The following is a 144,179-nucleotide window of genomic DNA, read 5'->3' on the forward strand; positions in this document are numbered from 1 at the left end:
TCAGTAAAGTTGGAATAGAAAAATACAGGTACTGCACACAATGCTGAGGGACATCAGAGAATTCTAAAATAGAGATATATGTATTTGCCACCTTTGCCATCCAGGTTGACCACAGAAAGATTGAACCTCAGAAGGAAGGGCCAAGCACTAGTGTAGGGACTATTATATAACCCACTCTAACAAAGCCTAAAACCCATCTGACATGAGTCAGAGTCTGAGTCACACCAGTTCATGAGGATAGGGGAACATCTTGGGATTTACACAGATCTGCCTTGATAAAGCCTAAAATCAAGCCATGACATGAGTCAGAGAAAAGTCAAGCTCTGACCAAAAACAAAGCACTTGGGAAATATCTTGGCCAATCTACCAGAAAGTCATAACAATTCCCTAAATGCACCTAATTACAGAATTTCAAAATTATAAAACAAGAACCAATAGCAAAATCAAATCAACAATCATAGTTAGATAGTTAAAATCTCTGATTCAATAATTGATAGACAAGAAGAAAAATATCAGAAAAATTTAATACCACATGTAACTAATATGATCTAATTTCCATAAAATATGATCTAACTTAACACCATTAAAATAAGTGGAGTCTACATGTTCTTTTCAAGTGTGCCAAAGTGAAATAAAATGCAGGGACTTACAGTGTCTCAGTAAAATTCATGTCTGAAATCTTAGAGTATATTTCATGACCACACAGGGTTAAATCAGAAATCAGCAATAAGATATCTAGAAAATTATCAAATATCTCAAAATTATATAATACATTTTAAAATAAGCCATTAGTAAATACATGTCAAAGTTTACTAGGGATGGTAAAGTACATCCCACAAAACCTAAGGGAACAAAGCAAAAGTAATACTTAGAGGAAACATATTTTTACTTTAAGTGTTTATATTAAAAAAGAAAAAGTAGTAATGTAATTGATATAAATTTACATCTTACAACACTAGAAAAAAAAAGAGAGTGAAGAAAGCAACAGTATAAGGAAGTAAAGCTATAAGCAGAAATCAATACACAAATTTATTTTGTGTATTGTGAAACACAAGTAAACAGACAAAACAAACAATAAACAGAAAAACAATAAAACAGAAAGAACATAAAGAAAATTAATAGAGCCAAATGTTGGTTCTTATAAAAGATTAACTTAAGTGGTTGATAACTTGGTAAATACATAAATCAACTTGGCCAGCTCAGGCTCACACACTAATAGGTTTTGTTCTGGTGCTTAGGCATAAGAGCTAAAGAGTTTTGATTTACTATACCCAACACCCTTTTCCCTTCCATTTTCTTCTCTGAAACTACAGACCTTTCAGGTGTATCTTTATCCCAAGGTCTAATATGGAATTTTGAGTTGCATGTTATTTCTTGGTGCGATTACTCTTCTGCTTGCTCTGACACGTCTTCTTAGAAGGCTTCTGGTATCTGCTAGACATATGGCATCGACCTGGTGGGGACTCTACACTGAGGAATTTGAGTGATCTTCTGTAATAATACTTGAGATGATAGGAGGTCACACAGGTTTTTCCAGGCATTTTTTCCCATATTAAGAGTTCTCTCATTTCCCACTTAGCTCATTTCCCATTTAGCACATCTCATTATAACAATGAAGCGTTGCACATTCTAGAAAAACACAGATCCTCTAGAAGTGTTGAGAGCCTGACAAATCACTTTGTATCCCTATGATGGCCCTAACCATCAACCACTTGGCCACTAAGAATCAGAAAAAGGTCACATTTTTTCCCCCACTTCTTTGGTCCATCTTTTAAAATTTCAACTGCACAGTATGGATTTAAGAGCGTTGTTCTGACTTCCTCTTATTTGGGCCAATAATGTGTGTGCTTTCTGTTGCTGAAACTCAGCCCCTGTTCACTGGTGCCAAATAGAAACACAGAGACAGAATTTTGCTTGAAGTTGAAAAGAGTAGCTTTTATTGCTTTGTCAGGCAAAGAGGACCACAGTGGACTAATGCCCTCAAGACTGTGTGACCCACCCTGAAGGGGGTAGTAAGGAGTTTTATAGTGTTTAAGGAGCAGGGTATGATCAGCTCTTGGAAAATTCTCAGACTAGTTGGAATCAAGGTGAAGTTTCAGCATCACCTTTCTGGTTTCAACCAGTCTAGAGTCTGTGTTCTTGTGGTCAGCAGTTTTCATCTGGAGGGTTTCTGCTCCCTGTAAAAACAACTTAGGAATGTGTGTCAGGCCTTTATCTATATCCTTCAGGGAACTGGGAGTTTGGTGATTCTGCTGTGTGGTGGATTTATAGTCTAAATTGCTACCAGTTGTCAAGCCCAATAGCTATTCTTTATTTCTGCATCTTCACATTTCCTGATCATTAACATTTTTTCTTTTATGGTAGAGAGTTTTTGTTTTTTGTTTTTTTTTTTTTACATTTTTATTGGAGTATAATTGCTTTACAATGTTGTGCTAGTTTCTGCTGTTCAACAAAGTGAATCAGCTATATGTATACATATATTCCCATATCATTTCTCTCTTGCACCTCCCTCCCACCCTCTCTATCCCACCCCCCTAGGTCTTCACAAGACACCGAGCTGATCTTCCTGTTCTATGCAGCAGTTTCCCACTAGCTATCCACTTTTCATTTGGTAGTATATATATATATATATATATATATATATATATATATATATATATATATATATGTCAATGTTTCTCTCTCACATTGTCCCAGCCTCCCCTTCCCCTACTGCATCCTCAAGTCTGTTCTGTATGTCTGTGCCTTTATTCCTGCCCTGCCACTAGGTCCATCAGTACCATTTTTCATATATATGCATTAACATACAATATTTGTTTTTCTCTTTCTTACTTACTTCACTCTGTATGACAGACTCTATGTCCATCCACCTACTACAAATAACTCAATTTTGTTCCTTTTTATGGCTGAGTAATATTCCATTGTATATATGTACCACATCTTCTTTATCCATTTCTCTGTTGATGAACATTTAGGTTGCTTCTATGTCCTGGTTATTGTAAATAGAGCTGCAATGAACATTGTGGTACATGACTCTTTTTGAATTATGGTTTTCTCAGAGTATATGCCCAGTAGTGGGATTGCTGGGTCATATAGTAGTTCTATTTTTTATATTTTAAGGAACCTCCATACTGTTCTCCATAGTGGTTGTATCAATTTACACTCCCTCCAACAGTATAGGAGGGTTCCCTTTTCTCCACACACTCACCAGCATTTATGTTTCTAGTTTTTTCAATGATGGCCATTCTGACTGGTGTGAGGTCATACCTCATTGTGGTTTTGATTTGCATTTCTCTAATGATTAAAGATGTTGAGCATCTTTTCATGTGTTTGTTGACAATCTGTATGTCTTCTTTGGAGAAATGTCTATTTAGGTCTTCAGCCCATTTTTGGATTGGGTTGTTTGTTTTTTTGATATTGAGCTGCATGAGCTGCTTGTATATTTTGGAGATTGATCCTTGGTCAGTTGCTTCATTTGCAAATACTTTCTCCCATTCTGAGGGTTGTCTTTTCATCTTGTTTATGGTTTCCTTTGTTGTGCAAAAGCTTTTAAGTTTTATTAGGTCCCATTCGTTTCTTTTTTTTGTTTTTTGTTTTTAGTTCCATTACTCTAGGAGGTGAATGATCATTAACTCTTGAGTCAGCCTTTTACTTCAACAAGTGAGGACACTGGGGCTTGCATATGCTTTCATTTCTGCTGCAGAAACAACTGAAGAGTTTCTAGTAACAGGAGAAGAAAATGTCCTGACTCATGGTTGTTCCTGTCATGTGTCCTCTGTCTCCTGCTCTGTGGGTTGGGACCCTCTGAAGTGCCTAAAGTCCCTCTCTCCCCTTTACATTTAGACAGCACAACACATCCACATAAGCAGCACTAAAGTTTGTAATGGAAATGCATGAAAACCTACTGGTTATTGTGGTGCTCTTGCCAAATCCTCCTTGATTTTCCCTGATTTACTCCTGCATATTCAGATTTTAAAAAAGTTTTAATCTAGATTTCAACTCTCTACTCCACAAACCTAGTTTGAATTAACTCAATCAGTTTTATTCTCCCTTCAGGAGACCTCAAATCATCTACTAAATGTACCAGGTCTTTGGGATCATTTTTCATTTCATGGTCTCATCCTTCTTACAGATCAGATAGTGGGCTACCACAATATTATCTACTGATTGGTTTCATTTATTTGACATCTCAGGATTATTTTTCAAATATTTCCATTGTACTATAGGGGAAAAATTTTTTTTATTAAATCCTCAACCTTCTGGAAGCTCATTGCTCTTCCAGAATTTGAAGGATTCATTGCAGTGATGATATAAGCCCATTACTCACTTGTGACTCTGTGAATAATTCTGAAAGGCAAGTGTAATCATGCAAGTGAATCATAGAAGTAGTGGATCTTTGTCATAGGCAAGAGGATAACAAGGGCAAAATTTATTTCCAAATACTGTAGGAAGAAATTACATGTAAATAATGATTTTATGTCTCTGGTATGTCAACTATTAATAACTATGTAAATATTTCACATAGTATTGAAACTAGAGGCAACTTCACAGGCAATTTTTCTCCATCCAGGAAGTACAGTCAAGTATTGGTAGTGATAGATGCTTCTAACCAAGATCTGCCACTGCCACTGTGTGAACAGAAAAGGAGGAATAAGTAGCTAGTGACTTTCCTTTTCCTTTTGAAGTAAGAGCCTTGATTAAGGGGCTTTGGTATCTATTGATCCACATCTAAGTCTGCTGGATAAAAAAGTTTTTTTTGTTTTTTGTTTTGTTTTGTTTTGTTTTGCGGTACACGGGCCTCTCACTGTTGTGGCCTCTCCCGTTGCGGAGCACAGGCTCCAGACACGCAGGCTCAGCGGCCATGGCTCTCGGGCCCAGCCGCTCCGTGGCATGTGGGATCTTCCCAGACTGGGGCACGAACCTGTGTCCCCTGCATTGGCAGGCGGACTTTCAACCACTGCACCACCAGGGAAGCCCATGTTCTGCTTCTTTTAATACTGAAAACCATTAACAGAGAAATTAAACTACTTTCAGAAAAGAAAAAAAAAACAAACTGAAGAACAGACTGGAACAAAAAGGAATAAGGCATCTCAGGAGCAGATTCAGTCTCTGTACCCTTCAGTAACCAACACACCCACAACCGTGGGCCTTCCTCCACCTCCCCAGGCCTGATCATCAACTCCATCCTCCACTCACCTACCTGAGGTACACATTTCCTGTTTCTCTTTTCCAAGTTTTCCTCAAGTCAGTAACAGGTGCATTTCACAGTGACTATTGTTAGTCTGTATATAACTATTGTTACTGATTAACTTGCTTTGGCAAAGGTGTTTCCTTTGTCATGGTAAATTGGTCACATTGATGAGAAGCCATATCCAGGTAAAGTCCAATCATTTACAGGTGATCACCATGTGTAATATTCCAGGTCCGACCACTCTAAGAATTTCTGGTCTGTGGAGGTAGATAGCTTGGCTCCATCTTTCATGAATACATCACACACACACACACACACACACACACACACACACACACACACCGCTTGCCTCCCATACTTCCTATTACAGACCAGGCAACTTTCCCATTATGAAAGTATTCTGCTGCAGCTCAATCAAATCAGGCCACTGTGGAGAGAGGAGATACAGGTAAATAAACTTGTCCTCTGTTTTTCTGTTAGCATCCAAGCCACTGAGAAATACTGTGGATACACCGAAGAGGACATGGTTCTAATCAGATATCTTTTATTTGAGCCAGTTTAGAATAGGGAATTCTGAGCCACTACATGTCTTTCTCACTACTTGTAGCAGACTATTATTTCTTCAGAAGAGGCAATATTTTGAATCCTCAAAATGGTCCCAGGTTCTCTAGTGATACTTGAAAACCCTTAATGTTTGTGGTTTGAAGTAGGCACCATTCTCTATTTGCAATGCTATCTTAGTTATTTTTTCACTCTTTTTATTTTCTTTAGTTGTTTAAGTGAGTAGAGGACATATTTGAATTTATTATTATATTTTAATCTATCCCTCAAATGTTTCATGACAATGTTCTCATCCTCCATGGCTCTGTGTTGCTCTTGCTGAGGATCATTCTTTAATTCAGAAAGATTATTCTGTTTATAATGGATGGTCTAACTTCTATTTCTGTTGTCTGCTACCTTATACTAAGCATTACCAGTTCATTACTGTTTCCTTTCCATTAAGTACTTCCTTTCTAGCCTGACTCCAGATCCAAATATCTAGGAAGGTTGTGTGGCCCAATGTTATGATTGAGGTTTCACTCAGAGAAAGAGACTTTGTATTTCTTGCTCAAACTTGTAAGTTTATTTTCCTGTTTCCATCCAAGAAAGAACCATAAAACGCAGGTCTAAAATAAAGTAGCTGCCAGGAGAAGTGTTCTGCAAAAGGGCCCAATGACAGTGATAGTACTGAAAGCAGCAGAGCCATTTGAATATGAGTCACCAGAAGGGGGGGAAAACACAATGTTTCATGCTACAGTGATTACTGCAAGTCAGTTTTTCCAAGTGAAGGTTTTTAATACCAACCTTAAAGAGAAATTCACAAAGCAGAAGGTCATTACCATATCAGATTACTTTGAATGCAGAGGAATCCTGGAGATAAAAAAAAGCAACATCTGTGTCTGAAGTTGGTCTTGATCAAAAGTGTGAAGTTCCAAACAGCATTGTCAAAAGAGCAAAAGAAACTCCCAAGATGGGTAGTCTTTGCAAGCAAGCTTCAGGAACACTTATGTATGGGTTGTTTGTGTTATATCAGGTAATCTCTTAAAATTGTTTTTCATTTTCTCGATCAGTGCCTGAAATTGAATGTCTTTACTTGCCAAGCTCTGCTTACTGACTGAATATTGTAACTCAGTTCTCAGTTCTCTTTCTTGACTAGAGATAGGTGGTCAAGTCTGCCACATAACAGGATATGGGATTGGGTGGCCTGTTAGCATTCTTCTACCCAAGATACCTCCAAGCAAGTACTTGAAAAGATTCACCAAGAAACCTTGTCATTTCTCCAGTTATAATTACCTGTTCTCAGACACCATGAACAAGGACCATGCAGGGTATAAATCAATATGCACATTCTAATAATTTTATCTCAGAACTCCACTGCAAATTCATTACTTTCTTTTTACTTTTAAGAATGGATTGTCTTACTCAGATTGAATTCCAGTTGTGACATGCATCCAGAGTAATAAAGAGATTGGTTTGTATTCTCCTGAATGCATATACATTCAACAGTTAGGCAAATGATATAACAATTCAATGCTGCCTCCTCTAGATTATTCACTCATTTAACCAGTTATTCATGAACAACTAATTGAAGAAATACTGTATTGCATGGTATTTGGAAAATATGGTAATCTAATTCCCTTATTTATAAAAAAAGAGGCATAGAGAGTTTAACTGATACGTCAATTTCCAAATTCAGGGTACTAGAGAGTATGATACCTTAAATCGCCCCTAAAATTTACAGACTTCTATGAACTCACCTTACATCTTATATAATTGACTGCTTCATAAACCTGCATAAGTGTCTCCTAAGATAGCCCCTTAATTTACCTCCATTACTTTCTTACACTATCTTTGAGATCATGCCTATAAATGCAATTATATAATTGATGAGTCATAGCTTACATGAGTGAGACATATAGAGTGTGAACTGTGGGACCTACATCAATGGAAATAAGATATTGGAGAAGAGTGAGTAAATGGAGAAGGTAGGGGAAAAAATTAGTGAGTTACCAGAGCCTAACCTGTTACATAGATTTTTAATAACATATTAAATGAAAAGTTATAGTCAATGTTCATTCATTTCTACATAAAGAGAGGAGCCAAAAATGTCCATCAGGGATTTCTTTTTTTTTTTTTTTTTGGTGGTACACGGACCTCTCAATGCTGTGGCCTCTCCCGTTGCGGAGCACAGGCTCTGGACGCACAGGCTCAGCGGCCATGGCTCACGGGCCCAGCCGCTTCGCGGCATGTGGGATCTTCCCGGACCGGGGCACGAACCCGTGTCCCCTGCATCGGCAGGTGGACTCTCAACCACTGCGCCACCAGGGAAGCCCCATCAGGGATTTCTGATTCCCCTGATTCCAGTTGTTTTAAGGAAACAAAGTTGTCCTTAAGGTGGAAGCAGTAGAAAATAGGAAGAAAACTCACTGTTCTAGAATTGCCAGATAGAAAACATTTAGAACAAGAAAGGCAAAAATAAAAAATCAAGACAATAAAAAGAAAGTTCTCAGAGAAGACCTTGTCAAAGCCATATATGCATACCTGTGCCTATAACTGCTTTTTTATAACTTGTGCTTATTGTGTCAGAAGGGTCTTTCTCATACATATAGAGGTTACTATATTTTCAGGCACTGAGTATTAAATTTCTGTTGCAGAAAAAAGTAAATAAGAAGAACATAATCTATGAAATACAGGATAATACAGGAAAGATGGATGTTGTGGGGAATGGAAAATGGCACAATATCAAGTGTGAGGAAGGAGACAAACTTTGACTTTTCTGCTTTCAACTGAGAACAATTGACCAGAAGCTGAAACTCACATGTGAAAATCACAGCTTCATCCAGTTGGGAACTGGATGGAGAAACATTAGTTTTCCAGAAAGGCAAATAATTTTGTCTGGGTTTTGAGAGCACCAGTTTCTATATTCTTACATATAGAGTCTAGCAGGTGGGAGGAAAGCACAATGTTTTTGTGTTCGTTAGTAAGTGGAGGATTTTTTTAAAGGATGTGAGGAAATGACATTCATATAGATTTCAAAAGGATTTGATACTAGTGTTAAATAATAAAATATTTGAAGACATTAGAAGGCAGAGGAATAATTTCACATAGTGGTCAAGAGCAGGACTTTGAATGGGACTGGCCTGATTTGAATCCTGGCTTCAGCACTCACTAGTTGCCTGGTATTAGAGAAACAGCTTAATTGGTCTTCCAAAAGGGTCAAAGTCTCTATCTTATAGGGTTGGTTAAAAGCTAAGTGAGACAATACATATACATTATCTCACTGCCCGACACAAAGTGAAAAATCTACATTAGATACTATTTTTTCTCAACAAAGTAAAGACATTGGAAAGAGTTCTAAGCCAAGAAAATGGCACATGCATGTCTTCAAAAGTGTGAAACAGCATAATGAGTTCTGAAATCCAGTAGATGTGAAAGATTATGAGAGATGAGACTATGGGAGACTATTAGGACATGAAGTGTGGGTGAAGGGAGAAAAATGAGTAGAACTTAATGTCAACTGCTAGGATCTCATTGTGTCTTTCTTATCTCTCCTTCAAGGTCATCAAGACTAAGAAGATAAGAAGGACCAATCAGTTTTCATTTAATTCTGAAAGTTGAAGAGTAGATCCGCCCCCTTTAAATCTTCAGGTGACTTTAATACTGATATTCTTAAAGTCGAGACTTATATTTAAACAAAAGATTCAGTAGACATAGCCCAGCATATTAAGAGCTTTTTATACCTGAGCTGTGGATTAGGTTACTTTCTTTTATAAAATTTACTTATTACCTAAAATGTTCATCATTTAAAAAAATAAAAATTTCGGGCTTCCCTGGTGGCGCAGTGGTTGAGGGTCTGCCTGATGATGCAGGGGATGCGGGTTCGTGCCCTGGTCCGGGAGGATCCCACATGCTGCGGAGCGGCTAGGCCCGTGAGCCATGGTCGCTGAGCCTGTTCGTCCGGAGCCTGTGCTCTGCAACGGGAGAGGCCACAACAGTGAGACGCCCGCGTACTGCAAAAATAAATAAATAATAAATAAATAAATAAATAAAATTTTCTTTTGTAAAGGTCATCGTTCTCCAAAAGTACTGGATATGGTCTCTTTATTGCAGAAGTGAGCCACTTGGGGGTAGTTGATCTGTGCACTATGAGCCATACAGGGTGGGGCACACAGAGCCTCATCAACATTAGGGTCTACATTCTGAATGTGATTTCCATAGGACAAGGCCCTAACCAGGGCCAGCCTAAGGTGATGCAGTTTGGTCCCACAGCCCATGTTCAAATCTATAAGCCCTGTGCCCTGGGGCAAGGTTTATTTGGTCCACACAAAGAGTTACTTTCTGCAACTAAATCCCCCAGAAGGGGAACATTTGTGTAATTGGTTTCTCTGGAGGAGGCACCATTGGTGATTGACAAAGGTACCAATATTTGCAAGAAGCTTCCCTATCCCTAGCTGGTGTGGAATATCTAGTCCCACTTCTCTGATTTGTAGGTACACTCATTATTAGTTTTCCAACTCTATCTAATTATTCTCGCATCTTAAATATGTGGATTCCAGACCCCACATAGGGACATGCAATGAGCAAAAAGTAATGAATAGTGAATGAAATCTATTCTAAGTGACAGTAAATGTCACCTAAAAAATTAAATATGTAAAATCAATATTTAAAATATAACTATCTACTTCTCTTTCTGGTGATTACAGAGTAGCTTACCACCATAAGCAACAATATTACTCAATAAAATAACATGAGGTGAGAGTTTTCAGTCTTCAAACAACCGGCAACACAAGAATAAAATCCCTGAGAGAAGGAAAACTCAGAACATAAGCTTTATAATTGCCCAAGATCTCTACCTTGGAGGATTTCCTGATTGCAGGCCAGTGAGTAGGTGTCAAAGTGGAGCATGACAAGTCACACCGGGTGAAGGGGTAAATTTAGTTTTCATGGTACCTAACTATCTGGAATCTGGAGAGAAGGGAGCCATACAGAGTGCTCATTGACTGAGTCCTGGGTTGCACATAAAGAGGGTGAGATAAAATTAGGTCCACCACAGAGCAGACCCTAGGAGTTTGAGAACAGAACAGAAGAACAAGAGAGCAAAGAGTGCAGGTAACGTTGAATGCTGCCAAAATAAAGACACATATTTATCACCTGGGCATCAAACTAACAAAATTGAGAGGTTGTTAATTAGGAGTGAACTTTATACAGTAGACTAGCAACTACTCTAGAACCTTCCTAACAAAGCCAAAAAACAAGCCTCAACCTACGTCAGGAAAGATAGTGTCTGAGTTGTTGTTTTTTTCCAGCTTTGTTGAGATATAATTGACATATATCATTGTGTTATATGTGAGTTATGTATAGTGGGATTATCTGATACCATTGTATCTTGAGAAATGACCACCAAAATAAGATTAGTTAACACTTTCATCACATCACATAATTACCTTTTTTTGGTGATGGTATTTAAGAGACACTCTCTTAAAAACTTTCAAGTATATAATATAGTATTGTTAACTATAGTCACCATGCAGTACAGTAGATCTCCAGAATTTATTCCTCTTATATCTGGAATGTCATACCCTTTGACTAACATTTTCCCATTTTTCCCAAGCCCCTGTCCATGGCAACTACCAATCTATCCTGTGAGTTTGTTTATTTTAGATTCCACCTTTAAGTGAGATCATACAGTGTTTGTCTTTCTCTGTCTGACTTATTTCACTAAGCATAATCCCCTTAAGGTCCATCCACCTTGTCACAAATGGCAGGATTTTCTTCTTTCTAATTTCATGACTGAATAATATTTCACTGTGTGTGTGTGTGTGTGTGTGTGTGTGTATACATATCCATATATGGATGGGCAATTGTATTGCTTCAACTCTTTTGGCTACAGGGAATAAAAATGTAATGAACATAGGAGTGCAGATATATCTTTGAGACAGTGATTTCACTTCCTTCAGATATATACCCAGAAGTAGGATTGTTGGATCATACTGTATTTTTATTTTTAATTTTTTTAGAAATATCCATACTGTTTTCCAAAGTGGCTGAAGTAATTTAAATTCCTACTAACAGTGCACTTTTCTCCAAATACTCCCAGCACTTATCTCTTGTCTTTTTTTAAACTTACTTTTATTGAAGTCAGGGAGAGTGATTCCTTCAGCCCTGTTCTTCTTTCTCAAGATTTTTTCAGCTATTCAGGGTCTTTTTTGTTTCCATTCCATTTTAAAACTTTTTGTTCTAGTTCTGGAAAATGTCTCTGGCATTTTGATAGGGATTGCATAGAATCTGTAGATTACCTTGGGTAGTATGGTCTTTTTAACAACATTGATTCTTCCAATCCAATAATACAGTATATCTTTCCATCTCTTTGTGTCACCTTCAACTTCTTTCATCAGTGTCTTATAGTTATCAGAGTACAGGTCTTTTGCCTCCTTAGGTAGGTTTATTCTTAGGTATTTTATTCTTTTTGATGCAATGGTACATGGGATTGTTTCCTTAATTTCTCTTTCTGATATTTTGTTCTTAGTGTAGAGAAATGCAACATATCTGTGTATATTAATTTCATATCCTGCAACTTTACCAAATTTACTGATGAGCTCTAGTATGTTTCTGGTAGTGTCTTTAGGATTTTCTATATATAGTACCATGTCATCTGCAAACAGTGACAGTTTTACTTCTTTTTTTTTTTTTCCAGTTTGGATTCCCTTTATTTCTTTTACTTCTCTCATTGTTGTGGCTAGGACTTCCAAAACTATGTGAATAAAAGTGGTGAAAGTGGGCATCCTTTTCTTGTTCCTGATCTTAGAGGAAATGTTTTCAGCTCTTCACCATTGAGTATGATGTTAGCTGTGAGTTTGTCATATATGGTCTTTATTATGTTAAGTTATATTCCTTTTATGCCTACCTTCTGGAGAGTTTTTATTATATATGGATGTTGAATTTTATCAAAAGCTTTTCCTGCATCTATTGAGATGATCATATGGTTTTTATTCTTCAATGTGTTAATGTGGTGTATCACATTGATTTGTGGATATTGAAAAATCCTTGTATCCTTGGGATAAATCCCACTTGATCATGGTATATGATCTTTTTAATGTATTGTTGAATTTGATTTGCTATTATTTTGTTGAGAATTTTTTCATCTATGTTCATCAGTGATATTGGCCTGTAATTTTCTTTTTTTATGATATCTTTGTCTGGTTTTGATATCAGGGTGATGCTTGCCTCATAGAATGAGTTTGGAAATATTCCTTCATCTGCAACTTTTTTGATTAGCTTCATAAAGATAGGTGTTAACTCTTCTCTAAATGTTTGGTAGAATTTGCCCGTAAAGCCTTCTGGTCCTGAACTTTTGTTTGTTGGGAGTCTTTAAATTACTGATTCAATTTCATTACTGTTAATTAGTCTGTTCATCCTATATTATAAAGGTAGAGTAATCAAAACAGTATGGTACTTGCACAAAAACAGACACATAGATCAATGGAACAGGATAGAGACCCCAGAAATAAACCCACACAAATTTAGTCAATTAATCTATAACAAAGGAGGCAAGAATATACAGTGGAGAAGAGACAGTCTCTTCAATAAGTGGTGCTGGAAAACTGGACAGCTACATGTAAAAGAATGAAATTAGAATATTCTTTAACACAGTATACAAAAAAAATCAAAATGAATTAAAGACCTAAATGTAAGACTGTATACTATAAAACTAGAAGAAAACATAGGCAGAGCACTCTTTGGCATAAATTGCAGGAATATTTTTGTGATCTGTCTCCTAAAATAAAGGAAATAAAAGCAAAAATAAACAAATGAAACCTAATTAAACTTAAAGGCTTTTGCACAACAAAGGAAACCATCAACAAAACAAATGGACAGCCTACTGAATGGGAGGAAATATTTGCAAGTGAATGACCAATAAGGGATTAGTATCCAACGTATATAAATAGTTCATACAACTCAACATCAAAAAGAACCAAACAACCCAATTTTAAAAATTTTAAATGGGCAGAAGAACTGAATAAACATTTTTCTAAAAAGGAAATGCAGATGGCCGACAGGCACATGAGAAGATGTTCAACATCACTAATGATCAGGGAAATGTAAAACCACAATATATCACCTCACACATGTCAGAATGGCTATCATCCAAAAGAACACAAATAACAAATATTAGAGAGGATGTGGAGAAAAGGGAACCCTTATACACTGTTGGCAGGAATGTAAATTGATACAGCCACTGTGGAAACAGTATGGAGGTTTCTCAAAAAAAAAAAAAAATAGAACTATCATATGACCCAGAAATTCCAACCCTGGGTACATATCCAAAAAAATAAAAATAAATAAACAAAAACACTAATTCGAAAGGATACATGAACTCCAACACTTATAGCAGTATTATTTACAATAGCCAAGACATGGAAACAACCTAAATGTCCATCAACAGATGAATGGATAAAGAAGATTGGTACATATATAAAATAGAATACTACTCAGCCATAAAAAAGATGAATTTTTGCCATTTGCAGCAACATGGATGCTTTTTTCTTGTGGTCTTACAAGATCTCCTCCTGCCACTGCCACTCTGAGAACAGTGAAGGAGGGAGAAGTAGCTGGATGACTCACCTTTTTATTTGAGCCCAATTTAAGGAACTTTGGTTTTTTCTGAACCACATTTAAGTTCACTAGATAAGGAAGTTTTAATGTTGGAACTTCTTTCAGCTATGAATTTGTTATGAAAGACTAAACGAAAGTATTCCTGCTACCATTCTTCATTTTGAATAAAATATTCACAGGAGGAAATTGTGCAGTTTCCTGACTGCACAAAAGCTGCAAACATTTTTGGGCAGAATTTCAATATCACCTTATAACTTCAAAACCTCTCTCCCTGGGAGGAAAGAAAATGAGGGAGGAAATTATCTCATGGCACAGCATGACATAGCCAGCACTAGTCACCTTTTAAAATGATTTAAACTAGCACCATTTTTCATTGTAATCCTTCTAAATACATTATTTTCTCAGTCTTTTTCAAGATTACAGCATTCTACATTTTAGTCTACAGAGATTTTTACTAATTTATCTTTCTTCTCTTACAAGACAGTGATTTCTGCATTTCTAAAATATCTCAAGATCAAGACTACTATGGAGGTTCGTTCCACAATTTCCACAGTAGTCTTGAGTCTGGTTTTGGCACCAAAAAAACAAAACAAACAAACAAACAAAAAAAGATTACCGTGGAAGAAGTCCAGTAAGGTTAACCTGTGGGGATTTCTGTAGTGAAAGATCTGGGCACCTAATTAGTAATCACATGTTCACAAGGGCATTTTTTTCTTAGTAAATTTTTTTTCTTGTTTTTCTTTTGCTCCATTTTCTTTAATCCATATTATTGTGCTTGAACCTCAAAATTGTGTCTCATTTCATCTTCTGCAAAACATAACTCCAATTATGATTTAATCAAAGGCATATTGAAAATTAGCTACACTTTCATCTTTTGCTTCTACAGGGGATACTTGGTGAATTTGACACTATTTCTTGCCTCAAGAAATTTTCTGTCTTTTGTTATCCTGAGAGGTAGTAGGGAGAGAAATATGAATCATCCATAAGAATACAGGTGACAACAGCAATAGATTCATTGTCTGCTAATTGAGTCTCTTTCACACTTCTTTCCTTTGCTTACTACTCAAAGTTTCTTCAATACACTGTGTTTCCATCTGCTTCAGGATTTTCACAAACCAAACTTGGTCAAACCTTTTCATTGTTTGAGTTCCAGTTTAATGTCTCCTCCTCAGGAAATCCTCCTGTAGATCTCATCTTTGGCTAGACATCTTCTTGGTGTTTACTTGTATAGGATCTTATTTATTTTTCTTTTCTACAAATTGCAACTACTGTAATTAATATGTGTCATTTCTCCCCCACTATAAGTCATAAGAGTAGAGCTATAGAGGAACTTAATTGACTTGTGTACAGGGCTGGTGGTAACTTTGTGCAATTATGTATAATTACTGCCATCTTGAGGCCAACTCTAAGAGCTACACCTCCTCACTTCAAATAGCTGAGGAAAATACAATGCAAGACAGACACAATCAGTCCCTTATCTAAAGTTCCTTAGATACCACATAACAATTTATAACTGTATAGCACTATATGCGTACATCATCACTTACATTGTTCCCTTTAGCCTTGATAGAAAACATGTTAGAGAAACCATGTGTTTTTTCATTGAATTTTTAAAAAAATGTGTTAACTGGCTTATAATAAGTTTCATGTGTACAGCATTATGTTTCTACTCCTTTACATGCTACCGCCTGCTTACCACCAAAAATTTAGTTTTCATCCATCACCATACTGTTGGTATAATTGATCCCTTTTAACCATTTCACCCTTCCAAACCATTCATCTGTGGTAACCACTATTCTATTCTCTGTATCTATGTGTTTGTTTTTGTTTGGTTTGGTTTGTTCATTTATTTTGTTTTTTTGTTTGTTTCTTTGTTTTTTATATTCCACATATGAATGAGATCATACAGTATTTGTCTTTCTCTGTCTGACTTATTTCACTTAGCATAATACCCTCAAGGTCCATCCATGTTATTGCAAATGGCAAGACTTCATCCTTTTTATAACTGGGTAGAATTCCATTATTTATGTGTGTGTGTGTGTACATATGTATATATACCACATCTCTTGTTATCCATTCATCCCTTTATGGGCACTTATGTTGTGTTCACATCTTGGCTATTGTAAATAATGCTGTGAAGAAAATGCAGATGCATGTATCTTTTCAAAATAGTGCTTTTGTCTTCTTTGAATAAATACTCTGAAATGGAATAGCTGGATCATATGATAGTTCTATTCTTAATTTTTTGAGGAATCTCCATACTGTTTTCCATAGTGGCTGCACCAATTTACATTCCCACCAACAGTGTATGAGGGTTCCCTTTTCTCCACATCCTTGCCAACACTTGTTATTTATTGCCTTTTTGATAATAGCCATTCTGACAGGTGTGTGGAGATATCTCATTGTGGTTTTGATTGCATCTCCCTCATGATTAGTGATGATGAGCATCTTTTCATGTGTACTTTGGCCATCTGTATGTCTTCTTTGGAAAAATGTCTATTTAGCTCCTCCTCTGTTTTTTAATTGAGTTGTTTTTTGTTATTACATTGTATGATTTCTTTATATATTTTTATTTTTATTTTTTTATATTTGCATGAAAAATAACTATTTTCTAAGACAAAAATCTTTAGTGGCATTGTTTTACATTTTTGAAAATGTCTTCCAATGTCTACCTTGATATAAGACAGCTGAATTCTCGTATCTGCTTCTGTGTTCAGTCTGTTGCCACGTGTTGTGCTTGTTGAAGTATGAGACGAAAATCCAGCTATGCATAGATGTCAAGGGTGAAAAGGGGAGGGCCCTCTGAAAATGCCAGGGAGATCGCCAAGGGACCCTTGAACAACACTTTGAGAACCACCATGTGACACTTCACAGGACTGTTGAGGAGGTTATGGATTATATTAGTGAATGGTAGCCAGGGTTGGGGGAACAACCTTCCAGAACCACATGGCCGGAAAGGTAGGGAAGGAACAGTTTTCCAGAAGAGTGGGGTGATGTTTCGGAAGGAGAGAGGGATGCAGAGCAGACAAGATACAGAGACAAGTCTGTGAGTCTCTTACTGCAGGGCTTGGCACGTGTTCATACAGTTTATTTCCAGCTGCTCAAGCTCTTGGGTTGCTTGAAACAAGAGATCCAGCCAGAGGTGTCCTGAGGTAAGAGGAGGAGGGCTCCTGAAGTGTCCCTGGGACCTGGGGACAGGACGCAGCTGGGTCTGGGATCATGCACCATTGAGGACTCTACTTCTCTGTCCCTACACCTCTCCTTCCTGCTCCTTCCACACTGCAGACCATTTCTCTCCATTTCCACAGGCTGAGAATAGTTCTGCCAACAGTGGCCAGTCTGCATGTTCCATGCCAGTGACCCAGAGATAGATGAACTCATCTGCCTTAGTTCCAGTCACACATTTCTTGGGAAGAAATCTGACTTGTCTAGCTGGGGTCCAGAGGCCACCCCTGGACCCATCAGCTGTTGCCATGGCCTAAGATCACATGGTTCACATAGGGCAACTCCCTTTGTTAAAACGTGGATGGTGGGGCTAGGGGAGATGGGCAGTTTCTGAAAAAAGAAGGTTGGGAACAGAGTCTGGCAGACTGTCATCATAATGCACAGAAATCTCTTGCATTCCTATACAATAATGATGAAAAATCTGAAAGAGAAATTAAGGAAACACTCCCATTTATCATTGCAACAAAAAGAATAAAATACCTAGGAATAAACCTACCTAAGGAGAAAAAAGACCTGTATGCAGAAAACTATAAGACACTGAGGAAAGAAATTAAAGATGATACAAACAGATGGAGAGACATACCATGTTCTTGGATTGGAAGAATCAACATTGTGAAAATAACTATACTACCCAAAGCAATCTACAGATTCAATGCAATCCCTATCAAACTACCAATGGCATTTTTAACAGAACTAGAACAAAATTTCACAATTTGTATGGAAACACAAAAGACCCCGAATAGCCAAAGCAATCTTGAGAAAGAAAAATGGAGCTGGAGGAATCAGGCTCCCAGACTTCAGGTTATACTACAAAGCTACAGTAATCAAGACAGTATGGTATTTGCACAGAAAAAGAAATATAGATCAAGGGAACAGGTTAGAAAGCCCAGAGATAAACCAACGCACATATGGTCAACTTATCTTTGATAAAGGAGGCAAGAATATGCAATGGAAAAAAGACAGCCTCTTCAATAAATGGTGCTGGAAAACTGGACAGCTACATGTAAAAGAATGAAATTAGAACACTTCCCAACACCATACATAAAAATAAACTCAAAATGGATTAAAGACCTAAATATAACCCCAGACAGTATAAAACTCTTAGAGGAAAACATAGGAAGAACACCCTTTGATATAAATCACAGCAAGATCATTTTTGACCCACCTCCTAGAGAAATGGAAATAAAACAAAAATAAACAAATGAGACCTTTTTAAACTTAAAAGCTTTTGCACAGCAAAGGAAACCATAAACAAGACATAAAGACAACCCTCAGAATGGGAGAAAATATTTGCAAATGAAACAACTGACAAAGGATCTATCTACAAAAAATACAAGCAGCTCATGCAGCTCAATATCAAAAAACAAACAACCCAATCCAGAAATGGGCAGATGATCTAAACAGACATTTCTCCAAAGAAGATATACAGATTGCCAACAAACACATGAAAGGATGGTCAACGTCACTAATAATTAGAGAATTGTAAATCAAAACTACAATGATGTATCACCTCACACTGGTCAGATGGCCATCAACAAACAATCTACACATAATAAATGCTGGAGAGGATGTGGAGAAAAGGGAGCCCTCTTGTACTGTGGTGGGAATGTAAATTGATACAGCCACTGTGGAGAACAGTATGGAGGTTCCTTAAAAAACTAAAAATAGAACTACCATATGACCTAGCAATCCCACTACTGGGCATATACCATGAGAAAACCATAATTCAAAAAGAGACATGTACCACAATGTTCATTGCAGCACTATTTACAATAGCTAGAACCTGGAAGCAACTTAAGTGTCCATTGACAGATGAATGGATAAAGAAGATGTGGCACATATATACAATGAAATATTACTCAGCCATAAAAAGAAATGAAATTGAGTTATTTGTAGTGAGGTGGATGGACCTAGAGTCTGTCATACAGAGTGAAGTAAGTCAGAAAAAGAAAAACAAATACCATACGCTAGCACATGTATATGGAATCTTAAAAAATATATAACACACCATTGTAAAGCAATTATACTCCAATATAGATGTTAAGAATGATATATATTTCTGATCAACCTAGGGGCAGGACAGAAATAAAGACACTGAAGTAGAGAATGGACTTGAGGACAATGGGAGGGGGAAGGATAAGCTGGGGGGAAGTGAGAGAGTAGCATTGACATATATACACTACGAAATGTAAAATAAATAGCTAGTGGCAAGCAGCTGCATCACACAGGGAGATCAGCTCAGTGCTTTGTGAACACCTAGAGCAGTGGGATAGGGAGAGTGGGAGTGAAATGCAAGAGGGAGGGGATAAGGGGATATATGTATACATACAGCTGATTCAGTTTGTTATGCTGCAGAAACTAACACAAGATTGTAAAACAATTATACTCCAATAAAGATGTTAAAGAATATTTTTATATAGAAAAAACTAAAATAAATTAACCTCCCCAACCTCAAGAGCTGTAAAGTGGATGTTCTAAAACTGAAATAAATTAACAGTGTTTTTATTTCCAAGTTGCTGTCGCAATCCTGTTTCAAATTCCCTTTATCCTTGTAACTTCTGAAAAATGGCTTACTTCATATGCACATAATGTTTGCCTCCTAGGTTATTTTTATATTTATACTCATGATATTTATTCTAAGCGCCTTTTGTTATAAATACAAAATTACTGCAGTTTAGTGATAAACTAGATTATTTGACTTGGGAGTCCAATAAGTAGGGTGGGGTGAAAGAACTGTGCTTAAAAGAAGAAAATAGAAGACAGATTTAGTATGAGGTGACTTATTAGAAGGGAGAAATAATAATATATTTTGACTCTGAACCTCTGGGTACTAGCCCTGTGTGACTACTTCTGGTCTAGGCTAGCACCAAGAGCCCTGGCGAGGGAACCTGCTGACTCTGCCTCCAGGAGCTTAAGGCTAAACTCTTCTGTCCTGGCGTTAGTGCAGAGGAACTGATAGAGAGAATCTGTCCTCCTGAATAATTCAAGCCAAAATTAACCTTGGAAAAGAAGGCCATGGTCTTTACTCTAGTTTTGAGCTTTCAATTTATATATATATATATATATATATATATATATATATATATATATATATATATATACTTAAAAATATATATATATATTTTTTTTTCTGTACTTAGATCTTAGCTCCATAAACATCAATATTAATGACATCCAGGTTTTTAGAAGAACAGCTCTAATCAGGTTTCCATATAAGATTCAGGATTGAATGGTTATTCCTTGCTTTTCCTGGCCTTGGTGACCTTGAAGAAGAAAGAGATAAGATAAACAATGAGATGACCCTGATTATATATTTCCCCCTTCACTCACACTGTGTCACCTTGCTATGGGCTGCATCCCTTTTTCTCTTCCCGTCTGAGGGACTCTTCTCCCACTCTCACCTATCTTCTTTAGTGAATTCCTGTCTTTTGAGCCACCACCCCAAATTCTTGGCTGGGACACTGAAATGAGATATGCACTCACACCCAGCGTGAGCGCATGTGGACAGGCAGGAGTTGTTGGAGAACAAGAGAGAGGAAGGAGCAGGTGTACTCAATGCCACGAGTTGAAGGGAAAGTTCTTACTGGGAGAAAAGGTGGAAGGAAGGGGCAAAAGTTATCCTTGGTGCCATGCTGTGAAGGAAGGATTGGGATATCTCATTGAGAGCCTGAGCACTGGGAAGATCGAAGAGCACATGCATTTCTGAGTGCCTGGATATGTCAGCCTTTGTATTTGATCTCTTTGCATTCCAGCGTAGGTATACCTTGGAGATATTATGGGTTCACTTCCAGACCACTGTGATAAAGTGAATATTGCAATAAAATGACACACAACTTTTTTGCTTTCCCAGTGCATATAAAAGTTATGTTTACACTATACTGTATCCTATTAAGTGTGCAAGAACATTAATGAACCTTAATCAAAAAATACATTTTGCTAAAAACAGCTGACCATCATCTATCTCTCAGCCTTCATAGAATTGAAGAGTGTTAGGGCCTTACCCTGGGAATGTTGTGGCTGGTTTGACCTTCTATCCAGACCACTAAAACTTTTTCCATATCAACAATAAGGCTATTTTGCTTTCTTATCATTCATGTGTTCACTGGGATAACATTTTTAATTTCCTTTAAAAACTTTTCTTGGACTTCCCTCGTGGCGCAGTGGTTGAGAGTCCGCCTGCCGATGCAGGGGACACGGGTTCGTGCCCCGGTCTGGGAAGACCCCACATGCCACAAGTGGCTGGGCCCGTAAGCCATGGCCGCTGAGCCTGCGCGTCCGGAGCCTGTGCTCCGCGGCAGGAGAGGCCGCAGCAGTGAGAGGCCCGCGTACCGCAAAAAACAAAAACAAACAAACAAAAAAAAAACCTTTTCTTGTGCATTCACAACTTGTCTATTTGGTGCAAGAGGCCTAGCTTTTGGCCTCTTTTTTTTTCCCTTCCTCACTAAGCTTAATAATGTCTAGTTTTTAATTTAACATGAGGGATATGTAACTCTTCCTTTCACTTGAACACTTAGAGGCCTCTGTAGGGTGATTAATTGGCCTAATTTCAATATCGTTTTGTCTCAGGGAAAATAGGAGGCCCAACAAGAGGGAAAGAGTTGGGGGAATGGCCCAACAGTGGAGCAGTCAGAACACACATAACATTTATCAAAGAAATTCACCATCATATATGGGTGTGTGGTTCATGGCACTCCAAAACAATTTCAGTAGTAACAACAAAGATCACAGACCTCTCAGGCTGGTGAGTGCTGGTCGGCACCGATCCTCTGTGTGGGAATCTCTCCCACTTTGCCCTCTGCACCCCTGTTGCTGTGCTCTCCTCCGTGGCTCCAAAGCTTCCCCGCTCCGACACCAATGAAGGGGCTTCCTAGTGTGTGGAAACTTTTCTTCCTTCACAGCTCCCTCCCAGAGGTTCAGGTCCTGTCCCTATTCTTTTGTCTCTGTTTTTCCTTTTCTCCTTTACCTTGCCCAGGTACATGGGGAGTTTCTTGCCTTGTGGGAAGTCTGAGGTCTTCTGCCAGCGTTCAGTAGGTGTTCTGGAGGAGCTGTTCCACATGTAGATGTAGTTGTGGTGTATTTGTGGGGAGAAAGGTGATCTCCATATCTTACTTCTCTGCCATCTTGAAGGCACCCAAAGAATTTTTAATTTCATTTATTGTGTTGTTCATCATTGTTTGTTTGCTCTTTAGTTCTTCTAGGTTCTTGTTAAACGTTTCTTGTATTTTTTCCATTCTATTTCCAAGATTTTGGATCATCTTTACTATCAATACTCTGAATTCTTTTTCAGGTAGACTGCCTATTTCCTCTTCGTTTGCTTGGTCTGGTGGGTTTTTACCTTACTCCTTCATCTGCTGCATATTTCTCTGTCTTCTCATTTTACTTAACTTATTGTGTTTGGGGTCTCCTTTCCACAGGCTGTAGGTTCATAGTTCCCATTGTTTTTGGTGTCTGCCCCCAGTGTGTAAGTTTGGTTCAGTGACTTGTGTAGGCTTCCTGGTGGAGGGAACTGGTGCCTGTGTTCTGGTAGATGAGGCTGGATCTTGTCTTTCTGGTGGGCAGGACCACATCCAGTGGTGTGTTTTGGGGTGTCTGTAACCTTAGTATGATTTTAGGCAGCCTCTCTGCTAATGGATGGGTTTGTGGTCCTATCTTGCTAGTTGTTTGGCATGGGACATCCAGCACTGAAGCTTGCTGGCCATTGGGTAGAGCTGGGTCTTTGAGTAGAGACAGTGATCCCTGGGAGAGCTCTTGCCAATTGATATTATGTGTGTACAGGAGGTCTCTGATGGTCCAATGTCCTGAACTCGTCTCTCCCACCTCAGAGGCTCAGGCCTGACACCAGGCCAGAGCAGCAAGACCCTGTCAGTCACATGGCTCAGAAGAAAAGGGAGAAAAAAATAATAATAATAATTTAAGAAAAGTAAAATAAAAAAAGAAAAGAAAAGAAAAGAATTAAGGGCTTCCCTGGTGGCGTAGCAGTTGAGAATCCGCCTGCCGATGCAGGGGACACGGGTTCGTGCCCCAGTCTGGGAGCATCCCACATGCCACGGAGCGGCTGGGCCCATGAGCCATGGCCACTGAGCCTGCGCATCCGGAGCCTGTGCTCCACAACGGGAGAGGCCACAACAGTGAGAGGCCCACGTACCACAAAAAAAAAATAATAATAATAATTAAAATAAAATAATTAAAATAAAAAATATAAATGTAATAAAATGAAGAGAGCAACCAAACCAATAAATAAATCCACCAATGATAACAAGTGCTAAAAACTATACTAAGATAAACATAAAAATCAGAAACAAGTCAGTCACAGACAGCAAACCCCAAGTCTACAGTTGCTCCCAAAATCCACCACCTCAATTTTGGGTTGGTTTGTTGTCTATTCAGGTATTCCACAGATTAAGGGTACCTCAAGTTGATTTGGGGGATTTAAGCCGCTGCTCCTGAGGCTGCACAGAGAGATTTCCCTTTCTCTTTTTTGTTCGCACAGCTCCTGAGATTCAGCTTTGATTTTGGCCCCACCTCTGCATGTAGGTTGCCCTCAGCCTCTGTTCCCAGCCAGACAGGATGGGGTTAAAGCAGCGGCTGATTAAGGGGCTCTGGCTCACTCATGCAGGGGGGGAGTAGTTATAATTGGAATGCGGGGTGAGCCTGCAGTGGCACAGGCCAGCGTGACGCTGCAACAGCCTGAAGCACACTGTGTGTTCTACCCGGGAAGTAGTTCCTGGATCATGGGACCCTGGCAGTGGCAGGCTGCACAGACTCCTGGGGGGTGTGTGTGTGTGGGTAGTGACCTGTGCTTGCACACAGGATTCTTGGTGGCTACAGCAGCAGCATCAGCATTTCATACCCGTCTCTGCTGTCTGTGCTGATAGTTGCAGCTCACGCCCATCTCTGAAGCTTGTTTAGGTGGCGCTCTGCCTTCTGTGGGAAGACAGGGAAGGAATCCTCTCGCCTCACACACCCCAAAACAATGGTCTCTTGCCTCTTAGGCAGCTCCAGACTTTCAGACTTTTTCCTGGACTCCCTCCCAGCTAGCTGTGGCACAGTAGCCCCCTTCAGGCTGTGTTCACGCAGCCAACCCCAGTCCTCTCCCTGGGATCTGACCTCCGAAGCCCAAGCCTCAGCTCCCAGCCCTCAGTCTCCCTGGTGGTTGAGCAGACAAGTCTCTCAGGCTGGTGAGTGCTGGTCGGCACCGATCCTCTGTGTGGGAATCTCTCCACTTTGCCCTCTGCACCCCTGTTGCTGCGTTCTCCTCGGTGGCTCTGAAGCTTCCCCCCTGGAACCCACCCCCCATATCCACCAGTGAAAGGGCTTCCTAGAGTATGGAAACTTCCTCCTTCACATCTCCCCCTCAGAGGTGCAGGTCCCATCCCTATTTTTTTGTCTCTGTTTTTTCTTTTTTCTTTTGCCTTACCCAGGTGTGTGGGGATTTTCTTGTCTTTTGGGAAGTCTGAGGTCTTCTGCCAGCATTCAGTAGTGTTCTGTAGAAGTTGTTTCACATGTACATGTATTTTTGATGTATTTGTGGGGAGGAAGGTGATCTCCATGTCTTACTCCTCTGCCATCTTGAAAGTCCACTCTATAAAAATATTTTGAAATGAATAATTTCTAAAGTCTCTCCAAGCTTATAGAGGAGAACAAATGATTCCTTTTAATCAACATAAAATTATATATAATTACCTTCTGGACTACAAACAGCCTATTCACAATTGTTTTATGCAGCTGAGTTTGCAGCTTATGATCTTTGAGGTTTCACCAGGTTTTCTGATAATGTGCTGTGGGACACTGATCTGTTGGTCAGATTCAACATCACACACAAGGGAGGTACTATTTGCTTCCAGGAAACAACTATGCCAATAATATTTTGATATCATAATTTTTTGGAGTGAATTTATCCTTCAGTGATTTATTGAAAAGTTTTACATAAAAGAATGCACTCTCCACAGCCACTGCAGTGTGAAACATCTATTGTTTTCCTTCTTGGGTCTCAAATTCAAATTGCTTCATTGCTTTCAGCACCGTGCCTGTCACAGGCTTTTCTGCAATGCTCTTGCCTGATGGATTCCTGCTGGGCCACCATCTTTTTCCACTCAGGCTGAAGGCAACAGAAGAAAGACTTCAGCTTGAGTAAAGAAGGTACTATTGAGGAAACATTACTTCATTCATGATATTAAACCTCTGAAAGCCAGCCAAGGTAGATGGAGTCAAAGAAGAAATATAGAGGGGTTAGGAAGAGATATGAGATCTAGAATCATCTAGATAGACAAGAGAGTGCATAGGCAAGATTTCATGTCCTACTTTCAGATGACACCATATTACCAGCTTTGGAGGCAGACTCTCTGAACTGTATCCTTGCTTTTCTACTGTATGTGAAGAGCCCATCAGATCTCTGAGACATTGCTTACAAGGCAAAGGGGTGAAGCTGGTCCTTCTATTGACTCCATTAGGATACAAGATGTCCTCATTCCTCCACCCAATACTGTCCTGAATATTAATTTTCTCTGGTATAAAAGTAAGGGAGTTTAATTATCTGCACAAACATTCCTAAATTTTTAGAGATGCTCCTGTGCTTGATAAAATGACAGATTAAGTTAGATGTGAGTAAAGGGAGTGACCTAGGTCTGAGATCCTACAAATGAGTTAAAGAGAGAATTAAAAAGAAGAATCAATCCTACTTTTATGAATTTACCCTTAGAAATAATGAACTACCACTAAGGTTTATATAAAAGAATTATATCTTGTCATTTGTAACTCTAAAAAATTGAAATAATTTAAATATAAAAAAAGGGATTTGATTAAATTAAATATGTGATAGTCAGACGAGAGAATACTATATAAATATTAAAACTGCTTTAGAGGAATAGTATGGTAAATTGATTCAAAAATGGTAAAGGTCCCAAACAAAATATACAATGTGTTTCTTATTAGATAAATAAATATTAAGTCACACACACAATCACACTAGAGAGATATTTACCAATATCAAATATGGTTTTCTCTAGGTGATAAGATTATAGGTAATTATTTTCTTTGTGCTTTTCCAAATTAACAGAGATAGGAGATCAGGGTGTCATTTTAGAAGCAAACGCTACTTTTGAAAAGCAAGTTGCTGTCCAAACTCAAAGGGGAATAGAGAAAAACAGAGGCATATAAGGCCAAGTGTAGGACCTCCTGAGTGGAATCTCCTGTAGGACTTGGAGTGCAGGAAATGTCTATCCATTAGAGGACACTATCCATTAGAGGACCATGAAACAGACTCTATTTGAACCAATTGAGGAAAGTGTCAGCTTCACTTAGGTCTACTCCAAGATTTCTTCTCTTTGTACCACGTACCTATAGCTGGATAATGTATATTTCCATTACTGATGACTGGAAGGCACCGCTTACACCTGAATCTTGTCTCCCTGTCCAGAGAAAGTAGTTGCTCTAGACAAAAGGAAGAGAGTATGTATAATCAGTTTCCAGAGTTCATGCGTCTATAAAATGATATGATACCTGCCTCACAGGGAATGACATAGCACGCTTGTGGTGAATTCTGTGGTGAGTCTCCCATATGTTGTCTGCTGCTCCTCTTTAGGAAAGGTAATCATTCTTATAGAACCCAAGACCCTCTCCAGGTATCACTCTTGCCTGAAGAGGGCTACCTCATCTTAGTGCAGGTGCATAAAGGTCTTCCTTCCTGTATCCAAATTATGACAACTCTGAAAGGTATTCCCATCTCCTGAGCTCCCTGTGGGATTTGCTGGGGTCTTTGCTGTAATGCATTGGAGCTGAAATTTCACCTCTTCTTCTATGTCATTCCCTTGCAGGTATTAATCCTGAGAACACTCTCACATATACTGCCTGAAAACAACTGTCTATTCCAGAGTTTTCTTCTTATAGAATCCACCCTGTAACAATGTGTTAAGATGCCCAGAGCCTGGCAGAGATTAGGAGCTCAGTAGGTGTTTAACCTGATGAATCTGAAGCAATTTCCCTTTTTGTTACCCAGACATACCTTTCATATTATAGCCTTGCTCTCTTTACTTGCATGCTGTGCGATAAAGAACAGAGAGCTCCAATGTAGGACATGACAAAGACAGTGAATGGAGGATGCTCTTACAAGGACTGAGGCCCCTCCACTTGCCCATCACACCTAATATGAGAGACTTCTAGTAGGGCATGTTCATGACATAATTTCTGGGAGCTGCAGAAACATCAGGAATCACTTCAGCTTGACTTCTCTCTTTCACTAGCTTTGCTTCTTTTTTCCATTTGTATTTCTTATCAATGGGTTAAAAGTAAATAAATGCACATTAATCCAGAAGAGATAAACATAGGTAGCTGAGAAAATGTAAATATTTCCTCTCAGGAATACAAGAAAATTATCTTTAGTCAAAACTTGCGCTGAGATCACACACACCTGCAGCTGCTTCAGCATATTGTAGCAGTAGGTAAATACCTTCAGAGATACAGGTACAGGAATATAATGATACACAAAGACATTCTGCCTCTGGCATAGATGTTGTCAGACTAAATCCAGGAGAATATATTGACCAGAAATCTACTGTAAGAAATAACAATGGAAATTTTTCAGGCTAGAAGAAAGAAATGTCACACAGAAAGAAGAACTTACTGAAATAATGAAGAACACTTTAAAAGGAAAATACATGGGTAAATATAAAGAGTATTGACAGTTTAATACCACAACAATGATGAGGACAGTGACAGTGATGATGATAATGATTACACTGTATGTGATTATAACATGTAAAGGTAAAATATATAATAATAATAATCATAATACTAGTACAAAAGATGGGGGGCACATAAGTTAACTTTTACTGCATAATAAACCACCCCAAAGCTTAGAGGCTTAAAAAAACAAACATTACTATCTCTTATAATTCTGTAGATTGTCTGAGCAGTTCTTCCAATCTTGACTGGCAGATGACTTCTCATACACATACGTCTGGGACTTCAGCTGAGATGCTGGGAAGACTGTGATAACTGGGGCTTCACCCCTTGTGGTGTCTCATCACCTAAATGCTAAACAAGGTTTGTTCACAGTAGGGCAGAAGGGTTCCCAGAAACAAGAGAAGGCAAGCTCCAATGTACACATGGTTTTCACATCTGTTCTTCATGTTTCCTAATGCCCCATTGGCTAAAGCAGGTCACATGCCTACACCCAGAATCAGAGGTTAAGATATGGAGTCTTCACCTCCTGATGAGTATCTGCATGATCACAATGCAAGGTGTGATAGCGTGTTTACAGCTTACCACAGCGTCAATTCATCCAATTCCCCAAAAGGTACCATTAAGAGTGTGAAAACCAAGCCACAAAGTGAGAGAACAGATACATTTCCATTTATTGACTGAGATAGTAGTGTACCCAGGGGGTTCACTTTTTGATACTTTATGTGTATATATAAAACAAAGTACTGGTATCCAGAATATAAATAACTTTCATCCACACGTTTCAAAGGTAGACACACCACCAGATAAGTAGGCAAAAAAAAAGTATTGTCGCCTTGCTAAAGGTATACAAATGGTCAATAACCATATAAACATAAACAGTGCTCAACCTCAAAAGTTATCAGAGAAATGCATATTAAAATACTCTTTAAAAAATGGCAAATTTTTTTAAGTAAATAAGATTTTTTTTAAAAAAAATGTGAACTAAGTAGAATTATCAAATTGCTACACGACTTCAGAAAATAGTTGGGAACTCTTTGCTAAAATTCAATATATACTAGCCTTACTATCCAGTAATTGCATTCACAGGTGTACAGCCGAGAGAAAGATTCACACACATACACAATGTTATATATATACTTATATAATTGCATACATATGTGTATATATAAATGAAAAGACATACTTAATGTTCATAATATTTATAATGAACCTAAGTGATCATAGCAGCACTGTTCATAATGGCCCCAAATAACAATCAACAGTAGACTCTCTCTCTCATATATATGTATAAAACTATATATATATATATATATATATATATGCATATATATATATATATATATATAAAACTAAAACATGAAATGTTATACAGAAATTAAAATGAACAAACTACTGCTACAAACTATATCATGGATGAAATTATACTAATGTCATTTGTAAAAAGAAAGACAAAATAAGTTGCACTGTAAAATTCCTTTTATATTCAAAAACAGGCAAAACTAGTCTCTGGTGTTAGAATTCAAGATAATGGCTATCTTTAAGTGTGAGTCTTAGAGGGAGCAAAAAAGGGACTTCAGGGGTGCTGACCAAGATGGTATATCATCTTGCATTTACTTTTTGATAATTTATTGAGCTTTATTCTTAAGATCTGTGTACCTTCTATATTTGTGATATAATACAGTAAAAAGTAGTACATATATACACATATATACCAAAATGTATATCTATATCTATGCATATATATATTTACATGTATAAGGTATATATATATATTTATATATAAATGTATATTTCACCTGGTAACTTAAATTATTTGAATAAAACTAAAGTATCCTCCCTGACAATGCCTATTCACTAACCTTTCATTTCCAACCTATCACCAAATCTTAATACTTCTCAAATCTCTCTAAATTCAGTATATTTTCCTCCATTTCCATTTTATAAGCAAATCAAAGTTACTATTATCTCTTTCAGACCTATGGTAAGAGTTGTTCTCCCCAAAGTCAAACTGGCTACTCATTTTTTCCCAAATAGTATCCAGAAGTTTCACTATAAAATGAAATCTAGTAACACGCTATGGCCCCAAACCTTTTGATCAATCACATCTGATAAAAACAAAGAATTCTAATCATGTTCCACAGGGTTTACATTGTCTTCTCTCAAAGGGCATCATACCACCCTTCAGAGATTCTCTGTACTTCAGCCACACTGGTTTTCTTTCAAGCCCTCAAGAAAGTCAAACTCCTGCCACAGGCCTTTTTCACACTGTGTTTCCTCTGACTGAAGCTACTTTTCGTTCCTGTTCATTTTCAGAGTTTAGCACAAAAGTCACTTCTCAAGAGAAGCCTCAGCTGACCAACTCCCACTCTAACTCCTGGCTGTTGTTAGGTTTCTTTGACACATGCTCTGCAACAACCATCATCCTTTCAGTTGGAACTCTTACCTCAGCTTATTAATTCATTAATTTGTGGTCAAGAAAAAGATCTGCCTCTCTCATTAGAATGTAAGCTCTGTAAACCTTGGATGTGTTTTAAACTCCCTGCTTTATCACCAGAACCTAAAAGAGTTCCTGTCACCTATTAGATAACTCAAGGGATGTTTACTGAATGGGTAAGTGGATGGATGGGTGGATGACATGCTGGCCCCTCACCAGTGACACCACAGTGCAGCTGTATCATCTGCCTTGGGTGCCCTAGGTCTATGGCCAAGTTATATTTCTTCATGAAAAGCTAACTTCTAGCCTTGATTTTAAAAATACCATATCTCAAGATGTCCTTTTCCATTATTTGGTGGGGGGTGGGGGGGTTGTGGTGGAGGGAACAGCATTCTCTGGGGTTTTTTTTTTTTTTTTTGTATTTAAGTATAATTTACAATGTTGTGTTAGTTTCAAGCATACAACAAAGTGATTCAGTTTTTTTCAGATTATTTTTCCATTATAGGTTATTACAAGATATTGAGTACTGTTCCCTCTGTTCTGCTCTGCTCTGCTCTATGGCACATGAGGAGAGGTTGTGAGAAGAATCTGATACAGCATTCTGTGTGCAGACATGCCTGGTTATGCAGAAAGAACCTTCAACAAAGGATGAAAGATGAACCCTACAGGAAACAAAACAAAAACTGGTTTCCTACCAAAATAGTTAAGGGTGGCATGGAGCACAAATAAATTTGCTACATACAATACAAAGTAGACCTAAGAATACTCCAGGATGGAATTTTTAAACAAAATAGGAACCTAACTGACTTCTTATATGGAGTACAGAGCTACCAGTCATTCATAACTTTCCAACCAGATTCTCTTACTGAAATATTGTCCCATACTGGATCATTTTTACTTAGTCAGGATAATAAAATTCTAGGATCATTACAACAGCAAAAGGAGGAAAGATTGCAGTAGGGGAAATTTGGTGCTATCCTGGACAGAGAGGAATGAATTCTTCAGTTTAGAGAAAAAACAAAAGACATTCCTAAATATCTTCAGCCTATGCTCACCAACCCTCTAGATTCCCGGCTCACCCTCAGAAAATCACAAAGCTTTGGGTTACTTGGGGCAATTACGTGTAGTTACTGCCACCTTGAGGCCATCTCTAAAACCTACATCTTCTAACTTTGCTGAGCAGAGGAAAATACAATGCAAGACACAGTCAGTCCCTTCTGTAAAGTGCCTTAGAAACCAGATAACAATTTATATCAGTGTAGCCTAATGTGCTTATATCATCATTTACATTCGTCATTTACATCATTTACATTTATCTCCTCAGTGTATATTCTCTACCTAGGCTTTCTAAGCCGATAGTGTAGATGAAAGCCAGAATAAATCACAGTTGTCAACTCACATGTATCCTTGTAGAATGATTTCAAAAGGAAGAATGGTTGAGAAGGCTTGTTAAAATCTAAGTTTTACGTCAAAATATATTCAAGGTAAGTAACTTGGCAACTTCTATCCCAAATAAAGTAATCCAACTTTCTATTGTACCATTATACCAGCTAACCTAGATTCTAAGAAAGAAGTAAAACATGGTATAGTACAGGGAACTTTAAAGTAATTCAGTTTGTGTAAACTTGTAAGCTGATACCAAATCAATCATGGAGTTTATCTGAATGCATTTCTGCTATTAGTTACTTTAAACCATATTTTCACTGGCGAATACAGTAATAATTGACACCATGGTCATATTTTTATTCTGGATATATCAATGCATTTTGAAACTGCAAAATTACACAAGCCCTAAATTACTGTCATAACATTAAGAAGCAATAACTTACCATATTTCAAACCCCTGGAGGAGTTATATCCCTGTTCCCAAAGTCATCCTGTTCTTTACTTTGTTAATTGCTGATCCCAAGACTAGAGTCCCAGAATGAAGTGCTTACATCAGTGTTTGGCTTTATAAGCCTGAGAAGCAGTCTGTCATTTGTCATGGCCAGGGAACAAGACTGGCCAAGTCGGTAAGCATTTCCTCCCATAACTTTCTACCACTTGCATGTCAATAATTCCTTTTTTTTTTCTTCTGACACACATGAGGTGATGGCTTAACCAATTTAAGAATACAGGAACATTTATTTGGGTGCATAAGAGCTTCTTTCCTTGGGCCAAAATTCTTAAGCCCCAATATGAAACTAAAAGGAAAGAAAATTCTGAATCCAAACACCACTACTCCAGTACTTTTAAATTATTTCCCTCGTCTCAATAAGTCAATATATATCAAGTAAAAAAAAATACTATGAAATTTAAGTTCTAATTCATTTTGCCCCCTTTGCTGAGTAAATCTTAGTAAATTATATATTTTAGTAATGGGACAGTCTCAAAATTAGACATTAGGGTGGAGAGTTAGTGTTTTCAACAGTAAAGTATCTCATCACCAATTTTAGTGTGAAGTAATATCTGAGAAAATCTTGAGAGTAAAAAGAGGAAATCCTGAAATAAAGCAGAATAAAGGAATTCTTGTTCTAGCAAGGATCATCAGAGAAGCCCTCCTGGAGGATGGTCTGTCTCAGACAAAATGATCAAATCGGGGATGAAAATAGCAGAAAAGGCAGAGAGGTGGGAAAGTATGCCTTGTCCACTATTGTAAGGGTCAGAGAACAATAGCTATGATGAACCAGGAACTGCATCCATTCATATACTTTCCCTGTGCCGTGCAATGCAGATGAGATTAATGGCGCCAGTTCTAGGTGTGTACAGTAAGACAAAACTGAGCTACATCACCCCTGATGTTTTCATAGAGGTTCAGTCTCCTTTCCTGCTCCAGCACTGAGTCTCATCTTTATTCTACTTAAAATGGGGAGATCATTACAGAGCCACTGATATCTTTTCTACCACCAGAATTATCCAAGGTTTATGGTATTAGTTTGGGAAAAAGAAAAAAATAAAGAAAATAAATTTGAGATGCAGATTGCAGAATGGGAGAGGAGAAAGACTATATGAGAGAAACATTCGAGTTGGAAAGAAAAGAATTCCACCTTATAATTTAACTAAATTCCCACTTGGTGCAAATGTTCCAACTTCCCTCTCATGCCTAACCTTTCTAACCCTAGCCCTCGTCAGATATACCTTTCACCCTAAATTTTGCACATAACTGCTTGTCACTGCATTTTGGTTTTTGTTTTCTGAATTCTTAATCTATCTTATTTCCTAACCACCATAATGTTCTACTCCTGATTTTCAATTAAAATTTATTTTCCAGAAATATCCACTTGCTCTCTCCTGGCAGTTCATTCACTTCACCATGTTCTGGACCCTGGCTAGACAGTTTCCACACTTTATCTCCTAACCGACATATAAGCATAGGCGATATTAAGAAATATTTAACAAACTGCATGGCGCAAGGATTGACCAACTAGAACAAGTGTCCACTGTAAATGGCCAGTATAGTCATACAAGACAATCATCACTTCACTGACCTTATCTTCCACAAATTTCTCCCTCATTCCACTCCAGGCACACTGGCCTCCTCAGAGTTCCTCAAGCTTCCAGGAACACTCATATTTCAAAGACATTTGTAACTGTTGGGTTTTTGTCTGCCTAAAAGATCTTTTTCTAAGTGTATTTGGTTTGTACTTATCACTCTCTATTCTATATGTTTTATTCATTTTACTCATTTTATTCATGTCTCTACCCACTAGAATGTACACTCCATAATGGTAAAGATATTTTTCTATTTTGTTTCCTGTTTTATTTCCAGCATATGGAAGGGTGACTGGCACAGAGCCTGGGCTCAGTGATTATTTTTGTATAAATTAATTTACTAATTTAATCTACAGAAGAGTGCCCTGATATAGATAATTTTATTGTCTCCATCTTATAAAAAGGGAAATTGCAAATCAGAGAGACTGTATAATTTGTCCAAAAATACACAGCCAGTCAGTGGCAGAGCCTGGATTAATCTCCATCTATTTGATTACAAAAGTCATGCTCTTTCTACTGTGCCATGCTGCCTTTAAGGAGAAAATGGTTCATGGTTGGTGTCCGGTCCAACACAGATGTAGATGTGTGGATTTTGTGCCCTCTTAAGTTCCCTTCTGGCTAAAGAATTGTATTCCCCATGATGGATCTAAATCGCTCTCAACATGGCTTATATTTTTATGTTTAGATCCTGAGTTTCCAGGATATATACTAGGGCCTTAAGGAAGTGCAAAACAGAAACAACAGTGTAGAAGAGGAGGGATTGGAACTTAGCGAGGTTGATCCACAGGCACTCACCAACAATTAAAAGTAAAAGAGAGAGAGAAAAAGGCAATTATCCCAAGTTTCTAGTTTGGAAAATTGGATGGTAAACAAAAATAAGAAAGGAGGAATTCATTTACTATAGACAGAAAAGTATGCATGGAAGAAGTTTTGATACGTCATTAGGACTTTAGAATTTTAGGGCTGAGTTATCTGAGTACCCACCTGGTTCATGGCCCAACTCATTATGTCCTTTCCCATGTAATGTGCTCCTCATTTTGATTACCTGTCCTATATCCCTGGTTATGAATTTTCCTGTTTTCCTCATCATGTCATTTGTTCTGATTTAGCTTGATAACAATTTGGCTGAAATAAAGTGGCTTAAAATTTTGAGCAATGCAGACTGAAGTAGAGGGGAGAGCAAGGTGAGAAGAGTGGAGGTGAAGCTGGGGTGCTGACTCAGTAGGAGGGCTTATTCTGCTGGAGGCATCAGCATTCCATGGAACTGCATCCAAAGAGACAAGGCAAAATAGAAATTGGCTCAGGATATATCAGTAACTGGAACAATCCAATGTGGCAGGAAATGTCTATAATTTAAACCAGCGGTTCCCAACATTTTTGGCACCAGGGACCGGTTTTATGGAAGACAATTTTTCCATGGGCTTGGGTGGGAGATAGTTTCAGGATGATTCAAGCACATTATATTTATTATTCTGCAGCTGATCTGACAGGAGGCAGAACTCAGGCAGTAATGAGAGCGATGAGGAGTGGCTGTAAATACAGATGAAGCTTCACTTGCTCACCTGCCACTCACTTCCTGTTATGCAGCTGGGTTCCTAACAGGCCAGGAACCACCACCGGTCCCTAGCCCAGGGCTTGGGGACCCCTGATTTAAACCTTATGGGAGCCCCATAAAAAAATATGAGACTCAAAGAAGGCTAGGCAACTGAGGCTTATATACCATCCTGAGCTAAGCAGAAGGGGGTAGGGTTCTGGGGCTTCAAAGGGGAGGAAGAAAATTCACAGGAAGATAAGAAGAACAGATGTTTGGTAAATAGATGTTTGCCCTACCATGCAGATAAGTCTTTCTAATGTAAAAAGTTACCTTTGGTAATAGCTCTCTTTCTGGTAGAGGCCCCCTATCTAAATTCTTTTAGGTAGGTTTAGGGAGATGTAAAAAGGTTTTCCTGAGTCTGCTCTTTCTTAATTGCCTTTAGCTCAAATTCCACACGTCAAAGTGCTACATTTGGGGGTCACATTGTGCTCCTCTCATTCCTAACTCTTATTTAGACTCTTCAGTAGGTTTTGCATCATTTGCTCATGTGTCTCTTGGATTTGTTGCTTTAAGCAATTGTCCTCCAACTCTGGGATTTCTTTCCTCTGCCTATTCTGACTACTGGCCCTACCAATTATTGACTCAAATGGCCATCCTAGCCTCCTAAGGGAAGGGAGCTTGGGACTGGAAAGATGGACGTAAGAGGCAATAGGATCTAAGAAATACATAACTATCTTCTCTACTTGAAGTTGCTAACATCTACTAGCTGTATATGTGCCAGATTCAACCTGTAATTTTTCCCTTATATCTCTTTCTGGAGGCTGTTGCCAGCACTTCTGATGTCTGATTGATGTAGCATTCCTTAATCAGATTACAAAAAGCTGGGTGTTGATTTTATTTTTGCAGAAAGCAGAACAGAGGAATCATATATTATATGACCTAAATGACAACACAGGAAGGATGGAAGTATTGGTGTTTGGAAAAGAGACAAAATCCAGTGTAAAGAAGGGGATAAACTTCAACTTACTTTCTTCAAGTTGTCAAAAGCTGGAGAAAAACTACAGCTGAAATCTGGAGTTCATAGTGTCATTAAGGTGAGAACTTCACGGAGGAAAGTCAACTCTCCAAAAGGATAATGTTTTGTGTTTGCTTTCAGCAAACTGGACAGGTGCTATTGAAGAGGTTATGGTGTGGAAGACCCTGATATTTAGTTCACTTACAGCTCACAGAACTTAGGAGCTTCCTTTTAGGAAGTACACATCCTAGACACACAGTTAAGAGGACATGGACTTCATAAGGCAGAGACACATGCTGTGGTACCCACACAACCCTACAGACTATTGAACACTTACTGTTCAACACTAAGTCTAATGCAGGCGGTTTGCCCAAAGTTGGACAAATTATTCTGAAAGAGGTATATAAAAGTAGACACAGACCAGGTATACCTTGAGGACACATTTCTCAAAGTCAATTCCTTGCACCTACCATAGTCCAGGGAAATTGAGTCAGGATAAACCCCTACTGCTGAGTTTTCATCTCTCCCTCATACCAGTACATCTTGCTGCCACTACTTGGTCCTCTTCACCATTTCTTAGCTTTGTTTGCACTGGCTGCTGTCTCCCTTTTTAAGAGTGGGGTGGAGACTTGAGACACTGGCATATATGCCCGTGTTAAGTAGGAGTGTATATCTCAAGCCAGATTTAACTTCAGGAGAGTGATTCAAGAGTGAACAATGTACTGGGAGAAAGGGAAGAAGATAATTTTATGAGAAGAAAAGAAAGATGCACTTTAGGAGGACAGTGGGAGCATTGAAGGGGTAATTGATCAACTTCATCTCAGACTATATATATTTTTTCTCCATCCAGGTTATTAAGGTCAAAAATTGAAATGAAATGGATCAATTCAGATCAACTGGTCTAAACAGATTTAATTGAAGAATACCTAATACAGACACCCTCTTCAATCAGATTGTGAGTTACCGGAGAGCAGCAGTACACAGGTTCCTTCCCAAACCCAGGTTAGCCAGAATGGGATAATTCCTGGTTAAACAATTCCAAAATCTCAACATCTTATCACAATAGAAATGTATTTCTCATTCATTGCAGCCCACAGCCAGGACAGGGCTCTGCTCTATGTAAATATTCAGGGATATTATGTTGTTCAATATCTGTTGAATGAATATAATGATTAATGGAAAATAGGCACTATACGTAGTTATACAAGTTAATATAGATGAGGAAAAATAACCAAATTCACAGGAAATCAAAGATTTATAGCATGAAAAGATTGTCAACCTCACTGATAATCTGAAAAATGAAGTTAATATAAAATTTACTTTTTTTATGTTTAAGTGTACTAGAAGACCACTGATGTTCCAAAAGAGGGCTTGGCAAAATTTTTCTGTAAAGCATCAAATAGTATATATTTTAAACTATGTGGGCCCTAGAGTTTCTGTTACAGATGCTTAACCTTGCACTGGCTACAAAAGGAGCCATAGACAATCCATAGATGAATGAGCATGTTTGTGTTCCAATAAAACTGTATGGTGGACATTGAAATTTGAATTTGCTATGATTTTCATGTGTCACATTCTTCTTTTGATTTTTCCCCAAGCATTAAAAAAATCTACATAAGAAAATTTTTTGATAAGTTAAACTTCACCAAAATGAACATGTCTTTTCAAAAGTTACCTTTAAATCACGAAAAGGCAAGCCATAGATTGAGACATAGTATTTGCTAGTGACATAGTCACTAAAGACCCTGTACCCAGAATTTATAAAGGATTCTCAAAACTCAGTATTATGAAAACAAACAGCTGAAGTTTTAAGGTGGGCAAAAAAAAAATACATAGGTGGCAAATAAGGACGTAAAAAGACGCTCAACCTAATTTATCTTTAGGGAAATGCAAATTAAAACTACAGTGAGATACCACTATGCACCTATTAGAATGACTAAAATTTAAAAAGATTGACCATACCAGGGGCTGATGAAGATGAGGAGGAATTAGAACTGTCATACAATGGTGGCAGGAATGTTAAGTTGTACACTACTTGGCAAAAAAGTTGGATAGTTTCTTTGTTTGATTTTTTAAAATTAACATGCACCTACAATGCTAAACTCTGAGGTGGATGCAGAGCAACTGATATTCTCACACATTTCTCAGGGGAATGAAAAATGCTACAGCCACCTTAGAAAACAATTTGGCAATTTCTTATATATTTGAAATACATTTACCATATGAACCAACAGTCTCACCCCGAGATTTTTATTCATTGAAATGATAACACAGGTTCACACAAAAATCTGCATGGGAATATTTGCAGCAGTTTTATTTGTAAATATGTCAAAGTGTCAACAATCTAATTGTTCCTCACTTGGGGAATGGATAAACAAACTTTGGTGGGTCAATACATTGAATTCTACACAGCAATAAACAGGAATAAACTGATACAAACAACTACATGGATGAATCCTAAATGTACTATATTAAGTGAAAGAAGTCAGACTCAAAATGCTATATACATTTTAACTTCCATTTTAGGAAACTCTGGAAAAGGGAAAAGTTTAAGTTAAGAAACTATATCAGTGGTTGCCAGGAGCTTGGATTGGAGGAAGCGTTGACAATAAAGTGGCATGAGGGAAATTCTTGTTATGATGGAACTGTTCTAATCATTAGGAACATGATCTTACCTTCTGTCCCTTATTTTTCTTACTAGGAGAGTGAAAAGAAGAACACTATAAACCCTCTAGAGCTAATATAAGTGACACAAAATAATTGCAAAACACCAGGTACCAAATATGTGATCAAGAAATACACTGTAAGGAAACTATATTCAATATCCTGTAATAAACCATAATGGAAAAGAATACAAAAAAGAATACATTCATATGTATAGCTGAATCAGTTTGCTGTAGAGCAGAAATTAACACACACTATATATCAACTCTACTTCAATAAAATACATGTAAAAACTACATTGTAAATTTCAGTGTTAGCTATCTACTTTCTGCCATTGTACTCTAAACTAAATTAATTATTCGTCAGTGTTTGCCTAATGCAAGTCTTTGCCTGGAGCAACTTCCTCATAGGATCCACACATGTGAGAAACAGGAAGTATAGCTGCAGAGCTATTTACCTGTTAGTACCTGAATAAGTAAGTGGAACCAGTTATTTCACATCAGACAGGGCTAGAATTACTTCCAACGTATACTAGTGACTTCATGCAAATCATCAGAAGCTGCCTTATTTGGTACACAAATTACCCAATTATGGCCCCTCCAGGAGATCAATTCTGAAAAGATATCATTGTTTTGGACTAAAGCAACTCCTCCCTAGGATAGGGGTTGGCAATTGAAGCACAGACTGGATTTCAGCTGCTCTGCCTTCCTCTTGGGTTTCTTTGAGCAGGGCACAGCTTGTTCAACCTGTTCATTCTTGACCAGAGTTATATTCTGTAAAGATCACAACCAAAGTATAAATCCAAATATTGCTTGGGTCTTAAATGTCCCTATCTGATTTGCAGCCCACAGACTATTTGCTTTTAAGCAATGAATTAGATTCCTAGGGAGGAATGGCTTTAGGAAAAATCATGTTTATTATTTTTTCCAAATTATAAAAGTTATAGATGCAAAATTAGGCATTGAGATGGTACAGAAATGTATTAAAAAAGTGAAAAGCACCTCATTCCTAAGAATTAATGGCTAGTATATATAATGCGGTATTTCAACTATATGTATACATATATACTATTTTTTTCTGTACTTAGATCTTAGTTCCATAAACATCAATATTAATGACATCCAGGTTTTTAGAAGAACAGCTCTAATCAGGTTTCCATATAAGATTCAGGATTGAATGGTTATTCCTTGCTTTTCCTGGCCTTGGTGACCTTGAAGAAGAAAGAGATAAGATAATGAGATGACCCTGATTATATATTTCCCCCTTCACTCACACTGTGTCACCTTGCTATGGGCTGCATCCCTTTTTCTCTTCCCGTCTGAGGGACTCTTCTCCCACTCTCACCTATCTTCTTTAGTGAATTCCTGTCTTTTGAGCCACCACCCCAAATTCTTGGCTGGGACACTGAAATGAGATATGCACTCACACCCAGCGTGAGCGCATGTGGACAGGCAGGAGTTGTTGGAGAACAAGAGAGAGGAAGGAGCAGGTGTACTCAATGCCACGAGTTGAAGGGAAAGTTCTTACTGGGAGAAAAGGTGGAAGGAAGGGGCAAACGTTATTCCTGGCACCATGCTGTGAAGGAAGGATTGGGATATCTCATTGAGAGTTTGAGTAATGGCAAGATCAACGAGTATGTACATGTTGGTGGGAATGTAAATTGATACACTATGGAGAACAGTATGGAGGTTCCTTAAAAAACTAAAACTAGAACTACCATACGACCCAGCAACCCCACTACTAGACATATACCCTGAGAAAACCATAATTCAAAAAGAGTCATGTACCACAATGTTCATTGCAGCTCTGTTTACAATAGCCAGGTCATGGAAGCAACATAAGTGTCCATCGACAGATGAATGGATAAAGAAGATGTGGCACATATATACAATGGAATATTACTCAGACATAAAAAGAAATGAAACTAAGTCATTTGTAGTGAGGTGGATGGACCTAGAGACTGTCATACAGAGTGAAGTAAGTCAGAAAGAGAAAGACAAATACCATATGCTAACACATATATATGGAATCTTAAAAAAAAAAGGTTCTGAAGAACCTAGGGGCAGGACAGGAATAAAGACGCAGGCATAGAGAATGGACTTGAGGACACGGGGAGGGGGAAGGGTAAGCTGGGAAGAAGTGAGAGAATGGCATGGACTTATATATACTACCAAATGTAAAACTGATAGCTAGTGGGAAGCAGCCGCATAGCACAGGGAGATCAGCCCGCTGCTTTGTGACCACCTAGAGGGGTGGGATAGGGATGGTGGGAGGGAGACACAAGAGGGAGGAGATATGGGGTTATATGTATATGTATAGCTGATTCACTTTGTTATAAAGCAGAAACTAACACACCATTGTAAAGCACTTATACTCCAATAAAGATGTTTAAAAAAAAGGGGGATCATCAGAGTAGCTACTTCATAGGGTTATTCTGAAAATTAAATGAGAAAATCTATGTAAGATATTTAGCACATGTCCAAAATTATCAATATCATCCACTCAAGCAAGCTCTGTTCCACATTGACTATCTTCAGTAATAAGCAAATTCGACATTAGCTGATTCCACATGTTTTGTGCAATGATTGGGTCCTATGGGATTAATTGCAATTAAGTACTCCAAGTTTGATGTCCTTTATTCCTAGCACTAAAAGCACCATCATGATGAATGGCAGGGAGCAAAATTATAGTTTGAGAGTTTTTTACAACCTCAGTCACAAAAGAGATTTTGGGGAGAACACTCAATCGTAAAGACCTTTTTTATATCTACTATTTCACTTAAATGTCAGATTAGAGAATAGGCTTTAATTAAAGTTTGTAATAAGTAAAAAAAAAAAAGAGCATGTGCATTTCTGAGTGCCTGATATGTCAGCCTTTGTATTTGATCTGTCTGCATTCCAGTGCAGGCATACCTTGAAGATATTATGGGTTCAGTTCCAGACCACTGTGATAAAGCAAATATTGCAATAAAATGATACACAATTTATTTTCTTTCTCAGCGCATAGAAAATTTATGTTTACACTATACTGTAGCATATTAATGCAGTAGCATTAATTAATGTATTAATGTATATACCTGAATCAAAAATACTTTATTGCTAAAAAGACATTAACCATCATCTGAATCTTCAGTGAGTCATAATCTTTTTTTTTTTTTTATGGAGGAGGATCTTGCCTGGATGTGGATGGCTGCCGACTGATGAAGGTGATGGTTGCTGAAGGTTGGGGTGGTGGTGGCAATTTCTTAAATAAGATAATGATGAAGTCTGCTGGATTCATTGACTCTTCCTTTTCATGGAAAATCTCTCTATAGCATGCAATGTTGTTTGATAGTGTAGGGGAACAAAGTTTGCCACCCCAAAATATGTCTTTCTGACATGAGGATTAATTTATGTTGATTATTTTTAAGAAACAGAAGAGTCTGTAAGTTTTTCTTTTCATCTCCCCTTTAGCTGTGTAAAGAATTTAGATAAAGGGGCTGTTCCCAGAATAAAGGCCTCATCAGAGGTATCTGCAAAGAATATAGGATAGGTGTAGTGGAGGAAAACTTGGCAGGGCCCAGAGATCAGAGTCCACTCTGTGTCCCATCCTCTCTGCATGCCCAGAAAACATTTGTTTACCAAAACATTTGTTTTTCCATCTTCATGTGAATTGTCTTTCTTCCCAGTGGAAGTCCCAAACAACTACCTCCAACATCCTCTTTTGTCATTAACTGAAGATGGTATTTAAGGTGAGTGTTTCAGCCATCTTGGTGAGTTACTCACTTTTTCTGGGTCTCTCCCATGTATACATGCTATTAAACTTTTGTTTGCTTTACTTCTATTAATCTGTCTTATGTCAATTTAATTCTTAGACCAGCCGAAGAATCCAGGAGGGTAGAAGAAATTTTTTTCCTCACCCACAATAGCATTTTACACACAGTAGAACTTCTTTCAAAATTGGAACCAAACTTCTCAAACCCTGCCACAGCTATATCAACTAAGTTTGTATAATATTCTAAATCCTTTGTTGTCATTTCAACAGTATTCACAGCATCATCATCAGGAGTAGATTCCATCTTAAGAAGCCATTTTTTTTGCTCACCCATAAGAAGCAGCACATTATACATTGAAGTTTCATCATGAGATTGCAGCAATTCAGTAACATCTTCAGGCTCCATTTCTAATTCTAGTTCATTTGCTATATCTACCACATCTACAGTTACTTCCTCCACTGAAGTCATGAACCTTTCAAAATCATCCATGAGGCTTGGAATCAAACTTCCTTCAAATTTCCTTCAAACTCTCATTCATGTTGGTATGTTGACCTCTTCCCATGAAATAGGGATGTGCTTAATGACAGCTAGAATGGTGAATCCTTTCCAGAAGGCTTTTATTTGACTTTGCCCTTATCCATCAGAAGAATCATATCTACTGCAGCTATAGCCTTGTGAATGTATTTCTTAAATAATAATCCCTGGGCTGCAGAATGGATGTTGTATTAGCATGATAACAATATTAATCTCGTTGTACATCTCCATCAGTGCTCTTAGGTGATCAGGTGCATTGTCAATGAGCAGTAATATTTTAAAAGGAATCTTTTTTTTTTCTGAGTAGTAGGTCTCAACAGTGGGCTTAAAATATTCAGTAAACCATGTTGTAAACAGATGCACTGTCATCCAGGCTTTATTGTGTCATTTACAAGAGCAGAGGCAGAGTAGATTTAGCAAGCTTAAGGGCCCTCAGAATTTCAGAGTGGTCAGTGAGCACTGATTTCAACTTAGTCACCAGCTGCATTAGCCCATAACAGGAGAGTCAGTCCATCCTTCAAAGCTTTAAAGCCATGCACTGACTTCTCCTCTCTAGCTATGGAAGTCCTAGATGGCATCTTCTTCCAATATAAGGCTGTTTCATCTTCACTGAAAATCTGTTGTTGAGTGTAGCAACCTTTATCAGTCATCTCTGCTAGATCTTCTGTATAACTTAGCTGCAGCTTCCACATCAGCAGCACTCGCTGCTTCACCTTGTACTTTTATGTTATAGAGATGGCTCCTTTAACCTCATGAACCAACTTCTGCTAACTTCAAACTTTTCTTCTGCAGATTTCTCACGTCTCTCAGACTTCATAGAATTGTAAAGTGTTAGGGCCTTACTCTGGGACTATTGTAGCTGGTTTGACCTTCTATCCAGACCACTAAAACTTTTTTCGTATCAAAAATAAGGCTGTTTTGCTTTGTTATTCATAGGTTCACTGGCATAACATTTTAAAATTCCTTTAAAAAGTTTTTCTGTACACTCACAACTTGTCTATTTAATGCAAGATGTCTAGCTTTTGACCTCTTTTTTGCCTTTCTCACTAAGCTTAAATATGTCTAGTTTTTGATTTAACCTGAGAGATATGTGATTCTTCCTTTCACTTGAACACATAGAGGCCTCTGTGGGGTTATTAATTAGCCTAATGTCAATATTGTTTCATCTCAGGGAATAGGGAGGCCCAAGGAGAGAGAGAGAGATGGGGGAATGGCCCATCAGTGGAGCAGTGAGAACACACATAACATTTATCAAAGAAATTCACCATTTTATATGGGTGTGTGGTTCATGGCACTCCAAATGATTTCAATAGTAACATCACTGATCACAGATCACCATGACAAATATAAGAATAATGAAAAAGGCTGAAATATTATGGGACTTGCCAAACATGACACAGAGACTCAAAGTGACAAATGTTTTGGAAAAATGGCACCAAGAGACTTGCTCTACACAGGATTGTTACAAACCCTCAATTTCTCAATTTGTAAAAAAAAAAAATGCAATATCTGGAAAGCACAAGAAAGTGAAGTGCAATAAAACTAGGTATGGCTGTGTTAACTTTTGTTAGTGTTCCAGGAATCCATCCCACATGAATGTGTATATGTGAGTTTGACAAAGACCATGGAATTTGCCCTGTAGGACCAAACACCTCTGTTGTAGACCAGTATGTGTATCTCACTAAAGGCAGGTAACTTTGTGTTCTGAAATGCTCAGGGGAATCCTTGATCATTTAGGTCGAAATGAGCTCTGTTAACTATCCTCTGGGATAAAAGGTATTTCTTCCATTCTATAGATGATGAATCAGAGGTTCCTAGTATTTAAGTTATTAGTCACCTAGCAAATGACAGAGCCAGTATTTGAAACAAATCTGCCTTAAGGAAGTCCAAATTTACTAAATAATCTACCTGGTGTGAAAATTCAAAGAATTCTACAATATTTAGCTTAGATATCATACCCTTTGATAAACTCTCTGAAGTTTCTCTCTTCAATATGATTAAAAATACCCTTAAATGCAAACTATAAGATGCTGATGAAAGAAACTGAAGATGACACAAACAGATGGAAAGGTATATCATGTTCTTGGTTTGGAATAAACAATATTGTTAAAATGACCATTCTACCTAAGACAATCAACAGATTCAATGCAATCCCTATCAAATTACCAATAGCATTTTTCAAAGAACTGGAAAAAAAATTTTTTTTAATTTGTATAGAAACACAAAAGACTCCAAATAGCCAAAACAATCTTGAGAAAGAAGAACAGAGCTGGAGAAATCACGATCCCTGACTTCAGACTACTACAAAGCTACAGTAATCAAAACAGTATGGTACTGCCATAAAAACAGACATATAGATCAATGGAACAGGATAGAAAGCCCAGAAATAAACCCACACACTTATGGTCAATTAATCGTGACAAAGGAGGCAAGAATATACAATGGAGAAAAGACAGTCTGTTCAATAAGTGGTGCTGGGAAAACTGGACAGCTACATCTAAAAGCATCAAATTAGAACATTCTCTAACACCATATACAAAAATAAACTCAGAATGGATTAAGTACCTAAATGTAAGACTGGATACTATAAAACACCTATCACAAACATAGGCAGAACACTCTTTGAAATAAATTGTAGCAATATTTTTTTGGATCACTCTCCTAGAGTAATGGAAATGAAAACAAAAATAACCAAATGGGACCTAATTAAATTTAAAACTTTTGCATAGCAAAGGAAACCATAAACAAAACAAAAAGACAACCTATGGCCTGAGAGAAAATATTTGCAAATGATGCTACCAACAAGGGATTAATTTCCAAAATATAAAAACAGCTCATACAGCTTAATATCAAAATAACAAACCCAATCAAAAAATGTGCAGAGGAAACACTCCCATTTACCATTGCAACAAAAAGAATAAAATATCTAGGAATAAATCTACCTAAGGGGACAAAAGACCTGTATGCAGAAAATTATAAGACACTGATGAAAGAAATTAAAGATGATACAAATAGATGGAGAGATATACCATGCTCCTGGATTGGAAGAATTAATATTGTGAAAATGACTCTACTACCCAAAGCAATCTACAGATTCAATGCAATCCCTATCAAACTACCACTGACATTTTTCACAGAACTAGAACAAAAAATTTCAAAATTTGTTTGGAAAAACAAAAGACCCCGAATAGCCAAAGCAATCTTGAGAATGAAAAATGGAGCTGGAGGAATCAGGCTCCCTGACTTCAGACTATACTACAAAGCTACAGTAATCAAGACAGTGTGGTACTGGCACAAAAACAGAAAGATAGATCAATGGAACAGGATAGAATGCCCAGAGATAAACCCACGCACATATGGTCAACTTATCTTTGATAAAGGAGGCAGGAATGTACAGTGGAGAAGGACAGCCTCTTCAATAAGTGGTGCTGGGAAAACTGGACAGGGACATGTAAAAGTATGAGAGTAGATCACTCCCTAACACTATACACAAAAATAAGCTCAAAATGGATTAAAGACCTAAATGTAAGGCCAGAAACTATCAAACTCTTAGAGGAAAACATAGGCAGGACACTCCATGACATAAATCACAGCAAGATCCTTTTGGACCCACCTCCAAGAGAAATGGAAATAAAAACAAAAATAAAAAAATGGGACCTAATGAAACTTCAAAGCTTTTGCACAACAAAGGAAACCATAAACAAGACCAAAATACAACCTGCAGAATGGGAGAAAATATTTGTAAATGAAGCAACTGACAAAGGATTAATCTCCAAAATTTATAAACAGCTCATGCAGCTCAATAGCAAGAAAACAAACAACCCAATCCAAAAATGGGCAGAAGACCTAAATAGACATTTCTTCAAAGAAGATATACATACTGCCAAAAAACACATGAAAGAATGCTCAACATCATTAATCATTAGAGAAATGCAAATCAAAACTACAATGAGATATCATCTCACACCAGTCAGAATGGCCATCATCAAAAAATCTAGAAACAATAAATGCTGGAGAGGGTGTGGAGAAAAGGGAACACTCTTGCACTGCTGGTGGGAATGTGAATTGGTACAGCCACTATGGAGAACAGTATTGAGGTTCCTTAAAAAACTACAAATAGCACTACCATATGACCTAGCAATCCCACTACTAGGCATATACCCTGAGAAAACCCTAATTCAAAAAGAGACATGTACCAAAATGTTCATTGCAGCTCTATTCACAATAGCCCGGAGATGGAAACCACCTAAGTGTCCATCATTGGATGAATGGGTAAAGAAGATGTGGCACATATATACAATGGAATATTACTCAGCCATAAAAAGAAACGAAATTGAGCTATTTGTAATGAGGCGGATAGACCTAGAGTCTGTCATACAGAGTGAAGTAAGTCAGAAAGAGAAAGACAGATACCGTATGCTAACACATATATATGGAATTTAAGAAAAAAAATGTCATGAAGAACCTAGGGGTAAAACAGGAATAAAGACACAGACCTACTTGAGAATGGACTTGAGGATATAGGGAGGGGGAAGTGTAAGCTGTGGCAAAGCGAGAGAGAGGCAAGGACCTATATACAGTACCAAACGTAAGGTAGATAGCTAGTGGGAAGCAGCCACATAGCACAGGGAGATCAGCTCGGTGCTTTGTGACCGCCTGGAGGGGTGGGATAGGGAGGGTGGGAGGGAGGGAGACACAAGATGGAAGGAATATGGGAACAGATGTATATGTATGACTGATTCACTTTGTTATAAAGCAGAAACTAATAAAAAAAAAAAGGGGGCAGAGGACCTAAATAGACATTTCTCTAAAGAAGACATATAATGGCCAACAAACTCATAAAAAGATGCTCTATATTGCTAATTATTAGAGAAATGCAAATCAAAACTATAACGAAGTGTAACCTCACACCAGTCAGAATGGCAATCATTAAAAAGACTACAAGGGGGCGGAGTCAAGATGGCGGTATGGGAAGACACTGAGTTACCATCTCCCCACAACTAGGGAGGCTGCCTGCTGCTGGTGGAGGACCCTGACACCCAAGGAGATGGAGGAACCCCGAAGTGAATGGGTAGGATGTGGGGGGACTGAAGGGGGAGGCCAGACAGGATCGGTGCCCCTGAGGACAGGGAGATCAGGAGAGGCAGGTGGGAGGGGCCCTCTGGGAGGAGGAGCTGGAGAGGGGTGGAGGGCGATTGCCTCACCCACTTGGGCCCGGGGAGACTGCTGAGCTCCCAGGCCAATGCCCTGCCCTCCAAAGGCCCCTCCAGGCCACGTGGATCCTTGAGGGCATAGGAGGGAGGTCAGGGAGATCAGGAGAGGCAGGCAGGAGGTGCCCTCTGGGAGGGAGGAACAGGAGAGGAGAGGAGGGTGTTTGCCCCACCCACTCAAGCTCAGGAAGCCCACTGGGCTCCAAGGTGAGGTCCCCTGTCCTCTGAGACCTCTGTTCGGTTGAGCCAAGGCCCCACCCCACACTGTTCCCAGAGCCTTTTCCAGCACTGTGGGTCCTAAGCATAGGCCCTGGCCACTGCCCAAACCTTGCCCTTGCTTAGGCCCTACCCTCCACAGTCAAGGCCTTTTCCACCTATTTTTTTTTCTTTTTTTTCTTTTTTTCCTTTTTAAATTTTTTTCTTTTCCCTCCTCCTCTTTTTTACTATTGTGGTACTGTTGTACCTTCCAGTTGATAATTCATTTATATTTTTATTTTTATGTTCTTTCTAACATATCTGTTAGTTTCTGGTCCAATTTTATTTTTTACATTGTTATTGTTCTCTCTCTCTCTCTTTTTTTTTTTTTTTTGCCACCCTACATGGTTTGCAGGATCTTGGTTTATGAGCCAGGGGTCAGGTAGAAGCTCCGGCGGTGGGACCTCCAAGTCCAAACCACTGGACTAACAGAGAATCTCAGATCCCAGGGAATATTCATCAAACTGAGGTCTCACAGAGGTCCTCATCTCAGCACGAAGACCCAGCTCTACCCAACAGCCTACAAACTTCAGTTTTGGAAGCCTCAGGCCAAACAGCAAGTAAGACAGGAACACCATCCCACTAATTAAAAAAAAATGAGATGGCAAAAAAATATGTCAAAGATGAAGAAGGAAGGTAAAAAACCTACAACACCAAATAAATGAAGAGGAAATACACAATTTACCTGAAAAAGAATTCAGAGTAATGATAGCAAATGATCCAGAATCTTGGAAATAGAATGGAGGCACAGATTGAGAAAATACAAGAAACATTTAACAAAGATCTAGGAGAAATAAAGAACAAACAAAGAGAGATGAACAACACAATTACTGAAATGAAAAATACACTAGAAGGAATCAATCACAGAATAACTGAGGCAGAAGAACAAATAAGTGAGCTGGAAGACAAAATGGTGGAAATAACTGCTGAGGAGCATAATAGAAAGAAAAGAAAAAGAAAAGAAAAGAATTGAAGACTATCTCAGAGACCTCTGGGACACTAAATGGACCAACATTCACATTATAAGGGTCCCAGAAGAAAAAGAGAAAAAGAAACAGTCTGAGAAAATATTTGAAGAGATTATAGTTGAAAACTTCCCTAACATGGGAAAGGAAATAGTCACCCAAGTCCAGGAAGCAGAGAGAGTCCCATACAGGATAAACCCTAGGAAAAACACACCAAGACACATATTAATCAAACTAACAAAAATTAAATTCAAAGAAAAAATATTAAATGCAGCAAGGGAAAAGCAAAGATAATATACAAAGGAATCCCCATATGCAGATTTTTCAGCAGAAACTCTGCTGGCCTGAAGGGAGTGGCAGGATATACTTAAAGTTATGAAAGAGAAAAACCTACAACCAATATTACTCTACCCAGCAAGGATCACATTCAGATTTAAAAAGAAATCAAAAGCTTTCAGACAAGCAAAAGCTAAGAGAATTCAGCACCACCAAACCAGCTTTACAACAAATGCTAAAGAAACTTCTCTAAGTGGGAAAAACAAGAGAAGAAAAAGACCCAAAAAAACAAAGCCAAACAATTTTTAAAATGGTAATAAAAGCATACATATCAATAATAACTTTCAATGTAAATATATTAAATGCCCCAATCAAAAGACACAGACTGGCTGAATGAATACAAAAATAAGACCCATATATATGCTGTCTACAAGAGACCCACTTAAGACCTAGGGACACATACAGACTGAAAGTGAAGGGATGGAAAAAGATATCCCATGAAAATGGAAATCAAAAGAAAGCTGGAGTAGCAATACTCATATCAGATAAAGTAGACTTTAAAATAAAGACTGTTACATGAGATAAGGAAGGACACTACATAATGATCAAAGGATCAATCCAAGAAGAAGACATAACAATTATAAATGTTTATGCACCCAACATAGGAGCACCTCAATATATAAGGCAAATGTTAACAGCCATGAAAGGAGAAATTGACAGTAACACAATAATAGTAGGGGACTTTAACACCACACTTACACCAATGGACATATCATCTAAACAGAAAATAAATAAGGAAACACAAGCTTTAAATGACACAATAGACCAGATAGATTTAATTGGTATTTATAGACCATTCCACCCAAAAGTGGCATAATACACTTTCTTCTCAAGTGCACACGAAACATTCTCCAGGATACATCACATCTTTGGACACAAATCAAGCCTTGTAAAATTTAAGAAAATTGAAATTATATCAAGCATCTTTTCTGATGAAACACTATGAGATTGGAAATCAATTACAGGAAAACAAAACTGAAAAAACACAAACACATGGAGGCTAAACAGTGCACTACTAAATAACCAAGAGACCACTGAAGAAATCAAAGAAGAAATAAAAAAGTACATAGAAATAAATGACAATGAAAACACATCGACCCAAAACCTATGGGATGCAGCAAAAGCAGTTCAAAGAGGGAAGTTTATAGCAATTCAATATCACCTCAAGAAACAAGAAAAATCTCAAATACACAATCTAACTGTACACTTAAAACAACTAGAGAAAGAACAAAGAAAACACAAAGTCAGTAGAAGGAAAGAAATCATAAAGATCAGAGTAGAAATAAATGAAATAGAAATGAAGAAAACAATAGCAAGGATCAATAAAAGTAAAACTTGGTTCTTTGAGAGGATAGACAAAATTGATAAACCCTTAGCCAGACTCATCAAGAAAAAAAAAGGGAGAGTATGCAAATCAATAAAATTAGAAATGAAAAGGGAGAAATCACAACTGACACTGCAGAAATACAAAGTAATATAAGAGACTACTACCAACAACTTTATGCCAATAAAATGGACAGGCAGGAAGAAATGGACAAATTCTTGGAAAGGTACAATTTTCCAAGACTGAACCAGGAAGAATTAGAAAATATAAACAGACTTATCACAAGTAATGAAATTGAAACCATAATTAAAAATCTTCCAAAAGATGAAAGTCCAGGACCAGATGGTTTCACAGGTGAATTCTATCACACATTTAGAGAAGAGCTAACACTGATCCTTCTCAAATGCTTCTAAAAATTGCAGAGGGAGAAACACTCCCAAATTCATTCTAGAAAGCCACCATCACCCTGATACCAAAACCAGAAAAAGATATCCCCAAAAAATAAAATTATAGACCAATATCACTGATGAACATAGATGCAAAAATCCTGAACAAAATACTAGCAAACAGAATACAACAACCCATTAAAAGGATTATACACCACAGTCAAGTGGGATTCATCCCAGGGATGCAAGGATTCTTTAATATATGCAAATCAATCAATGTGATACACCACATTAACAAATTAAGGAATAAAAACCATATGAACATCTCAATAGATGCCGAAAAGCTTCTGACAAAACTCAACACCTATTTATGATAAAAACTCTCCAGAAAACGGGTTTAGAGGGAACCTACCCAAAATAATAAAGGCCATATATGACAAACCCACAGCAAACATCATACTCAATGGTGAAAAACTGAAAGCATTTCCACTAAGATCAGGAACAAGACAAGGATGTCCACTCTTGCCACTCTTATTCAACATATTTTTGGAAGTCCTAGCCATGGCAATCAGAGAAGAAAAAGAAAGAAAAAGAATACAAATTGGAAAAGAAGAAGTAATACTGTCACTGTTTGCAGATGACATGATACTATACATAAAAAATCCTAAAGATGCCACCAGAAAACTAATAGAACTAATCAATGAATTTGCTAAGGTTGCAGGATACAAAATTAATGCACAGAAATCTCTGGCATTCCTATACACCAACAATGAAAAATCAGAAAGAGAAATTAAGGAAACACTCCCATTTACAATTGCAACAGAAAGAATAAAGTACCTAGGAATAAACCTGCCTAAGGAGGTGAAAGATTTGTACTCAGAAAACTATAAAACACTGAAGAAAGAAATCAAAGATGACATAAACAGATGGAGAAATATACCATGTCCTTGGACTGGAAGAATCAAAAGCAATCTACAGATTCAATGCAATCCCTATCAAACTACCAATAGCATTCTTCACCTAATTAGAACAAAAAGTTTTACAAGTTGTAAGCAACACAAAAGACCCTGAGTTGCCAAAGCAATCTTGAGAAAGAAAAATGGGGTTGGAGGAATAAGGCTCCCCGACTTCAAACTATACCACAAAGCTGCAGTAATCAAGATAGTATGGTACTGACACAAAAACAGATATATAGATGAATGGTAAGGATAGAATGCCCAGAGATAAACTCACGCACGTATGGTCACCTAACTTACAACAAAGGAAACAAGAACATACAATGGAGAAAAGACAGCCTCTTCAATAAGTGGTGCTGAGAAAACTGGACAGCTACATGTAAAAGAATTAAATTAGAGCACTACCTAACACCATACACAAAAATAAACTCCAAATGGATTAAAGACATAAATGTAAGACCAGACACTATAAAACTCTTAGAGGAAAACATAGGAAAAACACCCTTTGACATAAACCACAGCAAGATCTTTTTTGTCCCACCTCCTAGCATAATAGGAAAAAAAAAACAAAAAAAAAAGACAAATGGGACTTAATTAAACTTAAAAGCTTCTGCACAGCAAAGGAAACCATAAACAAGACAAAAAGACAACCCTCAGAATGGGAGAAAATATTTGCAAATGAAACAACAGACAAAGGATTAATCTCCAAAATATGCAAACAGCTCATGGAGCTCAATATCAAAAAAAAATCTAATTAAAAATTGAGCAGAATACCTAAATTGACATTTCACCAAGTAAGACATACAGATGGCCAAGAGGCACATGAAAAGATGCTCAACATCACTAATTATTAGAGAAATGCAAATCAAAACTACAATGAGGTATCACCTCACACCGGTCAGAATGGCCATTATCAAAAAATCTAGAAACAATAAATGCTGGAAAGGGTGTGGGGAAAAGGAAACCTTGCTGCACTGTTGGTGAGAATGTAAATTGATACAACCACTATGGAAAAGAGGATGATGACCTAGAGGAGTGGGATAGGGTGGATGAGAGGGAGGCTCAAGAGGGAAAGACATATATGCATATGACTGATTCACTTAGGTATACAATAGAAATGAACACAGTATTGTAAAGCAATTATACTCCAATAAAAATATATTAAAAAAAGATACTATGTGGATTAAATGAGATAATGTAAAGAAAAAAAAAGTTAAAGTAACAAATGCTGGAGAGGGTGTGGAGAAAAAGAAACCTTCCTTACACTGTTGTTGGGAATGTAGATTGGTGCAGCCACTATGGAGAAGAGTATGGAGGTTCCTTAAAAAGCTAAAAAGAGAGTTACCATATGACCCAGCAATCCCACTACTGGGCATATGCCCTGAGAAAACCATAATTCAAAAAGAGACATGTACCACAATGTTCATTGCAGCACAACTTACAATAGCCAGTACACGGAACCAACCTAAATGTCCATCGACAAATGAATGGATAAAGATGTGGTACATATATACAACGGAATACTACTCAGCCATAAAAAGAATGAAATAATGCCATTTGCAGCAACATGGACGGACCTAGAGATTATCATACTAAGTGAAGTAGTCAGAGAAAGGCAACTATCATATGTTATTATTTATATGTGGAATCTAAAATAATGATACAAATGAACTTATTTACAAAACAGAAGTAGACTAACAGACATAGCAAACAAACGTATGGTTACCAAAGAAGATAGCAGTGGGAGAAGAAGAAGTAAATTAGGAGTTTGGGATTAACATATGCACATAATTATCTATAAAATAGGTAAACGAGGACCTACTGTATAGCACAGAGAACTATACTCAATATTTTGTAATAACCTATAATGGAAAAGAATCTGAAAATGAATATATATATATATGTGTGTGTGTGTGTGTGTGTGTGTGTGTGTGTGTGTGTGTGTGTATAACTGATCCCCTTTGTTGTACACTTGAAACTAAGAAAACATTGTAAATTAACTATACTTCAATACAAAAAAATAAATTTAAAAATATCATTAAAAAAAAGAATAATGAAAAGAAACTTTACACCCACTAAATGGCAAAAATTAGTTCTTGTTCCACCTGCTGGACTCTCCGTAGTAACAGCAGTCTAATTTTCATAAAGACTTCTACTTTGGAACAATAATGACCCCCCAGAAGATCTCACCTTGATGAAACTGTGAATTATGGATCTCAGCTGCCTCTTATCCCCACTTAATGCCAATTCAAAGCAGATGAGTCCAAGTCTATCGCCTTTCTCACAGCTGATTCTGGTCAGTCGTTGTCCATAAACCAGGACTTCCATCACACCTGTATTATCTTGTATTTCATAATATATGCATTCATTACATACCAATTTCTGCAAAAGAAAATTAGCATCCATCTTCTGAGAACTGGATCAGGAATTTCCACAACTTTGAAAAATATAGGGTGTTAGTGGAAACTGTTGTCTCAGACCAGTTACTATGAGCTGGAAGTCCAGAATTACAGGTACCAAATAGTGTAAGATATCTTGTTCAGTTTATCCTCCCATTTAAATTCTCTTTCTATCTTTCCTTCCTTTAAGTCTTTGTGTGCTGGGTTCTTCTAGAAAACTGGATTACTTTCCTAATTTTTCCTGCTCCCATCTCAGAATAGCTGAGATTTCTTAAGAAACTTGGATATAGTGTGGACTGATAAGCTTCACAGGTTTCTTTGGATCTCCCTGAGAACAAAGGCCATTCATGTCTTATTATGAGTCTCAAAAAGATGGTTGCAAATCCCCCTTAAGCAGATTATTATTTCAATATGTAATTCTTTCCTCTGTCTTCTCTATTTATTCATTCTTCCCTAATCTGCCCAATCTTGAATCTAGATCATCTACTTCCATTGTTCTAATTTCTATATCACTTACTTTACTCATTAATTCTACAAATGCACATGTGTGTACAGTCACTTAAACAGTGTATGGAAAACAACAGGGGGATAGGTAAAGAGCCACCCTAGAAGACATATATAATGGAATATGAAACAATACTTTACATAACGGTTAGGTCAGCTAACCTTAGTATTTCTATGATGTGTTGGGACTGAAATACCTACCCTAATTCTAAGAATTCAGCAAAATTCTGCATTTTATTGCCATATTAATATATTGTGGAATGAAACGACTTGATTTTTCTAGTGTTTTCAACATCCATATTTCTCTTATTAGTTAATGCCAAGGTTTTTTGCTCAACAATTTTTGATGAATGAATGTGAAGAAGTGAGAACACTTTAGAGGTCAAATGATCAGAATCATAGCTAACCGTGGATAAGAGCTGATTCTAGGGCAAAGTAGTCTATTGATTTCTGACTCTGGTTGTCACAGTTGAAATCCAAGCTTGGAAGGGCAATTCTTTATTCACAATTAAGTTAAGCTGTCACTGAAACAGGTGAGGCAGAACTCAAAGAAACAAAACCAGAAGGAGAGTTCTCTCTCCCCACCCCCCACCTCTCTATATATATCTATATATATAAACATATATAGATGGATATAGATTTGTACGTATCTATATATAGAGAGAGATATAAACTCTGCCCTTTACTGGCTCAGGTGGCTATGAATGGATTAGCACAGCTGTTAAAATGCCATGATTTCTGAAGGACTTGCATGCTGTTACCTTGGGAAGAAGAATGTTAAGAGATTGTCTATGTTATATTCTGAAGTGGGAAGACAGCACCCAGCTATCCCTGGTCAGGGGGGCTTTGAGTTTCTGTGTTTATGAAGTTAACCAAATTCATTCAGCAGCTAAGACTTTTATGTTCCAAGGTTGCAGAAGAAATATTGCAAAACAATGGTGTGGGCTTACCTTATGCACCAGAAACACCCCATTCACAAATGTTCCTAGAGCTTGTGAGTAAAGATGACTGATTTTAGGAGTTGCATTTGCGTTTTGAATCAGTCTTTTAGAGATCTCCATCTTTCGTTCAGGGTTAACATCAGACACGGATGAGGCATTGAACACCTCCAGGAACCCATTGCGGCCAAAATAATCTGATATGGCAATGATTTTCTTTGGGATGAACTTCTCCTTCAGGTCAACATGATAAACCTTCACTTGGAAGAACTGGCTCTCAGTAGCCACTGTGGCATGAAACATCTTCCTCTCGCCTTCTCTGAAATCATATGTAAATGGTTCCGTTGCTTTCAGCACCATCACTTCTTTGGGCCCTCTCTGGAAGCCCTCCTCTCTGGAAGCTTCTTTAGGTACAGCCTTCAATCTTGGTTTCTACATAGAAGTATACACCAAAAACAGGCACAATTAAGAAAAGGATTCACTCTCTAATGAGAATCATCTACGGCTAAATGTTGACCTCAACAAAGAACATAATTAGGTGGAGTTGGGAAAAAAAACAAAAAAACAAAAAGAACCTAGACAAAGATCACTGACATGGTATATATAATCTAATGGAATGTATGGAGACAATTTAAACAGTGATTTTTCTCTTTTTCATTGTTTTATGAGTGTGGTAGGAAGAATACTTATCTTTAAAAGGTATTAACTCAAGGAAAGAACTATTTCTCCCAGGAAGAGCTATGTAGAGTACAGAGGCAGTGGGAAATAGCAATGCTGTTGTGTAGTGATTTCTAGTAGAGATGAGGATGAAAAAATCATCTTAAATTATCCCATCAACTCATTTCAGTGCCCAAGATAAGATACAAATTTGGATGAAAATAAATTGCCCTTGATAGCACTGAGAGTAGGGAATGGCTCCAGTCAGAATCCATTGACCTCATCCCAGTAGATGTGGCAATTTAAAGACCCAAATTAGAAAGTCCCTTTTCAGGAAAGCAGTGTTATGTTGAAAAAGGGTTAGTAGACAGTCACTGGAAAAAATCCCATGAACTTCCTGAATTTGGAAATGTCCTGGATAAAGGATGTTTTGAAGAATAGCAGAATCAGCCACCCCAAAATATGTTTCTTTGGCACAGGATTATCTTAAACTGATTATTTTGAAAAACAACATACATAGAGGAAGCTCTGAAACCAGAAAGAAAGTTGCCCTTTTGTAAGGGAAGTGTGTATTTATAAATTAAATCTCCATTTCTAAGGGTGTCTGCCCCTGTGTACTAGGAAGAGAAGGAAGACTCTAAATCTCAAGAGAATACTATCACCAGAGGAGAAACTGACTTAAGTTTGCATAACAAACATCACCCTTGTTTTTCCTGCTTTTTCTGGTAACCTCCACATAACTGGCCTCCCCACACTTTCCTTTCTTCTGTCTTCACTAAAGATGGTATTTAAGCTGGTGGCTTAGGCCACCTCAGGGAGTTACTCATTCTTCCTGGGTCTCTTCTACGTATAGACGAGGTATACCTGTTAATAAACTTCTGCTAGTTTTTTCTTGACAGTCTTTGCTTTAATACAGGGGTCTCAGCCAAGAACTCAGAAGGGTAGAGGGGAAATTGCTTTTCCTCCTCTACACATCCCTGTTAGAATAATGGCAGGACCCTTAGGAGAAGAATGCCAAAGGAGAAGTCAGATGTCAGGGGACTTTTCTATGGCCCTGTCTACCCAGTGCCTGCACCATTTCTGAGTTTCAGGAGAGCAGTTTGAATTGGAGGGGAGGCTACTGATCTGTAAGAAGTGTGAAGGCAAGGGGGGGCCATGGGAGTTCTAGGGACCAGTTCATGGACACAGGTCAGCTGCCTCCACAGACCAGCAGTGTTCCATGTCATCTGACTTGTACCATTATACAGGCCACAGCCTGGAGGTCATGGGGCTTAACTCTGATTTCTCATCACTGTGGCCAATTCTTCCTATATCTGAATGTTCATTCCCAGGCCAAATTAATCAGTAACAACAAATCTCATACTAGTAACAACAGCAGCACCTTGACAAGAAGTGCACAGGACTTAAGGAAGAAATTATGTATCTATACTCAGGGTCATGAAAGAAGACCTGATGGACACATGTTCTTATTATGTTCATTGTGTGTATAGAGAATACTGGAAATAGCCAAAAGTCAAATAGTAAAGGATTATTTTTAAATTTATAAAATTTTAAAAATACAGTTACTCTCTTATGTTAAAGTAATAATTTAAATCTATACTTATTGAATTAAGTAGCACTTCAAGATATAGCAGGTGAAAGAAAAAAATTGAGTTATAGAAAAATATGTGTAATGTGATCAACCTGGGACAAATTGATATTCTTTGTATATATATAATAAAAGGTAAAATCAGAAAGACTGTTTACCAAAATATGGCATTTGATAGAAGGGAGATTTCAGATAGTTAAAATTAACTATTTTTGTCTATGTATCTGCCTTTCCTAAATTTCTCAGATGATATTACTTCCATAATTTAAAAAAAAAAGAAAGAATTGGTGATAGTGCTTTGTTTGTTTCTGTATTTCTCCACCTTATTGCACCCTAAGCTCTCTTACTCATGGTATATTGAGAGAAACACAGAAATAAAATTAAACAAACAAATTACTAGTTATACCCATGACTGAAGAGGGATGATTTATGTACACACTAGGTCATAGAATATCCTAATGCAAAAGGCAGCATAATAAGAGTCCGAATTTGAATGTAGGTAGGATCTCAAAATACACACTCAATAACAATACGTGTGATCTAATTAATAAAGAATTGTATGTCATAGGGGATTAGTGTGAAGTTCCTTTATGGTTCTAGAGAACGCTGTCATTATGTTGTAGGGAGGGAAAATACTGAAAACAGGAGCCTGGTACCTTGGTTGAGGAACTGCTGGATGAGGTTGGTGACAGCATCTGAAGAGTCTGAAGGTAGTCCTCATTTGGGATTATGCTGGGGTTTGCACATTGTGGAAGCTGACTCTGCTCCAGGCATAATTTCCTTTCCTCAGAGTCAAGTGTTTTATTGGTTGTGTCTTCTATTTTTTGAATCCAAAAATATGTATGTTCTTCTTCCTGGTTAATGGTTTTCAATATCAGATGAACCATAACATTTCTCTCTTACCCTCTATCTCTCTCTGTCTCTATCTGTCTGTCTCTCTCTCGCACACACACACAACACAGGATCTTCACTCTGCCAATTTGCTCTGGAATAATAGTATATCTTCAGATACCCTCAACACCTCCCCAGCTTGGAGTCCAACCAGGATTGCAAACTTCTCTCTGCAAATGTTAAAAACTCAGGTGATCAAAATTTCATCGGTCTGTTTTGGAATTCTGGCTCTACCTCTGCTGCAAACTGGCCTGTATCAACTTCACCAAGACAACACTTGGAGTAATTTATTAGTAGAAAACTCTACCAGGTTATAATGGAAGCACATCTCTGAACAATGTTGGCTATACTTATGGACATTTTATTAACTAAGTCTTCATTACCTTATATATTTACCAAATAAACAAATTGGTTTCTATCATCTACTCTTCAAATCCAGGAAACCCAGGTCTGCATCCATTTGAATGCTTTGTTTATCAGCATACCAGAGACATTGTCTCAAATTCATAATTCCAGAGGCAGGATTCTGCTATCTACCTAGTCTCTATCAAGCAACCAAATCTTTCATAGTTCTCAGCAATAAACAGACTCATTCACAATTTCACCCAGGGCATTCTCAGTTACATGGATTTTTATAATTGTTTAAGCCAGGGCAGGAAGTGTCTGTAAAATCATTTATTTTGACTATCTTTGGTTTCACTGATGAAAGACCATTTCTAACATTCTGCAGTATAGAATTGCCACAGTTCTTACCACTTCTAGCATTCATTTAACCAATCCATAAAGTATCAGTTGTTGATAAAATTGTAGATGAGGGAGCTGCTTAAAATGCCTGTCTCTGGCATGCAGCTACTTGATTAGAATACCCTCTGACCTTCCTTGTCGCTTCATTCCTCATTAGAAGGCTTAAGAGCCTGGGCAATGGAAACAAATCTGAGATATAACACTATCTGACATAAATTTTTACAAATAAATGTCAGATATTATAGCATCTATACTACAATATATGAAATTAAATGCTCAAGTTTTAGAATTCAATTAGGCTACATTTGAATCCTGGCTCTAACATTCACTTTCTGCATGACCTTGGAGAAGATTTCTAACCTCTAAGAACTTCAGTTTTCTCATATGTAAAATGGGATTAACAATAGCATCCTCATGTGACGTTATGAAGAACAAATGAAATAATGTACACAAAGAACACAGGTTTTAGAGTCTAGCACCATTAAATGCTCATTACCTAGAAATATCACTACATTATTATTTTACAGTAGACACAGGGCTTTCTATTTTTGCTCTGATCCACAGATGTTTCATGCTTAATGTTGGCCTTCTTGATGGAAACCCAATATAGAGGAGGTATGGGAAGCACTTTATTAAAGAAGCTTCTCTATTCACTTCTGCTACATTTAGTAATTTAATTTCATTGACAAGAGCATCTTGTTCATTTTTTACAATCGGTTAAACCAAAAACTTCCATCATAACAGTATGATTTAGGTCCCTAAAACATACTATATGGCTGGATAATATTTAAAAATAGTAATTGAATTTTTTCCCTTGGCTTATTTCCTTCACCACTCTACCCTGTTCTTGAATCATGCCAATGTGTGCTGTTTGCTACTTGGGAGACATAGCAGCAGGAATCAAAGAAAATATTGGTCTGCTTTTGTCTTTGAATCCCAAACAGAGCCTATATTACAAAGAAAATAGTTGGGAGACTCCATGATGAAGAAGAGCAAGGCTTTCCTGCTCTTTCCCCTGATGAATCAAAGACAGAATGGGTCAGATCCTCTTTGTGCCAGGTCTCCTACAGAGGTGGCTGGACCCCAAAGAAGAAATGACTGAATGGTGTGTTTAGGTGTATGAGGCCAAAAGGACAGATGAGCCTCCCTGGGATTCCTGTGCTCCAAGGAGTTTTAGGAGCAGCAGAATGATTCTTATGAAAGTAGAAATGACTATGTCACAAGTTTAGGCAGATGGGACCTTAGAAAGTGTCAATTCTAAGCCTGTATGCATAGAAAAATAGGGTTGTCTTGCAAAAGGGAGGGGATATGGGGATATATGTATACGTATAGCTGATTCACTTTGTTACACAGCAGAAACTAACACACATTGTAAAGCAATTATACTCCAATAAAGACGTTAAAAAAAAAGAAAAACAAGGTTGTCTAGGGATGTCCACGTAAGTCATTGTCGTAGCAGAGAGACTGTGAGCCTGAGGTTTCAATGACTAGACCAAGGCCAGCTGGACCTAGAGGCAAACAGGCACAGATTACTAGCTCCATCCCATAAATAAAACAAAGAGAGACTATGTGAGGAATTATTAATTATTGGAGGTAACAGTAATAAAAACAATAACAAAATTTGAAAAATCTTGTCAGAAGAAATCTGTCTTCAACTGGTATGCATGGATTTGCATAGAGGGCTTCAGCCTCAGCAGCTTGGAACTTGGGTGACAAACTATTTTAGAGAATAGTGATTTAAATACTAATTTTGCCTATTCCTCAGTCACTTGCTTATTTGCTGCAGAAATAGGCATTGTATCCCAGTGTGATGATAAGCACAGGGGTCATATCAGGGCAGAACAAAGGCAGGCTAGGATAGGAGCTGAAACACACGTGTGTACTCACTTTTCCATTCTCATCTGGTATTTGCTGGGAGAGGGCACTGTGAATGAAAACTATGGCCTGCCACATCAGTAAATGAAGGATGCTGCAGCCATCAAGCCATCACATTACAGCTGCCCCGATGGTAAGCCCTGAGGGAACTCAGGATAGAAACAGGATGCCATCTAGCAGTCAACTGCTGCAGCCAACCCTGGTGGTGCACCTTGAGGAAACTCAGCATGAGAAAGCACAGGAGACTGGCCCCAGATAGCTGAGGTTCATAGCAAAGGAATGATTTCAGTGAGTTCAGACTCTTGTATCTTCCTATACATAGAAAAGTGCCAAATTCCTTAACTTGAGATATCTGGCTGTCTTTATTAACAGTAATCTTTTGATGTTCCAACTACCTGGTCTTTGTTGAAAAACCTCCTATACATCCTGACTACCCCCTTGCTTCTTCAGAGCAGTCTGTCAGGCCTATCTGAGATTCTGTGTCCCCTGCTTAAGTCCTCATGTTGTCTGCTGAATAAAACATAACTCTCAACTTTTAGGTTGTGCATTTTTCTTCAGTTGACAGGCACCTTATAACTGATGTTATAGTATAGTAACAAAGAAAAATGTACATTTATTACAGTTGCGATAAGTGCTAAACAGGAAAAGGAAATGGATCTTTGAAAGCAAACAAAAGGAATACCTAGGACTTCCCTGGTGGCACAGCCATTAAGAATCTGCCTGTCAATGCAGGGGACATGGGTTCAAGCCTTGGTCCAGGAAGATCCCACATGCCACAGAGCAACTAAGTCCATGCACCACAACTACTGAGCCTGCGCTCTAGAGCCTGTGAGCTGCAACTACTGAGCCCGCGAGTCACAACTACTGAAGTCTGCACACCTAGAGCCCGTGCTCTGCAACAAGAGAAGCCACTGCAATAAGAAGCCCACACACCACAATGAAGAGTAGCCCCCACTAACCGCAACAAAGACCCAACGCAGTCAAAAATAAAATGTAGATAAATAAATAAACTTATTTTTTTTTAAAAAGAGGAATACCTAATGTATTCTGGGAGTGGGGTATCAGTGAGGACTTGTATGAGGAAGAGATTCAGGTTTGCACCTGAAAGGTGAAGACACCTGAACCAGTGGTGAATCAGGACAAGTGATTCCAAACAAAGAAAGCAGTCCGTGTCAAAACATCTGACATGGGAAGGAGCACAGAACTTTGAAAATAAACCCTATCATGTGGTCAGTGAACAAAGGGGAGTAGGGCCAAGGAAAGTGGAATGTAAGGGTGAACACACATTAATCTTGACTTGTCTGGTCACCTTCCCCTCCTCTTTCTATTCAACACAAGAGTGTAACCCTCTCAAAATTAGAGATTATTTCATAAATACATGCTTTGTAAATAGCCAAGGAGTTAAAATAGAGTGGGATCACAAAACATACACAAAAAAATGAATGAGTGATTATATTAAATAAGTAAATGGTAAATTGTGGGAAATGAGATTATGATAATTCTTGTACTTATGTTGTAGGAGGTACAAGGAATGGAAACAGGAAGCAGGTACCTTGATTGAGAAACTGCTGGATGGTGTTGGTGGAGGTATGGACTTCACTGGACAACTGCTCCCAGTTGGGCATGTGCTGCTTGCTGAAGTTCCTGGAAACTGACTCTGTTTCTGAGATACGATCTTCCTTTTTAAGTCATTAATTTTGGTGGCTATGTCATTTTTTTTCTCGAGAAAAAAAGATTTTTTCCTTAGTTCTTGATAATGATTTTCAAAATCACATAGAACACAACATCATTTCTTTTCTTTTTTTTAATGTAGAGTCTTAAGTTTTCAATTTTTTTCTGAAATAATAGCACATATACAGATACCTGTATTACCTATCCTTCTCCTATCTCAACTAGGATTACAAATTTCACTCTCCAAATATTAAAAGCTCAAGTGAAATTTCATTGGTTTGGAATGGAATCCAGGTCCTACATCTGATGCAAACTGGCCAAAGCAGGAAGGTAAACTTCCCTGGTTATAAGGGAAGCAAATCTCAGTCCAAAATTGGCTGCATTTAAGGATGTTTATTAACTATGACTTTCTGATCAAGAAAATACACAAGTGGGTTTCTGATATCTGCTCTTCAGGCTCCTAGAAACCTACTGATATTTTAGGAAAGATTACTGGACGAAATATGGACTCTTGGAACTAAAAAGAAAAATGACAACAAGGAAACAACACCCAAAATAGAGAGTCCCTTTATATGGGAGGTCTGCCTTCAAGAGTCATGTGTGTGTGGGAGGTGGGGGTGGGTGGGGGGGATGCAGCCTGAGTCAGAGGGCAGCTTGGGTCTTAGGTGAGAAACTATGTTAGAGAATAGTGGTTTAAATCCTGCTCTTGCCTACCCTTCATGTTGTCTTGGGACCATCTTTTAGTGCCCATTCATCTCAAATACAGGCTCCATAGTCCTGGGTTGCATATAACCACAGGGCAAAACAAAAAGCAGATTGGAATAGGAGTCAATGTCTACAGGTGTGAAATCACTTTCCCACCCCTGTCTTGTCTTCCTCTGGGACAGGTTACCAATAATCTGAGCCCCTTGTCTAGAAGAAAAGAAAAATGTAGAGTTATCACAGCTGTGATATGTACTATAAAAGAATAGTAAAGCGTCCTGTGAAGGCAAACAATAAGAGTATCTGATCCTTTCTTGAAAGGGGTTGTTTCAGTGAGGACTTCTCTGGGGAAGGAATTCGGGTTGGTACCTGAAGGTTGAATGCATTTGAGCCAGAGAAGAGACTTCCAAGAAGGGATAATGGATTCCCAATCAAGGAAAAAGCCTATGTGCAAACACCTAACATGGGAAAGAGCATATAATGCTGAGAACTAGTTTAGACCCATGGTTAAGGGGAAAGGGGTGAAAGGAGACTGAAATGTAGGGGAGAAACATACACTTATAGTCATGTCTAATTGTCTGGCCACTCCCATTCCCTATTTCAGGACCAAACATAAGACAGTTACATTCTTGAGGTCAGGAATTATTTCATAAATTCATACCTTGCCAAAAGCCACAATACTTAGAATACATTGAGGTCTCAATATCTGCATTTGATAAATTAATGGGTGCTTTTATTATTTAAGGAAATTTTATATCATAAGGGATTACTGAGAAACTCTTTCAAGGTCATGAGTATCCTTATAATATGATGTAGGGTGGTGAACGTATTAGGAACAGGAAAATGGTACCTTGGTTGAGGAACTGCTGGATGGGTTTGGTGGAAGCATTTGAGGAGTCTGGGGAAGGCTCTCAGTTGACTGTGTGCTGGTTACTATCAATCCTGGAAGCTTACTCTGCTCCTTCTTTAGATTCATCCTCTTAGATTCATTAGTTTTTGTGGTTTTCTTTTTCTGAAAGTAGGGTTTTTTCCTCTGGTTAATACTTTTCAATAATAAAAGAAACACATTTTTACCACTGAGCAAATCAAATTTTTATTACTAGATTCTAATTATACTAAAATTTATGTCCTTGGGAACTCCAGGGAACTACATATAGTCCATTGTCTGAAGAGATGGCCAGAAGGTAAGCAGTGCACATGTATGTTGGCTTCATACGAATAGCAAGGAAAATTTTATACATGTCATTCCTGTATTCACTTCTGTGTTGATAAGAGGAGCACTGGACTTGGATTTAGAAAATCTAAGTTTGAATTTAATCTCTTTGAGTAGGCTGTGGCAAGCTGTTTTCCTAATCTGATTGCTATTTTAATATACATCTAAAAGAGGGGTAATGATTTCATATTTCCACCATAGGGAATTATATTACACAATTTAAAATGTACAGTAGTTCAGAAACATAATGGGTGATCAGTACCTATTAATTCACTGGCTCTAAAATTAATTATCACTCTGGCCCTGGATCCCCTTTTCTCTGATTCGTCTATTTGCATGTTGAGAAATGAATAAAGAGCTAAGTGTTCATAAGAAGGTAACAAGTAGAAAAGCCACAGTAAAATCTCCTTTTGTGAGACCCTAGCCATCCTACCTTCACAGGTGTATCCTTGATTGATTCAGGTCCCAAAGCTTTATTAGTGGTGGATGTAGACTGGTCAGGACTGGGTTTATTCAGCTTGCTTTTTTTCACTGGAGTTGCTTCTTTTGCTCTGTTTCTCCTAATAACTGATGTGGTAAAAGAGAACATGATAAATCCAGAGGAGCTGGTCTAAGATACCTGAAGCACCTTCAATACTATTTCCTGTCACTTCCTGCTTGTGGATCTGAGTAAGCTTGTATCTGCCTCTACTGCGTTAGCCTAGCTTGGCCATAGGTGGCCAGCAGTAGCAGCATAGGTATAGGTACTGGCTCAGACTTCCTCTGTGGTTTCCTTTCTTGTCCCCTGTACCACAAGCATATTCTTCCTGTCCTCTGGACTCCTATCTAGCTCAGTCAAACCCTTTTACAATCCACTGATTCTATATTTTCCTTTTAAGAATCTAAAGTTTTCATGATGCTAGTGGTGGGTCAATTTCTACAGAAGATCTATTTGAATTACTGAAAACACAGAAAATGAATATAATCTAATTTGTGATGGGACAAAGTGGTGATACTGGACTTTGACTTTTTAAAATATGTTTTCCTAATCCAGTGGTTTTATAAGAGGCAAGTTCTTCACATCTCTTAGAGGTAGGTTTTTATTTAAGTACTGCCTCAGAGTTGTTTCTAGAAAGTATAAAAATGATGGAGTAAATATGATAATAGAGCATGCATATTAACTGATTTAAATATTTCAAGAACCTACATGTTCTAGTTTTGTTTCATCATTGTCTAACCTTTCTAATGTATGGAAGCCTCAGCCTTTCTCATCAGCTCCTTCTAATATTTTCTTTGCCCACGCCCCCAAAATACACCCTCTAAAACATACCAGATCTCTTTGTAGGAAAGGCATCCTCTAAGTTGTCAATTTTTTGGCATCTAAAGTACTACCATTGTCATGGCTACTGAGTCCTAATTTGGGAAAGAGAGGTCTAAACTTTGACCAAATCAGGGTTCTATTTAAGGTTGAAGTTAGTACAGAGAGAGTGTGAAAGAGGTTCTTCCAAGTACCTTTTAACTTCTCATTTTTAAGAGTTTTAGCAAGGTCTTTAATTTCTTCTATATCTTTGACCAATTCTATTAATTTGTCAACACAGGCAGGCCCACGGAACTTTACTTCCATCAAGTCAGCAATCTTAACTCTGTCATATTCATCTTGCATTTTACTAGTCAGTCTTAAATCCTTGGCCAGTAGACACTTAATCACACGAAACTGATAATCACTGATGTGCTGAAATCCTTTCAGCAGAACAATTCTCTTGAATTCACTCCCCATCTCTCAAGTTAGGGACGTGTCTGCAAGAGAAAAATAACATACAGTGTTATACCTTTATACAGACAATTTAAAAGACTGGTTATGTCTATGTGAGTCAATGGCATATGTCAAAGTATCATCCATGGGTGTGTGTGACAAAAAGAGACTATTACCAGACGTGTTACTGTAGAAAGTGGGTTGAAAACTGCTGCATGAGAAACTTCTAAGAAATTCTCCCATTTTAATGATGACCTTGAGTTGGTTTAAGGGTGGGTACGGTGGAAGGAGGTCCAGAAATAAGCAATGGTTGCAGTGTGTCAAGTATGGACTATGCAGTGTCAAAGTCCCTGATTCCTCCTCCCATCCTTTATTGGAGCTGCAGCCTACTTCTTGAATGTCTGCCTTGCTGGTTCATGACTCTTTCCACCATGTCTGAAGTGGCCTATGAACAAAATGGGCTGCAACCTCTCACCTTATACAAATATCCTTCTGCCATAGCACTACAGTTCCACGCTGGGTACCAACCCTAGTCCATCCACTTGGCACTTCCCTAGTCAGTTCTCATTAGCATCATCTCTCCCTGGGGTGTGGACCATGTTCTCTGTGTCCTATGTGCCCATATCAGTGTCCCTTTGTTGGACTTCTCCCTTCTCTCTTAGACAGGATCACAGCTGGAATTATTTCAATGGCTGCTTGATTTTTCTCCTTCCAGGCTTAATTTCTCTAATCAGTTCTTGTCATAGAACCAGATATTTCTCTATAAAGCCACGGTTCTATCCCATTTGACATCCTTCAACAGTTCCCCATTTTCTCTTTGAAAAAGTTCTTGCTCCATAGCCTGGCTTAAAATGCCTTGAATAATCTGCCTCTTTTTTTACCTCTGTAATTTTTATGTTTCTTGCTCTAGAAATATACACCACACCTTACCTTTTCATATTTCATGACTTTGTTAATTCCCTTCCCATGGTCTAGAAGGCCATTCCCATCTCTATTCCTCTGAATACCTCCTTAGAGAATTCAAGACTCAACTGAGGCTTTGTCTTCTGAAAGCTACCAGGGGCCTGATTTGGGAGTGAGTGTCACTCTTCTGGGCCTCTTTAGCACCCTGTGCACCTCCTTGATGGCACTCAATGTATGGTATGCATTCCAGTTTTCTGTTTCAAGTCATGAATTCTTTTAGTTAGGTAACATGTGTTTGTGTACCTTTTTTATAATTGGAATTTTCAAATTCCCAGGGTTGTGAATTATTCCTTCTTGAGAGATCATGAGCATCCTCAGTTAGATCAGGCCTATAGAGTGATGAGCCCACACCGGCCCAGGACCACCACAGTGCTACAGCCTGCCTTATCAGAAACAAGCCAATCCACCAGCAGGCCTGAAACAACCCCAGAATCTCCTGGGCCATTGCCCTGCCTGCCAGTAGGTCAAAACCAATTCTGGGACAACTTGGACCCCTTAGCCAGTGGCCCTAGGCTTTGGCTCCAACGACCAACAGGTTTATACCAGCTTCAGGACTTCCAGGGTCCTGTAGCCAGAGGCCCTAGGACCTGGCTTCACCTACCAGTGAGCCAGCACTAGTCCCAGTAAGCCCTGGTCCCTGGTCCTGTCCTTTAGCAGGCTGACTCCAGCCCTGGGGCCACTGGGCCCCTGAACCAACCACCAACAGGCCAACACCAGTTCCGAGACACACTGGACCCCTCAGCCAGCTGCCCCATGACCAAACCCCACTCACCAGTGATCAGCACCAGTTTTGGGACACGCCAGAACCTGTAGCCTGCTGGCCTGCCCACCAATGGGCCAGCACTGTCCCTGGGACACCCAAGGTTGCACAGCCAGTAACCTTGTGACCCAGCCTCACCAACCATTGTCCTTGGCACAAGGCAGGGGCTGGCAACCAACTGGGGTCAGTCACACCTACCAGACTATCCACGATAGTCAGCCGACCACAAAAGAAGGACTTGCATAGCTCTCATAGGGGGAAACCCTAGAGCAGGGGCCTCCAAACCCTGGGCTACAGACTGGTACCAGTCCATGGCCTATTAGGAACAGGGCTGAACAGCAGGAGATAAGCAGCAGGCAAGCAAGCAAAGCTTCATCTGTATTTACAACTGCTCCCCATTGCTCACATTACTGCCTGAGCTCCACCTCCTGTCAGATTAGCGATGGCATTAGAGTCTCATAGGAGCGCAAACCCTACTGTGACTGCACATGTGAAGGATCTAGGTTGTGCACTCCTTATGAGAATCTAATGCCTGATGACCTGAGGTAGAGCTGAGGCAGTGTTGCTAGCACTGGGGAGTAGCTGCAAATATAGATTATCATTAGCAGAGAGGTTTGACTGCACAGAGACCATAATAAATCAATTGCTTGCAGACTCATATCAAAACCCTATCAGTGAGTGGCAAGTGACAATTAAGCTACATCTGGTGGTAGGCTTTATGGTGGCAAGTGAGTTGATGTACTTCAGTTGTACAGCTGTATCTGGTGGCAGAGCTTAAGTCAGAATCCGACACTTATTTTAGTCTGCACATGGCTGGTCCGTTATTTTATTTACTACTTCTGTCCATGCCTCTTTCCCGAACTGCACACTTGTCTCAGTCGCAGTTTTGGCAAGCCCGCAAGCTAACCTTAGCCAAAATGAGTAAAAAACAAAAGTCACTGGAGAGCTTCTTTGAAAATGGGGAAAGAGCCAATGATGAGATAACAGAAGACTCTTAAGACTGCCAACAAAAAGAAAGCTGCATTTATAAGAAAATACCAAGAGTCCTACTTAAATTATGGGTTCATTGCAACAGGTGATTCACATTCTCCAAGCCCACTTTGCATGATATGCGGTGACCAGCTATCCAACAAATCCATGAAACCTTCAAAACTGTTTCACCACATGGAGACCAAGCACCCTACATGAAAAGAAAAGCCTTTGGATTTTTTCAAAACAAATAAATGTGAACACGAAGAACAGAAGCAATTATCGAAGGCCATCACTTCATCACATGTGTCTGCACTGACAGCATCATTCTTAGTGGCCAATTGCATTGCTAAAGATAAGAAGCCCTTTACTATTGGTGAACAGTTGATCCTTCCTGCTGCTAAGGACATTTGTTATGAAATTTTAGGAGAAGCTGCAGTTCAAATATGGCACGTGTTCCTCTTTCAGCTAGCACCATAACTAGACGAATTGATGAAATAGCAGAGGATATTGAGTCATAATTGTTAGAGAGGATTAATGAGCCACCGTGGTACGCAATCCAGTTTGATGAGTCTACCAATGTTGACAACAAAGCAACAATGCTTGTTTTTGTGTGATATATTTTTCAGGAGGATGTGCATGAGGATATGTTATGTGCACTTTTGTTGCCAACTAACACCACAGCTGCAGAACTATTTAAGTCTTTGAATGATTACATATCAGGAAAACTGAACTGGTCATTTTGTGTTGGTATATGCACAGACAGAGAGGCTGCCACTACTGGACGGCTTTCTGGTTTCACTACTCAGGTCAAATAGGTCGCTTCTGAATGTGAGTCTACGCACTGTGTCATCCATAGAGAAATGCTGGCTAGCCGAAAAATGTCACCTGAACTTAACAACGTTTTGCAGTATGTGATTAAAATTATCAGCCACATTAAAGTACATGCCCTTAACTCAAATTTGTTCATGTAGCTCTGTGAGGAGATGGACACAGAGCACACACATCTCCTCTTAAAAACAGAAGTGAGATGGCTTTCTAAAGGTAGATCACTGGCGAGAGTTTTTGAGTTATGAGAGCTGCCTCAGAGACTTCTTTTAGAAAAATAGTCACCGTTGGCAGCACATTTCAGTGACACAAAATGGGTCTCAAAACTTGCTTACTTGTGTGATGTATTCAACCTGCTTGACAAACTCGATCTGTCACTTCAGGGGAAAACTACAACTGTGTTCAAGTCAGCAGATAAAGTGACTTTATTTAAAGCCAAACTGGAATTAGGGGGTTGACGAGTGAATATTGGGATTTTTGATATGTTTCAAACATTAGCAGAAATTTTGAGAGACTGAGCCAGGGCCTTCTTTATCCCAGCTGGTGCATGATCACCTATCTCAGCTTTCAAGAGAGTTTGAGCATTACTTCCTAACCACAAAAGGGAAGGGAAGGAATGGATCTACAACTCATTTGTGAATAAGCCAGGTGAATTGACTTTGTCCATGCTAGAAGAGGATCAACTGCTTGAGACTGCAAATGACAGTGGCCTTAACAGTATGTTTGAGACAACTTCAAATCTCCATGCATTCTGGATTAAAGTCAAGGTGGAATATCCTTAAATTGCCACAAAAGCACTGAAAAGCCTGTTTCCATTTTCAACATCCTATCTTTGTGAAGCAGGGTTTTCTGCAGTGTCAGCAACCAAAACGAGATTACAGAGTAGACTGGACATGAGCAACACACTTCAGCTGTCACTGTCTCCCATCATTCCCAGATGGGACCATCTAGTTGCAGGAAAACTGCTCAGGGCTCCCACTGATTCTGCATTATGGTGAGTTGTATAATTATTTCATTATATATCACATTGCAATAATAATAGAAATAAAGAGCATAATAAATGCAATGTGCTTGAATCATCCTGAAACCATTCCCCCCACCCTGGTCTGTGGAAAAATTGTCTTCCATGAAACTGGTCTCTGGTGCCAAAAAGTTGGGGACTGCAGCCCTAGAGCATATAGTTCTGGTGACCAGAAAGGAGTGCACTGCTGGGACAAATAGGACATCTTCTACAAAAGACTACTTCTCCAAGGTCAGGAAACATAACCAATGTACCAAATACACAGAAATAAAACAAGAAATTAGGCAAAATGAAGCTATAGAGGAATATGTTCCAAATGAAGGAACAAGATAAAACCTCAGAAGAACAACTAAGTGAAGTGGACATAGGCAACCTACTCAATAAATAGTTCACAGAGGTGACCATAAAGATGCTCAAAGAACTCGGGAGAAGATTGGATGAACAGAGTAAAAAGTTAGAAGTTTTTAACAAAAAAAATAGAAAATATAAAGAAGAATCAAACAGAGATAAAGAATAAAATAACTGAAATGAAAAATATACCAGAAGGAATCAACAGTAGAGCTAATGATACAATAGAACAGATCGGCTAGCTGGAAGACAGAATAATGGAAATCACTGAAGCTGAACAAAAAAAAAGAAAGAAAGAAAGAAATGAGGACAGTTTAAGAGAACTCTGGGACAACATCAAACATGTTATCATTCATCATATCATAGGAGGGTCCCAGAAGGATAAGAGAGAGAAAAAGGGGCAGAGAACATATCTGAAGACATAATAGCTGAAAACTTCCTTAACCTGGGTAAGGAAACAGCAAGGAAACACAGAGAGTCCCAAACAGGATCAACCCAAAGAGGACCTCACCAAGACACACTGTAATTAAGATGGCAAAAATTAAAGATAAGGAGAAAATATTAAAATCAGTAAGGGAAAAGCAACAAGTTTCATACAAGGGAACTCCCATAAGGCTATCAGCTGACTTTTCAGCAGAAACTCTGCAGACCAGAAGGGAGTGGCATGCTATGTTTAAGGTGATGAAAAAGAATAATCTACAACCAAGAATACTCTTGCCAGCAAGTCTTTTGTTCAGATTTTATGGAGAGATTAAAAGTTTTACAGGCAAGCAAAAACTAAAAGAGTTCAGCACCAGCAAACTGGCTTTAAAAGAAATGTTAAAGGGACTTTTCCAAGTAAAAAGAAAAGAAGCATGAAACATAAAAGGAAAAAATCTCATTGGTAAAGGCAAATATACAGTAAAGGTAATATATTAGACATGTATAAAGCTAGTAGGAAGGTTAAAAGACAAAAGTTGTAAAATCATCTATATCTACAATAAGGTGTTAAGGGATACACAAAACAAAAAGATGTGAATATGATGTCAAAATTATACACATGGAAAGGGGGGAGGAAATGCAGTGTTGTTAAAATGTGTTTAAACTTAAGAGGTCAGCAAGGTCAATCATATATATATGAAAAAGACAAGGATGCCCACTCTCACCACTTTTATTTAACATAGTATTAGAAGTCCTAGTCACAGCAATCAAACTAGAAACAAAGAAAAATAAAAGGAGTCCAAATTATAAAGGAAAAAAAAAACTGTTACCGTTTGCAGGTTAAATGATACTATACATAGAAAATCCTAAAGACACCACAAAAAACCTACTAAAACTCATCAATGAATTCACTTAAGTTGCAGGATATGAAGTTAATATATAGAAATCTGTTGCATTTCTATACACTAACAATGAACTATCAAAAACAGAAATTAAGAAAACAATCCCATTTAAACTCACATCAAAAAGAACAAAATGCTTAGGAATAAATCTGACTAAGGAGGTAGAAGACCTGTATTTAGAAAACTATAAGACACAGATGAAAGAAATTGAAGACAACACAAAAAAATGGAAAGATATAATGTTCATGGATTGAATGAATTAATATTATTAAAATGACTAAACTACCTAAAGCACTCTACAGATACAATGCAAGCCCTATCAAATTACCAATGGCATTTTTCACAGACCTAGAACAAAAAAATCTAAAATTTGTATGGAAACAAGACCTCAAACAGCCAAAACAATTTTGAGAAAGAAGAACAAAGCTGGAAGTACCATGCTCCCTGATTTCAAACTATACTACAAAGCTACAGTAATTAAAACAGTATAGTAATGGAACAAAAACAGATATATAGATCAACAGAACAGAATATTCCGACAAACAAATGCCCAAGACCATATGGTTTCACAGGCAAATTCTATCAAACACTTACAGAAAAACTAACACCTATCTTTCACAAACTCTTCCAAAATATAACAAAGGGAGGAACACTCCGAAATTCATTCTATGACACCACCATCACCCAGATACCAGAACCAGACAAAGATGTCACAAAGAAAGAAAACTACAGGCCAATAACACTGATGAACATAGATGCAAAAATCCTCAACAAAATACTAGCAAACAAAATCCAACAGCACATTAAAAGGATCATACACCATGATCAAGTGGGGTTTATCTCAGGAATGCAAGGATTCTTCAATGAATGCAAGAATTCTTCAATATATGCAAATCAATCAACGTGATACACCATATTAACAAACTGAAGAATACAAACCATATGATCATCTCAGTAGATGAAGAAAAAGCTTTCAACAAAATTCAACACCCAGTTATGATAAAAACCCTCCAGAAAGTAGGCACAGAGGGAACTTACCTCAACATAATAAAGGCCATATATGACAAACTCACAGCCAACATCATTCTCAATGGTGAAAAACTGAAAACATTTCCACTAAGATCAGGAACAAGACAAGGTTGCCCACTTTCACCAGTATTATTCAACATAGTTCTCAAAGTATTAGCCACAGCAATCAGAGAAGAAAAAGAAAGAAAAGGAATCCAAATCGGAAAAGAAGAAGTAAAGCTGTCACTGATCGCAGATGACATGACACTATACATAGAGAATCCTAAAGATGCTACCAGGGCTTCCCTGGTGGCGCAGTGGTTGAGAGTCCACCTGCCGGTGCAGGGGACACGGGTTCGTGCCCCGGTTCGGGAGGATCCCACATGCTGCGGAGCGGTTGGGCCCGTGATCCATGGCCGCTGAGCCTGTGCGTCTGGAGCCTGTGCTCTGCAGCGGGAGAGGCCACAACAGTGAGAGGCCCGCGTACCACAAAAAAAAAAAAAAAAAAAGATGCTACCAGAAAACTACTAGAGCTAATCACTGAATTTGGTAAAGTAGCAGGATACAAAATTCATGCACAGAAATCTCTTTCATTCCTATACACTAATGATGAAAAATCTGAAAGAGAAATTAAGGAAACACTCCCATTTACCACTGCAACAAAAATAATAAAATACCTAGGAATAAACCTACCTAGGGAGACAAAAGACCTGTATGCAGAAAACTATAAGAAACTGATGAAAGAAATTAAAGATGATACAAACAGATGGAGAGATATACCACACTCTTGGATTGGAAGAATCAACATTGTGAAAATGACTATGCTACCCAAAGCAATCTACAGATTCAATGCAATCCCTATCAAACTAACAATGGCATTTTTCACAGAACTAGAACAAAAAATTTCACAATTTCTATGGAAACACAAAAGACCTTGAATAGCCAAAGCAATATTGAGAAAGAAAAACAGAGCTGGAGGAATCAGGCTCCCTGACTTCAGACTATACTACAAAGCTACAGTAATCAAGACAATATGGTACTGGCACAAAAACAGAAATATAGGTAAATGGAACTGGATAGAAAGTCCAGAGATAAAACCATGCACATATGGTCACCTTATTTTTGAAAAAGGTGCAAGAATATACAATGGAGAAAAGAGAGCTTTCTCAATAAGTAGTGGGGGGAAACTGGACAGCTACATGTAAAAGAATGAAATTAGAACACTACTTAACACCATACACAAAAATCAACTCAAAATGGATTAAAGACCTAAATGTAAGGTCAGACACTGTCAAACTCTTAGAGGAAAACATAGGCAGAACACTCTATGACATAGATCACAACAAGATCTTTTGGACCCATCTCCTAGAGAAATGGATATAAAAACAAAAATAAACAAGTGGGACCTAATGAAACTTAAAAGCTTTTGCACAACAAAGGAAATCATAAACAAGACCAAAAGACAACCCTCAGAATGGGAGAAAATATTTGCAAATGAAGGATCTGACAAAGGATTAATCTCAAAAAGTTACAAGCAGCACATGCAGCTCAATATCAAAAAACAAACAACCTAATCCAAAACTGGGCAGAAGGCCTAAATAGACTTTTCTCCAAAGAAGATATACAGATTGCAAAAGACACATGAAAGAATGCTCAACATCATTAATCATTAGGGAAATGAATGGCCATCATCAAAAATCTACAAAAAAAAAAAAGTCATGAAGAACCTAGGGGTAAGATGGGAATAAAGACACAGACCTACTAGAGAATGGACTTGAGGATATGAGGAGGGGGAAGGGTAAGCTGTGACAAAGTGAGAGAGTGACATGGACATATATACACTACCAAACATGAAATAGATAGCTAGTGGGAAGAAGCTGCAGAGCACAGGGAGATCAGCTCGGTGCTTTGTGACCACCTACAGGGGTGGGATAGGGAGGGTGAGAGGCAGGGAGACACAAGAGGGAAGAGATATGGGGACATATGTATATGTATAACTGATTCACTTTGTTATAAAGCAGAAACTAACACACAATTGTAAAGCAATTATACTCCTATAAAGATGTTAAAAAAATCTACAAATAATAAATGCTGGAGAGGGTGTGGAGAAAAGGGAACCCTCTTGCACTGTCAGTGGGAATGTAAGTTGATACAGCCACTATGGAGCCCAGTGTGGAGGTTCCTTAAAAAACTAAAAATAGAACTACCATATGACCCAGCAATCCCACTACTAGGCATATACCCTGAACAAACCATAATTCAAAAAGAGTCATGTACCACATTGTTCATTGCAGTTCTATTTACAATAGCCAGGACATGGAAGCAACCTAAGTGTCCATCGAGAAATGAATGAATAAAGATGTGGTACATATATACAATGGAATATTACTCAGTCATAAAAAGAAACGAAATTGAGTTATTTGTTATGATGTGGATGGACCTAGAGACTGTCATACAGAGTGAAGTAAGTCAGAAAGAGAAAAATAAATACTGTATGCTAACATATATATATGGAATAAAAAAAAATGGTTCTGATGAACCTAGGGGCAGGACAGGAATAAAGACGCAGATGTAGGGAATGGACTTGAGGACACGGGGAGGCGGAAGGGTAAGGGGGAAGAACTGAGAGAGTGGCATGGACATATATACACTACCAAATGTAAAACAGATAGCTAGTGGGAAGCAGCCACATAGCACAGCGAGATCAGCTCAATGCTCTGTGACCACCTAGAGGGGTGGGATAGGGAGGGTGGGAGGGAGACACAAGAGGGAGGAGATATGGGAATATATGTATATGTATAGCTGATTCACTTTGTTATAAAGCAGCAACTAACACACCATTGTAAAGCAATTATACTCCAATAAAGATGTAAAAAAAAAAAAAAAGAAGTAATGAATCACTATGTTGCATAACAGGAACTACCACAATGTTGTAGGTCAGTTATACTGCAAAAACAAACAAACAAACAAACAAACTCATAGAAAAGAAATTAGATTTGTGGTAACCTGTGAGGAGAAAGGGAATTGGATGAAGTCAGGAAAAAGGTGAAAACGTTCAGTTATAAGATAAATAGGTACTAGGGATGTAATGTATAACATGATAAATATAATTACCACTGCTGTATGTTATATATGAAAGTTATTATGAAAGCATATCCTAAGAGTTCTCTTCACAAGAAAAATAAAATTTTTTGTACTTCTTTAATTTTGTATCTATATAAGATGATGGAAGTTCATTAAACTTATTATGCTTATGGCTCCATGATGGATATAAATCAAATCACTATGCTGCACACCTTAAATTCATACAGTGCCATATGTCAATTATGTCTCAATAAAACTGGAATAAAAAAACATAAAATGCAGACCTTAGCTCCCTCTCCCCGGATAATAAATTAGATTCATTAAGTAGCCTTTCTGAAGTTTCCAGATTGTGAATTTCACAACATATCTAGTCCCAGGGGTAAGAGAAGAGGTACTCCCCATCTATCTTGAGGGAAAAATAATTTTTAGAGTAGAATTTTTAATCTAGTCCAAATGATACTTAAATATGAGGGCCTCAAACACTATTGTATTCGAGGCATTGGTAGTTTTGGCAGACAAAGACCCACATGGAAACATCTATTGGAAGAAATAGTCGGTAAAAATTAATATATAAAGTCAAGAAAAACTGTAAGCTGAAAGGTAAGTAAGAGTGAAAATTTAACTTGATTAGGTGTGTCTATGCCTTAAAAATAAATAAAGCTCTGACTGAAGAGAAGAGAAGCAGGAAGTATATCAACATGGTAGAGGGAGAGAGGGAGGACAAAGAATATGATAGTTGACTAATGTAGTTGTCTTAAATGGTAAGTCAGATAGGGGTATAAGTAAAAAACAAAAACAAATCAAAAAAGGAGAATATAGAAGTATCATAAATTGAAATGAAGAAAGCAGATACAAGACAATATATGTTAATTATCAGCATAAAGGGTCTAACCGGTTAAGCTTAAGTGACAAATTGGTCAACTTGGATTTAAGAAATCTGCCAATGTATTGTTAACAAAAGATCACTTAAAGGTGGAAAAATAAAAGAAAAATATTTATCATGCAAAGAGTAAGTAAAAGAAAACCAGTTTATCTATATTACTGTGGTTTTATATAGATCTGAACATAAAAAGTATCATCAGAGCACAACACAATGATAAAACGTCCACCTCCTAGGGAAATACAACAGTTTTAATCGTGTATTTGCCTATTAAAAGTAAATATAATAAGTGTGATTAACAGCATTTATCTAACATACATAAGATTCTGAAGTGAATATTAAAAATCTTATATTCTAGTCAAGCACATACAAAATATTACAGTATCAGACCATACAGAAAGTCTTTAAACAATTCTAAAAGTAGACAATAGAAATCTATTTGTAATTGCCTCTCTCTGCCTCTCTCCTATGCCTTGCCACGAGAATAAAAAAGTATTAATTTTCAGGAAGGCAGAAAGTAATCCTAAAAGAAACTGAAATAAAAACACTGGCAGCTGGTGTAAAATGGAGTCTAAAAGAAAAAGTAAACTGTCTTAAGAGAGGTAAAGAAGCCATGTTTTGTATAACTGTACTTGTGGAATTGAAACTTGTCTGCTCTCCTCTGTGTGTGTGTGTTTTCTAAAATTAGGACAATGCCATACAATACATTTTTATATCCAGATGTATTTTTTTTACTCAATATTATTCTATGATGCTTTTATCATGCCCCTATCTTGACTTTCACCCAGGCCCCCACCACAGCCACAAAGTTTCTTGTGCATCTTCCAGGGAAGGAAACCAAACCTTTTCTCTAAATATAGCTCATGCCGATAGTTGCCTGGGGAATACATTTTAATATCTTCTATAGTCAAAATTCATTTCCCTTTGTTCAGACTTCAGTTGTAGTGGAATAAAATGTCTATTATTTGCCTAGGCAGTAAAGGACTAGAATCAAGCTACTGCTGTTTTCACTTTTCTGAATATAGTTGATATAAAATCTTTCCCCCCAAATTCTTCATGACTAAAGCTTCCCTTCTCACCTTGAGTCTACCAACCAGGTACCCACAACTCTCTACAGAAATCCCTACCAGTCTTACCTCAGTGAAAATGTCCTCCACAGTAGTCTAGATCTTGAGGTTTTCTTTAGAAATGCAAGAATCACTGCTTATTTTGCTTAAGTAGGACGATAAATCAGTAAAGCTCTCAGAGACTGAACTGCAGAATTTTATAGTCTCTTGAAGGGCAGAGGAAAAAGAAGTATTTTGAAAGACAACAAGGAAAAAGGGCGCTGGCTAGACAAAAACTTGATTTAGCGCTGGCTACCTCATACGGTGCTCTCCTGGAGAGAGAGAAGTTAGGAAACAGCATTGAGACTCCTCCCACCAATGTTCTTAGCTTTCAGTTTCATTAGTCAGAGAAAATAAACGGTTTATTTCCTGTAAATATCTTAATCAAAATGAAAAATTACGGCAAAGTTACACTCAAAAATTTTTTATTATAAATTTCAGTAGATGAAAAGAGTTCCAACATTAGAACTTTGTTATCCAGCAGACTTACATGAGGGTCATTAGAAAACTATACTCCCTTGAATGACTCTCAAATATACAAGAAGTAAGGTTAGCCATCTGGCCACTTATCCCTTACTTCCTGTTCTCAGAGTAGCAGTGGCAAGAGGAGATCTTGGAAGAACCGTCTATCTCTACTGTTTTTGACTGAAACTCCTGAAAGGGGGTGAGTTTTCTATAAAATAGCTGTTGGTTTAAATAGTACCTAAAACATTCACCCAGTTAATGACTGACACACCTGGAGCTTGACAGAAGTAGAAGGTCATTACAAATATGTGAATCCTTCCTCAGATATGTAGAAAAAAATGTGGCGTTAGTGGCCCTCCTGACTATGACTAGCTACTTAACCTCACTGATTAACTTCATGCCTACTCATCATGCTTTCTGCATTAGTCATGGGTAAACACAAGTGGCTAGTGGGCTTATATCATGACAGCTTCGAAACCTTGCAAATTCTGGAAGAACACTGAACCTCTGGAATAAGAGGGGCCTGATAAACATTTTGGTCTATGATGTTACTTGTGTGAAGGACAGTGGATGCCTTTTGGGGTACCATACGCCCTGAGATGTCAAATAAATGGCAACAGCCAGCAGAGCTTATAGTGGTTACTCACCAGCTGATCTGCAAGTAGAGTGAGAACATGACTGCAAATAGGTCCTAAAACAGCTAATGTTCGTATATAATCCGAGGTCTTCTAAAGAGAAGAAAGCCAATTACTTTCACACAAACTAGAGTGATGGAAGGGATAGTTGAAGTCTGGATATGAAACCATCTGAATAACTTCACCAAAGTAGGAGTAAGTCAGAAAAAAGCAAAGAGGATCTGGAGTGAGGTCCAGAAACACTCGTGGGTGTTCACTGTTTTCTGTCACAGGTTTTAGGTTGCTGTTATGTGGATGCATGGAGCTGGTGTTAAGGTAATGCATAAAGAGGAAATTTAGGGAGGTCAGGAGAGCCCATTCCAGAGATCAGAGGGCAGTGGACACATGGGAGGAATGGCCATAATTCAGAACATTTTCCTGCCCCTTTTCTTATAATCAATTCATGTGGAGTAATGTTCTCGGTTGAGACTCCAGTATACAACACACAGATTACTGTTATCAATAAACACAGTTCAGAGCAATGCTCCATAATTCATATCGTGCAGTTGATATTGTAATAGATGAAGCAAAGGAATGTTAAAAAACCTTAACTTTGCCAACCTAGTTAAGGTTTACAGAATTTCACTCTCAGGAGGATGAAATGTATGGCATGGAAACAGAGGCAGACTCAGTTGTGCAAACCAAGACAGTTCAGCTAGAGAGGAGAGATAGGAAGGGAGTAGGAAATGTCAGCACAGTTAGTATGTGTGTTACTGGTTCTATGGCAGCAAGACAAATTCTAGACTCCTCTGAGGAGTGAGCTAGTTACTTCATGCCGTGGTCACGACTGGCTTGGAAATTCAATGGGATTCAGCATTTGAGGAAATTACAATAACCAAGGGACTCGAGTGTGCAGATTAACATCAATCTCTGGCTTTGGCAATTCAGCTGAATAATATTCTTTTCAACCTTTAGGTTTGGCTTTTATTACCCAGACACACACACACACACACATATACATACACATACATGTATGCACTCTCACACATGTATGTACACACACATGCACAGAGAGCCAATCATTCTCTTGTTTCTGCATGCTTGGAAGAAAATTCTTCTATCTATTTTTTTAAATTCAACAAATATTTAATAATAAGTAAGATTTAAGGATCTAATGTACAGCATGGTGACTATAGCTAATAATACTGTATTGTATACTTGAAATTTGCTGAGAGTAAATCTTAAGCATTTTTACAAAAAAAGGTAACTTTTAAAGTTTGTGTATGTGTGCTCTTTTTACTCTTAAATATGAGTAAACAGACATGAATCACTTTCAGAAAAACCCCTAATGTGAAAAAGAACAAAACATGCAGAGAAAGGAACTTAAAAGAAACAGAGACAGGGGCCTCCCTGGTGGCGCAAGTGGTTGAGAGTCCGCCTGCCGATGCAGGGGATACGGGTTCGTGCCCCGGTCTGGGAGGATCCCATATGCCGCGGAGCGGCTAGGCCCGTGAGCCATGGCCGCTGAGCCTGCGCGTCCGGAGCCTGCGCGTCCGGAGCCTGTGCTCCGCAACGGGGGAGGCCACAACAGTGAGAGGCCCGCATACCGCAAAAAAAAAAAAAAAAAAAAAAAAAGAAACAGAGACAAAGGATGAGGAAGAAGAAAACTACATATATATATATATATATATATGTAGAGAGAGAGAGAGAGAGAGAGAGAGAGGGAGTGTCATCAGAGATAGAAGACATTGTATCAATGAAACAAAAAGATCATGCTAACAAATGTGAAAAAATAAAGAAATCAACAGGAGAGATTTTAGAGATGTGTCTTTTAAATGTGATAGCAGAAAAAAATTAAATTTAATAGAGTGGTAGAGGATAACTTTGAGGAGTTCCTTTTCAGTGTATACCTGGAAGACAATGAGACAGAGAAAAGGGAGAGAAAAGAAGAAATGTAGAGGTTTATGCTTGGGTAAATATTAACCATCTCAAGGTGGTTATATATAATAGATGCCCAAGCAAGTATGAACCAAGAAAATAAAGAAAAGGAAGTTATCAAAGAACTAACATCTAGCTTGCTGAATGGGGGGGGGACAACATATATAAAAGCACATTATTTTAAAATCACAAAATACCAAGGAGAGAGCAAGTCTTAAATCTTCCAGAAAAAAAAAAAAAAAAAAAGATCACATCCAAGGATTAGGAATAAGAATGGCATGGCCTTTTTTTAAAACATCTTTTTTGGAGTATAATTGCTTTACAATGGTGTGTTAGCTTCCGCTTTATAACAAAGTGAATCAGCTATACATATACATATATCTCCATATCTCCTCCCTTTTGTGTCTCCCTCTCACTATCCCACCCCTCTAGGTGGTCACAAAGCACTGAGCTGATCTCCCTGTGCTATGTGGCTGCTTCCCACTAGCTATCTATTCTACATTTGTTAGTGTATATATGTCCATGCCACTCTCTCACTTTGTCCCAGCTTACCCTTCCCCCTACTTGTATCCTCAAGTCCATTCTCTAGTAGGTCTGGGTCTTTCTTCCCGTCTTGCCCCTATGTTCTTCATGACCATTTTTTTTTTAGATTCCATATATATGTGTTAGCATATGGTATTTGTTTGTCTCTTTCTGACTTCTTCACTCTGTATGACAGACTCTAGGTCCATCCACCCCACTAAAAATAACTCAATTTCATTTCTTTTTATGGCTGAGTAATATTCCATTGTATACAATGGCATGGCCTTCTTGACAGCAGCACCGGGAGCTAGAAGACACGGCGGGTGGGAGGGGGGAGCAATCGCTTTACCACTTGAAGGCAAACAATTTTTAGCCTGGTATTCTATACCCAGCTGATAATTAATTACACATAAGTGTAAGGAAGGAGCAAAATTGTTCAGGGAATCCCCAGGACGACGATGAAGAGAAGTCCCTGAACCTTGACCCGTGCAGAGCTGGAGAGCAGAGCAGCTTGTCCAGATGGAAGGGGAGGACACGGAACTCAAGGAGGACTCCTGACCAAAGAAAGAGTGGCGGGGGGGCGGGAAGGAGGGGTCTGCCTGTGCTGCAGGTGGTGAGTGGCTCTTATAAAGTAAGTGAGTTTGCTTTGAGGGGAATTTTACAATTATGGCAGTTTAGAAAGACCTAGGGATCAGGGCATAAAAAGTTGAACAAACTATTAAAGAAATGTCATTGACTTCAGAAAAAAATTAAAGATGCATAAGGAAGGAACACAATACAGTATATAGCTTACCTGTGAGTTTTATTTACATAGTCATAGTAATATAAAATACCAAACATTGATTTGACCAAAAATTTTGAAATGACTGTATTGGGGAAATGGAAGGAAGGAATCACATGTATTTGTGAGATGTGGGGCTCTCACAATGTACCAAAAAAAAGGGGGTTCATATAAAACAAACTTGTGGTTACCAAGGGGGAAAGGTGGGGAGGGATAATTTAGGAGTTTGGGATTAACATACACACACTGCTATGTATAAAATAGATAACCAGAAAGGATCTACTGTACAGCACAGGGAATTCTGCTCAATAGCTTGTGATAAGCTATAAGGGAAAAGGATCTGAAAAAGAATATATATATATGTATATGTGTGTGTGTGTGTATAAATACATATACATATATATATATATATATATTCTGAATCACTGTGCTGTATACCTGAAACTAGCACAACATTGTAAATCAACTATACTTCAATTAATAAATAATAATAAATTGTTAAAAGATTAAATTAAAACATAAGGGGCTCTGCTAGATGCTGATTAAAGTATCAGAATCTTCCCACCTGCTTATCCTAAGGATCTATTAATTTTACACAAAATTTCAAACACAACCTACATTAAGATATAATAGTATTTTATAAGTAGAATTAACTACTTCCAGCTAAGAGAATTTGGGAAGTTTCCATTAGGGAAAAAGGGCATTTGGGCTGTTCCTATCAGAAAGAATCAGATTTCAATAAGTGGGAATACAAAAAATAGAATCCCAGGTCAGCAGAATGGAATAGTCCATTTCAAGGACTGTCCATGTAGAGTCAACAAGTCATCTATTCCCTGGGGTCCCTGATTGCCTCTGGCACAGAGAGCTAACCTTTATCACTAGCCTTTAAGTGGTAGGGTCTTCCATAGGTTATCTCATGTAACCTCACAACACACTATATGTAAATACATTAACCACACCACATCGATGAGGGAACTGAAACTGAAAGGCATTAAGGCTCCTGTTCAAGGGTACCCAGCTAGTCAGTGGTGGAGACAGAATTTAAACTCAGTTATTTTCTGTTAAATGCCCTTTTATTTTCTATCACTGTGCCCTGCTTTCTGGAATATCTGCACATAATTTATAGACGACACACCAATATACAGAAAGCCATTTTTTAGGAGTACAGACAGATCAAATAAAGAAACCCTAGAGGGGCAGGCTCTGCACTCACCCACAACCTTTCTCACCACATCCTTCCCCTTAGCTCTCACACAGCTCAACACATAGATAAATGTTCTACCAGAGAGGAAGTAACAACCTCAGGCTGTTCAAGATTCTTACTGCAAATAACACAATCGACTATGGCTAGTTGTTCTTTTTTTTCAATTTGTTGTACAATGTGATGATTTAATGAATTGAAGGGGCTTTTTTTTTTTTTTTTTTTTTTTTTGCGGTACGCGGGCTTCTCACTGCTGTGGCCTCTCCCGTTGCGGAGCACAGGCTCCGGATGCGCAGGCTCAGCGGCCATGGCGCACGGACCCAGCCGCTCCGCGGCATGTGGGATCTTCCCAGACCGGGGCACGAACCCGCGTCCCCTGCATCGGCAGGCGGACTCTCAACCACTGCGCCACCAGGGAAGCCCTGAAGGGGCTTTTTTTTTTTTTTTTTTTTTTTTTTTTTTTGCGGTATGCGGGCCTCTCACTGTTGTGGCCTCCCCCATTGCGGAGCACAGGCTCCGGACGCGCAGGCTCCGGACGCGCAGGCTCAGCGGCCATGGCCCACGGGCCCAGCCGCTCCGCGGCATATGGGATCCTCCCAGACCGGGGCACGAACCCGTATCCCCTGCATCGGCAGGCGGACTCTCAACCACTTGCGCCACCAGGGAGGCCCTAAAGGGGCTTTTTTAAAGGATATTAACCTCTCAGATCATTGGGAAGGCTGAAGGAGCAAAATCAAGCCTAAACTCACACAAACAAAAAATGCCGCATGCTTCTCACACCTCCTTACCCCGCCCATATTCACACACTCCAAGCCAGGCAGCAAAACTGTTCTGAATGAGCAAGCTCAGTGCTTCTGCCACTGCACACAAGATGTCAAGACCTGACTTCACCTTATTCACGAAATCTGCAGTACTAATGCCTCTTCCATATCAGGAAGTTGACCTTTAGATTGCTGCATTCGCCTAAAACCCACACATCTTTGAAAACAGCTGTATCAGCAAGAGGGAAGCCCCATGTGCATCCTGGTTCTCCTGCTGAGGACTTCCAAATCAAGCCTCATTTGGAAGCAGGTGACAGGGCAAACCTATGCCACATGTATCCAACTGGGCTGCAAGAGAACTTGAGAGTCTGACTTCTGAGTTGGTAGGTGAGAATTGTTACATGTGAATTATTTAAAAGATGTTGGGCAACGACGAATATGACATGTCTGCTGTAAACCCATTCAAAAGACATAGGAGTCATTCATCACTCACGGATTTCTGGCTCAAGAACATAGGTGAATGATGGGGTGATTACAGAGAATATGAGCACTGGAGGAGGAGTACATCAGGACAGGTGAAGAGACGTGCTTTGAGTGCTAGAAGTGTTGAGTTTGAGGTTCCTGTGAGATGTAAATGGAGATTTAATTGCATATATGACCCTGGAGCTTAGATGAAAGGTCAGAACTGCAGATAATAAAATGGACAGTATCAGAATACAGACAGCAATTGATGCTATAGAACAGGATGAGATTGTCAGGATATGCTGAGTGAAGACAGTGTGGGCCTTGGAGCCACAGAGAGCTCAGACAGGAAGTGGTTGGGCAGAAGAGGAAGAGTCAGCAAGGGAGACTTACAAAGAAAGGCCAGAGCAGGATAGAAAAGACACAACAGCTGGCGCGGTTCTGGAAGGCAAGACAGAGAGTGTTTCAAGAAGGGTGGGGTTCAGACCCAGCAAACCCTTCTAGAAACAGTCAGTAGGTAATTATTCATTTCCTCCATTTACCCCTCATTCCATAATTTTAGTTTGGTTTCCCCTGTTTACGTTGAGTCACAATGACCTGAAACAGACAGTAGGTAAAAATGTAGCACAAGCGAGGCAATAATAAAAGCCTGAGAGTCAATCCTAAGGCTCTTCCAGATTCTAAATCATATTCTCCCCTACATTCTCAGTGCCTCCTCCTCTTCCTACTTTGTGAACACGGGCCCTTTGTTCGTGTTGTGTGGTCATCTTTCTGTTCTCTTCCTGGTCATCTTATCCATTATGCTCTGTGGCCAGGCCTTTCCCCACATCCCTCTGCCCCGATAGACTAAGCTCAGGCTACCCTGACCAAACCTGCCCTCCATTTCACCCTCGTCCTTCATTTGGTTAATTCCTATTCACCTCCAGATCTCTCTTTATATTTCATTTTCTCCAAAATTATTTTCAAGTCCTCCCAGCCTAAATTTGGGTTAAGTACTCCAACTGTTCATCCCCATAAAACCCAGGACTTCCATATATCGACATTGTGTGAAGAAATGCCTGGGCTCTTGCTCTGCACAAAGTTAGAATTCCCACTCCACCTCCTGTGTGAGCTTGGGAAAGTCTCTTACCCCACTGGAGACCGACAGTGCCTAATCCATGCAGGTGCTGTGAAAATTTAAAAAGTTCAAGTACTTAAGGCACTAAGCAAAGTAATTGAAAGACAGAAAGCACTTGGCAAACACTGTGTGTTATTATTAATATCATCCGTATTATCACTCTCATCATATTGTTTAAGGCCTAATATCTGCCTTCTTCCCTGATATATAAACTCTGTAGGGGTAGAAACTGAATCTGTCTTGTTTAAAAACAAAAGAAAAAAATCAACACTGGGACTGGAATCTAGTAAGACTCCAATGCACATTCATTAAATATGGGATTCTCATGTACTTGTGTAAAAAATAATTCCAAACCCAAAGGGCCCAGATCCCCCACAAACCTGCTACCCTAAAAGTCATTTCTATCCAAATGTATAATGAAAAACTCACACTCAGCATATCCTAAATCAGTGATTATCTTGGGCCCCTAAGTACCATCTCTTTCTGATTCTGCTTTTACTGTTAATGGAACCACAATCCTACCAGTGACCTAGGCTCCAAACCTCATAGTCATCTCCAATTCTTCTCTCTTCCTTGACCCCTACATCTAGTCAATTTCATAAATACTGACAATATTAGGAACAAGGCTGATTCAGGGGTGATGGTAAGGATAATGGTAGTCAGGTGAGGTTGTGATAAAAAAATAAAAATGATCACCATACCTGATAGTAAGTTAATCTTTCAATATCCATGGGAAGCCAGCCTGAGGGAACTGTCCTCGTGCTGAACTGCAGAAGGGCACCTGAAGACAAAAACAGGGGGATCAGGATGGTGATTTTGGTATTTATATTCCAACATTTATATTAATCATTTATTAATGAATTTTTAATGGTAATAACCTGTCAAACCATTTGTGTGTTATGAAAAGCAACTGCAGGCTTTCCCTTCATTCTCAAGAGTCTGTTTTTGAATTTAATAGTGACATGTAGCACAGTTGGGTACATTTCTTCAGTGCTAAGTGGTCCTTTGACCCCTGAGGTTTTCTGCATAATCGGAGATGTTCCAATTTACTCTTGTTCCTTTCCTACTTCTCATTTACGACAGTGGATGATGGAAAATTACAAAATGATAGAAAAAGTTAATGCAACTGGTGATAAGCCAGGAGAGTGACCCTAATTGGGACATCAAGTAGGCAGGAAGAGGGGGAGGAGGGATAGAAAAATCATAGGGTTATTTTGAAATTATCAGGCATAGTTGAGGTTCTGGGGTGATTGAATTGGCTCTGGCAAATGGAATGATATGTGTATATGTGGGACATAAAAGTTGTGTCTCTGACACCTGGATCCTACATCTTCCTGGTCATGTGGCCATTGTACATGCCTTAGAATCATGGGATGAAGATGCACCAGGTACTAGGAGCCTCATGAGTCAGTTGGGACTGATGTTTATTGTTTCATAATGTCAAGGAAATGACCTAAAGCTTCACACTGGTTTTCCTAATTATATCCCCAAGCATATGCTTCCAAAAAGGTAATGATGTCCCTCCACCAAGCCCCAACCTCAATGAAATTATAGTGTCCAAATATCAGCTGCAGCTTTTTCCCCTACATATTGTTGGTTAAAAGTAGCTATTTTTAAGCTTATCTCCATTCTCACACTTGATCTTAGTCCATCATCCAACTCACTACATCTTCCTTTCTTTGTCTTTTCTTGAAACATAACACAGTATCCTGGCTAAGGATTGTCACACATATGAGAAGGACAAAGTTTTCATAGAAACTCCTGGCCTGGGTGATGGGCTATCTCTGAGCCACTCACTGCCCTGGGTACATACAAGTATTGTTTAAATTAATAATCCTAACTGTGCAAAGTAAGCATGATTATTACCCCCACTTTATAGATGAGAAAATAGAGGCTTAGAGGTGTTTTGTGACTGGCCCCAAATCATATAACTAATGAGTAGCAGTAATAGGGTTTGAACTTTAGCCTTGTGAAGCCGGAGCCAAAGCTCTTAAAGATTATAAAGCACTGCCCTCTGGTGGCAACATGAAGAGGTACAGCTCAGTGACCAGCAGGATAAAAACCACGTGGATCAACAGGAGGTAAATATATAGCATATGTCTTGCTTAAAGATGTAGCAATTTGGGGTTGTTTGTACAGCTCCACTACATGCAGGCATCCTTACTGAGTCTCGCTATCTGGCTCTTCCTTAAGAAGTTCTTTTCCTAGTTCTATTCTTTTACTCTCAGCGTAGCTGAATGCAAAACAAAACACAAGGCACTCTGCTTAGTTCTTTAAATTATGTGCCAGCCTGGACCAAAAAAGACTACTCAGGGACATTTTCCTGGGTGCCAGAATCACAATATCACAATAACAGAACTGGAGGCTGGAAAACACCACCCAGATCCCCAAACCCCACAAGGAAAGCATTTATTCCTCCAGGAGTATTGGCTGCTGACAGCTGAGTTTGTCTCCTAGGATTGCTCAATGCTGAAGAAGCTGCCTTGCCCAAGGTTACATTCTCGTATGGACAGGTTCAAAGTTCCAGCCCTCCTGCCTCAGTGAGAGACCACTGGAAGCCATCCCAACTCTAAAGTAACAGAGGGATTGGCTGCATCCCCATTACAATTGCACCACGGTTCAACTTCTTCCTCTGCCCTAACTGCTTCCCTCTCTCCTTTCAAGTGTTTCCAAGAGCATCCTCTAATAAGCCTCCCACAGGCAAATCTTGGAGTCTGTTTCTCAGGCAACCAACCTAAGATAATGCTCAACTCTTAATTTGAATCATATTCACAAATACTGTCACCTTAAATAAGGTGCAGGAGTGCAGGGTAAAGATATATATCAGAAAAGCACATGGATATAAAGTTCAGAAACATACCAGAAGGTAAAAGTCATATATGAATTGGGGATCAATCAATCAGTCCTCATATGCTGCTAGAGTATGTGACCACTTCACATTTCATAACTTTGTAATCGCCATCATGCCACTTAAATTACTTGTCCTTCAGTTTTTTAATCTCTACATAAAAGGATGTAATTAAATGTTTTCTATGGTCACTTCAGACCAAGTCCAAAACTTTACCTTAAAACTTCATAGTAGGGCTTCCCTGGTGGGGCAGTGGTTGAGAGTCCGCCTGCCGATGCAGGGGACACGGGTTCGTGCTCTGGTCCAGGAAGATCCCACATGCCGCAGAGCGGCTGGGCCTGTGAGCCATGGCCACTGAGCCTGCGTGTCTGGAGCTGTGCTCCGCAATGGGAGAGGCCACAACAGTGAGAGGCCCGCATACCGCAAAAAAAAAAAAAAAAAAAAAAAAAGGTACATCTCTAGAGTTTTGATTTGTGAATAGAATTCAGCTTGGAAGAAAAATCTGGAGAGGCATGCCACAGGATTCTGTTCTGATGGAGCTTTGTCATCATTCACTCAGAAGCAAACACCAGATTTGTTGAAAACACAAAGATTCAAGGGAAAGCTTATATCTATTGGTTAACACAATAGATATGTCAAATAGCCTAAAAGGACCAGAAAAATATGCACAGTAAATTTGCAAAATCAATTTTCATAAATTTAAGTTTGGGAATATAGAATGAAAACATCAAATGTATAATTGACAGGAAAGAACTATATTAATAGTCATTCTCACAGTTCCATATGAAATGAAAAAACATTACACATAAATCACCTTCAAGTGGATTGAAAACTTAACTGAGAAAGAAAATACTATAAGACTTTTAGAAGAACACATATAACAAGAAATTCATGACGGAGGAGTTGTAAAGGGTACAGAATGAAAATCATGAAGGAAAAGTTGATAAGATAAATTATATTAAAATTGGGACCTTCTGTTGACTAAAACATCAGAGAAAGTGGAAAAACAATCTAAAAATTGGGAGAAGATATGTGAAGGCCCATACAACCGACAGAGGTTTAGTATCCAGAATATACAGAGAAGTCCCATAAATCTATAAGAAAAAGACAAACAACCCAATAGATACATGAGCAGAAGATTAGAGCAGCACTTTACATGTGAAGAAACACAACTGGCAAACTAATATGTGAAAAGGCACTTAAACTCATCAATGGTAACCAGGGAAATGAATATTTAAACCACAGTGAGATGCCACTTAACCACCACCAGAAAAGCAAGTATTAAAATTTGACAAATCCAAATATTGGTGAGGACATGGATAAATGGAAATTAGTCTTTTTTAATTTTTTTTAAAATTTTTTTGCCATGCCGCACAGCATGTGGACTCTTAGTCCCCGACTAGGGATCAAACCCATGCCCCCTGCATTGGAAGCACGAGTCTTAACCACTGGGCTGCCAGGAAAGTCCCCCAGAAAGTAGTCTTATCCACTGCAGAAGTGTAAAGAAGTATAAATTGTTTGGATCATAATGTGGCATTATCAATTAATTTTGAAGATACACATATCCTATGATACAGCACTCCCCATGCTAGAAAAACTTCTTAGCAGCCCTGTTAAAGCAAAAAAAAAAAAAAAAAAAGAAAAAAGAAAAGAAATAAAGAAATAAAAAGTGACCAACCAGGGGCTTCCCTGGTGGCTCAGTGGTTAAGAATCCGCCCACCAATTCAGGGAACACAGGTTCGAGCCCTGGTCCAGGAAGATCCCACATGCCATGGAGCAACTAAGCCCATGCACCACAGCTACTGAGCCTGTGCTCTAGAGCCTGCGAGCCACAACTACTGGGCCCATGTGCCACAACTACTGAAGCCCACGTGCCTACAGCCCGTGTTCTGCAACAAGAGAAGCCACTGAAATGAGAAGTCCGTGTACCACAATGAAGAGTAACCCCTGCTCGCTGCAACTAGAGGAAGCCCGCGTGCAGCAACGAAGACCCAACACAGCCAAAAATAAATAAATAAATTTATTTAAAAAAATAATAAAGTGACCAACAATAAAATGGACAAATAAATTGTGGTATATTCATGTAGTGGAAAATTACACAACTGCAAAAGTGAACTACAGTTAAAACAACAATGTGAATGAATCTTAGCAAGTTGCAGAATATACATATGATTTCATGTATTTAAGGTATAAAATGTACAAATTAAACAATATATTGTTTACTGATACAAAACTTAAAAGAAAAGCAAAGGGATAAAACCTCCAAATTCAGAAAAGTAGTTACTTCAGGGGAGTGGGAAGTGAATGGGACTGGAGAGGCACATGGGGCTTTGGAGCTAATGATCATATTCTATTTCATAAATTAACTGGGTGGTGGGTACACAGGTATTTGGTGCGCTTTTATACATCTGCATCTTAAACATGTGCTTATAAATATTATTTTGTGTATCTATGCAGTAGTTAACAATTTTAAGACATCAAATATTCTCAGTGAGTTTTTTTTTTCTTTTTTTAGTATGGGTAACTTGGCATACCATGAAGCTCTTTTACAATTATTTATGATGGTTTACATTTTTAAAATAATTTTTCCAAAATTGAGGATTTTGTTCTACCTTTTCATTTTGTGTGTCTAATGTATTTTCAGTGTTATTCTCATTCTAGGCTGCTTGTGCTAGCAAAAAAGATAAAACAACCTGACTATCAAAAAATATATATTTTACTATTTCTTTCACTAAGCTCGGTTTATTTTTCTTTTTGTTGCTCTGACAGAACAATTTAAATCATTACTGAAAATCAGAAAATGTAGCCAAAAAAAGTAGACAAAAAAAAAAAATACTCATAACCCCATAGAGGCGAGCACTCCTGACACTTCTGGGAAAATCCTTTCAGATCAATTTCCTTGCTGGCTATGAGATAATAAAAAAATGGAAAGAGTAGTACTTTGTTATACATGTTTTATAATCAACCATCATTTAGTCAATCTATGTCAGAGAGCAGAAAACTCTGAATCTGCCCTCTCTCTTTTCCTCTGTATCCTAAGGGATTTATAAAATAATTCAATCCTTCCCTCAAGGCAGGAAAAAACAAAGAGGTTGGATGGAGAATAGTGCTCATTATGAATGTCAACTCCGATCAGTTGGTGGTGGTTGCATGAGCTCTGTTTTGAGACACTTTCTGAGAATGCAGCTGAGCAGTGAACTCTGTCTGTGCCAAGAGCTTGGGAAGAGAGAGGGAAGAAGCACCCATGCCCAGAGTCTGCCATCACAGCCTACAGGGCTTCTTTGTTTACATGACAGCTTCCTTGGTGATCTCAATTTTCCCAGCTAAGTTCTCTAGAATACTCTCTACTATATTCTGCACCTTTCTTTGTCTTCCTCTTCTGCACCTTTCTTTGTCTTCCTCCTTTACAGCCTATGTTGAAAGGTACCTAGTTTACTCTGTCTAATATTGAAAGTGTATGTAACTTGAGATCTTTAAGGTACCACGCTTGCTTTGAAGTGGAAAGAGCTACACTTAAAATATCGTAATGGATGCCTGGAAATCTATAATGGCTAGAAGCATTTAAAATTTAAATAACTTAATTGGCATATAGTACATTGTATACTACCAAGAATTCCCTATGAAGGAGGTAGGAACACTGAAAAGGAAAACATTACCACTTCAATTTGTACTTTATACTGATGACCATAGGTGTTCATTTTCAAGTCAAAGTTATTATGATGATAGGAGGGGACTAAATTGAGAAGAATTTGCAGAGCATATGGAATTGGACTAGCATCTAATTTATTAAATCTCAATAAAATTGAGCCATCATATCACACCAGCCCACTTTTATAAAGTCTCCCCTGTTAAAATAAAACAGATTGTAATGTGTCTTGGTAGAGTAGGTCTGGACTCTAAGAAGGCTCTTCTACCAAAGGAAAGAGGGCTGGTTCCTGATAAGCTTTCTTTTGAAACTAATGTACAGCTGTGATGATATCCATCCACAGTGTTACTACTCACTGAAAAGGCCCTCCTTTAACTAGTTTTTAATTTTAGTCCCCACCCACACCTTCTCATTTGAGATTTAAGAGAGGCAACTTGGTGTAGTGGAAAGGGCAGGAACTTTAAAATTTTTTCACATCTTCATTTCTTGGCTTCTCTCATTCACTAGCCAATGACCTTGGGCATGTTACTTAGCCTCTCTGAGTCCTACCTGCCAAATAAAGATATAATGTCCCCCTTGCAGGGATGTTGTGAAGAGAAATAGGATAATATGTCAGTATGACCTATTGCAATGGCTAATGAATGGTATGAGCTTAATCAGTGTTCAGTTGTGCCATGTATATCAGGGAAATAATAATCTAGGATCTAATAACTAAATTGCCATTTATTTTTATTTCAAAAAATTTTAATGGCTTTTGATGCTACTTATCCACAGTCTCCTTTTCCAGCTTTAAGAGACATTTTTAAACTATGGCTTCCTAAGGCAACTTCTCTAAACTTTTTCTGACTTCTATGACCTACTAGTGCCTCCTTGAAGAATGATCACAGCCAGAACTGCAAGTGGTACTCTCAGGCAGAGAGACCATGGCGACAGAGTGCTACTCACTAAAGAGTCGGAGCTGGAACCAGCCAAGAATGCATGTAACTCTTTGTAGGTGTTACCAGCCATGAGAGCAGAGGTATATATAAATGGGCTGCTTGAAGATTTTGTCTCCTGGAGGGGCTACAAGGGGACTGCATTGGCCTTTAGTCATACACACACACACACACCACCACCACCACCACCGCCACTTCCCTTCATCCTTTAATCCCTTTCCTGCTTATGATCTGGGTGATTTCCAAGACATTAGGTTGTTCTGGGATTGAAGCAACTCTAAGACACAGAAAATCCGAAATTGCAAGAAAGTCCTCAGGCCTCTCTTTCACCCTCCAAGAGGATGAACCCTTGAACTGCAGGATATAGAAAAGTGAGAATTCTCCCCAAATCTTAGGCAAAGCACTAAGTCCTATAGCTGTGTTATCTCTGAGATCTGGCATTCCTTAAAAGTCACTGTGCCAATGTTTTATATTCTTAGGTATCCACCCTGATGGAGCCTTTTATACTTTATAAAGCCCTTTCAAATACATAGTACATGTAATTTTAATAACCAAATGAGGTGAGTAACATTTCCCAAAACTCCATAAGTGAGAACACAGTGGCTTCTAATCCCAAGGTGAATTCTTTTCTACTAGCCAATGGTTACATCACCCCAGGCCTTGTACATTCCAGTCCCCTCACGTCCCAGCCTGCAACACAGAACTACCTTCTTCAGGAAACACTCACCACACATGCACACACAAATTTCACAGCCATAGCAAACCTGTTTAGAGTTATGAGAAGTATAGAGAGACACAAGTGATTATATAAGAGACAATACAAGTGAAAGTGGATTTTGAACCAGATGCCTGGGTTCAAATCCTCCTTTCCCCACTGAACTGAGTAACACTGGGCAAGTCACTAATCTTATGCTTTAATTTTCTTATCTCTAAAGTGGAGATAATAGTAGTACTTGAGAATCACATAAATCAACGCATAGAAAACACTTAGATTAGTGCTTGTTATGTGGCACAAACTAAGTGTTAGCTCACATCACTAAACTGGCAAATCAATTCTCTTATCTCAATAATCGCAGGCGCTACAACCACTCATCCATAAAAGAGAAATAAAATAAATAATCACTTCATCCTGAGGTATTCTTTCATTCCCAGGAGGGGTCCCCTTCATTTTTCTGATTTTGTAGACCTTCAGACAATTTATGAAAACACATTTAAAAAAATTTCTATGACATAGTCGAGAGCTGAGATAGAAGAAGCATTTCTATCACAAATTCAGCTACCTGAAGCCTAGCCACTATTGCTAGCTTACATTTGAAGACCTTTCACATACACAATAATAAGAACTTAATCTCTTAAAATCATCAGCACAAATAACCAACCTTTTTTGAGACAGAATTTTCTCACATTCCACCTCCCTCTCACCATAGAAGGCATCAACCTCTAAGCGACACAAAATCTATGGATTATATGCCTTTTTTATTGGATGCCTGTCATATGCCAGGCACTGTGTTGGCCCTGAAAAATACAACAGAAAACCAGACAGATACAGTCCCTCACCTCACAGAGCTTAAAATTTAGAGTTGCATGTGCTCTCCAACATGGTTACCATGAACAATGTGTGGCTATTTAAATTTAAAATTAATTAAAATCAAATAAAAGTGTATTTCCTCAGTCACACTAGCCTTTTTTTTTTTTTTTTTTTTTTTTTGCCATGCTGCACGGTTTGTGGGATCTTAGTTCCCTGACCAGGGATTGAACTCAGGCCCTCAGCAGCGAAAGCACAGAGTCATAACCACTGAACTGCCAGGGAAGTCCCTAGCTACTTTTTAAATGTTCAATAATCATGTATGCCTAGTAGCTACTGCATTGGACAGCACAGATATAGAATATTCCCAGCCTTGTGAAAAGTCCTACTGGAGGGTGCTGATGCAGAGAAAGATAAAGGTAAGTAAACAGGCAATGGGAATATGGCACAGAAAATGCTATGACAGAGAAACAGGATGCTAAGGGAAAAATCCCTAACTCAGACTTGATAGGAGACAGGGATTCTGGAATAATTCCTAGAGATAGTGACATCCAAGCTGAGGATTGTTCATTTGTTTAACAAGCATCTATCATGCACCAGGCACTGGGAGTAGAGGAGCATATAATATAAACAAAGGCTCATTTTCACAGAGCCTCAGTGGAGGAAGACAATCAATAAACAAATACACTCCCCAAATAATTTCTGTTTGTGACACACACTATGGAGGAAAACAATGGCATAATGAGGAGAGGCTACTTCAGTTTGCTGAGAAGTGAAAACCCAGCTGAGTTCGGGAATCTTAAATATATACTATTGATACTACGTATAAAATAGATAACTAGGGCTTCCCTGGTGGCGCAGTGGTTGAGAGTCCGCCTGCCAATGCAGGGGACACAGGTTCGTGCCCCGGTCCGGGAGTATCCCACATGCCGTGGAGCGGCTGGGCCCATGAGCCATGGCCGCTGAGCCTGGGCGTCCGGAGCCTGTGCTCCGCAACGGGAGAGACCACAACAGTGAGAGACCTGCGTACCGCAAAAAAAAAAAAAAAAAAGATAACTAATGAGAACATACTGTATAGCACAGGGAACTCTATTCAATGCTCTGTGGTGACCTGAATGGAAAGGAAGTCCAAAAGGGAGGGGATATATGTATATGTATGGCAGATTCATTTTGCTGTACAGTAGAAACTAACACAACATTGTTAAGCAATTATACTCCAATAAAAATTAATTTAAAAACTATATATAATGACACAAGCTTCATGTTATGTGATTTTTTTTTTCACCAGTGCTCAGTAACCCCAAAGTAGGTTCAAAAAAGGCAGACAGTTAGGATTTTGCAGCAGAGGATGGTTGAGCAATAGAATTAAGGATAAGGGGAGGAGTTATAGAAGTTCTAGGCCATGCAATTCAAGTTTCATAGAAAAATCAGTGAAGACAGGTGGGGCAAATAGGCACTGAGAAAATAGGTCCAAAACTGGAGATCCAGATAAAGCAGAAGGAGACAAAGGGCAGGGACAACTGGGTGATAGAACTGGAAGGACAGAGAGACATGAAGGTGTGGTCAGAAGACAATGTGCAAATTTTATTATTCAGAGAAAAAAAGTTCCTATAGGAGTGGCGATAGGACTAGATGGATACAATGAAATAAAGGTGAAAGCTGATGTAAGTGAAATACCTAGGATCTGAAACTCTGACTCACCTCTATAATGTACAGCTAACAACCATGTTCCACAAGGTTTTCATAGACCTGTTTTGTTTTGTTTTTTTTCTCCCATAGACCTACCGTATCACTCTGTGTCTGATTATATTAACGACTTTTCTTTCTTCATATCACATGCTTGAATCAAGAGCAGGGACACAACTACACCTTCCTGGTGCACTAGGTCCTCACTGGCATGTCCTACACTGACTTTCCTTAGTAAAGGACTTCTTACAGCTCTGGGATACTCCCATGTTCCTTAGAAAAGCCAAAGGATCACTTAATCTTACCCTTGTGTGCCTAAAGTAGAATTCTAACCTGGCAACAGGTAAGCACAACCTTAGTAACAAGGTTAGGTTGAACTAAGGGAGACTGATTTAAGAAATGTCAAGGAGTACACTGGCTTCAAGTGATACTCCCACCAGTGTTTACATTTACACATTGGCCTTAATAATTTCCTTCTTTGGGGATATAAAACAAGAGCAGAGTGTAATTCTTACTTCTAGTCTTAGCCATTTATTTTGGCTTCTACCTTGGAAATCGTCTATGCTTCAACCAGGGACCTACACTCTGCCATCAAATTATGAACCCTTAGGACATGTCCACAATACATAAAAAGTGAATTCGTAGATAAAACCTAGTAAAAGTCAGAATTCATCACTATAGGTAAACTCTTTACAGAAACATGGACTGTCCTTTCTCTACCTTATAATGTCTGAGATACTCCAACTCACCCATCCAGACCCCACTCATTTGACTCTCCATGTTCATGAAGCCTTTCCAAACCTTCCCACATCTTCCCCCCATAAAACATTCTCACCTCTGGGCCACCACTCTTTGTCTCTACTGCATTTGTTTTTTAATCTGTTTCCCGTTATAAACCACATATTTCTTGAAACAAAGAATAATATTTTATTAATCATTGTTTTCCTGATTTTTATGTATTAGGTAGTGCCTAATACATAGAATATGCTTAATGAATGTTGAGGGAGGGAAGAAGAAAAGGGAAATAGGGAGGAAGGAAAGAAGGAATATGTGAATTAGGAAGGAGAGTGACACTCAGGCTACAGATAACTTGATAAAATCCTGCATGTTCCTATTACAAAAGGGGAAAGCAGGGATAAGTAGAAATGTGACTATAAGACCCTTCCTGAAGCTAAGCTTGTGTTTATGCCTAAGCTCTAGATCAGTCCAGAATGTTCCTCTACAACAATGAATCAGGATACATGCATTCTTCTTCATACCTTCTAGCCATAGAGGAGGCAGCATGCTTAGTGAAGAGGGGGCCAAAGTCAATGACCTGGTTCTTGGCTCTGTGGCCTTGCATGAGCTCCCTAACCCGTCTGGATCTGAGTCCTATCTGTAACACCAGGCTATTAACATCTGCTCTATGACCTATGCTCAAGTGAGATAATTGAACTGAAAATCTTCATAAAATCTAAAGGGCACTGCCCATGGATGAGATCACTGTCATTGGATCTAGCTCCACTTGGTTTCCAGACCTACCCTCCCCCCCGGCCAAAGTGTATTCCAGCTGTTGTAGGCTGTCTCATCCACATGTAGCACAGGGAGTATACTCACTTTCATCATATGTTAGCTGGGTAATATCACATATGCTCACAGTTTTACCATGTTTTATTTTCCCTGTCTACTGTGCTGGGCTTATGATAATCATCAGCTTAGTGTTCATCTCAGAGAGACTGTCAGTCACTGCAGCAAAGCTTGCCCGGGTCAATCTGGAGAGAGAGTCATCTCTCTACCTCATCAAGTTTAGAATTGGAGAAGATAAGATGGAGGTATGTTTGCTTAGTCCTCGATTCATAACTTCGTGGTTCTGGGACGGGCATAGGTGAGTAAGGTGGCTGGACCAATCATTTTCTAGAGTCCTGAGTTAGTGTCTACCACTGATTGAAATGCGAGAGAAGATGAACTCGCTCTTAAACCATCCTCTTTTGGTTGCTGTACAGATATTTTTCTTCTCTTGGCTGCAAAGAGGCAAGAACACCTTCCCTGAAGATCAGATCTAAAACATGAAAGGAAATTCTAGGTGTAGCTTTCAATTCCTTACCAATCATCTCCCTCTCCCAAATTCGCCCACACCAACACCAAGAGGATGCGAAGGAGCTATTCTGGAACCCAATTAAACAATGGGGGTTTGACATGAAATCTATTCTGGCTAGTATTTCCTCCCACAGTTGGTAACAGATAGCCCTATCTCATCCTGAATTTTCTTATATATTAAGCAGAGCTAACAGAGAAAACCTACATGTTCTTTTTGTTTCATGAAGTTTCTCACCTTTCCCCAAGTAGGATATAGGATCTGCATCATTCAGGGCATTTGAATGTCAATGTTGAATACGAAGATGAAGATTATGGGCTGAATGTCAGAAGATCTGAAAGGCTCATGAGGAGAAGATGGAAAGAAACTACAGCAGTGACAGGAGTGTTTCCCCTCTGTCAAAAAAAGGAGAGTGGTTGGGGTTTGGGGTTTTTTTGTTGTTTTTTTTAAATTTGAGAGAATAATTTCTTGTTATAATAACAAAAGATTGCACTGAAACTAGAACAGTTGACAGAATATGGTTGAACTTAATTAAACCTTCAAGGGGGAATAAGAAGAGGGTCAAGCAAAGTCAATGAATGGAGAAGCCCAAGACTGGTCTGGAATTAAATAAAATAGTAAGATTGAGAGAGCTCTATAAAGTACAGAGTATTGTGCCAATGTCAATTCCTTTTAACTTTTAGAACCATTACTGCAGGATTAGCCTTTCTCTTAGATAAAACAGATAGTTGCTTCTGTGGGATTATTTCTAAGGATCCTGAAGACCTACCTGTCTTCCAAATTGCCCCTAAACTGATTTGTAATAAGATGGTCAAATCCTATACCACACAAAGTTCCAATACTACTTTGGGAAATAAAAACGAAAAATATCTAGTTTAGGAATAAACGAATGAGTCGTAAAACCATGAGCTATTAACACCATGGCTCTTTATAGCTAGCCAGTCACCCTGCAATGTTTTGAGGAAATGGGCCACAGATCACGTAACTTTTCACTTATTGTTTCTCTCATTCAACAAACATATATGGAGTGTCTATTATGTGTGAGGCATTCTGGGCTCTTCTACTACATGGTAGAACAAAAAAGACAAGGTCCCTGACCTGGAGAAGTTCATAGTCTAGCTGGAGAGAGGAGCAATAAACATAATAGATATGTAAGTGAGATAGTATAAATATCAAATATATGTAAGTGAGATAGTATACTTATAAGTATAAGAAATGCCAGGGCAGAATAAAGGGGGTCAGGAATGCAGGGGAAGTGAGTGATGGCAATTTTCAATTGGGTGGGCAGTCTATGTCTCCTTGAGAAGGTAAAATTTAAGCAAAGACCTGAAGGAGTTGATTATGCAGATATCTGGGGAAGAGCATTCCATAAAGAGAAAACTCATGTGAAGGTTCTAGAGCAGTAGCACACGCATGAGTTCAAGAATCACTGAGGAGCCCATAGTGATCACAGCAGAGCAAGAAGCAGGGAGATAATACAAGGTGAGGTCAGAGAAGTATGTTGAGAGAGGGGTAGACAGATCATGTAGGGCCTTACAGGTAGAAGGGCCATATAATTTATTGTCCAGGTTGGAATTCATGTAAGGATAAAAGAGGTGTTACTAATAATTACACTGGGGCAATAATCTTAAAGCAGGCAAACCCGGATATTTGGTGGCCCTACTGATAAGCCACTGTCTGGCCTCTGGTTTTTACTTTGAAGCAAATGGGAAGTCACAATATATACACTACCAAATGTAAAATAGATAGCTAGTGGGAGGCAGCCGCAGAGCACAGGGAGATCAGCTTGGTGCTTTGTGACCACATAGAGGAGTGGGATAGGGAGGGTGAGAGGGAGACACAAGAGGGAGGAGATATGGGGATAAATGTATAGGTGTAGCTGATTCACTTTGTTATAAAGCAGAAACTAACACACCTTTGTAAAGCAATTATACTCCAATAAAGATGTTAAACATAAATAAATAAACAAACAAATAAATAAATAATAAAAGGAGGGGGCGGGGGAAGAAAGCAGTGTGCCCTGAGGTTGAAACTGGGAGATAATTTGTAATTTAGATGAAAGAAAGTCATCAAAAACTTAACACTTCAAGCAATTCCAACCCCAAAAGCCTCTACTTTTCCTATCAATACTGACTGTATGCCAGGTTTCCTGCAGATGTGAGTGGGAAGAATCTGCTTGACACATTTGGCAAGATGACTCCTTAGAGCAGGAGGGGTGAGCCTGTAGGCCACAGCAGACATCAAAGAAGGCAATGGTACTAGTCAGTCCTTTAAAAGAGGGACAGAAGGGGACCATGGATGGGCAGAGGGAATCTTTGCTTACTCTCCCTCAGAGTATTTCACCCCTACTACCACGGTTAATCCACCCCAGACAAAGAACCACATCTTATTACATTTTAGGTCCTCTACTTCCTTCTTACCCAGAGAAGTTTACAACTCTCCCCCAGTCTAACGGTTATCACTCTTGTTGCATATTTTTATGGTGATAAAATATATATGACATAATATTTATCATTTTAACCATTTGTAAGTCTACAATTTAGTAGCATTAAATACATTCGCAATGATGTGTAAGCATCCCCGCTGTTTATAATCAAAACATTTTCATCACCTGAACTCTTGCTGCTTTTTAATGTTTATTCTAAACCCAGTGATTACCTCTCACTCAAACCTCCACAGTGATGAACACCACATGGCTGACAAATTCACATTTCTGAAGGCAGAGTGTTCAGGTTCTGAGGCAGCTCAATGTTACTGAATGTTACTCAGTGTTAAATCTTCACTCTTCCTTTCTAAACTTATCCCATGTGGTCTCAATGTGTCCAGTTTACAAGCAAGCAAAGAGAGAGAAAAACACTACAAAACAGCTCCCACCTTCCTCAGCCTCCCTGATGCATAGGGAGAGCCACATGACAGAGTGCTAACTCAGCAAAAGTTGTGGGGAGGAGTGGAAGGGGAGGCACAGACAAGCCCTTTGCCCATCCACTTCTACTGCTTTGAATAGGACACTAACATGGAATTGGAAGAGCCATTTTGTGGCCATAAGGTGACAAGCACACCCTATGTGTGACTAAGTGGAAAAAAAGAAGTATCCTGAGTACCAGATGGCTTTGCAAAGCTGCTACACCAGTTCTAAGTGGTTGACTACCAGACATAAAAATAAGGCTTTGGATTAAATGTCTGTTAAATCAATGCTTTTGTTTGTTTGTTTGTTTGTTTGTTCATTCAAGTCTCTGTTTCTTTCAATTGAATACAAATCAAAAAAAAACTTCTCTGTCATGGGATCATCGTTGCTTTAATATGGTCTGCGCCAACCAATAGCAAAGTTGTCTAAACTCTCCAATTGTGTCCTGACCATTTCTAACAGGCAGTATTAAATTTTTACAAAAACTGTATACTGATAAAGATGTTAATCACACCTCTGGACTTAAAAATGAATAGACGAGCCACATAAATTATCTTCCTTTTAAAAAAGCCATTTCAAGAGATTTTCTCAATAGCATAAAATATTTTCATGGATAAGGGAGGTTGCAAACACACATGTACCTTTGGACAAGATTATTTCCTCACCTCCACCCCTTACTCCCACGTGAAGGTGGATGTGAGATTGGAGAAATGAATACAGGAGGTGGAAGAGATGGGGAAAAGGTTGGTACAAAGAACGGACTATAACACTGTGTTTGGTTACGCTCCTGTGTCCCAGCAGAACTGCCACAGGTTCCCTTCAGCCTAGCTTCCCACCAGCAGGGCACCCCTGCAGACGCACCAACACGCTCAGATGCTTTACTTCCAAACCTCTGGTTCTCAGTCAGGTTCTTCTATCTTCTCTAGAAACCTCTCTAGCCCTTTTCTTTTTTGGAAAATGTTAAAGTCTCTAGAACTGGCTAGGGACCTGAAGAGAGGCATGATTTAGGGGTGAAAAGAAAAATCATCAAAATTTCTTCATACGCAGGCTTCAAGAAAAAGACGAGATACGTGAAAGAAAAATGAGAAAATGGCATAAATAAGTACCCACTTGTTTTATTTTTCCCCTTGAGACTGAGCAGCGCCCTGGGGGGCTCCTGGGCACAAAAGCCTTTCTGTGTCCCCTAATTCTCTGATTACAGGAAATAGGCTTCATTCAGCCTCCATGACCTTCCCTGAGTTCCAACGGGAAGATTCAAGAAGTTGCTAATTAGAGAAGGGAGGGGATGCCAGACCAGGGGGAAACAAACAGTCAAGAAAAACCATAGTGCAGCCTTGGGGCAAGGTCCTGACTCCTCATCAAGGGATACACACAACAATATCTTTGAGCTGTTTTGCACAGACTGAAAGCCCCACCGCGTGGGAGAAATTAACGGGTAATATATGAAGGAATGCTGCCTGCAAGCAAGTAGACCCCAGACCGGTTGGAACCTGAAGGTTGATGATGCTGACTCCCACTTACCTCACCACCAACCAATCAGAAGAATGTTCACGAACTGATCATTCCCTCTTTGAACAATTACTATAAAACTCCTCACTACCTCCTCCAGGGTGGGTCACACAGTTTTGAGGACATTAGCCTGCTATGGCCCCCTTTGCCTGGCAAAGCAATAAAGCTATTCTTTTCTACTTCACCCAAAACTCTGTCTCTGAGATTTAATTTGGTGTCAGCATACAGAGGACGGATTCGACTTCACCCTTAACCCACAGTTTTTCTTTAATAGGAAGTAATACTTTACCTCCTCCTCTATGATGAATTAAGGGTACATTACAGGAAGTATAGAAACTTTATCAAAGAAATTGAAATTAATTAATTATTACCATTTTATGCCTATTAAATTAGTAAAGTTAAAAACTACAAATATATTTATGGGGACTCTGATAACTTGCGGGACATCCTAGAAAGCAACTTATTGATACATATCGAGTCAAAAAATAGTTACAACTTTGACTTAACAATTGCACTTATGATGTATCTTGTGAAATAACTCAAAAGAAGATTCCACATCAGTTACACATAATGAAAATTTGAAGATGCTCAGTTCAGAGTTACTTAGGATAGCAAAAGAAGAAAAAAGAAACAATCCTAATGCAATAAATATTAATGACAATGTGCCAGGCTGTGTGCTAAGCAATGGAAATACAATTCAAAAAGACAAACAAACCCCACGCCCAAATGAGGCTTATATTCTAGTGGAAGAAACAAATAAAAACATGTGTCAAGTAGTGATCACATCAACAAAAAATAAATGAAGCAAAGAAAATCATTGAGCTTCTATATGATGGAGCCAGAAATTAAACTCAGGTCATGTGAGTTAGGCTCTTCTCAATGCTTTACCAACTTACCTCAAAGCAGACCCAGGAAATTCATTCAGATCTGGTGCTCTCAATTCCCCCATGGAGAACAAGAAAGGAAACCATATTAGAGAAGCTATGAAGAAGAGAGAATTTCAGGACCCCAAGGTGCTTTTCCTCCCAGAAGGGCAGGTGACTTTGTGAAGCCACGGGAGTGACCAGCTCACAGGACAGAGGCCAAGGCAGTGAGTGGGGTTTCTCTTCACCTTCTTCCCTGATCTATGAGTGTGGCTGAGACCAAGACCATGGCCCTACTTCCACATAAAACTTGCTTCAGGAGTCATCTTACAACATCTTATTCAATGGAAGCTCTGAGAACCAGAATCTGAAGTGTCACCAAATTGGGGGGGCACCATTTATGCACAAAATACCCAAATTCTATGTTCCTTCAGAACCTCTTGCTCTGCCCTTGGTATACAAGGGCCTATGGACCTCAAAATGTCATTTAGAAAAAAACTATGATGATTTTCCGATGCAGCTATTCCCAACTTTCCAGCAAATTATCTGTGAAGACAAAGATAGATGTGAAGATTTGCAAAGAAAAATCTTACACCATCAGTCAACCTATTGCCAGGTGAGAAGCTGATGGTAATGACCTGATAAGTGCAACTAGTAGCCTTAATATACTTTACTACCCAAAACCAAAATCAAAAAGTGTGGAGACATTTTGTCCCTCCCCCAATTGCTGCCCCTCCAGATTAGAGAAATTGAGTCTGTGCCAAGTAGAACTGAGATCAAACCCTTCTTTGCATGAATATTGATATTTTAGTGGCCAAAGTGTCACCTGTTCTAATCCTCCTTCTTTCTACATACATTCATGAATTACAATATCTAGAAAACATCAGGGAAAATTTGGAGTGAGGGTGGAGGTGCTGGATCCTGGCAACACATTCCATTAGTGGTCCAGGGAATTATACATCCTCACTATAACATGTTGTAGGTGGGGTAGAGTCAGGTAGAGCTCTAGCAACAACTCTTACTGGGGATTGTGGTTTTCTTGTAATCCAGTGTTCAGCATCTATAATAAACAGTCAGTACACCTGAAACTAATATAATATGTCAATTATATCTGAATTTTTTAAAAAAGCAAAACATAAATGAATAAAATAAACAGTAGGACAAGACTCATACCAGTTAGAAGAAGCCACACAATACTAGCTCGTAACAACAACCACAGCGAGATCAGGTAGAACTGGGTACATTCATCTGCATTTTGACCTCAGATTAGACTGATGATTATTCTAATAGCAGAGTAGACAGGGAATGAGGCCTAGGGCAGCCCATATCTCCTTTGAGAGATGTGGGGATGTATAGAACTCTTCTTTATCAAGAAAATTAAAACAACCTGGCATGAGGCCTAATAAAACACCTTATAGAGCAAAGCAAAAGAGATCTTGTTATACTTTGGAACTAGATAGAGTAGTGCTTGCACAACACTGTGAACATTGTAAAAGCCACTGAATTGTTCACTTAAAGATGGTTAATTCTATGTTATGTGAATTTCACCTCCATTTTAAAAAAGGAGTGAGAAAACATCTGGTAGCAATTTACTTGGACTCTAAGAAAATGACTTGTCCCCACAGAATTAATGACATAGGACTTATGAAACAAGAAGCAAGGGAAATATATAAATATTGATCCTAAAAAAAAGATGTTTAAAAAGAAGAAAGCAAACATAGAAGAAGTATAATATGAAAATAAAGCTAATCACACCAAATCCAAATATATCAATTACCCCAATACATGTAAATTAAACTTGTCAGTTAAAAGAGAAAGACAGATTGGATTACAACACAATCCAACTTCTGTGCTACTTACAAAAGACACACCTACAGCATGAAAATAATGAAAAGTTGAAAAGAATGAGAAGAGATATATCAGCCAAATACTAACCAAAAGACAGCCAGTATAGATATATTAATATCAGCCAAAGAAGACTTTAAGACAAATAGCATCATTAAGGACAGAGTTCCTATGCAATGAATAAAGATTAAAGTCACTAAAGAAATGTAACAATTCTAAACATGTACACACATTATTAAATAGACTCAGTAGATTTAAACAAAAATTGGAAGACCTGCAAAAATAAATTGACAAATCACCATGATGGTGGGAGGTTATAGCATGGCTTTTTTCAATCAATTATGATTCAAGCAGCCAAAACAATTCAGCAAAAATATAGAAGAGTTGAATAACACAATTAACAACTTCATCTGATGGAACATTTAGAAATATTTATTATGTATTTAATAGATGTAATAAAATACATCTTTTATGTATTTTAAAAGATGTCTCAACCAATTTCAAAGAATAGTTGTCACATGAATCTAACTGGTTCCTCAAACTCTAGAAATTTAGCCATAACTGTGGAAAAAATGGGGTTCAACCTTAAATGAACAGAAATAAATTTTCTGCCATGTAATACTATAAGAAATAGAAATTAAAATGTGTAATAAAAAAAGTTTAAAAGCTATACTTCTTGCCCTTCTGAATCTGTGAAGAGTTTTATCTGCTAGGTATTTTTTTAATTGCAAGAATAATGTGTAATACAGTTTTGTACTCTGCTGTTTTTAGCCTATTATTACATCATAGGCATTTTGTCATGCCATTGTTCTTGTCTTTTTCTTAGAAACTGATCCCCAGCCCTAAAGTTTTTCCCTCATTCAGCCAGAAGTCAAAAGCCTCTAAAAATAAACTCACATCAATAAGACACCTGCAGACCAACACATCTAGAAAATCAGAATTCCTTTTAAACTCAGTCTGGATCAACCTCCTGCACAATATATTCTAATTCCTGCCAGAGCCAAATGCATTTCCTTTTGTTAAGGTCTCAGTTGTGGTGAAATAAAAGCTAACTTCTATTCCCTCAGTCAGCTGAAGATTTAGAATCAGACTACCCACAGCTTTTCCTTTTGTGGAATATAGTCAGTGCCACCCCTTTTCCCACCACAGAAATCCACAGCTATTGTTCCTTTCTAATTTTCCAATGAGCAAATGGTTCCTCAGAGCTTTTTCCAGAAAAATTCCCACAGGCTTTACCTCACTGGAATCTTGTTCCACAGCAAACTAGTCCTTGAGTCAATGCTGCAGGGATGACTATTAGTCTTCTTAGGGTAGAAAGATATATCAGGTAAAGCTCTTCATTAGTTAACAGTGGGACATGATAAGAAGAGGATTTGAAAGGTAACAAGGAAAAATTGTCCTGGCTAGTTTCACTTGGAAACTGGAGTAGTCCTTGCTGTTACCTGGGTGCTAAACCCTGGAAAAGAAAAGGCACAATTATTACAGGATTTTAAGACTCCTCCCACCAAATTCTTAGTTTCCTGTTTCCTTTCCCAGTCAAGTCTGAACAGTTTTTCTATTCATTTGAGAACTCACCCAAAGATATTTCAGGTAGAGGGAAATGAAAGCAAGGAGGTCTTCCTTTATTTTGTTTCCCAAATTTCAAGGGAATTCACATCTGGAGTAGTGGGTCTCAAAGTGTGGCCCCTGGACCAGCAACATCTGCAACACCTGGAAACTTGTTAGAAATGCAAATTCTTGGGCATCACACCAGACAAAATAAATCTGAAACTCTGGGGGTGGCACCAGCAGGCTGTGTCTGAACAAGCTCTTCAGGGTGATTCTGATGACAGTGAATTTTGAAAACCACTACTCAGAACATCCCTGTCTAAATGTCTGCCAGCTGAGCCAATAAATTCTTATAGCCTTGGGTGAGGTTCAGGTTGCAATTTTAACCAGATTGCCAAGCAGAGAGTTGAGTGAGCAAACAAATCCTGCCAGAAAATCAGGGCAGTGGAAGTGGCTGAAAGAGATATTGGTTAGAATAATGATCACATTAGTACCACACTGAGGCTCTTAGAGCAGGCATGGGCAGGTCTACTATGGAATCCAGATAATCTCCCAGCTCCAGGGCTGGGAGCAAATAAAGTAATATCTCGGTTCTCCTAGGACCACTCCCAACAACAATTGTTGAGCCTTTGTGCAATGATGTCCAACATGGTATCAGCTCAGATATAAGGTACAAGAAGATGTGACAGACCATATGAGGGACAGAAAATTAGCATTAGGGGCTCACCAGACTGACACCTGACAGAAGCATAAGACCTAAATATCAGCTCTTATTCTTTCATTCATCTACGCATTCATTCAGCAGATATTTGTTGAGCACTTATGTGGTCAGACACATTTTTTAAGTAGCTAAACTGCTATAGCATTTACATATAGCCATTTTTTGTCAGCCATTTAAAAAAAAAATTTAAGTAGCTGAACTGCTATAGTGACCTCTCCATTCTTCAGAAATTTCTTGGAGGTACTTATGGTTCTTTTAAAGAGTGCTGAACTAGGCATTTTTAACCTTGCTTTAGGTGAGTTCTATCAACTCTAATGAATACAATAGGGTTGAAAGCCGGGTTATGCCCCTGGACATTGAGGACTAATACTTGGATTGTCATACCACTGTGGATCTGGATATTTGGGCCACCTGGTATGCACGTCATCTGGAATTCAAATCCCTATAAGAAAATAACTCATCATATCTGGCAGGAACTGAACTTTTCTTGACCACTACCGTGATCATGCCTCAGGGTTAGGAATGCAGGCCCCTCAAAGTAGAGTCTCTATGCAAACTTAAAAGTAAGCAGTTATTTTTCCCATCCTAGGTAGATGACCCTGGCAAAACCAAATGAACAAGTAGGTTTGAGGGTAGAGCTTTCCCAGATGGCATTTTTTTGAAATAGGATGGTGCCCATCTTATAGTGTGATATATGTCTTTAAGAATTAGGGGGACTTCCCTGGTGGCGCAGTGGTTAAGAATCCACCTGCCAACGCAGGGGACACGGGTTTGATCCCTGGTCTGGGAAGATCCCACATGCTGTGAAGCAACTAAGCCCGTGTGCCACAACTACTGAAGCCTGTGGGCCTAGAGCCCATGCTCCACAGCAAGAGAAGCCACCGCAATGAGAAGCCCATGCACTGCAATGAAGAAGAGCCTCCGCTCGCCACAGCTAGAGAAAGCCCGCATGCAGCAACGAAGACCCAACACAGCCAAAAATAAATAAATAAATAAATTATTAAAAAAAAAAGAAAGCATTAGAGAGGACATGATGTACTGGGTTAGATTAAGATTTGGGCAAGAGAAGATTTCCTGAAAAAGAAAAAAAAAATGCTGGTGCTGTAGCCAAGTTTCAGGGAAAGGTGATCTTTCTTAAGGAAACTGGAAAATGGACAATAAGGTGGTTAATGGGATACGATCTTCTAGTAGTGCCTTCAAACCCCCAAATGGGCTATATTCCTTTTAGTCTTGGGGGCTTACCATTAAATACAGAGGATGTCTTGTCTTATATTATGGAGGTAAACTTGTTTGGAGAACATATCATCATCATCCACAAATGAGGCCTCTAAGCTATCACGCACGTATTGTGTGCGTGCTGCACTAGTTGGCCCAGCTCCAAACACACCAAGGACTGTTGTGAGTGAGGAACAGTGTGGGGTGTTTTTGATAGATTTTCTGGATAGCAGTCACTCTCACTCACTGGATTATGAAGAATCACATTTATTAACTGCTGAGATACTAAAGTTGTATCCTGAAAAGAAATGCATTCCTTAATATTTCTGTGTCCCTAAGAGTGCCTGGAAGGCTTTTCCTATACCACTTTCCCCCTTTTGAGTGGTTATTTCCCCCATCCCCAAGACTGAGCTTCATGAATACTCCAGCCTCACAGCTGTAAAGATTTCAATGAGTGAGAATGGATAGTGGGCACATACTGACATAAGGCTCTAGCCATACTGTCAGAGTTTGAATTTCCATCCTTCTTCAAGAGGAGGGCAGAGAACCCAACAGGATTAACTGAGGCACAGGAACCTGTTTTAGGATTAAACATTCTTATCTACATAATACCAGAAGAGCTGTTCTTCTGGTTCCAAGAGTAAATACTGCATATAATGAAAGGCACAGCCACATTCTAATGTGAAGGTAAGTCTGCATCCCATTGTGAAAAGACCTTTCCCTTGATCGACTATATGATTTGTTAACACCCAGATACAGGTAAAACAATTAGGGAAGCTGCCTGTGACAGTAGGCAATACTGGTGAGAGTATAGGTGTGCTGGGGATTACCGCAGCATAGGATTCCAGCCAGGATGTCCAAGTGCAGAAGGAAGCCATATGATAGATGAAAGGTCATCCACACAGAGTGTTACAGGTGTGACGTCATAGGGATGGTTCCTGTAGTGTGTGCATTGGCTCAGTAGGTGGCTGGGGCCATTGAACAGGCCAGATATAGAAAGTATTTCCAATGGCTTGAAACTCAACTTTACATGGAACCTATAGTTATGAACCAGTATCCAAGGCCGTGGCCTTAAGTTGAAAAGAGGGATGAGTAGACCTGAATCTGACCATTTATCTCATTACTTCTCAAGAACAGAGCATTTCTTACCTGGGATGTGTTTTATGGAGACACCAGGCTTTCCAGGGGCACAGACTCTAGGACTGAGGCTACTATTTGAGGAGCATCAAAGGGAAATTCCTTCTCCACTCCTCCACAACTTTCACTGATTCTCTATTCCCTTCCTCTGGAGCCATCCCTGCTAGGAGCCCAGGTGAAGCTGTCTGGAAGGTGTGGCCTTGACCATTACTATAAATCCAGGTTAGTGGGACAAAGATGGTTTTCACCAGCTCACAATATTAGCCCAACTGACCTGCATGACTCCTGAGACTGTTTATTCAAATTTCCCTAAGGGAGCATACAATCTCATGCCAAATCTTAGAAGAGCAGACATAAATCACTATCATACAAGATGCCTGATCATTCTCTTCCAGTGGATCCTGAGAATGGTTGTGGCCCATGTGGACCATGTCTGACTGGGAAAGTGGCTTCGTAAAGACCACATGAGGCAGCCAGGGATCCTGCATAGTTTGCCCTTTTAATCCAGCTTCTTGTGCAGTGGTATAACACACTTTTCAGTCTCCTTTTTTAGGCAGGATAACAGAAATGCCATTTTTAAGCCTCTCCTCAAAGTGTGAGTGCCTGTATCTCCACTGATATTTAAAGCTGAATTAGGAATCATATCTTTTTCCTAGGATTGTAGAAGTTGGGTCTGTAGGCACAAGGTAAGCAACTCTATCCCTGACCTTTGCATTGGCTACAAGGCCACCAACCAGACACAGAAGCCCAAAGAACTATGTTTATTAGGCAAAACTGCTGTTGTGCATGATTACCTTTTATCAGAAAGGTGAGTGTCCATTATACTCGGCCCCATGTGATATTCTGGGAACCTGAATGCAATGCAAGGGTGAAACTGTGGACTTCAGGATGTTATGAATGAATCTGAGACAGAGAGACCCAAGAGACAGTATAACAGGACAAACTGAAATCAAAGTTAAGGAAACATCACAGATAGTCAGTATGAAGGACTACACTGAAAAGGAGCTCAGGCATAAGGCAACAGAATCACAATAGAGGAAAAACACACATGAGCACAAAGGGTTTAAGGTGGAGAGAGGAAAACTGAGCCTGGAAGAAGACAGTGGCCTGAGTTCATAGAACCCCTGTGGCCTTGGGTTTGATAGGAAAGCGTCCAATGAAGTGACCAGTCCAGCTTGGAAAAGGTCTGTGCACTTCAGGCCTTCCATAGTCACTTGGCAGTTTCTCAAACTGTAGTAAGAAATCTGGATGCTGCAGAGAAAAAAACTTAAGATGGAAGAGGTACTGAGAATTTTTATTTAAAGAAATTGTAGAGAAAGAAATACAGATGAGTACAGAAAATTGAAAAATTGGTTTCCACTACCAAGTTGCTTTTTTGTGTTACTTCAGCAACAGTTGTTTCAGAAATGAATGAGAATAATGAATAAGTAACTAGGGATGGCAATAGCTTTTATAGAGAGTAGTTAACAGAAATTTTGCAGCCAAGGGAAGAACTGAAATAGGTCAATACATCTTGGGAGGCTTAGTAAATAGCAGAAAAATAAACTATGCTTTATATGGAGGTGACAGGTGTGTGTGTGTGTGTGTGTGTGTGTGTGTGTGTGTGTTAGGCTGAAGGCCAAGTGTCAAAAGAAATTTCATGAAAGAGTGAGAGTAACAGAAGATCAGATCAGGGTCCCAAAGGCATCAGGAAAGGATGTGCCCTGGAGCAAAGGTGACATTAACTATAAAGAAGAAGAGAAATGCTTCATCCTATAAGGCAGAAGATCTGGGAATATGGGAAAAATAATAACACATAAAGTTCGTGAATTTTTTATATAAATGCTTATTTCAAACTGAGAAGCACTGGGTTATCCAGTAAAATATGGTTTCTCCAGGTGGGTCGTAAGTCAGGTAAAGTGCGGTTATTGATCTCCTTCCCTAAATCAATGGATGGTTCTTTGTACAAGGGGAAAAAATGGAGGATGCAGAAGGTCAACAGCAATGGTTCAGGCTCAGAGCCCCTAAAATAAAATGGCTCAGAAGCAAGTAAAATAAAACAAATTGAGGTCACATTTATCTTGCTAGACTTCTGGATCAGGATGACATTTTGAGCACAGATTTGAATTCCACCCTCAGGTCTTTGATATGAAAAATTTTATACAAAATATTTCAAATATAAATTTGAAAGAATTAGATCATGAACACTTGTATAGCCATCACTTAGATTCAAGAAATGTTAACAATTTGTCTCAATTGTAAACATTATTTTGGTGTTTATCTGTATAAATTTACTGCTGAACCATTTGAAACTGGGTTAGATATCATGATATTTAGCCACTAAATACTTCAGCATACAACTCCTATAGGAAAAAAGTCTTCTATAGAGCCTCAATACCTTTATCACCACCTAGGAATATTATCAAAAATACCCTGTTATCAAGCAACTACTGGGCCATACGGTCAAATCTCCCAAACAGACGAACAATTGCTTTTATAGTGAGTTTTTTCACACTAGAATCCAATCAAGGCTTATGCACTACATTTGTTTTAAATCTTTTGTTATTTTTGAACCAGAACAGCCACCCACACACACATATGTTTTTTTAATACCTGTGACGTGGGGATTTTGAAGAAATTCTAACAATCACCTTATAAAATTACCATATTCCTGATGCATTCTCTCTTGCAGCATTGTTTAACATGCTCCTGTGTCTCCTGTATTCCCTGTATATTGGAACTCTGGACTAAAGTCTTGATTAAATACAGATGAAACATTTTAGGCAAGGGTATTTCAAAGGCAATGCTGTTGCTTCACATTGCATCACACCAAGAGGCACACAATGTCAAGTGGTCCACTATCAATGAGGTAGATTGATGCCAACAGCCCTCTATATTTTAAAGGTACATTTAACCCTTTGCAAACAGGAAGTAATCTATAGGATGATACTTAGCATCATCCAAACATTCTATTTCCTAAAAAAACTTTCACTTAATGGTTCCAAATTCACTGATAATAACTGCTGGAATTAATTATTTCAGGATGGCAAATTGGTGATTTCTAGTGGCATCATTCCTTCTATATTTATTAGCAGGTGATCTGCAATACTCACATCACTTCCTCCTTTAAAAGGCAATGCAGTGGTCATTTGGGCTACCCACCAATATTCTATTTTTTTCTTCCTTTTGAGTAGAAGGAAGAAACCCTTAGAAGGAAGGACTAATCCACGATGGGTGGATTAGTCAGCTTTTGCTTCAGTAACAAACAATCCAAAATCTTACTGGCTTATAACAACAAACATTTCTTGTTCACAAGTCTGTGATTTGTGGCTCAGCTGTAGCTCTTCTGGGCTTTGCTCCAGTCTCCAGATCAGTGTAATGTGTCTCTCAAACCAGGAGTCTGAAAAAGAAGCAATGGCTCCTGGGGGCCTGCCCTTCTCTTGCTGGATGGCATGAGCTCTAAAGAGAGAGTAAAAGCCTGAGATGCCTTGTAAAGCATCTGCTCCAGGCCAGTGTTCTATCACTTCCACCCACATGGCATCAACCAAAGCAAGTCACAAAATCAGTAGAGGAAGGAAGTTTACTCTGTTCCTGGGGAAAAGGGGAGAAGAAAGTTATTTCCTAAAAAATTTATACAATCTGCCATCGTGGGATTGAACTTTTCTACCCTTCTAAATTGGGACATGACCATGTAACTTGCTTGGGCCATGGAAATATAAACAGACATGTGGTGTTTTTTCCAGCACCTTCTTTTCCACTGCCACAGCAGCATTCTAAATTATTGAGTCTCTGTCACTTTGCATCCCTAAGTGAGGATGACATAGATCAGAACACCTGCTAACCCAAGATAGACATGTAGTGAAAGTGAAAAATAAACTCTCTTGTTTCAAGCCACTAAGATTTTGAGGTTGTGGCAAAACCTACCTATCCAGACTAACACAAAGTAACGTTTAATTATTTCTTTTTAATTACTAATTTTCAGAATAAGGAGTTGGTGTACTAAGAATCCCCACTGTAGTAAATAAACTTTTTATTTCCCCCTTTCTCTATTTTTGTTTTTCCTTTTCTTTTCTTATCTTTGTTTTGAATATCATTATGGACTCATTTTGATTGATCAATCATAGCATTATTCTTTCGAGGCTTATATTGTCCCAAACTTGGCCAGTGAGAGTTCTGCCCTTTTAACAAGATGATTAATCTTCAGAATTTCCTTCTACTCTGACAGAGTAAGAAATCTTAAGCTCACTTTAAATTTTCCCTGCTTCACACCTAGAACTTGCCATTTCTCTAAGGAGCCTTGGTTCTTTCTAATGAGAATGGTATATAGAGATAGAGATATATAATAGACTTACAGATTATATGCAGATAAATATAAATTACACAGATTATATTGTACACATGCTATATTTTATATAGACTATGTGTAGATGATATTATATATAACCTTGTGCTCTTATTGATATTTCCAACTATGATTTTATATTATAGGGTTCTCCGCATTACCTTGTTTCTTTTCTTTTTTTTTTTCTTTTCTCAGACACTGAAAAACTCGAATCCTAACACCATGAACAGTTTTGCTTATTTGCTTTTTTTTGTTTGTTTGTTTTCTGGCCACGCCATGTGTCTTGTGGGATCTTACTTCTCTGACCAGGAATCGAACCCAGGCCCTCGGCAGTGAAAGCACAGAGTCCTAACCACTGGACTGCCAGGGAATTCCCTGCTTATTTGCTTTATTCTACAACATGCATACAATAATTTCAAAATTATAACATCAACAATAAAACAACTGAGTGAAGTTTAGGATTCCCTTGAGTTCTTTTTGTCCTTATAAAACCTGCCACCAAAAGATGGACTGTGAGTCAGAGTCCTGTGTGCAAAAGACATTTGAAATATTTCCTTTTACTGTATAGTTATATGTTATCTATTAAATATGCAATTTGGTTAACTGGTTACAGTTTTTAGTTGAGCAGACAAGATATGTGCAACTTGTCTTGTACAAGGATCCTGGTGCAGCTTGCTCTGCCACCTCTTCCCGTCTTTCTGATCACCTGTGTCATTATCACAGCTATTGGCCTGTCTTTTGTTCCTAAACTAAATTGTCCTCCCCTGCCAGGGAGCTGGCTGTGAAAAATGTTAGGTATTTAGTATCCCTACACCAATTTCAAAGAAAATCCTTCTTTGTTATAACTCTTGGGCCAGATGTGGAAGACTGGGCTGGCATGTGTAGAACTGCCAGGGAGGAGGACATGATTGCAGGGAAGACAGAGAGAATCAATGAGGAGAAGATGAAAGGAGAGAGTGACAGCTCAAGAGAGAAGGAGGGAACTAGCTCTGACTTGGAAGGGAAAGACTGGTCATGCACACTAGTGCTGTGAGGATCCTCCAAATAAGGCTGAAGAAACCTGAGTCAGAACCTTAATATCTGCAGGCAACTGATTCTTTTTTAGCAGGTACTGTTCTAATGACTTACCCCTATTGGCTCATTTAATCCCTCTGACAACTAGATGGTAGGGTGTATGATTATCCCCATTTTACTGATGAGGGAAGTGAGGCAGAGAGAGGTTTTGTAATTCACTCAGAGTCATACAGATATTGAGTGGCAGAGTCAGGATTCAAACAACAGAGCCTGGTCCAAACTCCAGCACATCATAAGAAGCTCTTCCTCCAAGAGCCAGGTAACTGGCTCTTAGAAAGTCAAGGGATTATTCAAGACCAGTGAGATTCCCTACTGCCTGCATAAACTGGTGATAGAAACTGTAAAGGGAGCCCTCCAACCATGTTTTCATTCCAGTGAAGCCCCTTAATCCCTAAGTGACTGTGGAATAATTTTCTTGTTTAGAAACCACAATCTTACCCAACACCATGACTCAAATAACAGGCTATGACAAACATTATAAGTACAGACTCTGCTTGATTGTATTGTGGGGGGACCTGTGAGCACAATCTGTATACGTTCGAAAATTATGAGATCTCAGACACTAGTTTGGTGTGATTCTGTAAGCTCCTATTTTTGTTTGGTTTTGTTTTCTAGGTTTTTGTTTACTTGCTTTGCATGTGTAATGTTATCCTCCTTCAACACATGGGCTCTCAGTTTTTCTTCTATTCAAGTATATTTAAACCTGGGCTCCAGGCTCACAACATGGTTTTAGGTTTTAAACAACTCTTTCATCTCCCTGTGCTGGTTTTATAAACCAGATAATGACCATAGGGTACTTACTCCACTGACAAATCTTATATTTCAAGGGCACTCTGCCACATGGGAAGTAAGAAATAATAATGAAGCAAATTCCATGGATGTTAAGTGGTGAGAAAGCACTCTTCCTTTGGAGTCTGAATTTAAAATCATGTCATTGAAACTTATGGTCTTTACTGTTTATACATTTTTTATATCCAGGACAAGAGTTTAAGCCAAGAGCCTACATACATCCATCTTTGGCTCCCATCCAACACCTGGGCTACTATCATGCAGTTGTGTCAAGCAGAGAAAAAACAAAGGAATGAATGCATGCATGAATGAAATAAACATTGTTCTTCTATTCTCCTTGCTCTTTGTTGATGTTATTATTCATCTGAAGACATAATGGCAGGAAGGGTAGAAAGGACCTAGGGAGAAAAGGGAAAGGGCTACAGATCAAGAGAAGAAGCTAGCTGATCACAATTTGTAGAGAACAGAATAGTCTGAGAAGGTTTGCTAATATCAGCAGCTGTATTCATCCAAGTGATACCAGAAAACCCAGAAGTCCCAGTGGACTATTTGCTCACATTCCAGTCTGATGTAAGTGTTCCTGGTGGGGCAGCTTTCCTCCAAGCAGTGACTCAGATGCCCAGTTTCCTTCCATTTTTGTGGCAGTTCCATCCTCAAGACTTGGTTTCCAGTATCACCACTGTTATGAATATCCAGTAAGCAGACAAGAAAAAGGAGAGTGGAGAAAGAGCATTTGCTTCCCAACCACTTCGTCCTATAAGACATTCACATTACATCCATACACATGCCATTGGCACCCAGTCCCTTCTAGATACAAGGCAGTCTGGAAAGGTGGCCCCTGGAAGGGGAGCATGAATTCTTGGTGGGATGTTAGCTGTCTATGCCATAACTCTAGGAGGGTTAGTCAGGATCCTGTCCTGAGAACACTTGTTTAGGAAAAAGAAATGGCACTGGGAAGGAATTCAAAGGAAAAAGGATCACAAGCTGCCATCTCTCAAAAACCCTAGACATGGGCAGAACAAACTAGCCTAAGTCAGTCAAAACTGTGAAGTCAGGTGCAGAAGACAATTCCTCTCTTCCTTAATGCCTTGCTCTCCTCTGATGTTCAGACAGGCATTCATTCAGTGCTCTCATGGTGACCCCTAGCTCTTTGGACCCTTCTATTTAATGGTAATTCTGCCCCATTCTCTCAAGACATTGCTAGAAGACCAGCTAATCAAAGGCTAAGATGTACACAACTGAATTGATCCTGTCTTTCATATATTTGCATTTTTACTATTCTTTATTTTCATAACCTAAGGACTGTAGAAACCTTGGACCCCACGAAAATGATTAACTCATGTTATCACAGTCCAATTTAGGAGAAATTTGACAGACAGCTAGTCCTTTGGAAGCCCCTCAATCATAGTACACAGCGTGCTCTATGAGTGAAGTCAACACACTAATAAAATAGTAATAAATAATAATTAAATACTAAAACTCATAAAATGTCTGTCATTATCATAGTTCCTAATATTTTACAAAGGCCTTTAATATGCATGTACAAATCAAAACAGCAGTATGAAATAAGAAAAACATATGATCTCCATTTTACTGATGAAGAAACTAAGACTCAGATAAGCTAAATGACTTTCCTTAAGTCACATAATCAGTACAGAGCAGACTAAAAACTAAAGCCAAGATGTTTTGATTCCTACTTCAGTGCTCTTTCATAATTCTGAGGAAATGGGCCCTTTCTTGTGATGTTCAGTATTTCTTGGATATTTAGAAGTCTCTGCCTTTCAAATGATCTTCCAGCAAAAATTAGCCTGTTTACCTGTCTTCCAACCTGGTCTTACATTTGAGATCCTTCTCCTTATTTTCTCTTCAACATGTATTACCTCTACATTCATGTTCTAATTGTCCTCTTTCTCCACCTTCAATATTCTCTTATGGTCAATTATCTGGGGGAAAAAAAGGTTCGTATTTTGATTAAAGTGCCATGACATATTCCTGCAGTTATTTCCCAATCCACAGAAACCTTTCCACGACTGCCATCCTTCCCAATCACCCTTGCCAATCTACTCTCCATGGCAGTAATGCACTCTTTTCCTCCTTTTTTTTTTCTTTTTAATCATGAAAGCTGATTGAACAAGCACTAAACTAACAGTGTTGGGATTGTGGCAGGAAAGCAAGTAAAGACCTATGACCCGACACATATAGTTAAAAGAATACTGTAGTGATAAGCCACAAGATGGGAGTAAATTCCTCCTTAAATCCCCCTGCAAATCCAGTCTGTTACACAGCAGGGCTTGTGTGTATTTGCCAGTAACTATGCTTAGGAGAAAATCTGCCTTGTCTACTCCATTTTCCCAGACTCTACTTTATTCAAGATACTCTCCGTTCAATTTTCATCCCATATCCTTGCCTTTTTTCCACATTTCTCATTCCTTTAAATAATTGCCTCACAATCTCTGTTCTTCCTTCCCTTTACTTTCTTTTGTTCATTTTGTTTTCCAGATTATTTCTTAACTAGTCATACTTGATCTTAATATTTCTGCTCATTGCTTCCTCCCAAAATATATAATATTAAATCCCCAGAAGTTTTTTATCTATCATCCAGCTGCTCTAAAATTGAAGATGAGGGCTTCCCTGGTGGCGCAGTGGTTGAGAGTCCACCTGCCGATGCAGGGGACATGGGTTTGTGCCCTGGTCCAGGAAGATCCCACATGCCGCGGAGTGGCTGGGCCCATGAGCCATGGCCGCTGAGCTTGCGCGTCCGGGGCCTGTGCTCTGCAACGGGAGAGGCCACGACAGTGAGAGGCCTGTGTACCGCAAAACAAAACAAAACAAACAAACAAACAAAAAATTGAAGATGAGCTTATAGGACTGCAGTTGGCAAACTACAGGCCAAATCCAGCCTGTGGTCCATTTTTGTAAGGCTTCTAAACTAAGAATGGATTTTACATGTTTAAAGGATTGTAAATCCAAACAGACAGAAATGCCCACAAAGCCTAAAATTAGGCTGTCTGCCCTTCTACAGAAAAAGTTTGCCAGCCCCTATTCCAGACTATAAAAAACTTCTGGTCTCTAATCCATTGCTATCCTCGATAATCTTGATGATTCTTTGAGAATCTCTGCCCAGTTTTCAAGTAGAGGACACAGGATAACAAGGCAACAAACTGCAAAAAGGAACCAGAACCCAAGGCCCCTAATATTTTTCTTCATGTGGCATGACCATTATTAGAAGGGTTTAGAACTTCTTTTTATCTCAATTTATTGTTTTAGGGGTAGAGTATTTTGGGTCATAGAGAACAACTCCTCAGATGATGGCCTTCACATTCCCACTGTATCAGGGCTACACTGGAGAACCAGCATCCTTCTCTCCAACTAGGAGAGTAAGACCAGCATGCAAGGCAGCAGGGAGGTTGTTCAGGAGGAGAAAGGTCTGAATCATTTAGCCTCCCGGTGCATCCTAGGTGGTGGTGACTGGGTCTCCCCCAGCCACACCAAGATAGAGACTGATCTGAAACTTTCCCGCATATGAATTACAACTCCTGGCTCTGCTTCTGATGCCCTGTTAGCAGGTTGAGGTGTCACTAGAGAAGTAAAGAGCCTGGGAGGTTGTGATAGCAGTGTCCCCAGGGTATTGATGGGTGTGGTGGTTGTGTTGGTTGTGCTGACAAGCCTGATTGCTTCTCTGAGACAAATGCCAGAGCTAAGGTGTGTGTGTTTGTAACAGCAGATCTCAGGAAAGCCTCCACTAAAAACCCTAACCGTTATGAGGGAAAACACTCTCTGCAGGCAAAATAGGATGAAAGCAAAATAACGGACAACCAGCAACACACCGGAGCAAGCTTTATAACAAAAACCTACCTAATTGTAGGCACACACCAGCTGCAGAACAAGCTAAACTCACATGTTTAGCTCCAGGCTGTGAGAGTAGATTTAGGAGACACATATAAAAACAATAACAACAATACCAATAATAAGGTAGAAGGAGAAAGACCTTTTGCTGGCCCAGAACGTTACTCTTACTAGAATGTAAGATGTCCATAGGGTGATTTTCATTTTTTAATAAATGTTTATTAAACCTATATGAACTGCTAATTTTGATCTAGAGCTCAGACAGAAGACACTCATTCAAGACCACATGGTTATAAAAAACAAGACAGAAAATAGAAGAACAGGGAAAGCACAGGGAAGAAGAGCACAGATGAAATTAAACAGATGTGACTTCAACTCTCAAGTCTTTTTTTTTTAATTTACGTATTTTAATTTATTTATTTTTGGCTGTGTTGGGTCTTTGTTGGTGCGCGCGGGCTTTCTCTAGTTGTGGCGAGCGGGGGTTACTCTTCGTTGCAGTGCACGGGCTTCTCATTGCAGTGGCTTCTCTTGTTGTGGAGCACGGGCTCTAGGCACGTGGGCTTCAGTAGTTGTGGCACGTGGGCTCAGTAGTTGTGGCTCACGGGCCCTAGAGCGCAGGCTCAGTAGTTGTGGCACATGGGCTTATTTGCTCCGTGGCATGTGGGATCTTCCCAGACCAGGGATCGAACCTGTGTCCCCTGCATTGGCAGGTGGATTCTCAACCACTGCGCCACCACTTAGAAGCGATCTAATTCTGGGTGAGTTACTCACCTCTCTGAACCTCAGTTTTCTCATCTCTAAAGTTGGAACAGTATCTACTTTTCAGGGATCTTGTGAGGATTCGAGGTTGTTTTTCTAATGTAATTGGTTCATGGATGATTCCCTAGAGGGAAAGAGGACAGAGAGAGGAAGCTGTAGGTACTAGGTACTCTTACTCCAGGAAACATGGGGCCAAGGTGGCCTGAGTGTCAGGATAGCAGAATTTCAGGCAGGGTTATATCCACATTTCCATATCCTTTGGGGATGAAAGATTAGAAAACTTGCAGTTCTCACAATCCATACTATAGTGACCATGGGAATTCCTAGCTGCAAAAAGCATTTCAACTCTGGGGCCAAGTTTTCTGAACAGAACGTTTGCAAATCAAGCCCTTCCTTCATTGCTTTCTGGACATTCCAGACCCTCAAATATGTGTGCAGGGCAATGTCCCCTTCTTTTTCTGCTTCTAACTTTGAATCTCCTGTTTTCTGACACTCTCAGCCTCCTGGGAGACTCCTAACCACATCCATGTGATAAGAGATATTCCTGTCTGAGAATGAGGGTTAGGGAAGGAAGAAGTGAAACAAAGGGAAATGTGCCACCAAAATTTCACTGGCCTGAGAGTGCCCACCCATTTCCTGAACTGTGGTTATCTCTAAAGGGAGAACCAGGTAATATCCCTGCCTCCAGGTTTGCAGTCTCTGATATTATCAGTAATGAAAAGACAGCCTAAAATTGGTAAAAAAAATGTATCACTTTGGAAAGCAATAAAGTATACCCTGATGAGGCTGACTAGGAATATAACCTATGATTTAGCAATCTTATTCCCAAGTATATGGTCTGAAAACTCTTGCACCATGAGATACAAGAATATTCTAGCAGCGCTGGTTATAACAGAAAAACCTGGAAACAAATCACATGTCTGTCAAAGGCAAGGTGTATTAATAAATTGTGGTATATCCATATCATAGTGCACTACACATCTGTGGACATAAATAAACTGTTGTACGTCTAAGGACATGGATAAATCTCAAGAAACACAATGATGAGGGAATCAAACAACACAAAAGAAGGTTTCCACTTATATACAGTTTAAAAATAACCAAAACTAGGTAACATATTATTTAGCTATAAAGAAAACTAAGGGGGTGATTTGTTACATCTGGAGGCTGGAAGAGGGGTACCATAGAGGAGGCTCACCCAAGCATCTTTAGAGGAACTGGCAATGTTCTCCTATTAAGCTGGCTGGTTGGAACTTGAGTGTTTATTTTAGGATCGTAATTATACATTTTAAACTGTTCGGATATTTTATATACATCCTTGGCTATGAATAATTTATTTCACAATAAAAAAAATTAATGTAACCCAAATGTGCATGGGGCCCCTTGCAGAGTAGCCTCTGCTCTTACTCTACACTGAGCCCAGAAAGAGCACCAGTGTCAACCTTGACAAATAGCACAAATTTTATTAAATGTTTTGTAGAAGATGGAAATGAGTGTTATATATTGTGTAGCACATGGCAAAAGTTAAACTTTCCCTTTCTTTAATCACTTGTATTCTTCCTTTTTTCCTGCACAAATGCTTTCTTTTTCTCATACATCTGTCTCCTCCGAAGCCTTGAAGAAGCCCGTCTAGAAACTATGACAATCAATTCTTCCCACCTCACAGAGCCAGCTGTCCTGGCCAGCCCTAGCCCCCGCAGCATGATTGGGGGGCATTGACTGATACAGAATTTTGAATCTCATCAAAAAGCTATTAACTACCACAACAAACTAATGTCAGAAAAACAAAAGCACAGATGAACAGGAATGTGTCTCTGTCAAAAAGGAGTTACAAAGCCAAAGAGTACTGACAAGAGAGATGTTGACTATCTGAGGAACTGGCAAAATTAGTTTCATGCCATGAGAAACAGAATAGGTCCAATCACTCATTCACTCATTCTTAGTTCATGGTTTCACCTCATTCTTAGTGAGAGAATAGAAGCCACTGGATGTGAAGCCCCACATCTTCTGACCTACAAACCCACCTACTCACCTGCACTCATCGCATCCTTCCTCCCTCTCGAAGCTTAACCTTTCCCTTGGGTTCTGGACTCCATCTTTTCTTAAATCCTAGAGGACGTCAAGCCTTACATTATCTTTCTTCTCCTGAACCTGCAATTTCTGTCCCTCTCCTGGATTATATTCATTGGCATAAAAACATAATCCACTATCTCTCTTTAAGAATATAACAACAACAATAATCCTTCATTGATCCACACCTCGCCATACCTACTGGTCCATTTCTCAGTTCTCTTCTACAGCCAAACTTCTTGAAAGGGTTACTTACACACACTGCCTCCGTTCCTAAATTCTGAATTTTATACTACTGAAATCTAGCCTCTGACTTCACTGCTCACTGAAACTGTTCATGCTGAAACACCAACTGACTTCCATGTTGTGCAAAGTTCAATGGACACTTCTCAGTCATGTTACTGAACTTCTCAGCAATGGCACTCCCTCTTCCTTAAAACTTTTCTTATTTGCTTCCTAAAACCACTTTCTCTCTTACTGGCTATTTCTCCTCGGTTTTCTTGAATGGTTCCTCCTCCTTTACCCAAATTTCAAATCGTGGGAGTCCAAAGAGCTTGTCTGAGCCCTCTTTGCTCTTCTCTCTACATTTTCTTCCCTAAATAACCTCATCAATTTCCACAAGTCTACTACTTATGATCTTTATGTGGAGGCCCTTTAAATTTACACGTGAAGCCTCTGAGCTCTTCTGAGTTTAAAACTCATATCCAACTACCTGCTTGGAGCCTTCTCTTGGAAAATTTACACACATCTCAAATGTAAATAGAACTCTTATCTTTCTCCTGAGCCTGTTTTTTTTTTTTTTGAAGTATATAGTTGATTTACAATGCTGTGTTAATTTCTGCCATACAGCAAAGTGATTCAGTTATCCATACATATACACTCTTTTTTTATATTCTTTTCCATTATGGTTTAATCTTAGGATATTGAATACAGTTCCCTGTGCTATACAGTAGGACCTTGAGCCTGTTTCTTTCTCCTTCTTCCAAATCATCCCAGATCAGTACATAGCAATCCATTACTTCAGTGAGAAACATCCTTGATTCCTTTCCTTCCTTCATCATTCACATCTAAATCATCAAAATATCTGATCAATTTCTATCTTTAACATATAATCTCAAACCTACATTCTTCTGTCTTTACTGCCCTTGCATGACTCCAAGACAGTACCATCTCCTTCACTGTGATGGTGATGCTCCGGCAGCATCTTGTCACTCATCTCCCAAGTCCTCCCTTCTGAACTCCTAACTATGGGGCAACATCTCTGTGTGATCTCACTCCTGTATCTGTCCAGGATGCCCAGCTCATTCTATTCCATCCATATTTAACTCGGGGCCTCATTCTGCCCTTTCCTCTGCCTGGAGTTGGCCCCCATTTCCCTACTGGGAAAGGCTTCTTGTTCATCTTACCCAAAGTACCTCCACCCATCAGCCTCTGTCTCAGTCTCTTATTTATTCCCTTCATAACAAACTAATTACAAATGGTGGCTACTTCATTTATTTTTTTTTTTCTGCTGCTTTCCTTTTTGTCAATATCTCCTACCTGAATACATGTTTCACGAGGGTCAGAACCTCCTATGTCTTGTTTATTCTTCTTCCTCCAGTTCCTAACACAGTGATTGATATAAAATAGTTGCCAGACATAGCGACAGAAGCCAGATAATGACAAATTCATCAAAAGTCCACAATGAAATGACTTCAGTATAAATTAATTGCCTCTTGCGTGTCAGCCATTCTGTTGGGGAGACAGAAATAAAAGACAAGTAAATATCGCATGGGGAAGGCTACGACAGAGGTATACACAGGAGGTGACAGGCAGTCAAAGGTAAGGCACCTGATCTAGATGGGGTGGAAAGGTTAGCCAAGAAAGGCTACACAGAGGAGTCTGACATTTCAGAAGATGTTTTAAGTCATCCAGTGAAGAAATGGAGGAAGGGCATTCCAAGCGGAGTGAATAGATAAAGTGTACCAGTCTGAGAAGACTCTCCTCCACCTAACTCCTTCAGCTGGAAATGTGTAAACCAAGGGCTCTGCTTACACTCTCCTTTCCTTAACCCCAAACTAGACAAATGTTCCACACTTCAAAATGTCATCTCATCCCAACCCTCTGCTTCCAGGAAGTACTGTCTTTATTAATCTCAGGCAGACCTACTTAAAAAGATATATTTAACCCACCTGTAAAATGCACATATCTCAAGCAAAAGTAACAACCTGGAATACACTGTCTGCTTCCAAGTTTGCTACATTAACCTGAATGAGAGACTCACCTGAGATGATGCTGCCATGTCACAATACCACTTACTCCATGCTCAGCAAAGGCAGAGAACAACCCAGAACTAGGATCGTGGTCTAGGAAACTTTTGCAACTGTGTGTTAATGATGGAGAAGTTTCTGTGGCTGTGCTGTGTAAAGTTGTTTTCTCAAGACTTTTATAGTTTTTTAAAAAAAGCAGATAGGTAGTGAAGATTAGCCAGACTCTGGGTATAATCATTAGTTTCTAAGACCTGTGGATTCACAGGAGTCATTTCGAGTTATACTTAATTAAGGAGAACTTTAATACGATGTTTCTTTCCACCTTAAGGATTTGCAATTACACTTTAAAACACAAAAGTTAAAATGAGAAGGACTTTTAGGAATAATCTTCTTCACTCCTTCGTTTTATAATCCAAGAGACTTAAGACCAATAGAGTAAGACCATTCATGTAATCAAGGTGTTTGTGGTGGTTAATTTTATGTGTCAACTTGACTGGGCCGGGGGTGCCCACATACTTGGTCAAACATCATTTCTGGGTGTGTCTGTGAGGGTATCTGTAGCTTGAGTAAAGCAAATTGCCCCTCCCAATGTGGTGGGCCCCGTCCAATCTGTTGAAAACCTGAATAGAATAAAAGCCTAAGAAAGAATTCTTCCTCTCTGCCTGTCTTCAAGCTAGAACATCAGTCTTCTCCTGCCTCCAAATTTGGACTTGGACTGGAACTATATTATCTGTTCTCCTGGGTATGAGTTCCTCAGCCTCCATGATCACATAAGCCAGTTCCTAATAATAAATCAGTCAGTATCTCTCACCCTCCCTTCCCTTCTGTACACACACACACACACACACACACACACACACACACATACACACACACATTATTGGTTTTGTTTCTCTCAAGAATCTTCACTAATACAGTGTTCAATGTCATCCCAAGGGAATCACACGTCCGACCTCAATAGCCTCCTCCAACCACCAAAGTCCTGGGGTTCCAGGTCAAACGCCACACCATTAGTAGCATTTGCCACCCAGGTCCTGCCATTTTCCTGTGTGACTCTCTCTGTCCACATGGGTGGCCTGTCCTGAATCCTACCTTCTCTTTTTTTTTTAAATAATTGAAGGATAGTTGATTTACAATATTATATTAGTTTCAAGCATACAACATAATGATTCAGTATTTTTATAGATTCTACTTCACTTAAGGTTATTATAAAATATTGCCTATATGCTAGACAACATATCCTTGTAGCTTATCTATCTTATACATAGTAGTTAGAACCTCTTAATCCCCTACCCCTATCTCACCCCTCTGCCTTTCCCTGTCCCCACTGGTAACCATTAGTTTATTCTTTATATCTGTGAGTCTGTTTCTGTTTTGTTATTTTCTTGCATTCTCTTTTCTTTGACTTTTCCATTCCCATTAACCTTCTCTTTGCTTCTGCTGCAAGCAGATTCTTTTCCTCACGTAAATTGATACAATCAAATACTCTATACTCTGAGAATAACCTTGCAGCATCACAGCTAGTTCACTGAATTGCTCCCAGCCTCTCGCCTGCTTTTTGACCCATCCCTTAGTCCCCCTCTGACTTCATTTCCATGCACACCCAGCTTTGCTCCTAGGGGCTGTAGAAAACCCCCACTTGCCAGTATCCTAAACTTCCTTCGTCTCTGTCGTTCCTCCACATCCGTTTCCCTCCCCCCAGACTGTAACTCCAGTCACTTCACCTGTCAGTTTTCTCCACATTTGTACCCAGCTGCGAATCGCTGCTAGAGAAAATCACACAGCTATAAATTAATGATAAACTTTATCTGCCTTCTCCACGCTGCTCCACAAACATACTGTGCTTTCTACGCAGCTGATTCTCCACATTTCAATAATAATTACTTCAAGATTTCTTCACTCTCTTCAGATACTTGACCCCTCTACATCTGAGTTCACTCTCAGAAAATTACTCTTATTCTACTTCATAGAAGATAGAGATCCATCAGACCAAACTCCTTCAACTTTCTAACTGTAGTGGATTGAATAGTGTCCCCACCAAAATATATATATCCAGATCCTAACCCTCAAAACCTGTGAATGTGACCTTATTTGGAAAAAGAATTTTTGCAGACATAACTAAGTTTAGGGTGAGCCCTAAATCCAATGGCAGGTCTCTTGATAAGAGAAAGGCAGAAAGAATTCTGAGACACAGAGAAGCCGGCCATGTGAAGAAAGAGGCAGAGGTAGGAGGTATGCAACCTCAGACACGGGACCCCTTCAGAGGGGGAGAGACCAGATGACACCTTAATTTCTGGACTTCTGACTTCCAAAACTGTGAGATAATAAACTTCTGTGTTCTTACACCACCCAGTTTGGGGTAATTTGTTATGGCATCCCTAGGAAATTAATAATGCCAATCAAGCTGGCACTTACCTGCATCCATAACTGCCCCATATCCTTCCTCTTTATTTACAAGAACAAAGGGTGGATACCTCCTATTTATGTCTCCAGCTAGGCTGAGGATCCCACAACAAGGCCTTGTGATTAATAGTTCAAGTCTCAAGTCAGATGCATGGGTATGAATCCCAGATCCACCATGTACAGCATGGCCTTGGTACCTATCTGTGCATCAGTTTCCTCACCTCAAAGAAATGGGATAATAAAAATAGTACATATCAGGGCTTCCCTGGTGGGGCAGTGGTTGAGGGTCCGCTTGCCGATGCAGGGGACGCGGGTTCGTGCCCCGGTTCGGGAAGATCCCACATGCCACGGAGCGGCTGGGCCCATGAGCCAGGGCCGCTGAGCCTGTGCGTCCGGAGCCTGTGCTCCGCAACGCGAGAGGCCACAGCAGTGACAGGCCCGCGTACCGCGAAAAAAAAAAAAAAAAAAAAAAAAAAAAAAAAAAAAAAAAAGTACCTCTCAGAGAGGCTGTATAAGACTCAAATGAGACAGTGCTCTTAGAACAGTTCCTGCACAAAGAAGGGTCCAGTAAATTATTATCTTTTTTTTTTTTTTTTTTTTTTTTTTGCATTACGCGGGCCTCTCACTGTTGTGGCCTCTCCCATTGCGGAGCACAGGCTCCAGACGCACAGACTCAGCGGCCATGGCTCACGGGCCCAGCCGCTCCACGGCATGTGGGATCCTCCCGGACCGGGTCACGAACCCGCGTCCCCTGCATCGGCAGGCGGACTCTCAACCACTGTGCCACCAGGGAAGCCCCAGTAAATTATTATCTTTTAATTAGCTCTGGTTATCTTCTTAGGGACTAAACTATTTAGTGAGTACTTCCTTTCTTGTTCCTTCAGCCTTTCTTTCATGGGATAACCTCCATGAGTATTGAAACATTCTCAACCCTTTTATTTCCAAAAAACAACAACATCACTCCCCTAACCATATCTCTCCCACCAGCTCCCACCCCATCCCTAAACTCCATTTCACAACAAATCTGCACTCACTGCCTCCACTTTCTCATCCCTTCCTCATGCCTCAGTTTGCATGTGAACTGACTGAAATTGACTCTGGGCCTCCACTGCACCTGCACTGGACAAGGCTATACATGACTAACTTCTAAAGAAAACATCAGTTGCCATCAGCAGCCTTTGCCACTGTTGCCCACACACCCTTTTTTAAGAGCTTCTTTCCATTGGCTCTGGCACCTGCCCTCCTGGTTGTCTCCCAGGCTCTCTGGCCGGTCTCCTGTGTTGGCTTCCCCTCTTCTAATGATTCCTTAAATGATGGGTTCCTCAGGGCTTCTTTTCAGCCATTCTTTTTTCTGTACCTTCAGTGAGATGTCAACCACTCCCAAAACATCAATTTACTCCCAACAGGCTGATGATTCCTGACTTGTCTCTCCAGCCCAGATTCCTCTTCCTCATTCCAGGCTCACATATCTCATTGCTCACTAGACATATCTACCAATATGTCTTAGACATTTCAAATTCAACATGTCCAAGGGGGAATACTCACCTTCCCTGACCATTTCGAGAATCTACATCTTGTCTAGTAATCACTGTCTCACTAAGTGGTACCTCCCCTCACCCCTTGGTTCAAGCCAGAAAGCTGCAAGCCATCCTGTACTCGTCTCTCCCCTTGACCTCGTAAAACCAATTTCCACCAAGTCTTATCCATTCAACATCTTAAATATCTCTCAGATTCACTCACTTCTCTCCTTCTCCACTGCCCTAATATAAGCCAATACCACATCACACATACCTTGAAACAAATGTCCTATCGGGGGTTTTCCTCCAGAACATCTCCAAATTTCAGCTAGAATAATCTTTCCAAAATATAAATCTGAGTGTGGCCACCCCTGCCCCCATACACACACATACAGTTAAAATTTTTCATTGCTGGTATTTGCTCTTATAATAAAACCTAAACTCCTTAAAAAGATTTATCAGCCCCTCCACAATCTGGCTCTCAGCATTCAGCTCCCGTCCCATAGCCTGCCTGGTGTCTTTTTGTTCTCCCTTTCTTCCATGGCTTCATACCACTTCTTCCAGGAAGACCTCCGTGACTCTCTGTCCTCCAGATATTCCATGACATTCTCTGTACTTCTTTTAGCAGAGAACTCACCAGAACATGTTGGGATGCCATAATTAATGTCTGCTTTCCACACTATAGAGCAAGCTCTGTAAGGGTCAGAATCATGCCTGTCTTGTTCCCCATATCTCCCCAGTGCTTCTCACAGCTCCCGACACACAGTAAGCATTTAATGAAGACAGGCTGAGGAAATAGACAAATGTTTTTCTAAGAGGGAGGGGATATTTGTATACATATAGCTGATTCACTTCACTGTACAGCGGAGACTAACACAACATTGTAAGGCAATTATACTCTAATAAAAAAAGTAAACAAATGCTGCTTTTCTTGTGAATAACTCAGTACTTTATACAGCATTCCTCTAAATTCCCCGTGAATCATGACTGAGTTTGTATATGTAAAATGACCATAATTAAAAGTTATTGACTGAATTAAAGGAGCAATTAGAGTGATTTATCTCTGAACTCTCCCATAGAGTAAGTTAATTTAAAAGAAATGAATTATTTGAAGAAAACCTAGAAACTGGGAGCCGTTTAGTGGTGTGACCTGGAGACCTTGGAGAAAAGGTTTTAATGGCGTCGTACTCAGATTAAGATAGACCATGAAAAGGATCCTTTATAATAGACTGGTTTCCTGAGGGGTCAAGTTTGGAAATTATAAAGAAATACATATAGAGGAATTTAGGATAGGAAGCCATGGACAACATCCAAATTTGAGGGATTACTAAATAAGACATCTCTTAACCTGGTCAAATTTGGACTCTATCTTTTATACTTTCTACACATTTAACCAACAATCTACTTCTTATTCACGCCATTTCAGATAAGTCTGACATCTTATTTCTCTTCTTTCCTATATGGATCATGGGTGAGGTTTACAGACAATGTGTGCATTCAAATGGGATAGATGCAATCTTTGACCAAAATCAAGTCAGAAAAGAACACATTTTAATGTTTGTGGTTTGACATGCAAATCAAGAAAGTAAAAGAGTATCTAATAAATGAGGCTCACATACCATGAGGGAAATGCTGTATGCAGGAACACTGACTTTACAGAGAAGAAAGGTTTAGATTTTTCATTGGAAAAGCCTGGCTGGCATTGTTGAGCAAGATTTCCAGCAGGTGGCGCCCTGAACCAATTAAAGTGAAACACAAACGCCAACGTGCTGTTGGACGTTTTAAGAATTAAAATGTTTTAAGAATTAAATCACCTCCCTTTTGAGATATATATACTCTGCTCACACACTCAGGAGATTGTGGAGTCCATGCCTTCTGTGCAGACACATATACATGTGCCTAGACACATTCCTCCACTGGGGAATAGAGTAGCATTTTATATACCACTACTATACTCTGAAGGCTAGCATTAACAAGCCAGACATACAAACACACATACATATATATGTGAATTGGATCTGCTTCTCAGGGCCAATCCATCTCCTCCAAACTGGTCCTTTAACACCATCTGCTAAATAGTCCACATTTCTCTGCTATAATAGCATTCTCTCTCTCTCTCCACAATAACTAATCCACTTTCTATGCTTTCTTCAAACATGCAACATACTCTTTTTCCCAGTTATTCTCACAAGATGACATGATTATTTACTTTAAAAGAAGGAGGAAGAGAGGAGGAGAAGGAGTCACCTCCATTATCAGGTGAAATTTTCTTATCTTCCAGATGTCAACATGCAAATCTACATCCGCACACATGCTATCATCTTACAGTAAGAGAGAAGCTGACGCTCAGCTACCAAAGTAAATCCCTTCACGGTACTCTACATCATATTCCCAACTCCCCTCCACTTCCTCAGAAACCTTGGCTATCATTTTTGACTTTTTCCTCTATTTCACTCTCTTGACTATTCAAACTCTCCTTCTCAATGACTTCCTCCCCAGTGGGTTTCAAACAGCTCAAGTCTCTCCCACTGAAAAAACAAATAAAATGGGTGGATGTATAGATACAAGTTTGGCCATGAGTTAATCATTGTTGAAACTAAGTGATGGGTACATGAGGGTTCATGATACTACTCTGTTGAATTTATTTACATTTGAAAATTTCCAGAATTAAAAGTTTTAAAATAGAAAAAAGCAAAAAGATGTTCTTGTTTGGTTCTTCCTGCCATCCAGCCTCCCCTCATCCCTTCTCAGCCAAACTTTTAAGAGTTGCCTCTCTGTGTTTCCTCCATGTCCTCCTCTCTCCCTTCCTCTGCACTCCAATCCAGTTTCTTGCCCTGATACTCCATAGAAAGTGAAATGACTCCCGCCACTGGCTTCCACGTCACTGAGTCTAACAGATAAGTTTAGTTCTGCTTATTCTTGACTTTTCAGTAGCATGTGGTACTAAACAAGTCCCATCTTGAACGCTCCCTTCCTGTGAGTTCAGAAATGATAATATTCCGGTTTCTCTCTTATTTCTCTTGCCATTGCTTTTCTCTTTTTCTACTGTGCCATTAAATATTAGAGTTCCTCTTAGCTCATTCTTAGGTCCTTCTCACTCTACACTTTCTCCCAGGTGATCTCATTCATACTTTTGGCTTCAAATTCCAACATGCAGATGACTCCCAAAATCAAACCATCAGTTCAGACCCTGACCCGGCTCTCAAATTCATAGCACCTCAAAGTTAGAAGCTCAGAGCTGAACGCACCTACCCCAAACCTGGTCTTCTTTCAGTGTTTCCTATCTCAGTCAATGGTAGGCAAGCCAGAAATCTTGGAGCCATACTTGACAAGTCCTTCCTCTTTGTACCATTTCCAACCCACCACCAAATCCTGCACATTTTAGCTCCTAAATATCTCTAAACCCCACCTACTTCTCTCTGTTTGCACCACTACCCTCCCCCCTGCCAATCCAAGCTAACCTCACTTTGCACAACAACTACTGAACTGCTATTCAGCTCCAGCATCTATCCTGGCACCCTTCCACCCTGGCCCATGAGCAGCAGCTGTAGTAATGCAAAAGCAAAGCTAAAATGCAAAACTAATCATGTTATTCTTTGACTTAAAACCCTTCAGTGGTTTCCCCCTGTTTTTCAGATAAGGACAAAACCCCCTGCAGTCACAACAAGGCCCCGTGGGGTCAGCTCCTGCTTCTCTCTCCAACTTCATTTCACGCCACTTTTTGCCTTCCTCTCTGTAGTCAAACCACACTCGCTTTTCAGTCATTTGTCCTCCCTCCCACCACAAGACCTTTGTGCTCCCTGTTCCTTTGTCTGGAAAGCTCTTTCCTTTCTTCTTTGCCTATTTCCTACTGATCTTTCAGATTCAAGTCAAGAGACATTTCCTGGAAGAAGCTTTCCTTGGCCCCTCTGAGGAGGTCAGCTCCCTCTGCCATAAACGACCTGGGCTCCATCGACCTCTCCTTCACTCACAGTTGCAATTCTACATGTATTTGTGTGATAATCTCTGTCTCTTTTTGCTTATCCTTGTATCCCCGCACCTACTTCGATGCTTAGCACGGAGTAGGCACTAAATAAATATCTGTTGAATGAGTAACTGAATGAATGTTCATTCCCTGCCAGGTTTCTGTCTACTTAACCAGTCTCTAGGCTATCTCCCCCATCACCTCTGAGTGAATACTCAGGGGTCACAAACTCAGTCTTAATATTAATATATCTCTGTGATTTTATAACTGATATATACCAGACACCCATATGTGGGACATACCAGTCATTTTTATTACAAGGTTTGGAGCCAGATAATTATTTTTGTACCTAAAAATGAAGATATAATGAAGTAGAACCCAAAATTTGTACTAGAATGTAGCATAAAGTATGATACTTCAAAGCAATGTTGTACTTGGCAAAAGCCGCTTTAGGCTCCGCTTCCTGACACCTGGGGGTAAGCAAGCACTCTCCTTCACTACTTGGGGCACACTTAAGTACAAAAATTTTAAAGTACGGGCTTCCCTGGTGGCGCAGTGGTTGAGAGTCCGCCTGCCAGTGCAGGGGACGCGGGTTCGAGCCCTGGTCTGGGAGGATCCCACATGCCGCGGAGCAACGGGGCCCGTGGGCCACGGCTACTGAGCCTGAGCGTCTGGAGCCTGTGCTCGGCAACAGGAGAGGCCGCAACAGTGAGAGGCCCGTGCACCGCGATGAAGAGTGGCCCCCGCTTGCCGCAACTAGAGAGAGCCCTCGCGCAGAAATGAAGACCCAACACAGCAAAAATAAATAAATTAATTAATTTAAAAAAATTTTTTAAAGTACTGTTGGAAGTTTGTGCATAATTAGAAAAGAAAAAAGTTGCATATTCCTTCAAAATAAGTATAATTGGTCCTAAATTGTCTGCTATTTTGGATGGTACCATTTCCCTAAAAGGAAAGAAGGAAGAAGAATATTAGGGGTTGTTAGTGATTCCCAGATGATGCTTCTCCAAGACTCAGGACTGAGCTGGGTGCATGGCAGGCAACACTCCCAGAAAGTGCCCTGGTCAGGAACACAGCAGCCAATCTCTGGTATCCTATCTCCTCCCAGCTCCCCAGGAATTTGTCTTTAGTCTCATCCCACCTTCCCTGTGTAGACATACTTGCCCTCATACCTAGCTTTAAAGCCCTGCATTGCTCCTAGCAGAAAAGGCTTCACATAACCCTCTCCACGGGGCCTGTGAAACCTTGTCCCCAGGGCTGGACTAAGGATTGCTGCAAGGTTTCAATGCTCAGAGACCTAGAGATAAATCCAGGGCTCCCACAGGGACGACAGGGGAGAGAGTCCTCTTGAGGGTAACTACTATAGAAGATACATTGTACACTTCTTACTTCCCTTAGCACTCTACTATGCCCAAGCATTTTCAAGGTGGAGAAACATGTGGTCCATGGCTAAGTCCCCCAGAGCCTCAGACAGGGTCTCCAAGAAAATAACATGTGGCATGCAGTCTGAAGAAGTCTGGTTGGACAAACTGTCCGCAAACAAAGGAAGCCAGTGTTTGTTTTTGCACCTACTATGTATGTACCTATCCAGACACTTTTCCATTTTATCTTGTTTAATTCTAGATATTATTTGGTTCATTTTCTAGATGAGAAAACCGAGGCTCCAGAAACCTAGTGCATGCCCAAAGTTATGCAAGTAAAGAGCAAGCCCTCTGATGCAGACCGAGATCCATGTCATCCCCATGCAGTTTCTTCCTCCATTACGCTCCTGTTTCCAGCTTCTTGTATCATATGACTCTGTGTCTCACCTGCTGTCCATTCTCTCAATGGAACCACCACAGGAAAACATTACCATTACAGAAGCAAAAAGATATATCTTCCAAGGAAGACACGGAGAAGTTTAAAGACATTCTTTTCCATTATAATTTATAGAAACTGCAAAAGATATAAACACTGAAATCATGTTTAGGAGAATAAGTTCCATTTCCTATGGCTCTTAAATACAAACAAAATGAACTTTTTTTTTTGCTAGTAAGTGGAATCATTGTAATGACAATAAATAAAAGTAACTAGTTCCTAGACAAAATATAAATGATTCTTGCCAGACTAGCTCTCCAGAGATGATAAATCACTTTTGTAAGTGGGCATTGTTTGTTATAAAACCCTCCACTTCTGGTGATACTAGCTCCACCACTTGGGAACCACAGTGCCACGCCTCACTGCTTCTAAAAGGTGTTGGGTCCAGCAGACCTGCAAACATTCCCCTCCCCCCAATCCAGTATATTCTTTACCAACAGCCAAAATTATCCTTTTAACATCTAAATCAGATCCCACCACTTCTATGCTCAAACCCACCAATGATTTTCATTACTATGAAGGAAAGTTTGGCCTACAAGCCTTATGTCAGCACTTGCCAGTTGGTCTGCAATTGCCCCTAGGTAGTGGTTTGAAAATTTAGTAGAGTATTTTTTGTTTTTGTAATGATTGGGGACCACTGCTAGCCGCAGAGAGGAAGATTACCTGGTATTTGTGTGTCCTGCAATGTGTAGATGCATCTCACACAAAGAAGACTTTGCCCCATGTTGTGCACTTCTTTTGAATGACCTACTGAAAGGCTAGTTGTTGGTGTCTGGACCTAGGGTCTATCTTATTTTTCCATATAACTACAGTTTCTGCATGGTTTAAAACTTCCTAAAATATTGAGGAATGCAAAATGTTGCATACTTTGTAAGAAGATTTAATTTGTTTTGATCATAAATTTATCAAGTGCGCACCAGCTTGGAAAATCACAACACTGCTTGTGACTGACATCCCTTGTGATATTTAAAACATACCTGCATTTTTTTGGCATATATAACATCTATAGCTGTTGCACTGAAGGTGATTCTTCATATAGGTATGACTGCTAGTGTGGCACTTATGTATTAAAATACACAGCATCTATTACAAATTTATTTCCTTATATTACAAAGAGGATATTTTATTGATTTGTTTTAATTATGTGTGTAAGAAGTTATATAACCTATAAATTTCACTGCAATATAGTAAAGGAAAAGTGAGGAGACACGGGACTTATTATACAAGGCAGAGTTGGCCAGAGTTTACTGATAGGGCTGAGTACATTATCCTATTTGACATGCCCCATATTTATCTCTGAACTTTACCCTTCATCACTCCCTCCCCTCCAACCACACTGACCTTTGTGCTTTCCCTCAAAGCCATCAAGCTCATGCCCAACTCAGATTCTCTGCTCTTGCTGTTTCTCTATTTGGACCACCCATCTTCTGGATCTCATTGAGCTCTCTTGCTTCATTCACTCTTCACTCAAATGCCACCTCCTGGGAAAGTCTTTTGTGACCATCACACTTCACATCACTCTATCTTTAATCATTAGTTCCTCCAGCAGGTATCCCTACCTACAATTCTATCATAATATTATTTACCTATCTATTCTTTATCTCGCCCATGGGAATATGCATTCCATGAGGGAAGTGGGCAATGCTATTTTGGATCCCAGTGCCTGCAACATGGAAAGTGGCATAAAGTGGGCACTTGATAAATATTTGTAAAGTGAATGAATTAATGCGTGAAGATATCCCCTGTGTTCCTGATCCCTAGGAGCTACGGCTCTTTCTCTTTCCTATCTACATAATTTATAGCGAGTCTAAGTCAGCATTCATTCTTTCAAATATATCCATCAAATGCCGACCATATTTCAGTCAGTGCGAATACAATAATAAATAAGACATATCCTGCCTGCATACTTTGTAATTAATGATCATCTTCAGCACCTGTGAAGCATTTGAGTCCTACAGTGAAATGAGTTTATTTTAAAAAAACCCACCCATTTCTATTTTATATTCTGAGTATCTTTAAAATACAATAATTATGATATTCATAAATTAGAAGTTATCTCTCATATGTTAAGAAGAAAGTTGTTATCACATATAAAGGAATTTTTACCAATGAGGAAAATCTTGCTGCCAGTGCTGGTGATGTCCTTCTTCAAGTCCCCAAAACATCACCCCTCAGAGGTTGAGGGAGCTAAAGGCTAATGATGTTTGAATAAGTGGAAGCTTTTATTTCCCTTCAGTGGTGTAGCCAGCAGGGGCCTCTACCTACCTGGCTGAGATGAAACCACCTATGTAGGGCACAGAGGGACCATCTGCCCTCTGAAGGACTCCACTAGCTAGAAAGTCCATTGTATCCTCTTTGTTAGGGTGGCACAAGTCAGCATCAGCCCCAATTGGTGGCATACAGCCACAGTGGAGGTTCCAGGCAGGAGCTGATCATTCAGACCCTTTCATTTCCCTACTCTCTGGCTAGGCATCTTTCCCACATGCTGAGGAGAGAGATAAAAGCAACCCCAAAACTAACAGAGCCTATATACTTGTACAGAGCTGTACAATGGACTTTCTCATTCATTTTTACGTTTGGAGGATAGATAGTACCATTTTGTTTTTATAAATTAGCAAGTTAAAGTTCAGAGAGGTTTAGAAACTTGGCAAAGCTGCAAATTAAACCAAGGTCTTCTGGTTCTAAGTTAGAAAATGGAAATCATTGGCTAAAATAAGTTTGGGGGATTATCTGTGGGGTTTAATTCTCACTGGTATAGAACTTTACATAAAGAGCAGGCTACATTCCACCCTGATCAAACACTTGAACAAATCTCAATTCACTGCCTACTTGGGCACACATTCCCTCCCAGTTCCCACAATTTCATAAAAACTACATTCTTAGAAAGCTTCTAGAATTGAGAAAACCTTAGAGTAGGCCATGATGAACCTGTACTCTTACCCCAAACTTTAACAGTGACAGAAGAACAACCCTCTTACTTTTCAAAACTGTTACTGTTGAGCAGAACAATTATAATAGAATGATGCAGGGGCAGGGGGGCTAGAAAGAGGTAGGTAGTATTCTGAATTAAGGCTGAAAACTCTGATATGCCCCTTCTCTAAACCTCCTCCCTACACGCCCTCCCGCCACACACCCCCATCCACACACACAGACCAATTTCCTTTCAGGCCTGACCTTTAAACAAAAATATCTAGGATAAACTGAGCTAAAAATGGGCTCCAGAAGGGCTGCCCAGGGATTTCAGGTCCACACCAGTATCCTCCAAAGGGCATATCCATGGGGCTGGTAGGAAAGAGTTAATATATGAATTGGTGTTCTACCAAAGTAACTCAGGAAGGTAAAGCTGTGTTGGTTCTTACTGCAAGAATCCTAAGTCCCTTTAAAGTACCAGACTACTTCAAAAGAATTTCAGGAGTTTCAGCTTGCTACAAACATGCGTGTGTCCTAAAGGCTTAAAAAACATCAGTCTCCTTCCAGTGTCCTCCTGTCTGCCCTAACAATTCCCCACCTCTTGGCATGGTTTGGATTCTCCTCTCTCAGCCCACCCCAGCTTCCCTAGAGCAGGAGTGCATGGCTGGCTGTGTCCTCTGGTCACCCGTCCAGAGTCCCCATGTGGGAGAGATGCTGACTCTCCAGCAGTCAGGAGGAGAGGTGTGTCTTCTCAGGTTTCCTGAGTTCACCTGAGGTAGAGGTCAGTTCCTGGCTTGGGTGGCTCCTTCTAGCTAATAGACTAGAGGCTGAAATATGAAAGGGAGAGAGCCAGACCAGCCCAAAGTAGAAAACCAATCTGACCGAGCTCCCAATCTTGCTGAATATGGCCCATTAAATGATAGGGAAAGAGAGCAGAAGTGGATGCAGGGTGAGAGAGGTGGTGAGAAAAAGGCTTGTTGGAAACCAGGAATTATGAAAATAACATTCAGATACAAACTTCAAACTTTGTCCGGCAATCAGGAAAGGCTGCAAACTTTTCACAGTAAAGAGCATTTAAGACCTTGACTTTCTTGTACAAGTTTGTCTGCTGCTGGTAATTAGCATGCTGTTGTGTAGTTTATTCCACTGAGACAAAGAGCAATGATTACATCTCACCTTGTAGATGAGGAAGTGAGTGATGAGCATTAGCACAAAAAGCCCACCCTTTGGAATACAAAAGTATAGCCAACAAAGACAGCACAAGAAATCATCCTCTGCATGACCCCATCCATCTCTTGACCCACTTTGGTCAAGGTGATTGTCACCTTGGAGCACAACTGAACCTTTCCTCATCAGCATATGGGACGATCTGCCTTTTTGTTTTCTCGGAGGTAAAGGGATGGAACCATAGTGGTTCCAAAACCTATGGCCAGGCGTCTCTGTCCCCCTGTGCTAATGATTTTTCTATGAAGCAAAGGATTCAAAGGCTGTGTCAGTCAGGCTGAACAGGGAGATGCAGCAGACCTCTGAACCTTTATTAGACAATGAAAATTAGTAAGGGAGGAACAGAGAAAGAACAATGAGGGAGGAGACAGAAAAAGAGGGGAGGTCCAGGATTCCCAAGGAAAGGGGTTTCCTTTCTCTTCCCAGAGCCACCAGGAAGGAATAAATATAATTATCGACCTAGCATGACAGCATACAAAATAAAAGAAGTACCTGCCAGGTGACCATCTCTGCCGGGACTCGAACCCGGAACCTCTGGATTAGAAGTCCAGCGCGCTCGTCCATTGCGCCACAGAGACCTCACCACACACACAGCATCAGCACCAGAACTGAAAAAGCACATACCTTCTGCATCACCGAGCCATCTCAGCATCCTGCTCTCTGAGCGGTGGGGGGACAGGGACAGCTGGAAAATCTGGAGTGGAGATCTACCAGCCGGCTCCATCAAAGCTTTTCTCAATACCGTGGGTCCTGGGGTCCTCAGAGGACTGAAGAAATGTGAAGGTGGTCATTCTCCCAGTCCCAGAATCTCTGATGGAGGAGGACAGGGCTACAGCCTTTGCACTTCTTTCCTTTCCATCCCTAAGGGAGGATAGGGAGAATGCCTCTCTATTCTCATGCTAATTAAGCAGAGCGCACCCAGCCCAGCGGAGAAAACTGAAGCCTTCTCTACCTCCACCCCTCTCCCTCGCTGTGGTTTCATCCCATTCCAGCTATTCTCAGACAGGGGCTGGGCAAAGCTGGGAGATTCAGGAAAACCCTGGATCCCTGAGACAAAGGAGCTGCCTCCGTAGAGAAACAGTGTGAACGGCAGCAGCGGCTAGCAGGGAAGCTGGGCTCCAGGAGACTGGTCCAGTTCTCAGCTTTGAGAGCTGTATCTATCGAGGTAACGGGAGTCTGATATGATGTCCCTTTAGCACCTTCACTAGAATTAAGGATGGGAGTGGAGTCGGAGCAGCAGTGAGTGTGTGTGTGTGTGTGTGTGTGTGAGAGAGAGAGAGAGAGAGAGAGAGAGGGAGAGAGAGAGAGAGAGAGAGAGAGAGAGAGAGAGAGAGAGGGAGAGCACACACAGGGAAGAGGGTGAGAGTGGCAGCTCTGTAATGAAATACAGATGGTCTTCAAGCAGCCCTCCACGAATACCTGCTTCCCTTCCCCCACCTTCTCCAGCTCCAAGTCTGCCTTTCTTTCCTCCCAGGACTGTCTCATTTAAAGAATGAGGATTTCTCAGCTTTCTGGGCTCACTAGAGGTGTCCCAGGACAATCAAACAGACCATTCCTCCACAACCATACATAAAGACCTCCATACCCAGCCCAGACCCAATAACACAGTTCCTATTTTTAAAAGCCTCCTAGAGAAGACAATGCCATAATCACTGTTTCCACTATGCCAGTCCTGAAAGTCTAATCTAAGCCCTTCTTACCTCACCTTCAGCTCATTTTATCTTATTTGATTCCCAGATACATCAGGGGACAATGCATTGATCTAAAGACTAATTCAGTGTTCAGGACCCCACTCCCACTCAAAAGGTTGCAATAAGAGCAAAGCGCTGGCTCAGATTCCCCTCGTGCTCTCTCAGTGTGTGCTTCTTAGGGCCCATGGCTCTGGGCACTGCCAACTGACTCCGATTAACTCAAGATCTAGGTGATGGCCAAGTGAAGAACAATATGACAATATGAAGGGCTTCAATTAGAGGAATCTTTAAGGGCTCTTCTAACTCTCAGACCACATCCTAGTGCAATATCTCACACTTCCCTACCTGTTCCTATAGTCCCAATGATGGGATCTGGGAGAGAACGGACCAAGGTGATTCAGTCAGGCTGGGATGCAAGGGGAAGACTCTAACACCTGGGGAAAAACAGCCATTCCAATCAAGCCTGCCTTCCGTCTAGGACCTAGAGATAGGAGCTCATAAAAGTGAAACAGATTATGCATATTACAAACCTAAAGCAAGGAGGCTCATTATAGGCCATTCTTAATACATTTACCCTAGACAACTCCAAGAACCTGATACATAGAACTCCATGCTGGCCAGAGTTTGTATTACTTTGAATGGCTAGTAGCAAGGTGCTGGTCAAGGAATTCACCAGAAGATCCGTGTGCCTGTAAAGGGAAGCTCAACCCTTAGGCCAGCCATGAACCCCTTGGGCACAAGGAATAGGAAAGCCTAGGTTCTCAGGGTACTTTGCACCAGGCTCTGTCCATGTTCTCTGAGACATGACACACATCCTTTGCTCTTCATAACGATATAGCCCTATACCCAAGAAATCTATCAGTCCCAAGTTTTGCCCAAAGCTTCACTACCCTAAGA

At 39.3% G+C, this 144,179-nt stretch overlaps 2 protein-coding genes and 1 non-coding gene across 3 annotated transcripts; 1 reads left to right on the forward strand and 2 right to left on the reverse strand.

Annotated features, from left to right (window-relative positions):
* Positions 1 to 5,040: 5,040 nt before the first annotated feature.
* On the forward strand, positions 5,041 to 36,824 carry LOC132503738 (myeloid cell nuclear differentiation antigen-like; the record flags this gene model as incomplete). Its single annotated transcript, XM_060120487.1, is given in 8 exon segments — positions 5,041 to 5,166; positions 5,588 to 5,639; positions 6,372 to 6,619; positions 6,621 to 6,764; positions 8,386 to 8,612; positions 9,798 to 9,978; positions 36,595 to 36,676; positions 36,679 to 36,824. Coding segments are annotated over 8 exon segments (1,206 nt in total), but the record flags the coding sequence as incomplete, so codon positions are not given.
* Positions 36,825 to 38,990: 2,166 nt separating this feature from the next.
* LOC132483063 (gamma-interferon-inducible protein 16-like) lies at positions 38,991 to 80,554 on the reverse strand. Its single transcript, XM_060088307.1, has 9 exons — positions 80,321 to 80,554; positions 67,761 to 68,045; positions 66,703 to 66,836; positions 65,907 to 66,068; positions 64,236 to 64,403; positions 59,830 to 60,027; positions 56,941 to 57,360; positions 55,278 to 55,469; positions 38,991 to 40,577 (listed from the first exon to the last, which is right to left on the reverse strand). The coding sequence occupies exons 2-9, from the start codon at positions 68,023 to 68,025 to the stop codon at positions 40,548 to 40,550; spliced, it is 1,569 nt and encodes a 522-aa protein (XP_059944290.1). The 5' UTR covers positions 68,026 to 68,045; positions 80,321 to 80,554; the 3' UTR covers positions 38,991 to 40,547.
* A 61,541-nt stretch (positions 80,555 to 142,095) lies between these two features.
* TRNAR-UCU (transfer RNA arginine (anticodon UCU)) lies at positions 142,096 to 142,169 on the reverse strand. The gene has a single exon. It is a non-coding gene; the product is annotated as a tRNA-Arg (tRNA).
* Positions 142,170 to 144,179: the final 2,010 nt, after the last annotated feature.

Source organism: Mesoplodon densirostris, chromosome 2 (assembly GCF_025265405.1).
Source record: "Mesoplodon densirostris isolate mMesDen1 chromosome 2, mMesDen1 primary haplotype, whole genome shotgun sequence".
NCBI lineage: Eukaryota > Metazoa > Chordata > Mammalia > Artiodactyla > Ziphiidae > Mesoplodon > Mesoplodon densirostris.

Excerpts from the sequence above, each read along its gene's own strand:
- LOC132483063 (XM_060088307.1), bottom strand. The coding sequence starts at position 68,025 with ATGGGGAGTGAATTCAAGAGAATTGTTCTGCTGAAAGGATTTCAGCAC. Across the intron at positions 66,837-67,760 it reads TAAAAATGAGAAGTTAAAAG|TTATTAGGAGAAACAGAGCA; the intron begins GTACTTGGAAGA and ends TTACCACATCAG. Across the intron at positions 66,069-66,702 it reads TCAAGGATACACCTGTGAAG|AAAAAGAAAACCACAAAAAC; the intron begins GTAGGATGGCTA and ends CCCTACTTTCAG.